The following is a 144,179-nucleotide window of genomic DNA, read 5'->3' as shown; positions in this document are numbered from 1 at the left end:
CAAGTGGTTGTAGTGTTGACTCGGTAGTGTTTCAGTGTGGGTGCTAAATGGATTATTGTCCTGCTCTCAGCAACTCAAACTCAAGAAAGGTGGGCGCTCTGCCCTCTCATCGACCCTTGCGACATGGCTTCAAAGTTCTTGCAGCAGAAAAGGCCCCTTTATATCCTCACACTGGTGGCTCCAGCATTTGGGGTTGTGAAGTAATGAAGATGAAAGATTGCTCCAGTTTTTCTGCTGTAAGCAGAGTGTGGTGTGATCGCTGCAGTCCCTGCTGGGCCTATCTCAGCTGCCGCCATCTCCAGGTCTCAGACTCCAGTCTCTGCTGCCACGGCCTACTGATGTTTTATGGGCATGCAGCAGATGTGCTCATATTAAGTCCCCTGGCGCCAAGAGAGTGAACTTCCATTCGGTTTGTTAAAAGTTATATCTCTCCTCCCCTTCCTCCTCAGGGTCCTGTGGGAAGTGTAGTATGTGCATCCATAAAGTCTATTATGTGATTGATGTCCCAAACTTAAATTTCCCATGACCTCCAGTGCTCTGTAAAGAAGTCCATAGGCTCTTCTGTATAGTTCTCCCCCTGCTGGCCGGAATGCATATGGTATCACAGTATCCAGCATATCAGTGAAAAGTAAAAGTAAAAGAGAACAATGTATATTCCTCCATACCTTTGTAATTCAGCACCTCGCTACACATACATACTTTGCTTTAGTTGTAGGAAGGGAACAGGAGACCGGGAGACCTAAATTTATGTAGACATTTTATTTTTTTAATTTCTTTTATTGGCTGTGTTTTATAGCAGAAAGGAAAATATATTGCTTTTTTTTTTTTTCAAAATTGTCACTCTTTTTTGTTTATAGCACAAAAAAAAAAAACACACAGAGAGATGATCGAATACCACCAAAAGAAAGCTCTATTTGTGAGAAAAGAGGGATATAAATTTTATTTGGGTACAGTGTCACATGACCGCGCAATTGTTAGTTAAAAGTAATGCAGTACCATATCGCAAAAAAATGGCCTGGTCATGAAGGAGGATAAATCAAGTGGGTATCCATTTTTATGCATAAACTAATTAGGAAAATAGTGAGGGTGGGGCGGGGGGAGTCTTTCTTTTTGTTCTTGCTTTACAGAATGTAAATTAAAGACAAATGTAGAACTGAGGGTGAAGGCAAGATAGGCTAAACCTAAATAAATAGAAGTGGGCAAGGAATGAACATAATTCAAGAGCTGGTAATGTAACAAGAGGTGGTGCTGGGCCTGCTGGCAATGCATAGGTGGTCAGTTGGATGTTATGTGGAATAATAAGTGGCAGGATAGAAAAGTGAGATGATATGACATGATATGATAGGCAGCTGTATTTAAAAATGCAACATACTTAAGGGAGCATCATATGAGCATCCAAGCATAGGAGTCCTCTGCCCTGTATTTCCTTCACTGAGTTGGGCCCAAAAACAATGTGAATAACTTACAAAATCACCGCTGGTAATAGGCGTTGTGTGTCACTCTCCTCCGATGGTTTGATGCTGCTGCATCCCACCGACAAGATGGCCACCGTGTCTCTTCACACGCGGAAGAGACACGGCGGCCATCTTGTCGGTGGGATGCAGCAGCATCAAACCATCGGAGGAGAGTGACACACAACGCCTATTACCAGCGGTGATTTTGTAAGTTATTCACATTGTTTTTGGGCCAAATAAAGTTGTATGACAGGTTACACTATGAGGCGGTGTTCTGTTTCCGTTTTTTGGGCCCTATGATGATGAGATGACCATTGCTTGATATATGCTAGGACTAAGGAGTGGAGGATCCTATTTGCCTGTGATACATACGCTATATGACCTTTGTGATGAGGGTCATATACATCCGGTAAGGAACAGTGTGTACGGGTGTTTGGTGGTGGTTTTCTCCCACTGAGGATCTTCACTTCCATCCATCTAAAGATCTCCACATATATACATACGGATCACCTGTGAACTGTTGTTTCTCTCCTGGATCTATATGAACATTCTGTGCAAACAGTTTTCTAGATTAGCGCCACATTTAGATTTATATATGTTTTAAACAAAGGCAGCTGTCTGTCTTTAGTACTGGGGCTCATTCTCTCCACTGTTAAAAGAAAGAGCTTGGCAGTTCAACAGTAATGTCTTATTAGACAACAGAAAGGTATGGGACAAGCTTTTCCAACTTCATGTGTGATCAAAACCAGACCTACGAGATCATCCCTGATTCAGTGGCAGGATTCCTCACTTAATAAACCATGGCAAATACATTCAAGGTTTGTGAATCATAAATTTGTCTTGAGCAAATTACCACATCTCTTCCAGACCCATAAACATGTTCAAGACTCCTTTGCCATGAAGGATAAGTGTAATTTTCTAAACACTTAGCTTTCCTGATATACATAATCTACTGCCAAGTAGTAAATTGAGGTTGTACTTCTTTTTCAAAGAAAGTCTGCTTTTTGCTGCCCAGCTTCCTCAGATCTTCAGCAGTGTTTATGTTCTCGGATGTTTCATATAAGCTCACTAACTACTGCCTACTCCAAGATGATGATGTGAAGCGGGGTTTATGTCAGGCTGGATATTATTTACTGGTCTGGCAGTAAGGTCAATACAGATCCTGATTTCTCCAGCTTCCTCTTAAATTAGATGGCCAAATGACAAGAGGAAGCTAAGTGTAGCAAGGTACAAGGCTACTAAGTAATAATGTGAGGAGACATTACTGGGTAAGCAATGAACTGTCTACTTCCACCCCGATGCTACTGGATAGATCTCTGCATCATCTTCCTGTCTCTAGAAGGAGGCCACCTTTCCTGACCCTCAATGTGAGGACCATGGGACATGTAGTCTTTTACTTACCATTTACTGTAAAAAAGAAGTAGCCTGAGACTACACGTTCCATTGAGACCAGAGTGGCAGGGGATTCTGGGGAAGTCTATAAATTTGACTGCAACCAATGGGTTCACTTTCTTGCCGTGGGGACTCCTAAGAGTCTAGTCAGGTGTCATTGATCTGCCAGCTGTGCATCACGATACAGCGACACTGTCCATCTGCAGCCAGGGGTTCAGTGACAACCTTGCTAAACCACCAGAGGTTCAGTGACACATCTTGTTCTAGTGTGAGTATGCAGCAACAAAGTCTTCTCCAGCATCCTGAGGCACAGATGTTTCCCCCATTTCATTGTGCATTCTTCACACCAACCTATGGTTGATTCAGAGCCTTTTTATCCCTTTTCCAGCACTAGAGTCCTACTTTTACTCAGGAATCAGGATTGGTGAGAGGGCAGTCTGCCCAACCCCCCCCCTCTGTTTCTCACACATGGCCACTGCTAGCAGACAACTTTGTATTTTCCCACCAGCTCGGCTTTTCACACATGGACACTGCTAGAAGTCACCTTTACTCTCTCTTCTGCTAAGGAGTACCTATCACCCCTTATTCACTACATGCAGATCTGACCTAAGCGTCATCATCATTTATAATTCAACTGTTATACCTTTTTTGCCAGTGCAGAACTACTAATTATCTTTCCAGTACCCTATCATTTATGGTTAGGCTTAGCAGTCTTAGGTCTGTGCCTACAGCTTTGTGGAGTATAACTGCACTGGTGGCAGGCTTCTTTCCCACAGCCAGTGAGCACCTTTATAAAACTCTGCTGTAGACTGTGATACTCCACCTCATGGTTCCTTGTTATCTTTTGAACTCTGGCTACTTTTCTCATATTTTCTGACTGTGTATTGCTGAAAGCTGATTGTTCTTATTGTCATTCTGAAATACTTTGAATTATTCAATACAACAGCGTTGTCTGACACTGGTGTTTATTGCCTTTAATTTGTTCTAGGTACATTTCATGACAAAGTGTAATGTTCTGGTACCTCTGGTACCCTTATTCCACTTTCCATTCCGTGTATGCGTCCCACCATTCTCTTCTGGTAGGTGCGCATACACCTTTAAAACCGATGCTGTCATCACTGAGCGCCGTAGAGCGGCTATTTCAACCGCCGGCGTTCTCACTCACATGTTCGTTCAACCTGCCTTGCATCTATGCTTACAAGCGTGTCTCGCTGTGGAACCTCGCTACAGATCCCTGTATCTCGCTACCAGGATCACTTCCTCAGACCCGAACCTCGCTACTGATCCCTGTATCTCGCTACTGGATCACTTCCTCATCACCGGACCCTTCTACTACTATACTATAGTGATAAGTACCCCGCAGGGGAAACCTCCATAACTTCCACTACTACTATTGCATTAAGGATTGTTACTACCTATCCATACTATCCTATCATCTGCACTGTTACATAGATTGCTAGCTCTTGAGACTACTACCATCTATCATCTGCACTGCTGCATAGATTGCTAGCTCTCCTGTCTACTACCATCTATCATCTGCACTGCTGCATAGATTGCTAGCTCTCCTGTCTACTACTATCTATCCTTGCACTGGGTTAGTCTATCCTGTATTTGTCATCTGCTGTCCTCACCATCTGTTAGCATACTCGATACTAACCTATCTGCATTCCTAAATACCATCTTGAACTCTCCTGTGCAAACCTATCAAGTGCTTACCATCCTTGTCACTGTTCACACCTGTCCCTTCAGCACATCACCTTCATACTATCATATACATCCTATCACTCCAGGAACATCTCATTGAGTGTGTATATATCTGTATGTTGAAGCTGACAGGCCCACGGTGATGAGTCCTGGAGAGTTGGATCTGGTATTCAACACATCTCTACATGACTACTGAGTGGAGATTTTGCAACTGTAAATCCAGCCTATAACAAAAACGCAGGAGCGTTACAGATTGAACGAACCTTAAAAATGGATTCAAGTTACATAGCTCCCTCCATGGGTATAAAAAAGGAGATCTCCGGATGAGGAACATGGCGAACGTCTAGGAGAAGAGCTCCGCCGGCTCCTTGCAATAATCCACTGCAATACTCTCTCTATCCCCTCTCTAGAGGAGAATCCGCCACTCACATCAACTACCCTAACCCCTGGGGACCAGATAAACCTAAAATTTACAGCGAAAAAGCCGCCGAACACAGCCATCCAGCCGCGGCCTACTCGCAGGAAAAGCCTCGGCCTTTCCTAAAGCAGTATCCGGCCGCATCCGCTCTCCATCCCCTCTCCAGAGGACAATCTACCCTCAATACCGCCCACCCTATCACCCAGGGGACCTGATCAGTAAAGATTTGCAGAGTAGGCTGGAAGCGGACTGGAGAGGAGCGCCGCCGATCGCATAGCTAGTCCGCGGCAATCCTCTCTAAATACGGACCTGAGCAGCACATCTTTGCCCCATCCAGCCTCTCAGGACCCTGGGGGACACGATCATCCAATTATTTTCAAAATCGAGCCACCGGGAGCAGATTTACAATCGCGGCCTAGTTAGGCCTAAGAGGCAATCCACCATAATCTTGCTGCCGGACATCATCCTGAGCCCCATCACTCACCCCAGCTGCCCTATGGGAGCATAGGTATCGGCCGATGCCTATATTTTGCGGGGTTGATTACAAAAAAGGGGTTTGAGCAGGATCGGCAAGAGAGGAGCATCGCCTACCTTACTCCCCAATCTGCAGCCATCCGGCTCCCAGGATCACCTGGGTGGAGAGTCGGTGTACCCACAGCTAATCTGATCCTCCCTGGAACCTTCATCCTGCTTTTTGGTCCGAAATACACGCTGCAGGGAGGCAGACAGGTTTGAGGCCTAGCAGACACTGCATCCAGGACTTTTCCTAAAGGGACGATCCATATATCACGGTGGACTGGGTAGGCACTGAATTCTTCACTTTTTGCCATCCTTCACTTGCTCAAGCCCAGCCTATCCTGCTTTCTGCCTCAGCTACAATCTATCCTAAACAGTGGATCCCTCTCTCCTCAATCCACCTTTACAATTTGCCTTCCTGATCTCATTCAATATCATTTCTGAGCAAGCAGAAATTCTGACAAGCTTCACCCTGAGAGATCATAACGTCCTCACAGACTTACCTATGCCTCTAAATTGCATTCCAAATTAATGAATTACAGTCGATGAAACATATAAGTGATATCTTCTCAGTGCGCATGCGCGGAGCAGCGGAGATGGCCGCTTAGCTCCGAGGCTCCGTCTCGCCCCAGACCATCCGGCCCAATACAGCCACATTGAGCAGTGCAGCCGACACAGGACCCCACCATCCAACTCGGGCACACCAAGGATCAGTTCTATGGCCTCGGGGACGGTCCGCAGGGATCTCTCCCGCAACCCGGGCTTCGGAGCGGAGGCTCCAGGCCTACACAAGATGGCGCCGCCCGCGCCGGAGGATCAAGATCCCGGGACGGAGGGGATGGAGGACAGCGACGGAGGGGGTCTCCCAACCCCCCATGCACTCCCGGAAGGCGCAGTGAGTACCAGCATCATCGCGGTCCCATCCCCTACCTCCACAGAGTCGCTCATCAGGCACACCCTAGGGGATTTACTCCACACCCCAGTCCGAGGCCTACAGTGCAGCCCCTCAGTATCCAACCTCTCTGAGCTTACTCCCCCTGCTCACTCTTTGGACTTTCATGCTATGATGTCGGCCTTCTCTAAGATGCTGTCTGATGGCTTAGCGCAGACAGCAAGCCAAATCACACACACCATTCAAGCAGACCTACAAAACCTGGGTTCCAGAATTGAAATCATGGAGTCCAAGATGGACCAAACAGTCTCCAGGACGAACCAAAACACTGACCGCATTCAGGATCTAACAGATCGCCTGGAAACCGCCATTTCCAAAATTGATGACCTTGAAAATCGCTCACGGCGTTACAACTTTCGCATTAGAGGATTGCCTGAAGCAGTTCAGGATGTCCATGACGCTGTTCAAGGATTTATTGCCTCCCTGATTCCCAACATCCCAGCACATAGGCTGGAGTTAGACAGGGCACACAGGGCCCTTCAAGCACCCCGGAAGGATAATCTCCCCAGGGACATTGTGGTAAAGCCACACTTTTATAAAGTGAAGGAAGAAGTCATGCGACTGGCCAGGTCCTCTGATCCTCTGGAAATTCAAGGACACCCGGTCCAAATATTCGCGGACTTATCGCCCCTGACGATCCAGAAAAGGCGTTCTCTTAAACCGCTTCTACATGCTTTAACCCAAAAGGCAATCAAGTACTGGTGGTCGTTCCCATTTCGTCTTTCTTTCGCCTACAAGAGTAAGACACTTGGTTTCTCTAGCTTTCAGGAAGGCGAAAAACTCCTTCTACAATTGGGCATCATCTCCCTGGAACTTTCACGTTCTACATCCCCGGCTCCAGCTGGCCCATCCAAAAGGCCTTCTCCAGCCAGCCCCATTGCCCAGGCGTGGGTGAAGAAGCAATCTAAGCGATCTAAGGACTCGCATGTCACCTGAACTGCTTTCCAGCCCCTTTTTTTTGTGTTCCAAATTTTTCTTCCACCTCCTCTCTCTGAGAAATGTTTTCATTTTTTTTTTTTCTCAGATAGGGGACTCCTTGGACTCTTTTTTGAACTCTGTTCCCGGTTAATTTCAGGCCTGGGATCAGGCCGGGTGTGTTAAGTTGGTTAAATTCTTGCTATCTGTTGCTATTTTTTTTTTTTTTTTACAGGTTGGCCGTACATTGAAATCTTGCTGTACGGCTCTTTTCTTGCTCGATATCCCCCATACCTCATCCTTGCGGTGGGAGTCACATTTTTGCTTTGGGGGGGTTGGTGGACGACCTAGGGGTCGCATGGTTTTGTTGGCTGACGCCCGTTGGGTTGGTATAGCCTCTGCCCGGGTCCTTCCACCACCTCCCAGAGGAAGTAGAGGGATTCGTCACTCCTTGATTCATCATCCGGAATGACATACATGTTTGGAGGGTGGGGGGTTTGGGTCGGATGGTTGGCCCTGGTTCTCACCACAATGTTGTATTTAAGTTAATGTTCGTTATCATAGCATTTGGGTTGGGGCGGGGTAGGTCTGGGGCGCGAGCTTTGCGCCTCCCTCTGACCCCGTCCAGTGTAATATGCCCTGGGCGGCGTCAGACGTCTGTCTGCAACTTTCGCGGACAGGTAACTTTTGCTTGTCTCATGGTCTGGGCCTAGGCGGGCCTGGCCTGGACCTGGGGGGGGAGGGGGCTCCCCTGGCTTACATGCCTCAGGGGCCTCTGGGTTGGTCTTCCTCTTCCCCGTCTCTTTCTCTTCTTCTTTGCCTTTCTCTCTCTTATCTGTCTGCTTTCTCTTCAGATGCTGGAGTGGACTCTGTCTCCTCTTCAGACGGTGGGTGGACTGCTGTGATGGTGCTCCGATTACTCCGACTTCCCGAACTCCTCGGAACTTCAGGTGGGTCCTTCATTGGCGTTATAGCTCCTCTCTGGATTTATGGCGGTTAGTAAACCATCTCTGGCTCCTCTAAAAATTGCATCGCACAATGTTCAGGGGATGAATTCCCCAGTTAAGAGACGGAAATATTTTCAACATGCACACTCCCAAAAATTTGAAGTGCTCCTGCTCCAGGAAACCCACTTCCCTGATACTTATTTGCCTAAATTCATACACTCCAAATTTCCACAGTTCTTCCTGGCTAACGCAGCTAATAAGACAAAAGGGGTTGGCAATTTCTTTTCTAAACACTTGGGCTTCTCCCCCACATCAGAAGTTAGAGACCCGGAAGGGAGATACATTCTGGTGTCAGGGACAATGGAGGGGATTTCCTACACGTTTGTGTCCTACTATGCCCCCAATCAGGGACAGGCTCGGTTTTTCACCAGAATGTGGGCGAAGCTTGAACCGTATTTAACGGGTACCTTGATAGTTGGGGGTGACTCCAACACGTCTTTTGATAAGATGTTGGACAAGTCCAGCCCTAGGCGCCCTAGGGTCTTGGGGCCACCCAAACGTGGTCTCACCATCGCTAAGCAACTTAACTCACTGGGTCTGATAGACATATGGCGGGAACTCAACCCTTCCTCCAGGGAATACACACATTTCTCTGCCCCTCATGGCACATTTGCCAGGATTGACCACATTTTCTTGTCATCGGCTGAGGTCCCTCTGGCCGTTAAAGCGAATATTAGGGAATCACCTCTTTCGGATCACTCCGTGGTCATCTTGGACCTCCTGTCCCCTAGATCACGGGATGGGGTGCGCAGGTGGCGTCTGAACGAATCTTTGCTCAGTAATCCCTCTCTCTGCAATATGCTGGAAAAAGACATTACTGAATACTTTCATTTGAACGCTCAAAGCGGGGTCTCACCAGAAACCGTGTGGGCTGCTCATAAGGCTGTCATGCGGGGTAAGCTTATCCAGCTGGCGGCAAAACTTAAGCGGGAAAATCAAATTGATATAGCTAAACTGGAGAAGGAATTCCGGGAAGTGTCTAGGGCACATAAGAAAAAACCAACTCTAGCGTCGCGACAGTGTTTGGAAGCGGGTCGTCTGGCCCTGAACATGGCTCTTACCACCCGGGCAGAGAAAAGTTTACGTTGGTCCTCTGCACAGTTCTATTACCAAACCGACAAAATAGGACCCCGGCTAGCTGCTAAACTTTCCCCCAGGCCCAGATCCTATGCTTTTCCCAAAATTAAGACTTCGGATGGATCCATGACTCAGAACCCACAAAAAATTATGACCGCTTTTTACAAATTCTACTCTCAGTTGTACACTCCTAGTGAGGGAGCGACCATCCAGGGCAGGACGGCCTTCCTGGATGGCCTGGCATTACCTAGTATTTCCGAGGCTCATATGAAATCCATGGAATCCCCCATCTCGGAGCTAGAAATCTTAGAGGTAATTAAGCATTTGAAAAAAGGTTCGGCCCCCGGGCCTGATGGGTTTTCCTCGGGTTATTATAAAGCGTTTGGTCCAGTGCTTGCCCCGCATTTGGCGCGTTTTTTTAATTCCCTTAGGCAGGGACAGCAATTAGAGGCTTCGGCCAATACCGCATACATTTCGGTTATCCCGAAGCCGGGCAAGGATACTTCTGACGTTAAAAATTATAGACCAATCTCACTGATTAATAACGATTTAAAAATTATGACGAAAATATTGGCCAATAGGTTGGCGGATTTTATAGGCCGCTATATTCACAAAGATCAGGTGGGGTTCATGCCGGGGAGGCAGGGACCTGACCAGATCCGAAGGGCTGTGGACATCATTTCTCTTCTGGGGGCCCCCTGGGATGGAGGGAGACCCCAACAGGGTTTCCTCCTTTCCTTGGACCTCCAGAAGGCCTTTGACACGGTTGAATGGCCGTATGTGTTTGATGTCTTGAGCGGGTGGGGTTTTGGCCCCTCTTTCCTAAACGCCTTAAGAGCCCTCTACTCTTCTCCTATTGCGCACGTGAAACTGCAGGGCTACTATTCGGACACGTTTCCGATACACAGGGGGACCAGACAGGGCTGTCCACTGTCCCTCCTCATTTTTGCGGTGGCCATCGAAACGCTGGCTATAGCAATCAGAAGCCATCCTGATATTAAAGGGATTTTGTGCGGGGGTAGAGAACACAAGTGCGCATTGTTCGCTGATGACCTTCTTCTTTTCCTCTCGAGACCGCTCATTACTAGTCCCAATCTTCTCCGACTGTTGGATGAGTTTGGGAAAATCTCAGGCCTCCAGGTAAATCTCTCTAAGTCAATAGCCTTGAACGTCAGTCTCCCGCAATCAATGTTGCAGACCCTCCGGGAAAATTTTCCGTTCTCCTGGGCCACCACCTCTATCCCGTACCTGGGGGTCAATTTGACCGCCTCCATCTCCTCTTTGTACCAAGCCAACTACCCGCCTCTGTTCGCTAAATTGTCTACCGATATGGAACTTTGGGCCAGAGGGAACATTTCCTGGTTGGGAAGAGTTCATTCTGTTAAAATGAACCTTCTCCCCAGGATATTGTACCTTTTTAGATCACTCCCGATACAGGTAACTAAAGGGAAATTGCAGAGTCTTCAATCCAAGATGGTTCAGTTTATTTGGGGCACCAGAGGTCCCCGACTCCCGCGGAGGGTCCTCTTCAGAAGCCGCTTACAGGGGGGCCTAGGGGTCCCCCTGCTTTGGAGATACTACCAGGCAGCCCAACTGGCACAATTCTCGGTGGTATATGCTATGGGGGGCAGACCGGATTGGGTTGATATGGAACGACAATCGGTCCCTAATCACACCATAGATTACTTGGTTTGGGCTCCTCCAAGTAGGAGACCTCCTGTATTGGCACCTTCCCTCTCTCACTCATTAGCGCTGTGCGATAGACTATATACACATCCTACACTTATCTCGGCTCACAAACCCCTGACACATATTTTTAACAATCCGGACTTTGTTCCGGGACTAAACATAAGGGCTTTTCGATGGTGGACCAACAAGGGACTATTCAGGATAGGACACTTCCTCTCACCTCAGGGCCCCTTGTCAGTCGCACACTGTACGAGTAAGCTTGATATGCCTTCCTCAGAAAAATTTAGGTTGCACCAGATTAGACATTTCCTATCATCTATGGTCGCAGGTTCAGATGTTGAACCCCGGGCCACTTCATATGAATGCTGGTGTGCACAAGCTCAAGTCCAGAGGGGAGGTATTTCGTTGATTTACAGGGCTTTGATCGACTCACCTGACAAGCCCGGTTACGCCCTTTCCTGGGAAAGAGATCTGGAGCTATCGTGGGAACCGGACACCTGGAACTCCATTTTCCGGAGGGCTTTTAAAGGTATCTTGAATATGTCTCTAGTTGAAGCTAATGTTAAGATTATTACGCGTTGGTACCTTGTTCCCACCCGTCTAGCCAGAATGTACCCGGGGACTGATCCTCTTTGCTTTCGCGAGTGCGGACATCAGGGTTCCTTGCTCCATATTTGGTGGGAATGCCCGCGTATCCGTAGTTTTTGGAATAAATTGTTTAGTCTGATCCGCAAAGTTACTGGGCTTCCGGCTCCCAGGACCCCGGAAGTAGCACTGCTTCTTGGCTCTGGTGTAAAAGGGCCCAGAACCAGTTTGAAGCTCATGCATTTCATGTTGTTGGGGGGGAAGCTTACCTTGGCTCGGGCTTGGAAGTCCCCCTCGGTCTCAATGGGGGCGACCAAACGCAAAATCTCTTGGATCATGACCCAGGAGAAGATGGTCAGCATCTTCCGTGACAAGCAAGCGGAATTTGAAGCAGTATGGGAACCCTGGCGTCTGTACATCTCACCTCCCTCATCCTAATTGTCTGTGTTTTGTATTTTCTCCACCCGATCCCTTCTTTTTTTTTTTTCCAAACGTTTTATTGAATAATAAAAATACAATACAGCAAAAATGACAACCATATGCAAGTAAATATACATATACAGTATATATCAAAACAATTGAGTTCCCCACCCACAGTTGCAGACATAAAAAGGCCAAAAAGACCCAGGACCAACGTAAGGCATCGCAAGCTCAAAGCTATGCGCAACGGTCCAGGAGCATCTGTCAAATCTGGCATAGAATGTGTAACCTGTAATGATATACCAAACCCCGAGAGGGGAAGGTTCAGATCCAGAATCCCCATATCTAACAGTGTGAGGGGGTACAGAAAACCAGTAACAAACCCGTACAGCTTAGGAACACAAAAGAAAAGGAGAACCACTGTGAGGCACTCTAAGCCAAAAGGGTCATGACCTTGCGCATGAGCGCGCTCCGGGCCCAACCGGCCCAGGCACAGCAACGGTAGGGAGGGGGGAATCAAAAAGAGGGAGAAAATAAAAGAAAGAACAAAAAATGGTCATCAGGAAGGGCTGAGGAAAGGTGCGAGCCGCGTGGACCAGCCAGACAGGTCAGAGCACCTAAAGGAGGTCGGGGGCAGGGAGGAAGAAGGAGGGAGGCAGGGCAGGGAGGGGGAAGGGGGAAGGCGGGGAAAGGAAGGGGGAGACAGGAGAAAGAGAGAAAAAAAAAAAAAAAAAAAAAAAAAAAAAAAAGGGGGGGGGGGGGGGGAGCTAATGCCAATTCGTATGTAATGATAGCCAACAATAATAGAAACATTGGGAAAGAGGGTGTCGATTCGGAAAACCAATGTACCATCTAAGTAGCCCCAAAAATACGATACCAAACCAAGGTGTATCACCAAAGAAAAAACCAAAGAAATAAGCGTAGCTTAAGCGTTAAGTGTAGCAAATTCCGGTGTGGTTGTGAAGTGAGCCCAGCATGCCCATTTCTTGTGATGTTTAGAGGGGGTGTCATTGGCAACATGGATGAGCTCCTCCATCTCCGCGATAACAGCAATTCTACGCAGCCACTGTTTAATCGTAGGTGCCTGCATTGAATTCCACAGAACAGGAACGCATTGGCGCGCCGCGTTGATCATCTGGACAGTAAGCGATTTTGTGTAGGAAGCATGTGAGGAGGGGGAGTGGTGCAGTAGGAATTGAGCCGGTGAGAAGTCCAGATCATCCGTAGTCACCCGTTTGATGATTCGGTGGACCTCCGCCCAAAAGGCCGTCAATCGAGGGCAAGACCATAGAATATGGAGGAGAGAGCCAGTGTCCGCCAGACACCTCCAGCAAGTGGAGGGTATGGAAGGTGTAATCTTGTGAAGGAGCGTCGGGGTGCGGTACCACCGGGAAACAATTTTATAACCGTTTTCTTGGGTCGTAACGTTCCGCGAACATTTATGGTTTTTCAAGAAGATCTGCTCCCATTCGTCTTCAGAAAACGAACAGGCCAGTTCCCTCTCCCAGGCAGCACAGCGGGTCCGAACAAGCTGACCCGTGTCCTCGAACAGGAGAGAGTGCGTGACAGAGATAAGCCTACGGAGGGGGCCTTCCTGCTGACAGAGCCCGTCAAACGTGGTCGGGGAATCCCGACAGGGGAACTTTCTAATGAATGTTCGCACATAGTGGGCCAGCAAAAGATAGGACCAAGGTGGAACAAGGGGTTTCTTTGCTTTCTGAGCAATAGAAGAGGCCGAAAAGACCTCCTCTCCGTCGCTGACATGGTGAATGCGCAGACGTGCCTGCGGCCAGTGGTCAAATAAGTAATGTTGGTGCATGCCGGGGGGAAAGTCAGGATTGAGTTTGAGCGGGGTCATCGGACCCTGAGCCCTCGAAACACCATGCGTTTTGCATGTTGTGCGGAAAGATAGGAGAGTAGGGCCGATCAAAGGGTGAAGCCGAAGAGAGGGTGGCAAGTGAGTGGGACTCAACCACGGGGACGTAGCCAAATCAAGTGTAGTGAAGCCACCTTCCAGGGACACCCAGTCCTTATACGGCTCATGAACGTTCCAATCAATGATTCTAGATAAGTGACACGCCATGTGATAATTCCGAGCGTCAGGAAGACCAATACCTCCCTTGTGTTTGGGCAAGCAGAGGAGGTTGTAATGTATACGGGGATGTTTATTATTCCATAAGAACGCGGACACAAGACGTTTATAGTCCCCAAAGAAGGACCGCGGAATTGCCACGGGAACTGTTTGGAGAACATATAGCAGCCTGGGTAGAGCATTCATTTTTAAGACCGCAGCTCGCCCAAACCAAGATAGAGGCAAACGAGTCCAAGCGAGGAGATCCTGTTTAATTCTGGAGAGAATCGGGGGAAAGTTCCGAAGGAACAAATTACGCAGATCAGCCGGAATCTGTATGCCCAGATATGTCAAGGAGTCTTGCTTCCAAACAAAGCGGAAGTTGGTCTTGCACATTTGCACCTCTTGGGGGGATAAGGAGACATTCAGTGCAAAAGATTTGGCAAAATTGATTTTCATGTTAGACAAAGAGGAAAATTGACGAAACTCCCGCATGACCGAAGGCAGAGTAGTAACAGGTTCAGTCAAAAACAGCAAGAGATCGTCTGCGTAAGCAGCCACCTTGTATTCCTTGGAAGCAGACTTGACCCCGCGAATAGATGGATTACTTCTAATACTGTTCAAGAAAGGTTCCAAAGTCATAACGAAAAGTAGGGGGGACAAAGGGCACCCCTGTCTAGTTCCATTGCGGACAGGGAAGGCGTTTGACAGGGTGTCGTTTACCCGGACCCGGGCACTCGGATTAGCATAGAGAGACATAAGGAAGCACAACATGCGCGGGCCCAACCCCCAAGCGCGAAGGGCAGCCTCCATATAGTCCCATGACACCCTGTCAAACGCCTTCTCGGCATCCAGGGAAAGGAGGAACCCCCTCTGCCGAGACATTGAAAGGACGTGGTGAAGGTTAATAGCTTTAATGGTGTTATCCCTGGCCTCCCGGCCAGGGATAAAGCCAACTTGATCAAGATGTATCCCTTTAGAGAGGAGAGGAAGCAACCTGTTAGCCATGATTCGAGCAAAGATTTTTATATCCACGTTCAACAACGAAATCGGTCTATAATTGGACGGAGCGGTCGAGTCCTTCCCCTCCTTCGGGATAACAACTATGTGCGCTTCAAGCATACATGGGGACAGGGGCTGATCAGCCGAAAGAGAATTAAACGCCGCCAGAAATGGGGTGGATAGAACATCGGCAAAAGATTTATAGTAAGCCGCAGACAGGCCATCCGGGCCCGGACTCCTGTTTGGCTTAAGCTGCTTGAGTGCCGACGTCCATTCAAGAAGGGTGATGGGGGTGTCAAGAGAAGCCCTGGAATCCGACGAAATCCCCTGAGTCAGATTCCTGGAGAGGAAGTCGTCGAGAGCACGCACTCTCGATTCAGGGGTAGAGGAGGGAGATTTCTCACGTGGTAAGTTATATAGCTGACAATAGAACCTCTCAAATGCGCCAGCTATATCCCTATTGTTAGAGATACGTGAGCCAGAATCCGAGCGAAGGTGGTGGACGACCGTTTTGGCTTTCCGGGCATGCAAGGCTCTCGCAAGGAGGCGGCCACTCTTATTGCCATGCTCATAAAAAAGCTTCTGGGAAAGCAAAAAGCTCCTGCGTGTCCTCCTGTCTAACTCCAACTGAAGCTTTTCTCTAGTGTCCATGAGAGTGTCATGCGTGGCCTGAGCCAGCGTCTTCTTGTGAGCCCTCTCCAGGGCAGAGATTTGAGACAAGTACTCAGAGATGGTCGCCTCCCTCTGCTTCCTCAGCGCAGAGGCTAGCGCCAAGAGTTTACCTCGGACCACACACTTGTGTGCAGCCCACTGAGTGACCAGAGACGTATCGGGAGTCGAATTACAGCGAAAGTAATCCACTAGGCAGGAGCGGATTTCGGACAGTCGGGTAGGGTCCGTCAGCAGGGAGGCATCCAGCCTCCAGATTCTGTCCCGTGGGACAGAGATAGGCAGAGACAGTGTCATCGTAATCGGGTTATGATCGGAGATAATAGAGGGTTCAATTGTAGCATCCACAAGATAAATCAAATCCTTTTGGGATAGAAAGATATAATCTATCCTGGAATACTTCCGGTGCAGCGGGGAGAAAAAAGTAAAATCTTTATCACGTGCATGCATAGTGCGCCAAGAATCGTGCAGGGACAATTCCTGAAGGCCCAGTTTAATTTGTTTCAGAGCCTTGTAGGGAAGGCAAGAGGAACCCGTGGAAGTGTCCAACAGAGGGTCCAAAGGGACATTGAAATCACCCCCAAAAATGAGAGTGCCCTTCTGGAAGGGAATCAGTTCAGCAACCACAGCACGGCAAAAAGAAACTTGGGAGCAATTCGGACTATAAACATTCACCAGAGTGAGAGGCTGGTCACGAATAGATCCAGTCAGAAAGAGGTAGCGACCCAAGGGGTCCGCTAAAGAGGCCGAGATGGTGAAAGGGACAGACTTGGCAATCAGAATCGAAACCCCCTTAGTCTTAGAGTCAGCCGACGTAGCATGAAAAACGGTAGGATAATACTTGTTGTGGCAGCGGGGAATAGCATCAGAGCGAAAGTGCGTCTCCTGAAGAAAGACCACGTCCGCTCTGAGTCTGCGCATGTGCGTCAGAACCGTTGACCGCTTCTGTGGGGTGTTAAGACCCTTAGCGTTAAAGGAAACTATTTTCAATGTTTGGGCGTCGGGGCCCAACGAAGGGGCACGTGGCATGTTAGCAACTGGCAGGAGCCAAAACCCTAGGGAAGAGAAAAAAAAAAAAAAAAAAAAAAAAAAAAAAAAAAAGAGGGGGGGGGGGGAGAAGAGAGCGGAAAGAGAAAGGGCTAAGAGGTAAGGGAGGGGAACAAGCAGGGAGGGGGGGGAGCAGATAGGGGACAAAAACCGAGGGTGTAAGTAGACCTGCTACCCTACCCAACTAGGGAAGGGAGGGGAGAAAAAATATCGGATCAAGATCGGGAGAGGTAAATCACCTCAGCCGTTGGCGAGTGTGGAAGGTAGAGTATCCAAAAATGGGAGTCAGCACCAGGCACCTGGAAGGCCCTGAAAGCTGAAAAAAGAGCCCTATAAATGCAGGGAAACCAGGGGAGCAGTTCTGGCATACAAACCCAAATATAGGGGCATACAGCCCAGTCCCATAAGGAAAGGGCAAGGGGGCAGCCCGAAATATAGAGGTACAGAGGTAGAGAACGGAGGAGGGGGTAGAACACAGCAAAATATGCAACAGTCTGGACAAATTTGGCCAAAACAAAAAAAAAAAAAAAAACAAAAAAAAAAAAAAACATAACCCAACCCAAAGTAACCGTGAGCCGTGTATCAGTGTCTAGACAAAAGGGGACGGGGGAAGGGAAGGAGAAACCCATGGAGTACCTAATGTCACCCTAAAACAAGGGAGAGAGAAGCCTGTGCCCCTACCTTAAAGCATAACACCTGTAGAGAAAGGACCATTAGTGTGCATGAAAATCACAACATCACAAAATTGTTTCCCACCAAGGAGCCAGTAAGGCACTTCCACAGAGCTAGTCTGCACTCAGGCAATTCCCAGGCGGTGGAAACATCAACACCGCCAAGGGAACGGCAGGAGGACAGAGGGTTAAGAGACATAGTGGAACATGAAAAGATAACAACAGAATAGGCCCAGTTCGAGACCCCCAGACTCCCCCCACCCCACCAACATCCCCCACCCCACCACCCCAACCCCACCAGAAGATCTCGATCACCACAGAACAGTGCCACCCAAAAGACTGTCAAATAGGGGTCATACACCGAGGGAGCCAGCCGGCATGGCAATGCAAGACACAGCCCGCAGCCCTCAGTGCACAACACCGCAATGACAGTGAAAAAGCAAATCCTTCCGGAGCAAAACATGACCAGCATCACACCCAGGGAAAGTCAGCGATATCAGCAGCCAGTATCATCCGAGAGGGCTGCTGTATGAGCAGAGGCATGCTGAAAGATGTGGTGCTAGTGGCCCAGGGCGAAACTCCAAGTCCAAAAAAGCAAGAGGCTGCGGGGCAAGCAAAGTCAGAAGGCAAGTACCAATCCCAGGAGGTGACTGCATAGGGTATCGTGCAGAACAGTACATACCTAATCCCTCTAAGCACAGCACAGGGAACGGTGACAGAGTCTGGCAGAGGAGGGGGGGGGGGAGGGCCATCGCCACAGTACCGACATGTAACGTCTGTCGAAAATAAAGCAGGGCAGGAGGGGGAGGACGAACGCCCCAGGGAGCAGTGAGTCCATGGAAGAGACCAACAGGGGTACAGCTCAGCATAGCGTTCAGGAGGGGGGGGGATTAAGTGGACGGGGGGCCCCGCCGATCAAAGCGGCTTCTCAGTGTCCAGGCTATGGAAAGGGCAGTCACAGTGCGTAGGTGTTAGAAACATACAGTAGGCAGCCAGGCAACGGCCGGAGAAACGTAGGAGAATCCAGGGCAACGGACACAGGGGACATCAGGTACTCACACCAAGACGCCGCACAGATCACGGCGTGTATCGTGCTCGGCGGTGATCAGGGGAAGCCATCGGACTGCCATTGCGGGGTGGGCCAGCTCCCTCAGCCGGAGGAGAGGAAGGCGGGTGAGCTCTGCGTCTGCCGACGCCGAAGTGGAAGTTGCCTGCAGGATGCACTCCCTCCATCGGAGCATCACGGTGAAGTGGCGAGAGACGAAATTCACTGTACCAATCCGGTAAGTGGACGTAGGGGATGTCCAGCGTGGAGCAAAAATGTTCCAGGTCCTCCGGGACCCGAAGCAGAGCGGTGCGACCCTGAGAGGTGGCCGAGAGCCCGAAGGGAAACTTCCAGCGGTAGACGATGGCTCTGGAGCGGAGCTCCTCCAGCAGGGGGCGCAGTTCTCTCCGTCGCTGCAAAGTGATGTTAGAGAGGTCTTGGAACATCTTAATTTCGGCGCCATTATATGTAAGATGTTGCCGGACTCTGGCATTCCTTAGAACGTCTTCCTTCACCTGGAAGTTCGCCAGGCAGCAGACCACGTCTCTAGGTGGATCATTGTCCCTGCCCCGAGGGCGTAAGGCACGGTGGATCCGCTCCAGGACGACTGGCGTTTCAGGGGGTCTCCCCAGCAGATCGTTGCATATGGCCGCCACCGCTTGTGGAAGGTTCTGGTGTTCTACACTCTCCGGGACACCCCGAACCCGCAAGTTCTTTCGCCGACCCCTATTATCCAGGTCCTCCACGTGGCGATTCAAATCCCGCAAGAGTACTGCGTGGGATTCCGTGACCTGCTGAACATGACACAGTGAGGCATCATGGCGGACAGTTGTAGATTCCACCTCATCCACACGCATGGCCATGGCCTGAAAGTCACTCCGGAGATCCGCAATGGCCGCAGAGAAGGTGGCTTTAATGTCCATTTTGATATCCGTGGCCACCATCTGCAGGTCAGCAAACGACAGGGAAGCCACTGGTCTGGGAGCGCTCGCTTCAGGCGGTGAGGCATCAACACTCGGGGGGGCCCTACTCGGCGAGCGGGAACGAGGTAGGCTGGAGGGAGAGGAAGTAGGCCGCTGAGGATCCCTGTTCTGGGTGCGGAAGATTTCGGGTATATTCCGGCCGGGCTGGGACTCCGGTTCCCGCGAGGACCGGGATCGGGTAGCCGAAGAGCTCCGTGACGTACTCCCCATGGTTAGGTAGCGGGTAAGGGGTGATTTCGGGCAGCAAAGAGAAAAGATCGGGCCGTGAGGTGCAGGAGCTCGGAGCTAAGCAGCCATCTTGGATCGGGACCAAGCCACACCCCTCCCGATCCCTTCTTGCATCCACTCCAGCATCTCCATCCTTTCTCCTATCCCCTTTCTCTTCTTGTGTTCTTTCCTTCTTTTCCTTTCCTTTTCTTCCTTTCGGATATTCCATACTTCCTCCTTTCTTGTGGCTTATAGGGTATCTACCTCTCTCAGGACCTATATCTTCAGAGGGTGATTATATGCAACCCCAGTTCATAAGATTCAGGGGGGGGGGGGTTCCCCTTCCTGGTTTACAGAGGGCGTTTGTAACTTACATGGAGGTCCACGGTTATATTTTTCTGTGCTTTGCTTGCGGGCTGGGATTCTGGTCTGATCCTCAGACGTTTTAGTAATACTGTTTTAGTAACCATGCCTATCTCGTATTGCATTGTTGCCATTGTTATCATTACAAAGTCCCTTCCCGAGTGGGCTCTGTATATGACACATTGTATACCTTTCTTATGCAATATTTCCTGAGATTGTATGTTATTAATCTACATATGTCTTACAAAATAAAAAACTTTTGCAAGTAAAAATGGATTCAAAGTGTGTTCCTGCTGAGAACCTCAATGGGTGTGCCACATCCCGGTAAGTGTAGGAGAAGAAAGGGGGGTTCCCCTGGGATTGGGACTTTTTAGGCACCAATAGATAAAGTTTGCAACAAGTAAGAATTATTAATAAATGTTTTAATGAAAAAAAATAATATATACAAAAAAAGAGAAAACATTGGAACATGCAAATATATACATAAAAACAATTGCAAGCTCAGGTGTATGTGCAATGTAACCAGAGAAACACAACCAAAAGGACCAGAAGATCCGACGCGTTTCGGGGTTCTTGAGACCCCTTCGTCAGGGATAACGCTAATGTCCTATCTGTAAGTATTCAAAAAGATAAAATGTATAATGTTCTAACAATATCATATCTGTTTATACAATATATATGCACAACATATTTTGACAGATGGTTTTTACTTACAGGGTTGGTTTACACATAAGTTTAAGGCTTGCAGATTAAAAACAGGAGGAAAACTGTGATCCAAGTACTGCCAAATGCCTGAAAGGTTTTTTTCTCCTTTTTCCTTTTGCTTTAAGATGTTATGCAACCATCATAAGATGGAGAAAGGGGGGATGGGTTTGTGATCCTCAAAAATATCCTGATTCAGGGCAGCTGGAGTCCAATAATAGCTTGGCTTAGCGGGACGGGTCAGACATGAGCCTGTCCATGCTGCAAAAGACCATATAAAGGAAAAAGATGTAATTGCTAAAAAAATTAGTCTCCTTTCTTAATAACAATGATATGTCACTGATAAGAAAAGAGGAACTGCCAGAACAATAATGTATCTCCATTTAAAAGTCTCGTGAATATCGCCATGTTTATCTTTTAACAATTGAAATTGTATATAAAGAAAGACGACAAAAATGAATAAAAAAGAAAAAAAGTTGTCAGTGAAAAACACACCATACAATCAAAAATATACACTGAGTACATATAAACCCAGTGTGGCTGTATGGCTGTGGGCAAAAGAGATACACAGCTCAAACCAAAAAGGGAGGAGCAAATGTATATCGGCATATCACAGGAGTCCAAAGAGACACCATTTGTTCTGGCAGAAAGGCACAGGGATGAGAGGCTCAGACAGTGCCACAAAGGAATAGAAGAGATTAAGAAGAAAAAAATTTAAGAAGAAAAAAATGAAGAGATCTTTGTAGAGAGTACCTTTTAGATGACAGGGGATCAGAAATCTGCATGGACAGCCTTCTCCCAGCAATGGATCGCACAAATGATCCACGCTGGGAGCCGGTATTATAGCATCCATGCAGCTGATCCCCATTAGGCAAATGACTGCAGATCACCGCCGCCAGCTGAGGGCTCCCTGGGCGGTGTCTGCCTGGTCACGGACACTGCGCCCGACGCATAGATGTGCGTCATGGCGCCGGATATGGGCGTGATCGGCACGTCACTGCCCACCGACACGGAAGTGATGTCAGCGCATCGCACAGGAAGTGCGGTCGCTGACATTCCGGGGGTGTGGCTGGCACTAGGAAGTGTCAGCAGAGTGTGTATATATCCACCCGGATGGGGGGGGCATGCCAATGATTGACAAGTCCCGCTTTCCATGCCGGGCTGTACTGGATAGGAAAGAATGAGGGGGTCACTATTTATCATAGCATAAAGGTCTGATGTATTTAATAACCACTAAACCAAAAATCAAACCACTTTGGAATGAATTGGAATAGGTTGAGATTTGAAAATAAAAATGTCAGATTGGCAAATGAATAGGCATTTGGCAGATGGCGGGCACAGCTGTCGACCTGTTCTTTTACAATGGGCAGAATTAGAAAAACAAAATATATACATGGGCATTAATATATACAAGATACATAATACAATATTATTATATTACAGTATGAGACACATATAAGATGCATATGACAGAATCAATTGAGGGAGATGGGATACAGCACAACAATAGATGAAATTATTAGCTATTTCTCCATCCCACCCGAATGAAAACCCTCCAAAAAAGGCTTAAACGAGACTGCCTCGTTCAGCCCGGGGGGCTCAGTAGCTCTCTCCGGGTGGGATGGAGAAATAGCTAATAATTTCATCTATTGTTGTGCTGTATCCCATCTCCCTCAATTGATTCTGTCATATGCATCTTATATGTGTCTCATACTGTAATATAATAATATTGTATTATGTATCTTGTATATATTAATGCCCATGTATATATTTTGTTTTTCTAATTCTGCCCATTGTAAAAGAACAGGTCGACAGCTGTGCCCGCCATCTGCCAAATGCCTATTCATTTGCCAATCTGACATTTTTATTTTCAAATCTCAACCTATTCCAATTCATTCCAAAGTGGTTTGATTTTTGGTTTAGTGGTTATTAAATACATCAGACCTTTATGCTATGATAAATAGTGACCCCCTCATTCTTTCCTATCCAGTACAGCCCGGCACGGAAAGCGGGACTTGTCAATCATTGGCATGCCCCCCCCATCCGGGTGGATATATACACACTCTGCTGACACTTCCTAGTGCCAGCCACACCCCCGGAATGTCAGCGACCGCACTTCCTGTGCGATGCGCTGACATCACTTCCGTGTCGGTGGGCAGTGACGTGCCGATCACGCCCACATCCGGCGCCATGACGCACATCTATGCGTCGGGCGCAGTGTCCGTGACCAGGCAGACACCGCCCATGGAGCCCTCAGCTGGCGGCGGTGATCTGCAGTCATTTGCCTAATGGGGATCAGCTGCATGGATGCTATAATACCGGCTCCCAGCGTGGATCATTTGTGCGATCCATTGCTGGGAGAAGGCTGTCCATGCAGATTTCTGATCCCCTGTCATCTAAAAGGTACTCTCTACAAAGATCTCTTCATTTTTTTCTTCTTAAATTTTTTTCTTCTTAATCTCTTCTATTCCTTTGTGGCACTGTCTGAGCCTCTCATCCCTGTGCCTTTCTGCCAGAACAAATGGTGTCTCTTTGGACTCCTGTGATATGCCGATATACATTTGCTCCTCCCTTTTTGGTTTGAGCTGTGTATCTCTTTTGCCCACAGCCATACAGCCACACTGGGTTTATGTGTACTCAGTGTATATTTTTGGTTGTATGGTGTGTTTTTCACTGACAACTTTTTTTCTTTTTTATTCATTTTTGTCGTCTTTCTTTATATACAATTTCAATTGTTAAAAGATAAACATGGAGATATTCACGAGACTTTTAAATGGAGATACATTATTGTTCTGGCAGTTCCTCTTTTCTTATCAGTGACATATCATTGTTATTAAGAAAGGAGACTAATTTTTCTAGCAATTACATCTTTTTCCTTTATATGGTCTTTTGCAGCATGGACAGGCTCATGTCTGACCCGTCCCGCTAAGCCAAGCTATTATTGGACTCCAGCTGCCCTGAATCAGGATATTTTTGAGGATCACAAACCCATCCCCCCTTTCTCCATCTTATGATGGTTGCATAACATCTTAAAGCAAAAGGAAAAAGGAGAAAAAAACCTTTCAGGCATTTGGCAGTACTTGGATCACAGTTTTCCTCCTGTTTTTAATCTGCAAGCCTTAAACTTATGTGTAAACCAACCCTGTAAGTAAAAACCATCTGTCAAAATATGTTGTGCATATATATTGTATAAACAGATATGATATTGTTAGAACATTATACATTTTATCTTTTTGAATACTTACAGATAGGACATTAGCGTTATCCCTGACGAAGGGGTCTCAAGAACCCCCGAAACGCGTCGGATCTTCTGGTCCTTTTGGTTGTGTTTCTTTGGTTACATTGCACATACACCTGAGCTTGCAATTGTTTTTATGTATATATTTGCATGTTCCAATGTTTTCTCTTTTTTTGTATATATTGTTCATTAAAACATTTATTAATAATTCTTACTTGTTGCAAACTTTATCTATTGGTGCCTAAAAAGTCCCAATCCCAGGGGAACCCCCTTTCTTCTCTTAAAAATGGATTCAGCAGAATTACCCACTCAAGTGACACAATTAACACAACAAGTAAAAGCGATAATACTTGCTCTGACTGACGTACAAGAAAAGAATCAGACTTTAACACAGCAGGTATCCCAGCTCTCACGGCTTACTGCTGTTCACCCTCCTGAACCTAAAATAAACCCCCCTCTAGTGTTTACAGGCGACCGGAAAAAATTTCGGGAATTCAAAAACGCATGTCAATTGCTTTTTTTTTAAAGCCTCGTACATACCCCACTGATCAAATAAAAGTCTGTACCGTTATTTCATACTTGACGGGTGATCCACGGGCCTGGGCAGACTCTCTCTTTGAGAATAATGATCAGATTCTCAACACCTATTCTTTATTCCTAGCGGAACTCACCAGCTTATACGATGACCCCAATAGGCAGAGTACTGCTGATATGCAGTTGAGGGCCTTGAAACAAGGAAGGAGACCTGTAGAAGACTTTGTATCTGAGTTCAAAAGATGGACCCTTGATTCAGGGTGGAATAACACATCTTTGCGAACTCAATTCAGACTCGGGTTATCGGAAGCTGTTAAAGACGAGCTCGCCCGAGCGGATTTACCTGGCACCTTGGAGGCCTTGATACAACTTAGTATCAACATCGATAGACGACTGCGAGAAAGAAGGGCTGAAAAGATGGGAATGCCATTGTCTAGTCCTTCTCGGATTTCGGCAGTTGACCCTACTCCCATGGATGTAGGAACCATACGCCCACCTTTAACGACTACTGAACGAGCTAGAAGAACATCCAGAAATCTCTGCATGTATTGCGCATCCCCGGATCATTTGATAAGCACCTGTCCCCTTGTTCGCAAAAAAGAGGGTGAGTGTTCACATGTCTTGCTGAGAGGATTAATGACTTCCTTTTCTAACCCCTATCTTTTTGTTCATTTAATATTACAATGGGACCAAACTCGGATCACCACCAAGGCTATGGTCGACACTGGATCTTGTGGAAACTATATTGATACACGCTTTGTTACCTTTAATAAAATACCTATTATTTCAAAATCTAAGCCTGTTTCTGTTAGTTTCATTAATGGTATTCCACTGTCTTCTGGTCCAATCACCAACCAGACACAGGCACTCCTTGCCACTACCAACGAGTCACATGTGGAGACCATCACTTTTGATATACTATCCTCACCCCATTTTCCTATTATTTTGGGACTTCCCTGGTTACACACACACCAACCAATCATAGATTGGAAAAAACGGACTTTGGTTTTCCCTTCTCACTATTGTGAGAATACGTGTAACCTCCCATCTTATGGGAAGATTCTGTCTGTGGTGTCAGATGAAATTGCACCACTATGCTATCAGGATCTGTCCGAAGTGTTCCTTGAGAAAAATGCTCAAGTGTTGCCTCCCCATAGGGATTACGATTGCACTATCGATCTACTCCCTAACAGCAAATTGCCTTTCGGTCATGTTTATCCCCTTTCACAGGATGAACTTTCTCATCTCAAGGAATACTTGGATGAGAATTTGACAAAAGGGTTCATTAGACCCTCTACTTCTTCCACTGCTGCAGGACTTTTCTTTGTCCGCAATAAGGATTCCAGTCTCAGGCCTATTATCGATTATAGGCAATTAAACACGATTACGATAAAGGATTAAACACGATTACGATAAAGGATCGCTATCCTTTGCCGCTTATCCCTGAACTTATTGAACAAGTGCGTGGGGCTACTTATTTCACCAAATTAGACCTGAAAGGGGCATACAACCTAATCCGAATCTGTGACGGGGATGAGTGGAAAACAGCATTCAGAACCAGATACGGACTATTCGAATACCTTGTGATGCCATTCGGGCTATGTAATGCTCCCGCAGCTTTCCAAAGATTCATAAACGACATCTTTAGAGACTTACTTGATGTCTGTGTTGTAGTATACCTAGACGATATACTTATCTATTCTCGATCTATGCCTGAACACATAAAACATGTAAGACTTGTGTTGTCCAGACTGCTCTCACACAGTCTATACGTGAAATTAAAAAAATGCCTATTTCATAAAGAAGAAATATTATTTCTAGGATACTTCATATCCAAAACTGGAATTAAGATGGATATGAGTAAGATATCCTGTATTCTAGACTGGCCTATACCAACAACTCGTAAGGCCCTACAGCGATTCCTAGGATTCTAGAACTTCTATAGGAAGTTCATCAAGAACTTTTCCGCCATTGTGAGACCCCTCACACAACTGACAAGTATAAAAAAAACATTCAAATGGTCAGAAGAAGCAAATCAAGCTTTCTGCTTGTTAAAATCAAGCTTCACTTCTGCTCCCATACTACGCCATCCAGACCCATCCCTCCAATATATTCTGGAGGTAGATGCGTCAAATATGGCAGTAGGAGCAGTTCTCTCCCAACGACCAACAAACACTTCATCACTCCACCCAGTTGCTTTCTTTTCAAAATCACTAAGCAGCCCAGAGGTGAATTACCCAGTGGGTGAAAAGGAGTTGCTTGCCATAAAACTGGCACTGGAGAATTGGCGACATCTGCTCGAAGGTACCCAGTTACCAATACTCATATATACAGATCATAAAAACCTTCAATACCTCCAGACTAACAAGACTCTTTCCCACTGGCAGGTACGATGGTCATTATTCTTTTTAAGATTTAATTTCTTAGTGACCTATACGCCTGCAGACAAAAATAAAAAAGCGGATGCGCTATCACGACTAACCGAAGATAACTGCGCCGAAATCCCTTCCATTCCCATAATACCCTATGAACGCATTATTGGTGTTGTCCGATCCTTGAAGGAAGAGATTTTGCACAGTATAGGAATGGATTCACCTCCACCACAACTAAGTACTGATGCAGAAGGCTTCCTCTATTACAATGACAAACTTTACATACCCCCTACTATGCGCACCAAGATCTTGGAGTTATCGCATGATGTACCCATGGCAGGACATATGGGTATGACGAAAACCTTTAATTTGCTCACCATGCAGTTTTGGTGGCCTGATATGAAGACGTCTGTACAAAAATTTGTTTCTTCATGTGACATCTGTGCAAGGTCCAAAATTGACACTACAAAACCATCTGGACTACTTTGTAGTCTACCAATACCCCAGGTTCCATGGGAAGTTGTGTCCTTAGATTTCATAGTAGAACTACCACCTTCCAAAGGATTTAATACCATCCTAGTGTCAGTGGACCACTTGACAAAGATGGCACATTTCATCGCTATCCGTAGACTACCTTCATCCAAACAAACAGCGGAACTACTGATGAAACATGTGTTCAAGTTGCATGGAATTCCAAAGACTCTTTTGTCCGACCGTGGTTCACAATTTATCTCTAAATTTTGGAAAGCACTTTGTCAAATTTTACGCATTGAGCGAAAGCTCACTTCTCCCTACCATCCTCAGACCAACGGACAGACTGAAAGAGTCAACCAGTGCATTGAGCAATATCTACGCTGCTACACATCATACCTGCAGGATGATTGGGTGGATCTCCTTCCTCTAGCAGAATTTGTTTACAACAACGCAACCCACAGTACTACGAAGCAAAGTCCGTTCTACTTGAACTATGGGTTTCATCCCACTCTTCTTCCACCACGCATCCTGCCATCGAGTAACCCAGTAGCCTCGGATTACCTTACCCAAATAAAAGACTCTTTGGGTTTACTCAATACTACCATATCACACGCTCATAGTCAACAAAAAAGGTACTACGACCTTCGTAGAAGACCTTCTCCTCAGTATGTTATTGGGGACCTCGTTTGGCTATCAACAAAAAATTTAAGATTAAAGATCCCTAGCAAAAAGCTTGGGCCTTTATTCTTGGGACCCTTCCCAATCAGGAAACTAATTGGAAAAGCTGCAGTACAGCTCACCTTACCGGCAGATCTCAAGATCCATCCCATCTTCCATGTGTCGCTATTGAAGCCACATGTTCCTAACCAAGGAATAAGGCCTACCATCCCACCTCCACCTCCTGTACAAGTTGAAGGCGGAGAAGAATATGAGATAAAGGAGATTCTGGATTCTCGTATCCACAGAAGAAGACTCCAATATCTAGTATGATGGAAGAACTATGGGCCCCAAGACAACACCTGGCTGGATACCTCTGATATACATGCCCCTAGACTGATTCGCAATTTTCACTCGAAATACCCGGAAAAAACAGTTCTAGAGGCCTTCCGGAGCCGGCCTTAAGGGGGGGTACTGTAATGTTCTGGTACCTCTGGTACCCTTATTCCACTTTACATTCCGTGTATGCGTCCCACCATTCTCTTCTGGTAGGTGCGCATACACCTTTAAGACCGATGCTGTCATCACTGAGCGCCGCAGAGTGGCTATTTCAACCGCCGGCGTTCTCACTCACATGTTCGTTCAACCTGCCTTGCATCTATGCTTACAAGCGTGTCTCGCTGTGGAACCTCGCTACAGATCCCTGTATTTCGCTACCAGGATCACTTCCTCAGACCCGAACCTCGCTACTGATCCCTGTATCTCGCTACTGGATCACTTCCTCATCACCGGACCCTTCTACTACTATACTATAGTGATAAGTACCCCGCAGGGGAAACCTCCATAACTTACACTACTACTATTGCATTAAGGACTGTTACTACCTATCCATACTATCCTATCATCTGCACTGTTACATAGATTGCTAGCTCTTGAGACTACTACCATCTATCATCTGCACTGCTGCATAGATTGCTAGCTCTCCTGTCTACTACCATCTATCATCTGCACTGCTGCATAGATTGCTAGCTCTCCTGTCTACTACTATCTATCCTTGCACTGGGTTAGTCTATCCTGTATTTGTCATCTGCTATCCTCACCACCTGTTAGCATACTCGATACTAACCTATCTGCATTCCTAAATACCATCTTGAACTCTCCTGTACAAACCTATCAAGTGCTTACCATCCTTGTCACTGTTCACACCTGTCCCTTCAGCACATCACCTTCATACTATCATATACATCCTATCACTCCAGGAACATCTCATTAAGTGTGTATATATCTGTATGTTGAAGCTGACAGGCCCACGGTGATGAGTCCTGGAGAGTTGGATCTGGTATTCAACACATCTCTACATGACTACTGAGTGGAGATTTTGCAGCTGTAAATCCAGCCTATAACAAAAACGCAGGAGCGTTACACAAAGTTTCTAACCATATTTGACAGATTCATGCCTGAACCTAGAGTGTCAGAAGGTGCTTGCAAGTTCAGGGCAGGTCTAGAGGACAAGCATAGTATAAAAACCTTCATTGGTGTTGAGCTACACAAGGAATCAGGTAATCTAGGAAAACGGATGTGATAGATAGAAGTTCTCTAATGAATCAGCAGAAGCAACTGCATCAGGTGGGCAGGATGACCAAGAAATGGGGGGGGGGAGGGTTGGGGGAAGAGGAGGGCGTAACGAGACCCTTGCTCACTCACTTACGCTCTCCCGACACTCCTCTGCTACCAGTGAGTCAGCTTGCAGATCGCAACGTCTGATGGTTCGCTCATCCAAGGCTCCGGGATCCGAACTACAGCTATGTGCCGTTCGGAATCCATTAGAACAAACACCAGGCAGGCTGTATGTAAGTTCAAACAGGAAGAGATTTATTGGAAGTACACAACACACTTTTATACAGAATTTGGAACATCCCGCCCCCAACAAACGCTTTCCTATTGGTCGATTGTAAAGTACATGTTGTCCTCCTTCAGGTCCTCCTTAGCCATGCAAATGAGGACTTGAAAATGAGTCAGCAGGGATTGGTCCGATAGCTTGATTAGAAGGACTGTTATGTGTAATGAGACAGAAGCCCAAGGGGCAATCAATGTACACAATAGCCAGACACAGAACAATGGAGGTCATTAACACTTAACAATGCGAAAGGACAATCCACATTCCCTCCCAATACACAACAAAAGGAAAACCTGTCTGATATTGAAAGATATGTAATATACACAGCATTTAGGAAGAACAGATTTCATGGCAAATGGGAATAAATCTTTATATTCCTATATGGAGATATGGCTGGCAAATATGACCATCCCATCTGAAGCAATTCAAACCATTAATCATCTGTCTTTAACTTCCAGTAACGGTGAGTACTGTCACAGGGGGTATTCCCTATATCCCCTATTTCATCTCCCCCCTGCACTGGTTCCTCTTCAAAAGTGAGATAGATTGGTAGAATCGAGAATTAGTTAATTGAGTTCACATCATGTGTTTGTTCACTGTTATTATGGTGGGACACTGTCACTAAATGTACTAAATGTACAATGCCTGTTTAGGGCCTGAAGAGAAGGAAGGGAGGTAAGGGGGTAGGGTGGGGGGATCTGGGAGAACATTCAGATTTATACACAATTCACCTCCTTTTCCTTCTTTTTTTTTGCTCTCCATAAAGGTGAGATAGATGGGTAGAAGGGAGAATTAGTTATTAAAGATCACATAATCTGTTTGTTCACAGTTAATAGGATTTTGCACTTTCATTGAATGTGCCTTGTACAATTTTTCTCCCTCAGAATATAATCTCACAATATATTCAATATCATTATCACAATGAGATAGTCTGTAATCTCGAGTCACAACACATTTAATCGGTGGAGGTTGGGAAAACAATGGGAGGAAAGAAAAGGGGATTACAAGAGAGGATATGAGCAGGGCTGGGTAAGTTTGGCTGGCCATACATGGTGTGAATTTCTCACGATATTCAAAAATAAATCCAGCAGGCTGGTTGTGCCCAAGTAAAGTTGATTGATCGATTAGCCTGCCCAATAACAGTTCAAATCCCAGCCAGTTCAGCAGATACCGTGTATGGAAAGCCCTAAATATTTTATGCATTCCAATTTAGAGGATTTCCGTCCCTTCTATTGTCCCTTCTCTCTTTTAAAGGGGAGCAAGGTGGGAGGTTATGAAAATAGAATTTAGCTCAAACACCTTTTTATATGTTTGTTTGCTGTTGTTTTTCTTTTTGTGTGGTGAATACGAGTTTTTAGAGCCCATTCACACTGCCGCGACTTGTCAGGCGACTTGTCAGCCTGACAAGTCACGGTCGGTCGCGGTCCATTGAGTAGTACAGGAACCGTTCTAATAGGAGCGACACAAGTTGCTCTGACTTAGAAAATGGGTCCTGTACAACTTTGGGGTGACCTCGGAGCGACTTGCATAGACTTCCATTATGTGAAGTCCCTGCAAGTCGTGCCGAAGTCGCGGTGCACGCGACTTCACAGGTCGCCCCCCCGAAGTCGTGTCGCCTCAGTGTGAACCGGCTCTTAATGTTTGTACAAACCAGTTTTTTTCAATATCTATTTGTAAACTCTTTAAAATGAATAAAAAAGAAATAAAAATAAAAATGTAGTAGGACCCTGGGAAATCAGCCAAAGCAGAAACAACAGATAGACAGAAGGAACCCAATGAATCATACAAAGTTCAAAAAAAGCCAAGGGGTTTCCAGTCACAACCTCCCAAACCAGCCTGCGACCAACTAAATTAACTTGTCTAACAGTATGCATTAAAAATAGGGGTTTAATTGCACGCATTTGCAAATACATGCATGAGCTGCAGGCCCCCGCAAGGCACACTGATATCTGCAGACCCTAACTCTACCTTTAAAGAGTCTCCACAGTGAGAGCACTTGTATTCTAATGGATAGATGGAGGACAGGTGACCAGAGGGAGCCCACCCCTCCCTAGAGGCGCAGGGTCACACTGAACACCCAGCACATTGCACAATGGAAGCAACGGTGTCAGTGCGTTGCCTGACCAATATAACAACAATACAAAAAATGGTCACTTCCCCCACCTATAACTGGTCTTGACAGCAAGGAGCACTGGAAGCCAAGGGGTTTACAGTCACAATTTACCAACCAGCCTGTGACCGACCGTATTAACCTGTCTAACAGTATGCGTTAAAAACAGGGGTTTAGTTGCACATATTTGCAAATACAGGCCACGGCAAGGTGCTCCTAGCTGTCAAGACCAGTTATAGGTGGGGGAAGTAGACGATTTTTTAAATTATACAAAGTTGCAGAGGAATCAACAGAAGGTCCATCAGATGCACCAGTTAAGGCAGACTGACAGCTAACTGCATTCCCAGCATTATCCATAACCACTCCTCAGATGGATTTGTACATAGCAGACAATCACTGACCTCCTTTATGAATCTGCTGTAGGTAGGTTCCTAGCACCTAATATTGTTATGTATGGCACTATACAGCTATAGCAGTGTTTCTCAACTCCGGTCCTCAGGGCACACTAACGGGCCAGTATTACCTTGGGGAGATGCAGACTAGAATACTGCAATCACTGAGCAGCAAATGATATCACCTTTGATGTATTTCAGTTTTCATGCAAACCTGGCCTGTTGGTGTGCCCTGAGGACTGGAATTCAGAAACACTGAGCTATAGCAACCTGTTAACATGTTTATTTATTAAATATGGCCTTATGCTTACATTTTCAAATCAGATGTTTCAAACTCTAAATGTAGTCTTTATTTTATGTCTCAGGCTGCATTGATAACTCTATGTGAAAGGTGCATGGCATTTTAGGTGTGGTTGTGTTTCTTGAAACATTTTTGGCACTTTTAAGACAGGTTTTTACACGTGATACCATTCAGCCCTAATGAAAGTGTATTTTGATGAAAACCGCACCACAGATGCAGCAAGTGTTTTTTTAAGCACCACACCTGTGACACAAAAGAACACAGAGGTGTAAATTCATTCTCTATTCTGACGCAGAACAGGCTCCAAAATGCAAATTAGATGATCTCCTCAACCAGACACCCAGAATAAAATGTTATCTGTGTTCAGATTGCCTTAAAGTGGAACTTAAAGTGGGGTACACACAAGTAGAAAATCTGCTGAAAATTCCCATCCGAGGTAAAATTGTACGATTTTCGGCTAGTGTGTACACAACTTTCAGCAGCCGGTGCCGACATTTTCAACGAAAAAAAAACGGAGGAACAAACACCAAAATTATTATCGTCCATCCCCAGATGACCAATTTTCATTTAATGTGTATGCAGTAGGTCCGTGAAAAATCATATACGAAAGACCGCGCATGATCTAAAGTTGCTGACGACCCGGAAGTTTAGGAACAAATGTCCAAAAAAAATAAAAAATCGGACGAGAAATTTCATGAACATTATGCATTGTCAACTAAAAATGGTTATGACTGCTGAGCATGAGAGAGAAAAATTGGAGGATATTTCGTCCGATTTTCGTCAGGTGTGTACGAGCCTTAACTCACCAGTAAAACTTTGTCTCATATGCAAGTACACCTTGCATCATGTCCATTCCCAATTTCAAAGTTCTTCAAATTAATTGCTTTTTAGAGTTCAGGCCTGATTTCTATGTTCTGACATATGGCAGCACACTCACAGACTATTCAGTGGTCTCAGCATCCTCCATAGTGCGGAGATCTTTAGAACATTTTGCCCGGATGATGCTAGACCCTTCCTCCGGCATCAATTATCACTTTTGCAATAACCTGTTAGCTTGCAGTACCAGTTCAGTTGCTCTTGAATGAGCCTTGGAAAAATTTTCCTTGGCCTTTACATGCTCAAGATTGGACAATGATCAGTCGGCTACTGTAATACTTTTGCTACCAACCTGCTCCCCTACTTCTTGAAAGCCTTTAATTCATTTTTCATCTTCTACTCCCCCCAACAGAGATCTATTGGAGGCTCATATAACGATCATTTTTCCTATACCAGGAAAGGACCATTCTATAGTCTCCAATTATAGACCTATTTCCTCCTAAATGTAGATGTTAAAATCAATGCAAAAATTCTCGCAAATCGCCTACTCTCTTTCCCAAAATGATCTCCTTAGACCAAGTGGGCTTCCTTCTAGGACGAGAGGTAAGGGATAACACCCTGAAAGTGATAAACACCACTGGATTTCTTCCTCTAACTATCCTGGCTTCTTTCTTTCACTAGATGAGGAAAAGGCATCTGACAGGGTGGCTTGGGATTACATGATGGAAGCTTTGAGAGCCCTGGGTATTAAAAAACATATGTTCAACTTTATTCTAGCTTTATACTCCTCTACTACAGAAAAAGTATTTGTGAATGGCCACCTGTCGGACTCCTTCTCCATATCCGATGGAACGCACCAGGGCTGTCTCCTCCACCCACTCATTTTTGTTCTGACCCTAAAACCTTTACTACACAGACTTAGATCGTCCTCGTACCCCCAACATCAAATGGGTCAACATATCAGGTCGCATCTATAAGCTAGCCGGTTTTAAGGATGATATCTTGATATCTTGATGATCCTCATGTCTCTAATTTGCTTAAAGACCTTTCCCTCTTCAAGTCTTTAACAAATCTACAGATCAACTTTTCAGAATCCCATACTCTCAATGTCTCATTGCCACAAACTACCCTATCCCAATGCCAATCCAACTCACCCTTTGGATGGCAGCAAGAGGCCATCACCTACCTTGGAGTACAGTTTCTCGCCAAACTATCTGATCTTTACTCCAGGAACTTTCTCCCACTTTTAAGGAATATTCAACAAGATCTGATGAATTGGACTTCCAAGCCATTCTTTTGGTTCGAGAGGGCTGCGATAATTAAAAAGAATATCCTTCCCAGGATTTTATGTTATGCAAACGATCTCAATAAAACTCCCAATAACCTGCATCATACAAACACGCCTGCATTCAGTTTTTTTGGGACAAGAAACTTCCAATGATAGGAAATGACAAGTTGACGATACCCAAACTGAAAGGAGGAATAGGCCTTCCAGACATTGGCAGATACCACTTGGCATGCCATTTGACAAGAGTGGTAGATTGGCAGGTACACTCCTGAACTAAAGATTGGGTTAATCTCGAACACTCATTTTCACAAATCCCATTGTGACAACTCCCATGGGTTTGACCGATACATTTCCCAGCTAGCTGTACTAACCATCCATTGATTGGACCCACGCTTCAAACCTTTTAAGTTACATATCAGAAAGTATATTTATCCTCCCCTCCAGGACCGTTAACCCCGATCAAACAAAACCCTGACTTCCCTCTCAGTTTCATTTCTTATGGACTCCACCCTTGACAGCCTGCTCCGAGCAGAACATTTCTATGATAAGGGTTCCCTTCTGATGCATGCGGCCCTGTCCTCTCGGACACCGGATCAGACTCTCTCCTTCTGGACATATATGAAATTAAGACATTTTCTGACCAGGTCTGGACCCCCTCAAGTGTGGGCCAAATCCCACACCCCAGTTGAATCACTCTGTACAAGAAATTAACCCCAAAGGCACATGATATCAGACCTTTACGCTATCTTGTTCTCTAACATTGACCATAAACAACATAAGGTTAACCAACAATGGGAACGAGAACTCTCACTGGACCTGTCAGTGGAGGAATGGGAACGCATTTATATTTATATCCACAAAGGCTCCTCCAATGTTCCTATTCAGGAAAATGGGATCCAGATATATTCTAAATGGTATTTGACCTCAAAATAATCTATAAATTCTGTCTCACTGTATCCCCCTTTTGCTGGCGCTGTAAAAAAGAGCCAGGCTCAATTTTATACATTTGGTGGTCGTGCCAAGCTATCCAGCCCTTTAGGAAAAGAGGTCCATCGCCTCATCTCTAGAATTACAATGTTTACGCTAGAATACAACCTGGCCCAATTCCTTCTACACATCCCTACCCCACGCCAGCTATAACCGATCGCTGATACTCCACTTAATCAATTCTGAAAAAATGTGTATACTGGTACTGTGGCATAAGCATTCACCTCCGACTATAGTCAACTGGTTTAACCGCAATAAGATTGTCGCAAAAATGGAGGACCTTATACACCAAGCCAGAGAGACCCTTTCTAAATTCTGGAAAACCTGGGCCTGTTGGCTGGAATTTGTGAACTTGATGGAATTCTCCCAAATCATGGGCAATCGTACTAATAACCCTTGAAACCGAGATCAGCCAGAGGAAAGGGTGGGATATCCCTTACCCTCCTATCCATTCCCCTTTTATACTCTCTTCCCCTTCTTTCCTCTTTTCCCTTATACCTCCTTAACCTCCCAAACCACCTCATCCCTCCGCCTCTTCCTTTTCTCTCTCTCTCCTCCCCTTTGGCTTCGGCTAGAGGGAGGGTTGTGTGGCTTGCATCGCTATACAAGATAAGGTAAAACAAATAATCCTTTCAAATCAGACTGGCATACATGATATCAATAGACTTAGCTTTAGGGATTTTTTTTAACCTTTTTTTTCAACAGGTGAACTACTGAGTTTACTTCTGCTTAAAGCTCATTGGGAGTCAAATAAAAGCCATGCTGTGTTCATAAGTACCAACCGCCCATGTAGTCATAACTAAACAGGCTCTAAACGAGTTAATAAAAAGGACTGCATGGAGGATGAATGAGGAAGTACGCAGTGAGCTTTTTTTTTTTTTTTTTTACTAGAACTGGGTTTTTGTACATGGTAGGGTGTGGAATAATAAGTTAAAGTTGAACTTTTGGCACAAAACCATTCATCTAAATATATTCTTAATTGGCCACAAATGATATAAAACCTCTTTATGTGCACTAAATAACCTTGTTATTGACGTGTAAAAGCAGTGGTGACATAGACAACTACAGGAGAGGGTGGATACAAGACCAGTCACCCTGAACAAGAAAAGCGCAGAATTAACTGGTCCTTATAACAGGAAGTTCCTGCACAAAGGAAAAGTTTCACACTGGATTACTGCACAGATCTGGAAGAAATATACAAAGTACACTAACATTTATGTAAGAATGCACATGCCTCTTGTATCTAGACAATATTTGCTTAATCCAAAGCTCAGCTTTTAAGGTCATAGAGGTATATTAGGCATCTTTACCTAGGACTAGCTGTAGTACAAGCACTCCCCACCCACCATGTTTTTTTTTTTGTCTTTGGTTTTTCTTTGGTTATGCTGTACATTGCCATTTTTAGTATTTTTTTGCCAAATCTCCTTAAGAAATAGTACATACCAGCTTGTGTACTGCTGGATATCCTTACTTCACTTTTGATTTAAATAGGTTGTAAACCTCTAAAATGAAAAATGAACAAAACATGTCCTTCTGTAGTGTGTATGTACCTCTATCCAAAGAATCTAGTGTGATTTTTATCTCCTCTGCTATCTTATGCTTTGTTCATGAGTCACTTCTGACAGTCTATGCTGACACCAAACAATCCTGGAAGATGGCCCAGCTCCTCATTCATCACAAATCATGTTATTAGCAGCCTCAGCTGTGCATGTTTCCTTATAGGACTGTGTAGAGGGGCTGTGTCCTTTCCTCCACTTAGATCTCAGATTACACTCACCTCTCTATGCTGTGCAGTGTGTGACATCAAATCCCCACCCCCTGCCTTCTGGAGCTGAGAAAAACTGTATAAATTCTGGACTTTGAATGGGTGTAGAGAAAAGAGGGCTGCAGATAAACAGCTACAACTTATGCAGGAGGATTTGATCATCTCTGTGTATCACCTGAGGCTAGTGACTTCACTGAGTTTACAATCACTTTATAAAAGTGCCAAATTACATGTCCTTCAAAGTAGCTGTCATCTAGTTTTGTACTTACGAGGTTTAACCTGATGGTTTTAGGCAGGAATCCGGTGTCTAGTTATTAATTAAAGTAATAAATAATAAAGCTGAGGCCAAATGTGTATGACATTTACATCCATGGAAACCTCATAACCAATGTTTTTCCACAGAAAGTGTTACTGTTATTCCGAAATTGCATTGGGTTTATGTCATGTGGCCAAACAGAACTCTGTAAAATTCTCCTTTAAACCCTGTTTTTTTTTTCCCAAAATCTAGCACATTCTGAATAAATTAAAATGTTTGAAGTCTTTGTCATATAGCAAAAGCACTGAGTGTTCTAAAACTTACATGAAAGTTGAAGTGCATCCAGAACACAACCCATGGATGCGTAGACAGAATATGGCACTACCTTTATAACAAGATATATTTTTCATACTGAAATACATTTTCCAGAGAAGGGAATCAGCTTAACAATTGGCAATAGTGAGTCAAAGCACAGTGTGAATTTTTGAAAAGACTTCAGAGTAAATTCAACCCAGGTGCCAAATACATTTTAAAACAAGAGCAACTCAGGTATAGAGGACTTGGGCAGAAAAAGACTGTAGCAAAGTGTGTGTAAGGCACCATGGATGCTGGACGTTTACCCCCTGCAAATGAGATTCGGGTGTTTTTGTGCTAAACCTTGTGGACAGCCTTCCCAGAAGAGTTGAAGCTGTTATAGCTGGGCCAACTCAATATTGAACCCTATGGACTAAGACATTAGCTCATGTTCATGCAAAGGCAGGTGTCACAAAACTTTTGAAAATATAGTGTGTATATATATATATATATTTTTTTCTTTAACCACTTCAATACAGGCACTTTCACCCCCTTCCTGCCCAGGCTGATTTTCAGTTTTTAGCGCTGTTGCAGTTTGAATGACAATTGCACGGTCATGCAGCACTGTACCTAAACCAAATTGATGTCATTTTTTCCCCACAAATAGAGCTTTCTTTTGGTGGCATTTGATTACCAAAAGTTTTTTTTCTATTTTGCTAAACAAATAAAAAAAGGCCAAAATGTTTGTAAATGAATACGTTTTTTTCCTGCACTGATGAGCACTGATGAGGCCGCACTGACAGGCACTGATGAGGAGGCACTGATGGGGTGGCACTGATGATGAGGCACTAATATGCAGCACTGATGGGAACTGATATGTGGCACTGATATGCAGCATTGGTGGGCACTGATAAGCGGCACTGATGGGCACTGATAGGCAGCACTGATGGGCACTGATAGGCACTGATGGGCATAGGTGGGCGGCACTGATAGATGGCAATGATGGGCACTGGTGGGCGGCACTGATAGATGGCAATGATGGGCAGCACTAATGAGGAGGGCACTGATTGGCATCCCTGGTGGCATGGGCGGGCATCCCTGGTGGCCATGGGTGGGCAATCCCTGGTGGCTTTAGTGGCATCCCCCAAGGGTCTGCACTGGTAATCAATGCTCCGATTACCAGCACAGACCCCCCCTGTCAGGAGAGCCGCCGAAAAGGCTACCTAACACAGACCCCCCCTGTCAGGCGCGAGCTGAGGAAAGCCAATCAACGGCACTTCCTATTTACTATGTGACCAGCTGTGATTGGACACAGCTGGTCACATGGTAAAGAGCCTATGTCATAGGCTCTTTATCGGGATCAGGGGGGGGGGTGTCACACCGCACCACCGATCGCCGCTCTGCGCGCCCCCCGGGACTGCTGGACGTCATTTGAAGACCAGTCAGGATAGAGCAACCACTTTGCCGCCGTCATTTTGGTATATGAGGGGCGGCAAGTGGTTAATAAACATTTATTGAGTGCAGCCATGACAAATGGTTTCCAGAACATTGTTGGTTTTCTACAGAAAGAGATCAGCAGAGGTTGTCTCTTTTTGGACACTTTGGTGTTATTTTACTAAAGGCAAATAGGCCAATCACTTTGCAAGAGAATTTTCCCATAGCCTAACAAACGTGCTAAAAATTTACTTTACAAAGAATACTCAATAATGTGTGAGGAAAATAAAAACAAAATGTATTTTTGCTTGCACATGTTCAAATGGAAGTCCTCAGGGCTTTACTCTCTAATTGCAACCTCATACAAATTTCCCTGAAGCTGCCAGCTTGAGTTACTAAGCTCTGTAAAAACAAAGGACTTCTTTCAACAGCAAAACTGGCCAGCTACCTGTGAAAATGCAAAATACAATATTCATATTAAATTCTACATATTTACCTTACAAAAAAGAAACACTTTTAAGGCTCTTTTCATACTGATGGACCAATCGGGTATACCTTTCATTTTTTCAGGTGGGCCCGATCGGGCTGTTCATTGCTCCCTGCTGACACCCGCCGGCATCTGATTTTGTCTGCTAAAAACAGACGGATGCAGGTCTGTTCCCCATCTGTCCGTTGGATGACAGTCAGATGGAAACAAACAGACGGTCCGTTTCCATCTGTCAGCCTTATAGAGAACAGTGGGCTGTGCCCGCTCTGCATCAGTGCAGCAGACACAGACCTGTCATCCGCCTGCTCCGCCAGTGTGAAAGGGGCCTAAAACTTGTATTGATTAGTCTTCTCAAGGATAAAGAAAGAGTATATGTAAAACCACTATATTTTCCATTTAAAGTGGTAGTAAACTCTGTTACACCACTTGTACCTACAGGTGAGCGTATAATAAGGCATACCTGTATGTACTATGAATATCTCTTAAACTTGCACACGTCATGGGCTGCATGCACTCTGAAGGTCCGACTTACCGTTCTAAGGTAAGTATTTCATAATGTGTATGCATACTAGCTCATTATGTCTTTGTCTTACAGGTTTTTTTTTTTATTTGTTTTCCGAGGTTTACAACCTCTTTAACTTATCAGTGTCAAATGCAGAAGACCACAATTGCACAGTTTCTCAATGCATTGCATGCAGGAGCAGATTTTATTGTTTCACCCCTTGTGACCTCATTCAGATCTTTTTAGCCTTACAGTTCAGCAAACATAATTTGCTAATTGAGATGAACAAGAGAATGGCTACATTTCTTTGGTAGGCTCGTATCAAGGGCACAAGTAAGCGTAAAGATCAATGCTGATGCTGCGCTGATATTCAGCACTTATAGTTTCAGCTTGTCATGAATACCAAATATCCCAAAAATGCTGCTTTTTTTGCTTTGTGTTCCAATAAAGTGTACAAAGGTGTATGTGTGTGTCAATATTTTACCTGAAAACAAAAAATAAAATTAAAAAAGTATTTAGACCATCTTGCTAAGGAATAAAAAGCTCATGTGCCAAGCCAATATTTACACAGCACAGTCCTTTCTGGCAGGGGCGAGGACCTAAACTTTCTCTGTTGCAGTTTCACTTTCACTCACAGGTCTCCTCCCTACCCTCACCTTGTATCTAAATAGTGGAATGAAAGGTAGTACAACGATGAGCTCATCTCTCACTCTCTTCTCTCCTCCTATCAGCATGATCCTTGCATTGCAACATGCCTGATGGGTTTCTTGGGTACAATTATGTGACATGTATTATAGGTATTTCTTTGTTAATTGTGTATTGATTTGGAGATGGATATTGAAATGAGTGAACTGTTGTCTATCAACAGCTTGATCTGATACAAATCCATGACCGTGAAAGGCATCAAAGCAGACCCAACAGCTGTGTTGTATCTATGGGAACATTTGTGTGGTTGTACAGTTTAATATTTGTATTGATTGCCTTATTTATATACAGTATGTGCATTAGATAATCATACTGTTAAAACTGGAGTTATTTTACACATATGTGTTTTTTACTACTGAGTGAACAATAAAACATTGTATTTTTTTTTATAATATCTGCATATAATCTTTGAATCCACATAAAAAAATTCCATTTGCGTCTATATTTGTATTCTTAACATATCTGCTTAGGAATGGTGGAAGAAATTTTCAATAGTAATCATTTTTGAACATTCAACTTCTTGAACATTTAAATAAATACAAATTTAGATTTCCAATGCCAACATGTAACAAGGTGTTAGGAACCAATTGTAATTCCTTGGGAGAATTCTGCTGCAGTGCTCCTGGATGGCACTAGATGTCTCCCTATGTTCACCATTTATCTGTATAGGAACGAGTCTAAGAAAAGCCAGCATATGTTCTCTGCTGAAGTCTCCAGGGACCATCCTGGAGAGATCTGTGTCACAAGATTCTGAAGGCCATTTTGGTGTGAACATGGTTTTTTAGTTATTTATTACAGGTACTTATATAGCGCTATCGATTTACACAGAGCTTTACATATATATTGTACATTCACATCAGTCCCTGCCCTCAAAGAGCATACAATCTAAGGTCCCTAACTCACATTCATACATACTAGGGCAAATTTGACAGGAGCCATTTAACTTATCAGCATGTCTTTGGAATATGGGTGAAAACCTGAGTACCCGGAGGAAACCAACACAGGCACAGGCAGAACATGCAAACACCAGGCAGGTAGTGATGTCATTGGGGGTCAAACTGACAACCCAAGTGCTGCCATGTGGAAATGATAACCACTTAGCCACTGTGCTATCCAGAGTCCAGAGTAAATAAATGTACTGGATTACAAGTTGAGTCCTGTAGTGGAAAGCATGGAAAACAGCCACTATCAGGGGAAGATAAGAGTTCGGTCTTTGTAGGCACCCATTTCAGGGAGCAGGCCTGGAAGAGATGAAGACCAGGAGCTATGATGTGAGGCACTAGCATATCTTACGTGAGGACTTCCACCTGGGGGGGAGGGCAGAAGGACCCCTTACTGCATCACAATACTATAAAATGATAACAGTACTCAGGCTGCTAAAGATGTTGTCCTTAATTCGGTAGAGTATTCTGGGGATTGACAGGAGTTTTCACTTTTTTTAAAGAAAGCAACACGCCAGAGTAACAGCAATTCCAAACAATGTTTATTGTATTGAAACTTGCCTTATACCACCATGTTGGAAAAGCCTCTTTGTAAAGTAATGATTGTTTTATAACAATTTATGTTAAAGTAAAGCTGCAAAAATGCTATCCAAACTTGAATGGACATTCTGTGTCTACATTGGGCTGGTAAGAAGAGTGCAAGCGGAGGGTAGGAAAGGTGCTTAGCACCTTTGTGGGCTCTGGTTTAAGGTACAGGAATGTGCTTCTGCATTCATCACTTCCGGTCCATGTCTGCCTCAACTCACGCCCTGCACGTTACGTCACTGTCACGTGACTTAATCCCCTGACCTCTGAGCATTTTTTATTGCTTTTTTACAAGTTTTAACATTGTGAGCTACATTCTGCTTTTATTACAGTGAATGTTAGTTATATACTACACTATGGGAGGCTTTCTTTGATCTTTCCCCTTATAGGAGCATGACCCCACATACCACGGGAATCAGGGAGAACGAGCTGGAGAGTCCCTAATGGGGAGGAGATGTTGAAACATCCTAAAATTGGTGAGACCTTGATGAATTAACATACTAATGTGTCTTCACATTCATTGGGAGGTAAGAGTTCTGTGAGAACAGAGGTGACACAAGTTGTTTGAAAGCTATAAGGCACTTTGGGAATCGGTTGGTGTTGGATGACATTGTGACACTAAAGATTACATCTATTTATTTTTCACTGATTAGTCGAAAGGACTTGAGAGACTTTTTTCGCAATTATTTAATATTAGCGTGTGAGTTACCACCACTGGTACATTTATTTGGTTTGAGCGTATATGTATTGTTCACTTGTTTTGGAATTCACTATATTACACAATTACTAAGTGTGCATTCACTACCCTATAAGGGTAGATATTATTTTTGTTATTGTTTTTAGGTACTGCTGATTATTAGTGCTTTTTATGCCATAGCCTGTGGGCTATTATCCTTAACATTTTCATTTTTGACATAAAACCAAAACTCAGACGCCTGTTTTTACTGCCCCCTGGTCTCCAGTGTGAATGAGGTCTAATTGCCTGAGATTAGGATAGCCTTCCAGCAGAAACAGGCTTAAAGGGTAACTCCACTTTTGCAGGGAAAAAAAATAGTAAATAAAGAAAAAACAATATAGCGTATACAAAGTATATCAAAGGTACAGCGCTACTTAGTGCCTAGCATCAATATCACTGTGCAAATAAGCAAAATATGTAAGGTGCATGCAAATAATCAAAGTGCCAATGTGCAAAATAATCACAAAGTGCAAAGCTTAAATGCTCCTTCTCATAAAGTGCAAATAGGTGTCCATATAAAGTGTCTCAGTCCATTCATATAGCTTCTTCTGCCCTGTGCAAAATTTGTCTGAAGAGGGTGCTTGAAAGTGCTAGTGCTTCCACCACCACCACCTAAAGATGGCCTCTCACCTTAAAGTAAGACCTGTGTTTTACCACCAGGTCTAAATAAGCAGTTCACCTGAGGGGTAAAGGTCACTCCACTACAGGCAACACTCCTTGGAACCTCTTGATGGACCAGGCTTAATATTCACCTCGGATCACTCATGTCATCACCCGATGTACTTATAAAAATAAGAGGTGGAAATCGAGTGCTCTCCGCTTATAAAGGCTTTATTAGGTAAAAAAAAATCTTACACTCACATGGGGTTGCACATTTAAGCTGTGCGGGCTTGTCTCGCTTGTCTCACAAAAACATTAGGAGCTGGCTGCCGAGTTCCCTTCCGTCTGGAAGTCTCCGCCCCTATACGCGTTGCATCACACGTCCAAGACGCTCGACTTCTTCAAAGTTTGTTAAAATCCTTGTAATGTACAGAGATCACCCAGAGGGGAATCATTTTTTTTTTCAACAAAAGTGAAGTTAAACTTTAACAACCAGCTGGAAGGGGCATCAAAATGTTGGTGAAGTTGTATCCCTGCCACTAGGGGGAGCTGCCTTAACTGCTCCCAATACAAACTGCAGACATCAAAATCAAAAACTAATTTTGTTTCACAATCCTCTGCAGGACTGTAATTTTGCTCACTTAGCACATTTGCATTAAAGTATATGTAAAAAACTTTTTTCTAGTTTTGGATCCAGTTAGGGGGGAATAAAGCTCTTGTGTTTTTCTGGCTATTTGCTAAAGAGATTTTCTCTAACTTCCTGTCCTGCTGACAATAGTTTAAACAAATGGAAAGTAAGTGAAAATCTGCAACAGGGAAATCAAAACCTGACAGGGGTTCTAGCCTTCCCCTACTTCAATAGGCTAGACTGAAACATACAACAGTGCTTACTTGCACTCTTAAAAAGGATTTGCGGTGGATAGATTTTTAGAGGCGTTTGACAGGCGGTGAGGATGCCATATGTAACATCGCCTGTGTGCTGTACCATCACTTTGCAGCATGTGCATTACACAAGGTTGCAGGGTGGTGTGGTGCAGCCCCATTCCCTTGTATAGGATGCGTTTGGTAGAGGTATTGCCTGCCAGACGTGATGGGGTGGTCATTTTGACATGACATGTGTACACCTCCATCTGCCTTGGGGGGGGGGGGGATTGGTAGAAAGTTTTTACTGGCCCCCAGCCACAAGTATAAATTATTGCCTTAAAGGAGAAGTACAGCAAAAGCTTATTTGAGGAGTGCATTTTTTCTTTTAGCAGACAGTGGGCTGAAGCCCAGTGTTGACTGACATCACAGAGCCAGTCCATGCTGGGGCAATATTGTGACAATGAAGTCAGAATCCACCCACGTATCTGGACCGTCACCCGGATCAGCCTCTCAACAAGCCACTAGGAGGCTGAGCCACTCCTGCCCCCCTCCATAGCCCAGCGCTCTAGTGAACGATGGGGGGGGGGGGGCAGAGCAGACAGCAGTGACTGACAGTCACTATCTCGTTGCTAACCTTGTAAGAGTTCTAACCTTTCACCACTCTATCCAATAGTAAGAAAAAAATTGGCTGGACATACACTTACTAAAACACAGAAAGGGTTAAACAAAACCAAGGATTACTAGTTCTGGAAACGTGAGTGCGTTTATAATTTGTTGCCATGTTCCGTTAATAGTCCTGGCTTGTAGGTGTTCTGGATCAGCCCCAAATAACTGACGCATGTTATCGAAATTAAAACTTTTTTTTTCCAAGTTGAAATTCTTTGCAATATAATCTGGGGCTTAGTGGTCGTGTTGTGATGGGCAGTAAAACAGGGAAACAATTTGTAGGATAGGATAGTGAGGACAGATGCCAAGTCTACCCTCTAAAGATGTAAAGATTACAGACGTATCCCAGTCACCATGACTGATTGCAACATATTTCCAGTAAGTTTAGTCTCCGAAAGAATTGTTCTTCCAGGTCTAGTGAAAGCGATGATCTCTGCGTGCAGAGGTGCAAATGTCTTTTCTGGATTGCGGATCTTGCTCTTTCTGCCTGAACTGGCTGCTTAAATAGTACATACCACATCTCATAACCATAGAGGATTGACTTATTAATCCCAATCACCCGTGAAGTTATGACTCTGGCAAAGTCATCTATTTAGCAGTAATGGATATTAAAAACCTGATTTTTTTTTGTTACATTTGTAGCCAGACTCGGACTTCAATAATATAAAGATCAAGATGTTGCCCTATTATATCTTTCTTTTTAAATTCTTTCTGTGATACTGAAGACATGCTTTACCATCCTCCTTTCAGGCAGCAGGGGGAGATTTAAAGCTAGGAGAACTCATAAGCTTTTATGCAGTATGCTGGGAACTTTGGGAGTTGTAGTCCAAGCAACAGCTATGTAATGGAGCACCTGGGTTTCCAGACTACAGTACACATCCCGGCATGCTTTGGGGACAGAGAGGGAGCCAAAGGGAGATTAGGTAGAAAAGGAAAGGTAAAGCTGCTTTCTTGGTGGTGCGAGAGTCTGGGGAACAGGCCAATGGGACAGTCTGTCAAGAAAGCTAAGGCAGGCGGTCTCAGAACCAATCAATTGCAGGAGAATTGGACTGCTAGCAAGCTTGTTATGTACACACAGGCTGCTAATAAGGCAGTACAGCCAGCCTTACTTTACTGGGCCCAGGCCCCATCAGTTAAAAAGGGGGGTCTGGGAACCTGTTTATCAGGAGGGCCAGCTGTAGTGCCTTACTGCAGACACCAATCCTATTCTGCCTCCTTCTGCAGCTCTGCCGGCTTCTCCTTTGCTACCTCCTTTCAGCTATGCTGCAGGGGGATCAGTTCTAGCATCCTTGCCCCCCATCCCCCTGATTTTCACCCCTACCCCCCGTGTGCCTCTTTTTTTTCTGCAGTGCTTCCCTCAACGCCAGCACTTTTTGTCAAAAGTCAACCCACATTTTTATCCAAGACTTTATTATATAGGTGGTATGAACCCAACAGGGTTGGTTGACTTTTGACAAATGTAAGTTTATGATATATACATTTTTCTCCCTCTTTTATACCTCATACACTTTTCATATATTGAACATGTTAAATATAAATATTTTTTTGTGTTCCTTGTATTGTGCATATAGATATATGCTAGAAGAGCTGTGGACTACTACCCCTGAGGAAGACTAGTTCAAGTCGAAACGCGTAATGGGTCTGGGGTCTCACACTCAGTCTCTTCTATATAGATATATGTATGTGATTTTTGAACCTTCCCTGCTTCTGTTTCCTAACCAAGCATATTGAGGATCATCACAAATACCTGTTGTTTTTATATCCAATTATGTCTACATGTTTTCAATTTTTGTCTTTTTCTGTATGAATTTATGTAATAAAGGATTTTTTTTATATATACATCCTTTGCTTCACTGTTACTATACTCTATATAAAAAATATATGGTCTATACCTAAGGCATCTTCAAACATCCCATTCCCCCGTTCTTTCTTTGGAAGCAGCCCTTAGCCGTGTCTAGCTTTCCATGTGTTGTTGTAACAATTCGGGATGGAGATAACTAGAACTAGTTCCTGTTACAGACAATATATGTACAGCTCCTACAGTAAAGAACCCTTTCTTTATGCCAGGCATCAGTGTCCGGCAAGGCCATTTAGCGCCCAGGGCAAAGATGCCAAATGGTGCCCCCCCCCAAAATGTATGAGAATTATGTGTCAGCAAAAAATCCCCTCCCTCCACTCCAAAAAAAAACTGAGCACTAATCACATTTGCAAGCCAAATTTCTCCCCAAACATAAATTTCTCCTCTTCCAATACAAATCCCAGCTCAAACCCCCCCCCCCCCCCCCCCACACACACACACTTAAACCGCTTTATCAGCTAGAATCCATCTTGGGCAAACTTATTAGAATCTTATACAATTTTTTTTGGAGAGGAGCCCATTAACCTTATGTAAAACTCTGGTCCGACCGCATCTGGAGTATGCTGTCCAGTTCTGGTCACCAGTCCTCAGAAGGGATGTGTTGGAGCTGGAGAGAGTCCAGAGAAGGGCAACTAAACTAATTAGGGGATTGGAGGACCTTGATTATGAGGAGCGTCTGCAATCGCTTGATTTATTCTCCCTGGAGAAGAGACGCCTGAGGGGGGACATGATAGCAATTTTTAAATATCTCAATGGGGATCTAGGCTTAGAAGAAAAGCTGTTCAGTCGCAGGGATTGCATGAGGACTCGGGTGCATACAATGCGATTAGAGGAGAAGCGTTTTAACCTCAGGCAACGTGGGGGGTTCTTTACTGTTAGGGCTACAAGATTGTGGAATTCTCTACCACAAGAGGTGGTTTCTGCAGGTAATATGGTGGCTTTCAAAAGACTTCTAGACGTACATCTCAAGGATCAGAACATTCAGGGGTATGCGAGATGATTACAGCCACACACACCTACACAGGTTGAACTGGATGGACTATTGTCTTTATTCAACCTCACCTACTATGTAACTATGTAACCTGCCAACATTTATTTGGAGTGTGGGTGGAAACCCACACAGACACAGGAAAAACAAGCAAACTCCATGCGGGTAGCATCTTAACCATGACTCGAACTGAGGACCCTAGTGTTGGATTGCAGAAATGCAAACCACTAAGTCAATGTACTTAGAGATATACACAAAAAAAGGAATACAAACGGATAAGAAATACTAAGGTATATTCATAAAGCAGTGAATGTGGCATTCACCAAACATTTAAAGCAGGTGTTTCTTTCTGCTGCATGTGTGTTTAGGCTACATTTACACAGCTGCACAGGGGTGGCCAGGGGCAGCAGCTGACCAGGACCTGTAGATACTTGCTGGCTGTACTAAACACTACCTATGCACTCTGAGTGTGACTTGCAGCAGCTGCCAGTAGCAGCCGTAAGATATTTACTTTGTACAAATCAATGGTCAGCATCACTGCTGTTTTCATGAAATCACTTATTTGAGCAGTTACATGCAAATAGAGCCTTTAACCAACCATGGAAGCAGAAAGTATGTGTCCAGGCTCAGAGTTTCTGCAGAGTTCTGACTGCAGCTAATCAGCTAGTTTGTATGCTGCCAAAGCACAAACTACCCATGCATCCATGTGACTGACTCTCCTGCAATGATTGCTGGGTGGATGTCACATTCATGGTTTTATAACCGTAGCGCACCCTCTAAGGAGCTGCTTGTGAATTTGGTCCTATTATCCCCCTTTAGACCACACACAGTAAGGCATACGGCATTTTCCTCAGTCTAGGGATTTGTTTTTTTTGGGGGGTTTTTATGAGAACATCAACTTGGATAGGATTAAGGAGCATGGGATACCCCAATAAACTGCAACTGAACAGCTTGAGGACTCCTCAACTTCTGGCTGTACTTCTCACACCGCTGGCTGCACTGCGGAACACTGAATGTCCCATAGGATTCCTAATGTTGTAGGGGACTTGAACATCCTCAGGAGGTTAAAAGTTATACACTGTCACTTCCCCTTAGCATTGAGGGGTCATTTACTAATTTAGCCACATGATCACCAGCTGCGTCCTTCCAATATCCATCAGGCTCTTCCTAGTGAGAGAGATGTAGACTCACACCATCATAGGACCTGGCATTCCTCTTTCGGTTAACACCGTTTTAATTGACAGCCCAGTTATCTCTATAGGAGGACTTCCTCTGGTAGGTACCCTTACTAGAAGATGATGATACTTCTTATAGAAATGGAACTCCGTTTGAATATGTCTTTTCCTGTATTATACTAAATGTAATTTATCTATATCGGTATAATTAGTGTATTGAACTTTGGTTGACCCCTGAAGAAGGGTTTTTACACCCGAAATGCATAGGGTCCTGTCCAGTTCTCTCCACCAATGGTGCCTAGGAGTCTTCTGTACAGATACTGGTCTGTCGTTGCATGCAATTTTAACCTTATGCATATCCAGCTGTCTGCTGGATATATATAATTACGTGTATGTAGTCATTGTTGGTTTTCTTTATGTAATAAAATTGTATTTTTTACACTCCTTTGTCCAATCTTTCAGTGTTTTAGTGGCATGTAAAGTCCCAAACCATTGGGGGTACCCCTTTTTTGTATCATCATAGGACTTTTGGACACCTTTCCACCAACTTCCTCCTGACTCTCTCCAGTGAGCTTCCCCCTGATCCAGCTTGATCCCTGGACAATGAACCTCGAATAGACCCACTAGCCAAGCTGAACTGGGACTGTGAAGTCTTCACAAAGGCTTCTCTTGCACTCCTGCCACAGAAGCAGAGCTCCTGCACAGGGGTCTCCATCTGCAAGACTGGACCCTGGAACACTTCCCAGATTCTCCATGCCTCAGACTATTTATGGGCTTTCTCTCCATCTTCTGGGCACACTTCCACAAGGATTGGCTGGTGTGCTATAATTATTCAGACCGCCTGCTCTGCTCTTCTTCCCACCGTACTTTTAGAATCCTCTAGAAGACAGGTGAAAGCAGCAGAGCAGCAGTCTGAGAAAGCCCAAAATAATCAACCTCTGCTCCACTGGATACAGGGGAGCCCAACTAAATTTACCCAGCAGCCTGCTCTAAACTAGGGGGGTGCTACATAACTATGCTTCTTTATGATATAACTATAATACACGAAATAAACCCCAATAAAACACATACTCTATAAATATTTTTTTTCAAGCAAGTAGCTCAAGTAAACTTTAGAAATTCCACTTTGGGCATTTTTTGCTAAAATTGCTGTTCTCATTCTTTGTGAACACAAAAAGCTGCACCTGTAGAAGCCATTGGCCTCTCTGCTCTGCCATGCTAGCAGGTTCCAGAGGCTGGTAATGGCACTTCATGTGGCTTTTGATTAATGTGAATACGTGTAAGGGGGTAAAAAAAAAAAAAAGTCTGTGTTTCATAGCTCATTCCTGCTGGTTGGCCACAAATCAAAGCATAGCTGGGAGTTATAGAGTGAATTACCTATCTGTGACTCCCTAGCATGGAAGATGTGTACAGATAGCGGGATGCTGAAACGTATGGAAAAAAGGTCTTTGTTTGCCTTTTGTTGCAAAGGTAAATGAGGCGAAGAGGATTGGCAGGCCTAGAAGGCTTTCTACTCTCGACATTCCAAAACATACATTCACTTTTCACAGACAACATTTTCTTTAAGCATCCCGCTCGCATGGCTCACTGTTTAATCACTGAGCAGTTCTCTGTTTCGAATACAGTTTCCTCCGTTTAACTCTGTTTTCTTTGGGGCAGACAATGTACAACATAGGCAAATTATTTAAAGAAATGCCAGAACCTGATACTTTTGTATATATCCCGTGGCCTTGGTCCACGTCACCTCCCGTTGTTCCGTAAAATGCACTGAGCAGGGAGATTGGAAGTTTTGGAACATTCGATCTGACTTGGATTTCCAAAGACTTCTGTCTGGTTTTAAAGGCAGGATGTTGTTTTTAAAAAGAGGAGCTGTTAAAATCACTCAATGCAATCAAATCACACTTTAACCGACTTTCATGACTGCTGGTTAAAACATGCAACTTTAGGAAGACACAGCATAAAATATATCTAAAAAATGCAGCTCCAATGGCTGTTTATTTAATATTTTGAAGAACGGAATATACCAGCTGCACCACACATGATCTGAATGAAAGATCAAGGTTTCTTACCAAAACAGTGGGTTTGCCACTGCCATAAGTGTGCTTGCCGGTCCACCAAAGAAACCCCTCTAAAGCCAAGGTGCAAGTTTTAATAGACCAAAGGACAATTTCAAATATCCGCTTCCAGAATATTGAGATTTACAATGAAACTTTTATTAATTACTTACAGCAACCCTAAAAAAACAGGACTCTAACTTTTACCACTGTCTATGCCACTAAATTCCCATCTGTGCCTGAAAAATGGTCCCTAAAAGTCCACTGGTAAACAGTCGCCTCTGGGAGGATCAGTCACTGGGTTCCTCACAGCTCTCAATGGTTTCTCCTGTTGACCTCCAGGCCACAATTGTCCCCTGAAATGTCACTGAGGTTGTCAGGGGGAACCCGTGAGAGCTCCATGAACCAACCGAGAAACCAATGAGAGTGATAAATGTAAAGTAAATCCTAAAGTGATATTAAAGGCTTTCTTTTTTTTTTTTTTTTTATTAAATAACAAACATGTTATACCTACCTAATCTGTGCAGTGATTTTGAGCCTTGGCTCTGCGCGTCCATTGACACACAGAGCCACAGCTCTGGCCTGCCCCATCTCTCCTTATTGGCTCACTGGCTGTGATTGACAGCAGCGGGAGCCATCTTTTCTCTTTGTTTCCATTCCTGGCTGCATGTGCCTCAATGAAGGTTGCATGGCATTTCTCAAGGCTGATTTCCTGATGATGACAGCATTGACCATATCTATGTAAATGCGTTTTGAAATGGCCACTTGTAGTCTCCAACACAAATCCTTGTAATGGGGACAATGCACAATTGGGAGACGAGGCTCACATGAAAAAGGACCTTCGTGATCGATCATCAGTTTTATTTTCAAGAGAGCATCAGATTTAAAATGTTTTTGAAATTTCATTAAATTTCACTTTCACCTCCATTATATATATTTTTTTCCCTATTTCCTAATGCTGGGTTGTCCTCACATATTCACTTGCCCAGTGAATTGGTTGCTACGATCAGCTTCTCCACTGCCACCACCCACATTCAGTGCCCCTATCTTCTTCTGTGACATCATTGGGAGCCGTCTGTTTGCTCGATTCAGCAGCCAGCCCCCCAATTACAAGCAGCCAGTTTGTTTTCAGCTCAACTCAAAGCTTAACTCCACTTTTGTTGAGAAAAAATATTCCCCTCTGGCTGATCTCTGTACATTGGATAGATTATACCAACCTTTGTTGCAGATTTCTACCTTTTATTATTCTAAATAAATCACTGTTTGTTCCTCTGTGCTGAGTGAGTCTAGTGGTTTCATAATTATCAATCAGCTGTGCAGCTTCAGAGCACTAATGAGGAAATCTGCTAGGTATGCATCCCTTTAGATGTGTTCCTATTGGGAATATATCACCAAAAATGACATTTTTGTTGCAGGGTATGCCAGAAATCTGACTTGTATCTTATGCCCCATACACACGTGCAGATTATCTGCAGACTTTTGTCTGCAGACTTACCAAAACCATATAATATGAGGTCAAACCTAAACACTTTCAATTTGTATGCAATCCGGCAGGCTCTTGCACTACATAGAAAAGGTAAGTCTGCAGACAAAAGTCTGCAGATAATCTGCACGTGTGTATGGGGCATAAGTGCAGACTTCTGGGAAAATTGGTGAGCCAATCACACAAGCAGAAAATTATGTTTTTGGGGCGTGGTCAGTACACATTCTGAGTACAGAACGGCTCCAGGTAGACATATTGCATTGCATTTTCAGAAAATGACAGCAGCTGCAGATTGAAAAGGAAAGGTCATTTTTTAAAAACATTCAATTACAATATGATTTGTGTTGCAATTGCATACGCTATATTGTTTTTTCTTTATTTGCTATTTTTTTCCCCCACGAAAGTGGATTTACCTTTTAACATGGGTAGCACTTCCACCTGGCTGCACTGGGGTCATCAGTTTAAGAGAGTTTTCATGTTTTTCTTGTGCCTGCATGGGTTTCCCCTGGGTACTCCGGTTTCCTCCCTTACTCCAAAGACATGCTGGTAGGTTATTTGGCTCCTGTCCAAATTGGCGCTAGTATGTGTATGAATGTGAGTTAGGGACCTTAGATTGTAAGCTCCTTGAGAGTAAGAACTGATTTAAATGCACAATATATATAAAATAAATAGTAAAGCTTATATAAAGTTTTTAGTGATTGGATTTATATTTATTGTATTATTGCTTTTATGTCACGGAGGTCCTTCTAAGCTTCCTCTTGTGGAGTTCTTTATGCATAGATGTCACACCACTTCCTCAAACTTCATTTGTCCAAAACTGAGATCATAATATTTCCTTCCCCACATGACTCTTCCCCTGACTTCTCTGTCAAGAGCAATGGCACAACCATCATCCCATCCCTGCATGACAGGGTGTTAGGTGTTATCCTGGACTCTGAACTCTCCTTTCAGCCCACATCCAATCACTTTCACTCCCTGGTCATCTTCTGCCTTCGACTATTGCAACTTCTTTCTCATTGGCTTACCTTTACATAGGCTACCCCCCTACAGGCCATCATGAATGCTGCTGCCAGACTCATCCACCTTAACAATCGCTCAGTGTATGCTACTCCTCTCTCCCAATCCCTTCATTGGCTCCCACTCACCCAACAAATAAATTCAAAATACTAACAATAACTTAAAAAGCCATGCACTCGGACCCCAGCTACATCACTAACTCAGTCTCAAAATACCACCCAAATTGTCCTCTCCGTTCCTCCCAAGACCTCCTGCTCTCTAGCTCCCTCATCACCTCCTCCCATAATTGCCTCCAGGACTTCTCCCAAGCCTCTCCCATCCTTTGGAATTCATTACCCTAATCTACAGTATATGACTATCTCCAACTATCAACTTTAGGCCATCCCTGAAAACTTTTCTATTCAATGAAGCCTATCCTGCCTCCACCTAACAACTGTTCTTTTATTTTCTACATCAGCTCATCCTCCACAGTTATTACCTTTTGTATCACTTGACCCTCCTTCTTAGATTGTAAGCTCTAACAAGCAGGGCCCTCTGATTCCTCCTGTATTTAATTGTTTTGTAACTGTACTGTCTGCCCTAATATTGTAAAGCTCTGCATAAACTGTCGGCACTATAGAAATCCTGTATAATAATAATAATAATAATAATAATGTAAAATAAAGACAGGGTCATGAATTAGCACCTCATGTATATGGGTTTCCTGTACACCATCTCACTGCATAGCTAGGCAGCACTCCTTGCTATCTCCCAGAGTCTGACTCATGGTAAATAAAGGCAGTCCGTAGTTCCTGTGAATTCCAGGAATGCACTGGACTGAGAGAGGGACTTGACATTTCCTCAGACTCCAGGCAGTCAATATATTTTAACCTAAAGAAAAACAACAATCGTGGGAAGTTTTAGGGTAGAACTTACCGAGGCAAAATCTTTGCATTTGGTATATTGTGCAAGTTGGCGTTAGCATTATTCATACATTATGGTAACATATGCAGGACAGATCTTACAAATTATATCCTGCAATACTAGACTATCATTATTTTTAATAACTTTCATACATTTGATCACCATACATTTGTTCTTGGAGTCAGGAGATCAGCAATCACACTTTTCTGTGCAAGAAGTTGCCATTGTTTTAACAGCCAATAAATAAAATGTCCAATCATAGAATATCTTTTGCAGATTATTTCTTTTGTTGAATGGCTGACGTAGGTTATAGTTACTCACACACTGCACTTTGTTTATGCGTTGAGTAAAAGTCCATAATTTAGTCAATCTTTTTTTGGCTAAAAGTCCCTTTGTTAGGAAAGTTGAGTGTTTTTGCTTGTATATGTTTTATGTTCAACACTAAGGGGCGGTTCACACCAGGAATCGCACAGGAAAATGCTGCGCATTCTTCTGCGATTCACATGGGGTGCAGTGCAGTGTGATTTAAAGTGGAGTTCTGTGCAGTTCCAGCCCCCCTCCAAAAATTTAAAGTCAACAGCTACACATAATGTAGCTGCTGACTTTTAATATTAGGACACTTACCTGTCCTGGAGTCCAGCGATGTTGGCCTTTTGGCTTCACAAGCGGGTCCCTACTGCACATGCGTGAAGTGCGCTACGCATTCCTATTGGCTCGGCGGCGTGAGAAGGAAGAGTGGGCCAAACATCAGAGAAACGGCGCAGCGGAGCTGTATCCCGGAAGTGGGCAAGGGTACCTGTCAAAAACAGGTACCCGTTTCCCCCCTCCCCCCCTGAAAGGTGCTAAATGTGGCACCGGAAGGGGGGAGGAAACAAATGAGTGGAAGTTCCACTTTTGGGTGGAACTCCGCTTTAAGCCCATTCATTTTGTCACACTGGACCCCACTAAATGTAGAGCATGCACTACTTTAAAAAAACACAATGTAATAGTAACACATTGTGCTTCTGTACTATGAAATCTGGTGTAAGCAAACACACTGTGTTTGCTTCCTGCATTTGGGGTGTCTTTAATGTAACATTGACACCCGCTGTAGATCACAACTGCAGTGCGTTTTAATTGCGGTGCGAGAAACGTGCATGGAACACGGGTTTCCCATATAATGTTCTGGTGTGAACAGGCGCTAAAAATAAAATGATCAGGTTAATATCCATCAGGTGAATATAAAATACTGCAAATGAATATTACAGATTTGCAATTTACATTCAGCATTTGGAGCTGTTGTATTTTTTACTTTTGCTCACTATGCAAATCCTAAATTGTTTTTAAACCCAAAACCAAAAATGGAATATATTGCAGCTTACCAAATCATTAGATGTGGTTGGGGTATTCGTTTTCTCGTATTTAGGTTTTTTTCCCCTCTGTTGTCACCTGATGATCTGGCTAGTAACACATCTCCTGGAAGAGAAGTTGTTCTTTTAAAAAACAACAGACTTACAGACCTGGTCATTAAATTAAAATAGAAGAAAGCCTAAAAAAAGAAAACCAACTCAGCCATCACATCTAACAATTGGTAATCTAATAAATGTTTACTTTAATGCAGGTTTAAGTGCTTTTCCTAAAAAAAAAAATCACATCCCCATTTCCTCCCTAGTTCTCACCCTGTTCTGTACAGCTCTGTACAGATTTCACTTAGCTAGTGATAATCTTAAAGCAATCGCCTTCCAATGTGTGCTCTACTTTGAAAACCTCTAATGCTCTGTGAAACCAGCAGCAACATAGGTATTAAATCCATAAAAACAGTTTAAAAAAATTACGTAAAAACATTTCACCTGATGAAATAATTATAGTTTTTTTTTTTAAAGATCCACAGTGACTTATGTTTTTGTCACAATGACAACCTCAGAAATGATAACAAAGGAAGAGTTGGGACTTTAAATGAAGCATGCAGCTGCCACCTGATAAAATGATCAATATATAATTTTAATAATTTGAAAATAAATGTAATAATTCATCAATTCATATGTGTACACATGTGTAATCATGATATAATAAAGTTATAGAAAGTAATGTTGATTTGTAACACATTGATAATTCATATATATATCTACAGTATCTCACAAAAATGAGTACACCCCTCACATTTTTGTAAATATTTTATTACATCTTTTCATGTGACAACACTGAAGAAATGACACTTTGCTACAATGTAAAGTAGTGAGTGTACAGCTTGTATAACAGTGTAAATTGACTGTCCCCTCAAAATAACTCAACACACAGCCATTAATGTCTAAACCACTGGAAACAAAAGTGAGTAAACCCCTAAGTCAAAATGTCCAAAGTGGGCCCAAAGTGTCAATATTTTGTGTGGCCACCATTATTTTCTAGGACTGCCTTAACTCACCTGGGCATGGAGTTCACCAGAGCTTCACAGGTTGCAACTGGAGTCCTTTTCCACTCCTCCATGATGATATCATGGAGCTGGAGGATGTTAGAGACCTTGCACTCCTTCACCTTCCGTTTGAGGATGCCCCACAGATGCTCAATAGGGTTTTGATCTGGAGACATGCTTGGCCAATCTATCACTGTTACCCTCAGCTTCTTTAGCAAGGCAGTGGTCAACTTGGAGGTGTGTTTGGGGTTGTTATTATGTTGGAATGCTGCCCTGCGGCCCAGTCTCTGAAGGAAGGGGATCATGCTCTGCTTCAGTATGTCACAGTACATGTTGGCATTCATGGTTCCTTCAATGAACTGTAGCTCCCCAGTACCAGCAGCACTCATGCAGCCCCAGATCATGACACTCCCACCACCATGCTTGACTGTAGGCAAGACACACTTGTCTTTGTAGTCCTCAACTGTTTGCCGCTACACATGCTTGACACCCTCTGAACCTAAGAAGTTTATCTTGGTCTCATCAGACCACAGGACATGGTTCCAGTAATCCATGTCCTTAGTCTGCTTGCCTTCAGCAAACTGTTTGCGGGCTTTCTTGTGCATCATCTTTAGAAGAGGCTTCCTTCTGGGACTACTGCCATGCAGACCAATTTGATGCAGTGTGCGGCGTATGATCTGAGCACCGACAGGCTGACTCCCCACCCCTTCAACCTCTGCAGCAATACTGGCAGCATTCATATGTCTATTTCCCAAAGACAACCTCTGGATATGACACTGAGCAGGTGCACTCAGCTTCTTTGGTCAACCATGACAAGGCCTGTTCTGGGTGGAACCTGTCCTGTTAAACCACTGTATGGTCTTGGCCACCATGCTGTAGCTCAGTGTTAGGGCCTTGGCAATCTTCTTATATTCTAGGCCCACTTTATGTAGAGCAAAAATTCTTTTTTTCCAGATCCACAGATAGTTCTTTGCCATGAGGTGCCTTGTTGAACTTCCAGTGACCAGTATGAGAGAGTGAGAGCGATAACACCAAATTTAACACATGTGCTCCCCATTCACACCTGAGACCTTGTAAAACAAATGAGTCATATGAAACCGGGGAGGAAAAATGGCTAATTGGGCCTAATTTGGACATTTTGACTTAGGGGTGTACTCACTTTTGTTCCAGCGGTTTAGATATTAATGGCTGTGTGTTGAGTTATTTTGAGGGGACAGCAAATTTACACTGTTATACAAGTTGTACACTCACTACTTTACATTGTAGCAAAGTTTCATTTCTTCAGTGTTGTCACATGAAAAAATATAATAAAATGTTTACAAAAATTTGAGGGGTGTACTCACTTTTGTGAGATACTGTATATATACTCATATAATATATACATATAATATATATACACATATAATATATACATACTATATAATATGCATGCACATATATATTCCCATGGAGGTTTTTTTATTGTTGCTTTTTTGGGTTAGTGCCACAAACCTATTGCCACAGCTCCCGGAGATGATGCTCCCAGTGAACCCTCAGCTCTCAGTACCACATTTTGAACTTACAGTTGATTTGTAAGTAATTAAGGGTGCTCTTCTACCACCCCCGCCCTCATTTTGTTTAAGTATCAGACCATATTGGAATTCATGTATTTTATTGCAGATATGCACTTCACATCTGCTCCTGAGGAAGTGGAGGGAATTCAGGAAACACGTTGAGCTTTTGGGATGCAGTGTTGTCATAATCATATACTTAATATTTACATGAAATTTTCTATATTCAGGAATATTTTTCATGCTATTATGCTGATGTGAAACAGAGAGTTTTTATGTTACAAATCAACATCATCATTTACAACTGTACTGTATTATGATGCAATATATTTATATATAAGAATTATCAATGTGTTACAAATCAACATTACTTTCTATAAATTTATATAACTGTATTATGTCATGATTAAACATGTGTACATATATGAATTAATAATTCTAATATTATATATTGATCATTTTACCAGGTGGCAGCTGCATGCTTCATTTAAAGACCTAACTTTTTTTTCTGATATAAAATATTGAATTATAAAGATCCACAGTGTTTACTGTATGCCACAAACCCAACATTCATAGTTATCCCCAAATATAAATGTGCTTAAAATGCAGAGTTGTATAAAGTACTCGAAACCCATACTTGAGTAAAAGTACAAGTGCTCGATCAAAAAGTGACTTGAGTAGAAGTGGAAGTGCTCAATCAAAAAGTGACTTGAGTAGAAGTACTAAAGTATTCAACATTGTTTGTACTTAAGTATTGCAAGTAGTTTTTTTAAAAATTTTGTTACTCAAGTACTGAAAGTAAAAGTACCAGTAGTTTTGAAAAAAAAATGCTACTCAAGTACTGAAAGTAAAAGTACAAGTACTGTGTTATGTAGTTATTAAAGAAAGAAGTCAAAAGTTTGAACATCATATTGTTTTTTATTATTTCAAATGCAGCTTTTATTTATACATACAGTAGCATTTATTTTCGTATGCACATGTTTTGAGCTTCATGATACCTGCCATCTACTGTTCTGGCAGTGGTAATTTTTATAATAGTAACAAGTAACTAAAGCAGCACAAAAAAAAAAAATATCGGAGTAGAAGTATTGAAATCATCGAAAAAATGTAGTGAAGTAAAAGTGGAAGTAGGAGAAAAAAATTCTACTCTAGGAAAGTACAGATACCGCCTTTCGGTACTTAAGTACAGTAGTGAAGTAGTTCTACTTAGTTACTATACATCTCTGTTAAAACGCAATTTTTGGTGTTGTAAAGGTTAGATTAATTTTTTAGTCTCTCTGGATTTATTCAAACAAATCATTTTGATCTGTATTGTTTGCAACTTTTTTTTTTTTTTTAATTGGTCAATGCGCCACCCTTAATAATGATCAATCATGAAGGATACATTTTGGGTGGAAGTTCTGTATAGCAAGTCATTTTATATTAGTAGGGATTTGCAAGAGTGATTTAGAGTCTAATTTTAGAAATTTATCATAAACAAAAATTCCATTCTAAGCTGTGGTGGCATAGCTTCAAAAAGTAGGCTATGGTATATGGCCATGATAAATCACAAGTATGATTACCCCTGTAAACAACTATGATATATACTTTTACTGTTACCTCCAGCCCATTCCAACGTCAGAATGCGTTGAAAGGAAAGAAAAACATTCTCAGTTTCTACAAGCCCAATAAGCTCTCATAATGGAATCCAACTACTGCAATGTACAGATGATTTCATTGCAACTGTAAAACATTCTAATGCAAAGAGTAAAACATCTCTAGTGTTGAGAAGCATCAGCTAGGTGGTTTGGAAATTGACCATTTCATTTGTACTCTTAACAAAGCCAGCAACATTCAGAAAAAAATAAAATAAAATGCCTACTCGATAGCCAACATATTCATCTCTTGTTAAACTGGGTATTTTCAAGGTTCAGATCAGATGTAAAGACGTAACAGCGCAAGGAGACATTTGGATGGGTCTCGCAAGTAACTCAATCACTGATAAAGTGGTAGTTGATATGGTTCGTGTATGTTCTATAGACATCTCCAGGGAGGCTTCTGCTGGATAGAGGCTAGATAGAACACACAGGAAATATTATTACTACCTTGTTGGGTTCACATAAATTTTAGGAAGAAATTAGCTTCCCTGTCTATTGACAGTTAAAATAAAATTCAACCGCAACCACTGTGTTTTATCAAGTTCAAAGTCAGCGCAGCCCTCTACCAGGAAATTCTAGAGCACTTCATGCTTTCCTCTGCTGACCAGCTTTATGGAGAGGCTGATTTAATTTCCTAGCAGGACTTGCCACCTGCCCACACTGCAAAGAGTACCAATATCTGGTTTATTGATCATGGTATCACTGTGCTTGATTGGCCAGCAAACTTGCCTGACCTAAACCCCATTGAGAATCTGTGGGGTATTGTCAAAAGGAAGATGAGAGGCACCAGACCCAACAATGCAGCTGAAAGCCACTATCAAAGCAACCTGAGCTTCCATAACACCTCAGCAGTGCCACAGGCTGATCGCCTCCATGCCACGCCCCATTCAGGCAACAATTCATGCAAAAGGACCTCTGACCAAGTATTGAGTGCATATCATACTGTAAATGGACATACTTTTCAGGAGGCCAACATCTCTGTATTAAAAATCCTTTTTTTTTTATTGGTCTTATGTAATATTCAAATTTTCTGAGATACTGAATTTTGGGTTTTCAATAGCTGTAAGCCATAATCAGAAAGAAATATATCACTCTGTGTGTAAACACATCTATATAAAATATATGAGTTTCAATTTTTGAATTAAATTACTGAAATAAATTAACTTTTTGATGATATTCTAAATTTTTGAGATGCCCCTGTATATGTATGTTATTTGTTGTTTCTACCCATAGTACAGCCCAGACACAATAGCATTTTGCTTTTTTTATCCTACCTAAAACACAGTGATACTAATTTAAAAACATTATTTCCTGCTTGTGTGATTGGCTCACTGATTTTCCCAGAAGTCTGCACTAAGATACAAATCAGATTTTAGGCATCCCCTGCAACAAAAATGTCATTTTTGATGAGGAACACGTCTAAAGGGATGCAGCCCCAGAAGATTTCCTCATTAGTGCCCTGCAGGTGCACAACTGATTGATAATTATGAAATCACTCCCATTAGATTTACTCAGCACAGGGCCACAGAGGAACAAGCAGTGATTTTTCAGAATACCAAAAGTTAGGAATCTGAAACAAAGTTTGTTAAAATTTTTGCAATGTACATAGATCACCCAGAGGAGAATGTTCTTTCCAAAAACAAAAGTAGAGTTACGCTTTAAGGGTCAATTTTAGGGGATTAAACCCGTCTGGTTCCTGCCATTGCCAGCCACCTTGGACAAAAACTGGAAGGTCAAAATGTTTTTTTCTCCCTAAACTTTCTCCAGGCATGTACAATAATATAAACATATTTGAGGATTCTAAGATTAAACAGATGCAAAATCAATACTTCAAACTCCTGTAGGGATGTTCATATTGAGAATGGTCATCCAGTAAATATGGCCTTTTCCAGAATATTAAAATATTCTAAAAGATTCTGGGAACTTCTCTGCAATACTCATCTTTCTACTAAAACATCAAGGTTCCCCAGAGCCTATAATCATATTCAAGCCCAGGCTGGTTATCTGGTGATTGCCAGAAGGGAAGTTATGTCTCTAATTATGGGCCAATGGGAACTGTGAGACTGCTTGACTTAGTAGAACAAGAGACTTCCCTGCACTCTATAAATATCCTGCAGTTGGCTCCCAATAAGTTAGATATAAATGTGACCCTCATTCATAAGCATTATTTCCCCAATTGGCTTAGCATGTTTAGCCACAAACACTTGTGCCTGGTGGAAGTTATATTTAAGGTTTCTTTTTTTTTTTTCTAACCAATATTCTGGCACTGCACATACTTATGTTTTGCGAATAAGATTTTTGTTAACGAGTCAGTCCATCTAAAACTAATAGTTTCTTATATCTCCAGGGGACTCTATTGGTGAGACCTCAGTGCTTGAGTTCTCAATTCTGCACAAATGCTGTGGTCATTATGAGGAATTCCCGTATGTTCCATGACCAATATATGTTATATTGTTTCACTTAAATGTGAAGGTACAGTCTTTTTTAGAATTTTTCATTTATTACGTTTAAGTCTAAAAATACATGATTTTTTTTTTTTTTATCATGTTTTTATTATGTAAATATAGCAGATGAATGTGTAGCACCCTCCTAGATAGGTGCTAGGAAAAGCATAGCTTTTGCTCTGCCTGCTTATCAGGAGAATTTGTTCAATAGTTAGGTCTGTTACATGTGTCCATGTGTGATTCACCTGGTCTGAGGGAGTGTCCCCACTGTATCCAATAGGAGAGCCTTTTGGACAGTGGAGGAAACCCAGCCAGTGACACACAGGCTTTTGTGGCTGTCCCAGTGGGCGGACACAGCAGTGGTGCATCCTGGGATGTGTCATAAAAGCCAAGGGCACATGTGACAGGGTGCCTTTGGGCGGGAAGTCAGGTCCCAGGAGGAGGGTCATGGCTGTCTCTCCTCCTTTCAGCGTGGAAAGTGGTCACAGGCAGTCGGCCTAGTGGACCAGATGTGTGATGCTGAGCCAGGAGGTCAAGAGGATACTGACTGTGGAGGAAGTGGCCAAGCAACCTGAGGAAAAACAGTGTCTGTGAGTACCAGGGAGCTTGCCAAGGGTCTGCCTGGGAAGGGGACCACTCCGGTGAGAGTCAGTGGACAGGGGCCAGCACACACGGCAAGTGAGAAAGGGGGTGCCAAGTTAGACCCTGTAGAGTTCATTGTCTTATCTTCACTTCTGTGCCAAGGTGAAGCAGTGGCCTTGCCCCAAATACTACACCTAGATGTCCTCAGGATTGTGCATAGTTCATACATTGGAGTATCCCACTCATCCCTTCTCCCATCCCAATTCTGAATAAAACACAAAAAAAAAAGTCCCCTGGACTGTTCATTGACTGAGCCAAGGACTTAAAGTGATTAGTATAACAGACTGTTTCTATGGGTAACCCAGGGGAATCCAATCTCAGCAGCTCCCTAGGGGGCAGTGCTACAAATGGTTCATAATTCTATTTGCCATTAAAGGCTCCTTTTTTCAATTGTACCAGTCTAACTGTAACTGCTTTGCTGAAAATTTTTACCAGGACCGGATTAACATAGGGGCTATTGGAGCTGCAGCACTAGGCCCCTCCCTTAGGATAGGACCGCCCAGCCAACAGTATGAGCCTTAAACATCTATAGGACAGGAGAAGCTGTTTGTAAATCTAGGGGTGGCTGGCTGCACTTGTCTTGGCTCATGTGATTATTACAGTGTCACAAAGCACAGTTCTCCCTACACAAATGGAAAAGGAGAGAAGCTGGATTCGCTCTGCCTTCACCCACCCCTCTCCCTCTTTAGCCGTCCACACTCTGTGAAGTCCATACAATGAAGTGAAGGATCCGCATGGGGGGGAATTTATACACAGAGCAGCCTACAAATACAACATAAACAGGATGAGTGATACACCTCCAGGGACCATCTATTTGTGAGCTCAGTGACTGGACTCTTCTCCCTGTCTCCTTTCTTCTCCCCTCCCCCGCCCCTTCTTTTTTACCTTTTTCCTACAGCTTTAGCTGTTAAAACTGCAGCCAAAGTGTTTAGAATTATGTCATCAGCCCATGGTAGTACTTGGTCCTTTGTGCTTTTAAGTGGGTTCACACTGGTTTGCTATTGTTTGTCCCATTGCGTGTGTATCCACAGTTTTCTTGCGTTATAGCCGCAGTCCTATTGATTTCTATTAGGTTGCGAGTTTTTTGCATTTTCGGAAATATCCTGCATGCTGCATCTTTGGCACACTTTCAGAAAATGCAGCAAAAACTTGCAAGCTAATAGAAATCAATAGGACTGCAGCTAAAACTGCAGATAAAACGCAGTAAAACTGTGGATACACAAGCAATCCGGCCAAACTGTAGCACCACTAGTGTGAACCCAAAGGGTTGTACACACTTGCAGCAGGCACTGTCACTAAACTGAAAAGTGTGGAGTGTGGAGTTGATATCATACCTCTTCACTGCTAGGGATGATCGAACTTTTCAAAAGTTCGGTTCGGCCAGAACATCCGAACTTCCCGAAAGTTTGGCCCGGATTTCAGAACCCCATTGAAATCAATGGGACCCGAACTTCGGTAATCAAAATAAATTCCCCTAAAAAGTGCCTAGGGTTCTGGGTCATACCCCAGGGACTATTAATCACACAAAAAAAGTTCTTAAACATTGTCATTTTTAATAGAGAGCCAATTATTGAAAAAAAATAAAAAATAAAAATTAAAAAAAAAATGTATTTGGATTTAGTATCTGGGGTGTCTAAAAAGTGTACATGTGAAGTTTCAGCTCTGTAGCATGTCCAGAACAATAGAAAAAAAATTGTTTGTATTAGGTCACTTATAGAACAGGTTAGTGGCTTCTCTCTTTTCACACCTTGCCGGTTTAGTAGCAGGCGTTTTTTTGGGCATTTTTTGGGTTCTTTGGAGGCAGGAAAAACATCTGAACTTGTGTACAGTGGAATATATACATACATACTTATATGTATTTTACACTTAGACATATATAGGTGTTGTAGGAGCGTAACCATATTAGTGTAAATGATTTCATTAGCGCAAGCATATATTTCTGCTACTATCACACCTATATATGTCTAGGTGTGTATATGTATATACATATAAGTATGTGTGTATATATACCCGTATACACAAGTTCAGATGTTTTGCCTGCCTCCAAAAACCCCCAAAAAATGCCTGCAACAACACACCTGTGCGTTTTTTTTTTTTTACGGTAGCGTTTTTTTGGGCATTTTTTTGGGTTCTTTGGAGGCAGACAAAACATCTGAACTTGTGTATAGTGGTATATATACACACATACTTATATGTATTTTACACATACACATATATAGGTGTGATAGAAGCGTAACTATATTGGTGTTAATTATTTCATTAGCGCAAGTAGTTTTTTCTGCTCCTTTCACACCTATATATGTGCAGGTGCATATATACATACATGGGTGTGTATATATACCCCCTATACAAATGTTCAGATGTCATGCCTGACTCCAAACATGTGCTCAAAAAATCACTATAGACCCCTGCAGCCAAAAAGCAAGCTGACAGAGGCGAAGCCATATTACTGCAGCGAAAGTGACTTCAGAGAAACTATCTTTTCTCTATAGCGGTCACCCTGATATGGAAGGGTTTGGTCACCCTGCCATAGCAGTCACTGTCAGTTCACCCTACACTACACTACGGTCACCCTGATATGAAAGGGTTTGGTCAGCCTGCCATAGCAGTCAGTTAACCCTACACTACATTACGGTCACCCTGACACTTCACACTTTCCCTACAGAAACTAAATTTTTGAAGCTAACTAAAGTGTAAAAGAGCACTCTAACTACACTAGATATTCCTTTCCTCACACTAATAAATGCTAAATGACACTTTTAAAGTAAAATTGACAGAACTGCTTTCACTCTCTTCCATGTCCCTGTATTACAATGCTAGGAATTTGGCGGGGACTATCTTATATACTGGGGGGCGTATTCACTAATGATTGGACTATGGACCCCCTAGTCACTCCAGTCACATTCCTAGAATTCTCCTGCCCCCTCAATTGGCTTTTACTAATGGTTCTGGTCCAATCACAGGCTTTTAAATCCCATTTCCTGAACCATTGCATTTTGGTCGGTTCTGGTTGCCGAATTCCGAACTTTTTGGGCAAAAAAAATGCCCAAATGTTCGGGTCGAACCGATGGTCGACCCGAACCGTTCGATCATCCCTATTCACTGCATGTTTTACCCCCCAAATACCAATTCCTGCAGGTAATAGTATGGTTCACTTTGAACTCCATCTTTTTTCTATCGCTCTCTTTAGGCATTCGATGTGCTCCCACCTTATTTTCTACACATGCAATACCTAAAAAAAGCAATTGAAATAAGGTGGAGTGCAAAGTGAATTTCTACACTTATCAAGGCACTTCACTGAACATTTTAGGACATTATTAAAGTATAACTAAAGGCAAAACATTTTTTTTTTTTAGTTTGATGATAGACTGGAGAGGGATTAGATCCCCTGTCAGGTTTCCATCGCTAAAGCTTAAAAATTCTCCTGCGCTCAAGTGGTTTCCATCGCTGCCACACTTGTATAAAGTACTCGAAACCCATACTTGAGTAAAAGTACAAGTGCTCGATCAAAAAGTGACTTGAGTAGAAGTGGAAGTGCTCTATCAAAAAGTGACTTGAGTAGAAGTACTAAAGTATTCAACATTTTTTGTACTTAAGTATTGCAAGTATTTTTTTTTTTTAATTTTGCTACTCAAGTACTGAAAGTAAAAGTACAAGTACTGTGTTATGTAGTTATTAAAGAAAGAAGTCAAAAGTTTGAACATCATATTGTTTTTTATTATTTCAAATGATTAACCTAAAGGACAATCACAATTCCTTTGGCTGTAACTTTTTGTAAACAAAGACAGATAAAGTATGTCCCTCCCTTTCCCCTTTAAAGCATTCCCTCCTTCTCTTCCCTGCATGTTTTTTTTTCTCCACAGCTTATTGGTGCGCAAAATCATATATAAACCAATGTGATATACAACAATATATTCCAATAATGAAATAAAGGAAGAGTGTATGAAATCAAAGTCAATAAAAAGTCCATATATATAATGCCATAATGCCATAATGCCATATATATGTGACAAAACAAGATGAATATATTTTCAAAGGTGCAGGAATCAAACAGGTGCTATTCCAAATATTAGGTGCAGACTCCCACCACCTTGTGGATTTCCCCCTTACCCGGCGGATGAAGGTAAGTGCAAAATAATATCCAAATAAACTCTTCCAGTGAAACAAAACTGCAAAACCTGTGCTCTCAACTTCCAGTGAAAAAAGCAAAATCAGCCTCTTACCAGAAAAAAGGTCTATGTACGCTTGTGACTCTCCTTGGTTGGGGGAGGTTCTCTTTCCCCTTAACAGCAGATATGTAGACCATTTTATTTATACATACAGTAGCATTTATTTTCGTATGCGCTGATTTACACATGACATTATACACATTTTTTTTAACTTCATGAAACCTGCCATCTACTGTTCTGGCAGTGGTAATTTTTATAATTTTAACGAGTTACTATGCAGCACAAAAAAAAATATTGGAGTAGAAGTATTGAAATCATCGAAAAAATGTAGTGAAGTAAAAGTGGAAGTAGGAGAAAAAAATTAGACTCCAGGAAAGTACAGATACCGCCTTTCGGTACTTAAGTACAGTAGTGAAGTAGTTCTACTTAGCTACTATACATCTCTGATCGCTGCCTGTGTCCCTGTTATAGAGATTTACCCTCTCTGTTTGTATCTATTTGTCCTGTTTACTGTTATCATCAAATGTGGAAGTAAACGAAAAACCTAGATTTTGGTTGTCCCCAGAGCAGGAATAGAGGGGAAATCATCCAATGGGGACACTAGTTCTGGTGACAAGCAGGGATTCCCTTATTTGGAGGGATTTCCTCTCACTTCCTGTTTTGCTATGGGACAGGAAGTGAAGGGAAATCTCCTCAATGGGACACAGATTGAAAAAAAAAAGCTGACAGGGGTATGAGCTTGGGATCAGACTATTGAAAACACAGGCATCGCATGTGATTTGCACCGCATTGTTGTGCAGATCACATGTAATGTGTGTGCAATATAAATACAGCCATACATTTTGTATGGCTGAACCCCTATTGCATTCCCAAGAAAATGCTGCAGGAACCTTTTTTTTTTCCGCACTGGAATTGAATCGCATGGGTGTTTAAAGCAGAGTTCCACCCAAATGCGCTCTGTCAGCATATGTTTTATGTTTTGTCAGTTAGAAAAGTTGTAGGGGGCTGGCAACACTGTCAGTCGTCCAAAAAAAAAACAGGCCCATAGTTGCCAACTGTCCTGATTTTGCTGGGACAGTCACGGATTTTAAAAAGCTGTCCTAACATGACTTTGTCCCAGGCTGCGTCCCAGAAATCAAAGCCATTGACAGATATCAGCCCGTGAGTACTGTTCTGTCACATTTGATTTCCCGTGGGCAGCTGGCACCACAACTCAACTGGCTGTCGGGGGTTTGGTCACATCATTGCCGAGTGGGTGCCCGTACACACGGGCATGCATTGTTGTGCTGCTGCATGGGCACCTCACGATCCTGCGGCTTAACACAACCCCCCTCTGAAGAACTTGGTCTGATCAATACCCCAAGGTATTCGCACACGACCATACCATCCTGGCTCAGGAGGGGTGGGGGCTCCGGCGATTTGTTTGACTTTTGACTATACAAGCCATGTTCCTTCTACCCATCTGGGCAGAGTCCTGAGGGGGTTTGCAGGTGGAGGAGGGACATGTAATCTGTGCGGAGCAGCTCTGCACTGATATCTAGATCCCACCCACTGGGAAGAGGGTGGTGGGAGTGAGTGTGGATGTAGGCTATGCTTGCGGGATGGTTTAATTTGCATTCACCTCTTTGCAGAGCTGTGACCTGTATGTGGTCTGAATGGCTGAGTGTACCAACAGCCCCAGAGCCACAGGCAGGGCTAAGCTGTGTATATGATGCCTAAATATTACTGGAGCCTGGGAACCTGGGTGCAGTGCTTGGGGGTCACATCACTACTGTTTTGCAGTGAACTGTGAGGCAGGAGCCTCTGTGCAAGGAGTTAAGAGGCTGCCAGGAGTCCAGAGAGAAGACTGGGGTCTCCAATGTAAGTCTGCCTGTTACTGCAGCAAGTAGATAGTGTGTAAGAGATACTGCCTGCTGCTTTTGGTAGCCTAGCTGGGATCTTTTGCTGAGAGACAGCTGTCACCGGTGGGAGACTGCATTGGCAGAGGGTACTGGTGTTGCTGCTGGTGATGGACCGCATGGCAGCTGTTACTGGTGAGAAACCTCATGGCTGCTGATATTGGTGTTGCTGCTGATGAGAGACTTCACAGTAGGTGTTATTGGTGGTGTTACTGCTGCTAAGAGGCTGCACAGCTGGCGTTACTGGTGAGAGAAAATGTAATTTGTTTTAGCAAAAAATTTTTTGTTTTTTTATTTTATTTATTTCCATAAAAAGGCCCACTAAAATCTTCCGCACCGGGCCCATGATGCTCTTAATCTGGCCCTGTCTTTTCCAGAGCTCAGCAGCTTAAGCTCAGGAGGAGGACTTCTCGCCTACTACCTCCCTGTTCTCTGCTCTCTTTATAGATATCCCATAATCCTCTGTGATTTCCTTCCCTTGGGGGTCTCCACTGCTGTGTACTAGTTGATAGTGTTGAGAAGCTAATGTTTTAATTATGCTAAACTTAGGTGCATTATCATTTTTATACTCTATGGTCAAGAGTGTCTTTTGCTGGGGTTAGTAATTAAAACTCCACTCTAATCTACAATCAGAATACAGATATATATTTTTGTGTAATATAATTTATGTGTGTGTTTGTTTCAACTATAGAGATAGTTTGGTTGGATTTTGCCCTTCAAAGATTTCTCAAGAAAACTAAATTTTGTGGAAAACTGCTGATCAGAAACATTCCATGCTCAGGACTGGGAATATCATTCGCCACATTATTTCATGAAATAATCCTGGCTGTTGATGCCTAGAGCAGCTTGGAAAGCGCTACGCTTGTGCCGTGAAGTAACAGAGTCCAATGGAAGCCGATGTCACACTGTTCATCATTATAGCACAACCTAAATAAAATCTGGTCCCTCATGTGTATTTCTTAGGTATTTAAATCCAAGAAATGACTTGTCCAACAGACAATAAATTCTCACAGCTACCGGCCACGCTATTCCTCCGTTCCAAATGCTCAGCACAGCAAGGAACATTTACCACTAAGCCATATTAAAGAAGAACTTTGGCTTAAAGTATATCTAAAGCCAAAATGTTATTGTTCATTTTGGCTAGAGTATGGGAAGGTTAAAACCTTTGTTAGGGTTTTTTGCCATCTGTGTCCTATAGGGGATTTTTCTGCTCACTTCTTGCACTTTCCACAAGATAAAAGAGTAAATCTTTATAAAGTGAGTGGAATATTGGGAACAAGTGTCTATAGTGGTAGACTTTCCTTCATCTTCTGTTCTTGTAATAACTCAAAAGCTTGGATTTCCCCTTCTTTCAGTCCCAGTGACAATGGGCAGCTCAGTGTTAAAAAAAAAAAGAAATCTACCTGCTGCTTATTTTGTTTCTATTTTGTGGGGGAATATATAAGGAATTTGTATTTTCATATTTTTTGTGTATAAGATCAGTATATGTGAACTATCCCTTTACATTTTTTAATTTATGCTTTTCTCACTTCCTTTTTTTCCTTTCTGTGAGTTTTTTATTTATTTATTTGTTTAACAATAAGTTACCCTTTTTGACACACAAACAGGTCCGGGATAGATGCTATGAATCTTCCATAACCCTTAGCAGCTATTTAAAACCCTGTGACCCCCAAAAACCCATCAAAAAACACCTTCATTTGTGACTTCAATGCAGGTCAGCAACAAAATTATTTTTTTTTTTCAGATTTTTACAGAAATTTGGGGAAAATGGATTATCTTAATGTTACATTCCTTTTGTTACCCCATGTACATATATAACCACAGACTATACATTATATGAATAATATATTATTCATCAGATTATTCACAGTCAGTCAGACTTCCGAAATTATATAGTTTGCAAGCTATCTGGGACAAGAATTTTTCTAATGCTCTATTAAATACACCTGCACTGATGCTCTGTCTTTCAGCTACCCCCTCCACTTAGATGCAGTTTCGGTATGCAAGCAATTTCAAGGTAACATTTTAAGTGCTGAGACTGTGTTAAAGTACCTAGGTAACATGAGGAGCTTCCGTCTGTGTTCTATATCTCCCTGGCTACTTTTATTTCTAAAGATCCTATTGTTTACAGATCTCTGTAGCTCAAGGTGAAATTTTACACACATATGATTGGGTCAGTGGAGTGACTCCTCCCCATCACTACGCCATAGTCTGAGGTTTCAATAAATCATAGTGAGATTAGGGTGAAGGCTGCTAACACTGGGGCCTCCCATTGGATGACCCACAGGGCTTGAGGTCACATAGAGGGGTGGGTGCCAAGGCCTTATTGCTAATTTCCAAAGCTTTTTTTTATTTTTGTCTGACTGTTAAAGGGATATTATATGACTAGTAATATGTAATTAGAAAAACAGGGGTCTGCCATTGCTGACTTCCTTCTAAAAATGCCAATTCCCTGACTGTTATACTGGTCTACTCATAAGAGCCATGTCCCCATTGGAGGACTTTCCTTAACCTTTTGCTGTGACAACACAGAACAAATAGGGTGAATCTTCCCAATAGGGACACAGACAGCAATACCAACTTGACAAGGTATCTATCTTCTACTCTATCTGAAAAATGAATAAATAAAACTTAGTAACAATTTAAAGGCTTGAATAGCTTTAAAAAATCCACCATAATGTTCTGCAAAGTTTGTGAACACAATATTAATGAAAAAAAAAAAAAAATATATATATATATATATATATATATATATATATATATATATATATATATACTGTATATACTGCATACATGCAGGTTTAGGCAGGCGTGAAGAAATGATATAAAGTAAGAATGCTTTGAAAATATATATATATTAATTGTTTATTTTTAATAATTTACAAAATGTGAAGTGCGCTAACAGAAGAAAAAAAGAAATAAATTCAATATTTGGTGTGACTACTTTTTTACTTCAAACTAGCATCAATTCTTACACTTGCACACTTTGTAACTTTGTACACTTGCACAAAATCAGGAATTCTGTAGGATTAGAGTCAGGCATATGTAATGCAGCAATTGAATAACACATCATGCTTATTTACCTTTGACATTGAAAGATGTCCAGCAGTGTCCTCAGCACAAAACTGGCGGAAACCAGTGGGACTCCAGTGGGACTCCATCTACTGTCTGGAGAAGTCTGACCAGAAGTGGTCATCATGGAAGCACTGCAGTCAAAAAACCAAACCTCCGATGTGAAAACAAGGCTAAGCAACTCTACTATGCACAAAAACATTGGAGCCGGGATGCAGAAATGGCAGAAGGTGCTCTGGACAGAAAGTTGAAATATTTGGCTGTAGCAGGATGCAGTTTGATCTTAAAGGGATGGAGAGCGATACAATAATGAGTGTCTGCAGGCAACAGTGAAGCATGGTGGAGGTTCATTGTAAGTTTGGAGCTACATTTCTGCAAATGGAGTTGAAGATTTGGTCAGGATGAATGGTTTCCTCAATGCTGAGAAATACAGGCAGACTTTTATCATGCCATACCATCAGGGAGGCGTGTTATTGGCCCCAAATTTATTCTACAGCAGGACAACAACCCCAGCCAATGTTATTAGGAACTGTCTTTAGCATAAAGAAGAACAAGAAGTCCTGGAGGTGATGGCTTGGCCTCGACAGGGCCCTGATCTCAACATCATCTAGTCAGTCTGGAATTACATGAAGAGACAGAAGGATTTGAAGCAGCCTACATCCACAGAAGTTCTGTGGTTTGGTCTCTGAAATGTTAAGAACAACCTACCTACTGATGGGCAAGTGTACCTAGAAGAAATGATGCTATTTTGAAGGCAGAGGGAGGTCATACCAAATATTGATTTTAATTAATTGATAGAGATAAAATATTAAAATTGTGTATATATATATATATATATATATATATATATATATATATATATACATACAGTATACTAGCAATAATTTTTTGTATTAATAAATACTGTAGCTCTTCTGAAAGCAACCGTGTACCTGGCCTCAACCAGATTTTCATCTGATAACCCACCCCTAAGTGTGTCTGGGTAAAAGACTTATAGCTTTTTCCATGGGTACAAAGTCCGACAATCTTCTGACCCTGTTTGAAATGTTATTTCAGGTTCCTGGAACGGTTATTGCTGCATGTGTTTTCCTGTAATTTATGTCTGCATTAGTACATTCTTAAGTGCTCGTTCCAGTATCTCTTTGATTTATCTCAAACATATTCCCCATCGCACTGTAACCGATACGTGTTATTATGAGAGCCCCTAATTAAATCAAGACATTTAACCTGCTGAGTTTCTGGCAGATCTTAGTGGATGGACATTTTTCTTTTCCATTATAACTACCATGTACAAACCAATTTGTTTAGTACTTACAAGCCCTTTGATCTAATCTCTAAGACTTGCATTTATTACTGATTAAGGTTTGGATTTGCAGCTACCATGGATTTGAGACGAATTCTGTGGGTACAAGATTCACAGTCCTGGGTAATTTTTCTGCAGATTCACCCAGAAGAATTTATTTGAAACCATAATGCACTGCATGGCTTTTAAACTATAGCCAGGAAGCTTGAAAAAGCCAAAAAAAGGGCTTATAAAGATAGAGGCCACAGACCAGCCATAGTGTCAGTAAATTGGAAGATGAAGAGAAATTAGGCAGCACAGGGAGGGATTATGGTTAGTTAGGAAACAACTTTAATTCTGATTTCTAGCTCTTAACCCTTTTGTTGCCTTTTTTTATTCTTATTATTGGTTTCCTTTTTGTCTTTCATTCTTTTTTTTTTGCAGTCAGCCATTACTTTTAGCAGTGGTAATATACTCATTATATATACTTGTTTGCATATTGTTTTGTGTTTGTATATTTTTTGTTCCTATTATTGGTTTCCTTTTTGTCTTTTATTCTTTTTTTTTTTTTTTTGCAGTCAGCCATTACTTTTAGCGTTACTCATTATACTATATTTGTTTTAATTTTGCTGATAGGGCTTTTAATTTAGGTTAAGCTGCTTTTCTTTTAGCCTTCAAAAGTCTCCTTTTGATTTTAGGGGCAGTATTTGGAGGCTTACATTACTTTTATTGGTTTTTAAATGTTTGCTTTGTGCTGATAAGGCCTTTTTTAAAGCAGAACTACACTTCTTCTGAGCACTAGAAACCAAAAACGCTATTTAGTACATTTTTACTATTCAAAGCCAACTCACCCATCCATCCATGTCTCTATGCTGTTTTTTGCTGAAAAAATAATTTTGAAAAATGCCCCCTAGCATATCTGGCCGTGGCCATCTTCAGTAAGAGTAGATATTTCATGTAGCATTTACTTCCTGGAATCCATCTGCCCGTTGCCAAGGCATGCAGTCATGTGTGTGTGTGTGTGTGCTAAGCTAAGGAAACCCCTCCTCCCTCCCTGAAGACTCCTGGGATGTATGATAACAGGAAGTAACTGAAGAAATGTAAAAAATAAATGTTTAAAACAAGTAAATATAATATACTTTCTTCTTGTGCTGCTGCATCGTTTTAAACTAAAAAAAAAAGCTAAGAACAAGTACAGGGTGCACCTAAACCCCTCCTCCCACCCTGAAGACTCCTGGGATGTATGACAACAGGAAGTAACTGAAGAAATGTAAAAAATAAATGTTTAAAACAAGTAAATATAATATACTTTCTTCTTGTGCTGCTGCATCGTTTTAAACTAAAAAAAAAGCTAAGAACAAGTACAGGGTGCACCCAAACCCCTCCTCCCACCCTGAAGACTCCTGGGATGTATGACAACAGGAAGTAACTGAAGAAATGTAAAAAATAAATGTTTAAAACAAGTAAATATAATATACTTTCTTCTTGTGCTGCTGCATCGTTTTAAAGGAAAAAAACAACTAAGTACAAGTACAGGGTTCACCTAAACCACCATCCATTATATCACTTTTATAATTATATCATTCAATGCACCTTCCATCCCCAGAGAGATGAAAATAAAAATTAGGCATACACCTGTTAGGCCTATTATCTATGATTAAAACAGTCGTGCTGCTGGCCAATATTACACTGCTGTATCCGCTGAAGTATCCTGATTCTTGTAGTAAAACCCAACCTGTGCCTTTTGTCTCCAGTATGTTTTAGTTCAATAAAATGAAGCCTTGTGAAGCTGACCTTCCCAATGCTATGTTAGGCCTCTTCCCTGGCTGTTAGCTGCTCATAGCTTTTAGTGTAAACCTCTCAGCCCTAAAGACAGGTCTAAACCCTGCAGAACCCCTAAATGTCCATGCAGATCTCTCTCTGACTCTATTAGGCCACATGGTCTTTATACCTTTCTTCACAAGGGTAGCATCGAAAGCTGAAGCATTAGCATATCCACATCTCCCAGGAACTGCAAGTTGTAATTAGCTAATCAGAGTAATAAAAATGCCCCTGATGTGTAAAAATCACAAGCCAACTTTTGTGTTTATCTTTTGTTTTGGCACTGGCAAAGTGAAGAATACGTATACAAAAATGCATTGGACTTTGTTATCTTATGAAAAAACTCTATTGTGATCAGCGCCTCTTTGCTTTCAACGTGCAACCTCCGGATAGATAGAACCGGTGATGTCAGTCACATCTGGAGGACTGGAAGAAGCTCTGAGGCCCGGAGAAGGCTGTGTGGAATAATGCAAGCCTGTTTCTCATCTGAACACTACTCACACTGTCTCACAGCAAGAACCTGCACACACAACAAGGCCAGATGCATCACTTTGCCCTGCTTTCTTCTGTTGGATTTAACCTGCTTCCCACAAGAAAGACAGGAGCGGAATCAGATGGGAAGCAGGATGTGGCATTAATTGAATTATGTCTAAAGCAAAGTATAGTTCTGAAACAGATCACTTGTTTCGCCTTGGCTTTGAAGGGCTTTCACTCAGCAGACAATTAAGGCATAATGTATGGGGTGGGCCTGCTGTGATTGCCACACAGGGGTCCCATAATCCTATTTGATTTGAATGTGGTTTTGTCGGAAGCAGCTACCACTTGAACATGAAAGAGAAGCTTCTGCAGGGAAGTTCCTTCAGGTTGTGTTCCACGGTCCTGCACAGCATAATCCACTTCTCAGCTCTGCTTCTTGTCACATGCAAATAAACACTGACGGAGTCCCATACAGGCCTAACCACTGGAATGGGTGCATGCGTGCTCTATCTTCAAAACCAACTCAGCTTTTTAACTTAAACTGCATACATTGCTAAAATATTGGTCAACCTTGGCAGAGTCTGCCTTTGGTATGATCACACAGTTCTTCCAGGTGTTGTAATTACTCTGTAATATAATTGCTCCCTGCATCTCTTTTGTACATGCAAGCAATTTAACAATAGAGATGAGGGGTTCTCATTTCCCAGCAGGGATGAGATCAGGTGTATTTGGATTTTATCAAAAACAAACAAAAATTCCCAGATCACTTACCAACCAGCCTTCCAAAAAAAAAACCTAATTGACCCTGCCTAACAGTTTATGATAAAGAAAAGGGGTTTAGTGGTACACATTTGCAAATATATGTGTAAGCTGCAGTGGCCAGGTAAAGGCACCCAAGTTTACTGCAATCCTAACTCTGCAATCCTATCATTTTGAGAGTTTCCCAATTGGAACACATTAAGCAATGGATAGATTAAGGACAGGTGTGCCTGTAGGGAGCCCTCCCCTCCTTATAGGTACAGGGAAGCACGGGACACCCAGCAAGGATACAATGGCAGCTGAAGGTATTCCGTGCATCCCCGCACCAATTCACCAACTATACAAACAAATGGCAACCACCCCAACCTATAACTGGCCATTGCAGCAAGGGGCAACGCACATCAAAAAACAAACAAAATGTCCCTGCTCACTTACCAGCCAGCCTGCAACAAAACCAAAATGACCCTGTCTAAAAGCTTGCATTAAAACAAGGGGTTTAGTCGCACACATTTCCAAATATATGTGTAAGCTGCAGTGGCTATGTCAAGGCACCCCAGTGAACTGCAGCCCTACCTATAGAGGTCCGTTAGGCTCCATCTTGTTCAGCACATCACTTCCAGACCTGCACAGTGTGGTTTAGCCGACACCATCTTGCCAACCACGTGGTGGTCGGTGTTTAGAGGGGAAGGCCCACTCCAGGCATTGGGCACCCCTGTTTTTTTACAGGAAATTACCCTGGGCGGGGGACAGCCCTTTATATATATATATAGTGCAGCGCTAGTATTCGCATCAAGATAATAATGGTAATGAAACAGCATCTATAATGGGAGAAATAATAGTCCATGCAATGCCCGTGAGATAAAGGTGAATCAAAACATTCTGATTGAAGAAACAGGTGCTCTTAGTGCACTCACGACCACCACCTTAAAGATTGACCTCTCACCTTAACACTACTTGTATTAGGCTTATACACTCCTCTCACACCGAACAATCTTGGATCGGTCCTCCCCTTAATGGACACAATGGATCGGCCACAATCTAACACTCCAAAACACCAATAGGCCAGCAGTACTCCTGGGTCAGCTCAGAACGGCAGCTCCACTCATGTACATGTGTTAGGGAACATAAATCCGGGCAAGACCATAGTGTAATACTGATAACTTTAATTGTAAAGTGCATAAAAAGACAGCCTCTTACTTTTGTGCAGATAAAATCAGCGTGTAATGTCACAGCAGTAACCGGCGAGTCTTGCAGAGACCTCGCCAGACTCCAGACAGCAGCGGGTGACGTCGACGGCTCCGCCTTCGCCCCATACGCGTGTCGTCCCCCTATGGGTGGAGACTTCTTCAGCGGTATTGAAGGCTAAGTGAGACGTCACCCTTTATAAATACCGGATTGCCCGCTCATTGGCCGGGCGGTCCGGATCCTCCGATTGGCTGTTCTCCGTTGTCAAGGCACCTAAGACGCCGCATTCCTCTAAGATCGGAAGTAGGCAGACTCGTGCCGAGAGACAGCCCCTCGTTCAAGCCGTGTCGCTCGCTGATTGGCCGAGCGGGGCGGACTCTTCTAATTGGCTAATCCTAGTGGTCATGGCGACACAGATGCCTTTTTCCACTAGAAGGCAGAAGTTGATCGGCTGGTGCCCAGGATTATTAACCATTACTAACCTATAATAGGCTGGTGTACCTTTATCATGGCTGCAAAGGCACCGCTCCTCTTATTTGCAATCATCCTTAAGCCATACATGATACTACAGGTATACAGCCTCCGCAGACGATTGTCTTCAGACACTTATAAGCATGAATCTATATGAAGGGAAACCCTTATATAAAACTAAAAAACATTGCATAATTGATAAAAGAGCTATCGACGTCCCGCTGTCATCTGGATTACATAATAAAAACCTCAATAAATACACATTAAAAATGCTTCAATAAAAACTAGATAAAACAATAAAAGAATAATTTACCGATCAGATATAAAACAATTTAAGTCAAACTCCACATTTAACCCACGAGGAACCCCCACTTTTGTTTCATAAATCCAAAAGGATTCTCGCTGGCTGAGTTGCCTGATAAAATTTCCTCCCCTCCAATGTTTTTTAACCCTTTCTATTCCCCAAAACTTTAGGCCTCTCGGGTCTTTATTATGGTATTTTTTGAAGTGTTGGGTAACATGGTGGGGGGTTTTTCCTTTTTTAATGCTCCGTACGTGCTCAGCTACCCTGGTTTGTAGGGCCCTGGACGTCCTGCCTACATACTGCAAACCGCAGTCGCATTCGAGCATGTACACAACGCCTGTGGTTGAACATGTAATCAGGTCTTTTAACTCATATTTCTTCCCTGTGGCATTAGCTGTGAACTCCTTCCTGCGTTTAAGATTAGTTTTTACAGTGCGGCACACCACGCATTTTCCACAGGAGTAAAACCCTGATAGAAAAGAGAATAATTTATTATTATTTTGTATAGGTGGGTCTACTGCACCAGGGGCTAGGTAATTCCTCAGTGTCGGTGCCTTCTTGTACACAAAGGAAGGTCTAGCTGGTAGTTTTGTCCCTAGAACCTTGTCCTGTTGTAAGATCGGCCAGTGCTTACTAATAATCTTTTCGATTTTCTTGTACTGAACGTTATAATCCAATATAACCCTAATCTCATCTTTCTTGGTGTTAGTTTCTCTGGGGGCATTGGACAAAAGAGTATCTCTTTTGATGGCCTGCACTGCCATCCTATCTTTCTCCAATTTCTCCTTGCAATACCCCTTTTGGACAAATCGTTCGGTAAATAATTTTGACTGGGAGTCATAATCTACATCTGATGCACAGTTCCGCCTAAGGCGCATAAACTGTCCTTTAGGGATGTTGCATAACCAGGTGTAATGATGACAGCTGTCCAACGGGATGTAAGCATTGCGGTCAGTGGGTTTCGAGAAATTAGAGGTAGTGAACTTATTATCATTTTTAGAGATAACCAAATCCAGGAATACAACCTTTTCTTGGCTGGTAGTCCATGTCAAGACGATGTTTTTGTTGTTAATATTAAGTTTATCCATGAACGTAACCAAGCTGTCTGAATCCCCGTCCCACTACTACTTCACACTACTGCGACCAGAAAGTCGCCCCATGAAAGAGCGGCTTTTTAGCTTGACTTTGAAGAGACTTGTGAGAGACTTGTAAGAGACTTGTAAGAGACTTAAATGATAGGCGACTTTGTCTGTGGGGAATGCCTGGCTAATCTTTTTCTTCTTCCTGGAAAGTCTGATCACAGTCGCTTGAAAATAGATAAGGATCCGACTTAGAGGCAACTCCCATTGAAGTCCATTGGCACAAGTCAGATAGAGGTCGCCTTGAAGTAGTACAGGAACCTTTTCTGAAGTCGGAGCGACTTCAGTAGTGCATATTAAGACGGCTCTCATTCATTTACATTGAATTTGTAATGACAAGAGACTTGGGGCGACTTGAGGGCACACAAGTCGTGTCCCAAGTCGGAGTAGGGTGAACCGGCTCTAAAAGTAGAATTAAAAAAATAAATAAATAAATCAGCAGTACACAAATACCAAAAGAATAAACAAAAAAGGAAAAAACACAAATGCAAAAAAAAAAAAAAAAAAAAAAAAAAACACTTAAGGGTCAATTTATAAATATTTTCACACAAGATTCACATAACTTTTACCCAGTATTGACAACATTATTTAACCAGATACAACTGAAAAAATGCATGAATCCTGAGTGAAAGTTGCGTGAATCTTGTGTGAATTTTTTTTATTTTTTTATTAATAGACCCCTAAAAGTATGGCATGTGAGCTCCCTACAGCTGATCTTTCCCTATTCCTGACTTATTATGCCTTGTTCAGCTCTGTGCCCCAGTGGGCAGGAGAAGGGATTTTGATAGAGGAGAAGGGTTTGCTTCCTCATGTCAGAGCTAGCTCATGATGATTGGTGATGTAATAATGTGTGGGAGAATGTTCCAGATGTATCAGAACAGGTGGAGAAACATAGATCCACATTACGGACAAAGCAGATGGGAGATACACACAGTGCCAGTTCCTAGGTACACATTCCTCTCCAGCAAGCAGCATTGTAGAGACATTACCAAATCCCACTCCAAATCTTGTGAGACTAGCAGTGCCTTAGATGATCTCATACTGCAGATTTACGGCTTTGAGACTACAAAAGAGATGTGCCAAGACACAAATGTCAGGAAGTGCACTGCAATTTTCAAGGGGAATTTAACAACTTTACGTCCAGCTGCCGCAGATGTACTGCGGCAGGCTGGCACTCCCAGGCAAAGCCCCGTACATGTACGGCACTCGCCTGGGAGGAGCTAGGGGGCGAGGGTATGCCGCCAGGGGGGAACGCTCCTGCCCCCGCTCGTCAGCTGGGGAGCCAGTGCGTGTGACAGGTGGCTTCTGATGGCCGCCGGCCACTCGCGATCTGCCCCCGCTGACAAAGAAGGACGGACGGCTGATGTAAACACAGCCGTCTGTACTTCTCCCTGAGATGATCACAGAGACCATGCGATCCTGCTATATAGGATCGCATGTCTCTATGGTCATCTCACAAGCCCAACCCCCCTACAGTTAGAATCACTCCTCTAGGCTTACATTTAACCCATTGATCACCCATAGTATTAACCCCTTCCCGGCCAATGGCATTATTACAGTAACAGTGTATATTTTTAGCACTGATTACTGTAGTAATGTCACTGGTCCCCCCAAAAGTGTAAAAAATGTCAGTTAGGGGTCCGATCTGTCCGCCACAATGTTGCAGTCTCGCAAAAAATCGCTGATCGCCGTCATTACCAGTAAAAATAAAAAATAAAAATGACATAAATCTTTCCCGTAGTTAGTAAATGCAATAACTTTTGTGCAAACCAATCAAAATATGCTTATTGCGATTTTTTTTACCAAAAATATGTAGCAGAAAACAAATTGGCCTAAAATGTTAAAACATTTTGATTTTTACTTTTTTTTTTTGGGGAATGTTATACAGTGGGTACAGAAAGTATTCAGACCCCCTTAAATTTTTCACTCTTTGTTATATTGCAGCCATTTGCTAAAATCATTTAAGTTCATTCTTCTTCCTCATGAATGTACACATAGCACCCCATACTGACAGAAAAACACAGAATTGTTGACATTGTTGCAGATTTATTAAAAAAGAAAAACTGAAATATCACATGGTCCTAAGTATTCAGACCCTTTGCTGTGACACTCATATATTTAACTCAGGTGCTTTCCATTTCTTCTGATCATCCTTGAGATGGTTCTACACCTTCATTTGAGTCCAGCTGTGTTTGATTATACTGATTGGACTTGATTAGGAAAGCCACACACCTGTCTATATAAGACCTTCCAGATCACAATGCATGTCAGAGCAAATGAGAATCACGAGGTCAAAGGAACTGCCTGAAGAGCTCAGAGACAGAATTGTGGCAAGGCACAGATCTGGCCAAGGTTACAAAAAGATTTCTGCTGCACTTAAGGTTCCTAAGAGCACAGTGGCCTCCATAATCCTCAAATGGAAGACATTTGGGACGACCAGAACCCTTCCTAGAGCTGGCCGTCCGGCCAAACTGAGCTATCGGGGGAGAAGAGCCTTGGTGAGAGAGGTAAAGAAGAACCCAAAGATCACTGTGGCTGAGCTCCAGAGATGCAGTCAGGAGATGGGAGAAAGTTGTAGAAAGTCAACCATCACTGCAGCCCTCCCCCAGTCTGGGCTTTATGGCAGAGTGGCCCGACGGAAGCCTCTCCTCAGTGTAAGACACATGAAAGCCCGCATGGAGTTTGCTAAAAAACACCTGAAGGACTCCAAGATGGTGAGAAATAAGATTCTCTGGTCTGATGAGACCAAAATAGAACTTTTTGGCCTTAATTCTAAGCGGTATGTGTGGAGAAAACCAGGCACTGCTCATCACCTGTCCAATACAGTCCCAACAGTGAAGCATGGTGGTGGCAGCATCATGCTGTGGGGGTGTTTTTCAGCTGCAGGGACAGGACGACTGGTTGCAATCGAGGGAAAGATGAATGCGGCCAAGTACAGGGATATCCTGGACAAAAACCTTCTCCAGAGTGCTCTGGACCTCAGACTGGGCCGAAGGTTTACCTTCCAACAAGACAATGACCCTAAGCACACAGCTAAAATAACGAAGGAGTGGCTTCACAACAACTCCGTGACTGTTCTTGAATGGCCCAGCCAGAGCCCTGACTTAAACCCAATTGAGCATCTCTGGAGAGACCTAAAAATGGCTGTCCACCAACGTTTACCATCCAACCTGACAGAACTGGAGAGGATCTGCAAGGGGGAATGGCAGAGGATCCCCAAATCCAGGTGTGAAAGACTTGTTGCATCTTTCCCAAAAAGACTCCTGGCTGTATTAGATCAAAAGGGGGCTCCTACTAAATACTGAGCAAAGGGTCTGAATACTTAGGACCATGTGATATTTCAGTTTTTCTTTTTTAATAAATCTGCAACAATGTCAACAATTCTGTGTTTTTCTGTCAGTATGGGGTGCTATGTGTACATTCATGAGGAAGAAGAATGAACTTAAATGATTTTAGCAAATGGCTGCAATATAACAAAGAGTGAAAAATTTAAGGGGGTCTGAATACTTTCCGTACCCACTGTATATCAGAATGTGTAAAATATTGTTTTTTTTTTTCAAAATTGTCGCTCTTTTTTTGTTTATAGCGCAAAAAATAAAAATCGCACAGGTGATCAAATACCACCAAAAGAAAGCTCTATTTGTGGGAAAAAAGGACGTCAATTTCGATTGAGTACAGCGTCGCACGACCATGCAATTGTCTGTTAAAGTCACACAGTGCTGAGTCAAAAAATAGGGCCTGGTCATTAAGCAGCAAAATCTACCGGTCTTAAAGTGGTTAAGACAAATTGGTAAATCTTTCAGGATATGAACTAAACACAATTACAAATCTCAATGTTTTTCCGTATAAGATGTAAAATCTTGACTTTTCAAGTTCAAATTTGATGATATGCCTACAGCGAGGCTGTTTCTGATCTCTAGGTGATATGCTTTCCTCCTCTTTCCTGTTCTGTGTAAATGACCACACGTAATATTTTACAGAAATACTGTATGATGACCTATATGCAGCATGTGAAAGACGACAAAAATCCTAATAAAAGCCAGAGCTTCGTTAGAGGGCAGGATGCTTCCTTTAAGTACCTTACACTAACAAAGGTTATATGGTTGTGGCCAAAGAATGGTATAAATTAAATTTTTCTTTACGTCATTCATTTCTAAACCTGACTTTTAACAAATCAAAGTAAGTACTTGTCCAGATGGACAACTTTGTTGGACAATCTGTTTCTCGAATATTTATGATGACAGATGATGATTTACTTAGGTTTTACTTGGCTTTTTTCTCCAGAATTCAAAAGTGTTGCCTCTCAGTTGGCCTTTCTCACACTATTAATAGGTTTGGACTTCCAGTATTGACCTTTCCTCATGATCAGTTCCAGTAACGGAAACACAATGTACAAACAAGACATAGAAAGCATGGGTGAATGTATGGCAGGTAACTGGTTTGTATTTTTCTTGCTGGCACAGTAAATATGCCCACACTAATAAATTGTTCTAATAACATTTCTCGTAAGATGCTTAGCTGTTAGCTTTCTGGAAGCGGGTTCCTTTACCTGGCGCAGTCCACTGGAAATAACTAGGTGTTTCATTGAATAAAAGTCATATGTGTAGGGGTCTGTAAAAAGAGAACTGTTTTGAAAATGGAATTACAATTGGTATCACAGTGAATTCCTGGAGAGGGTTATTTGTGGTCTGTGAAATTCTAAAGGGGACTTTTTGTGGGCTATATTTGCACTGTATGGAGCTCCTGATATGACTTCATTGGCTTGTTCACCTCCATATCTCTTAATGGAGGTTACTCTTTGTGGTCTATAGAATTGCTGGATGGTCAATTGTTCCAAAGAATTCCAGAAGTAATTTTCCATAGTCTGTGGAAACAGGGTCTATAAAATAGATGTTTGCAGTTTGTGGTCTAGGAAAAACAACAAAGGTGATTCTTTGTGGTTCATGGAAACAATGATGGCAAACTCCGTATGGTCTATAGATTTTCTAGAGACTAGAGGTCTATAATTCTTTTATATTCTCTGAAAGAACTGTAGGTTACTCCTCATCTTTGTAGAACCAATGGCAATGTTTTGTGATATGTGAAAATGTTGGTGGTTACTCTGTGTGGTATGGAATTCCTGAAAGTGACTCTCTGACCTGTAGAAACACTAGCTGTAATTTTGTGGTTCACTAAGGTGACTGTATAGTCTATGATATTTCTGGACATGGCTATGTGGTCCATGGAATTCCTGGAAGTGATATGTCATGGATAGGGTTGAGCGGACACCTAGATGTCCGTGTTCGACGGGTTCGGCCGAACTTTAAAAAAAAGTCCGGGTCCGTGTCCCGGACTTTTACCGAACTTTTCCCGGACACCGAACCCCATTGAAGTCAATGGGGACCCGAACTTTAAGGCACTAAAATGGCTCTAAAACACCAAAGGAAAGGGCTAGAGTGCTGCAAATGGCAGCAAAACGTAATTAAGAGCATGGCAAGTGCTCTGCAAACAAATGTGGATAGGGAAATAACTTAAAACAACAAAAAAAAAACAGAAAAATAAAACAATGTTCTTCTTCATCTCTGAAGGACGAGGCCCATATGGAGTAGGAGGGAGGTTGAGGTGGTGGTGGATGTGGCGGTGACATAGGCGTGCGCACAGGGTGTGCTGGGTGTGCCTGGGCACACCCTAATCACCTAGGGCACATAGCATTGCCAGTGAGGAGATGGGAAAGATCTCCCTGGGACCTGCTCTGCTCTATTTCTCCTTGCCTACAGGTACATGGCCCCGATACATTACTCTCCCTGCTGGCAAACACATGCATGTGTATTTCAACTTTGGGGTGCACACCTTAATGCAATAGGCTGCGCACACCTATGGGCGGTGTAGGTGGAAGCGGCGGTGGAGGAGGACCAGGGCCGGATTAACAGCATCATGGGCTTGGTGCTGAGGATTTTGAAGGGCCTTAGGGCCGTGCCTTGCCATGCACCCAGAGGAGGAAGGGTGCAGCCATGCATGCCTAATTCAACATGGGATGCTGTCTCTGAAGCCCATAAACACATCCATGCATCGCCAACTGTCCCTCCTTGTCCGGCCTTCACGCTGTGTGGGGAGGTTCTGAGGGTGCTGCCTGGGGAAGCGAGCATAGAAGCCAGACTTCTGTGTTTACAAGTGACAGAAGAGCGGTAACAGTGAATATGGCCAACCCGGGGCCTATATAAAAGGTAGGGGCCTGGAGCTGCAGCTCCAATAGCCCCTACATTAATCTGGCCCTGAGGAGGAGGACGAGGTAGCCAACACTGCTTCTTTTCACAAATTTTAAATGAGGGTACACCCCAAAAGAGTGAGAAAGAGCAAAAATGGAACAATGGGTGGGTAAGGTCGGTATCCATTGCTATTCTGCATAAGGTACGGAAAAGTCCCGTGGGATCCATGCCTGGTTCATTTTAATGAACGTGAGCTTGTCCACATTGTCTCTGGACAGGCGGCTGCGCTTGTCTGTTATAACGCCCCCAGCCGTGCTAAATACCCGTTCAGATAATACACTGGCTGCAGGGCACGCCAGCACCTCCAAGGCGTAAAGGGCAAGCTCAGGCCATGTGCCCAATTTGGAGACCCAGAAGTTGAAGGGGGCAGACCCGTCATTCACTACATGTAGGCGTGTGCACACATACTGCTCCACCATGTTGGTAAAATGCTGCCTCCTGCTAAGACGTTCCATCTGAGCTGCTGGTGCTGCTGTTTGTTGTGGCGTGCTGACAAAGCTTTTCCACATTTCGGCCATGCTAACCCTGCCTTCTGAGGTGCTGGCGGTGCCCTGGTTGCGTTGGCGACCTCCTCCTCCTCCTCCTCTGCCTTGTGCTTCCACTGTGGCCCCGCTGTCAGATGGGAATGCCAGCAGCATGGCGTCTACCAGCGTGCGCTTGTACTCGCGCATCTTGCGATCGCGCTCCAGTGAGTGAATTAAGGACGGTACGTTGTCCTTGTAACGGGGATCCAGCAGCGTGGCCACCCAGTAATCAGCACAAGTTAGAATGTGGGCAACTCGGCGGTCGTTGTGGAGACACTGCAGCATGTAATCGCTCATGTGTGCCAGGCTGCCCAGAGGCAACGAAAGGCTGTCCTCTGTGGGAGGTGTATGGTCCGTGTCCTCTGTATCCCCCCAGCCACGCACCAGTGATGGCCATGAGCTGGCCTGGGTGCCACCCTGCTGTGAACATGGTTCCATCTCCTCCTCCAGCTCCTCCTCCTCCTCATCCTCCTCATCCTCCAGAACTGTGCCCCTGCTGGACAATTGCGTCCCTGGCGTTTGCGTGTGCAGGAACCCACCCTCGGAGCCCCTTGCGAATGACTGCCCTGAAAGCCTTGGAAATGTTACCTCTTCATCCTCCTCCTCCTCCTCATCCTGTGCCACATCCTCTTCCATCATCGCCCGAATTGTTTTTTCAAGGAGGCATAGAAGTGGGATAGTTAAGCTGAGAATGGCGTCATTGCCACTGGCCATGTTGGTGGAGTACTCAAAACAGCGCAACAAGGCACACAGGTCTCGCATGGAGGCCCAGTTATTGGTGGTGAAGTGGTGCTGTTCCGCAGAGCGACTCACGCGTGCGTGCTGCAGCTGAAACTCCACTATGGCCTGCTGCTGCTCGCACAGTCTTTCCAGCATGTGCAAGGTGGAGTTCCACCTTGTGGGCACGTCACATATGAGGCGGTGAGCGGGAAGGCCGAAGTTACGCTGCAGCGCTGCCAGGCGAGCAGCAGCAGGGTGAGAACGCCGAAAGTGCGCACAAACGGCCCGCACTTTCTGCAGCAGCTCTGACATATCGGGGTAGTTTTTAAGGAACCTCTGCACCACCAAATTCAGCACATGCGCCAGGCAAGGGATGTGCGTCAAACCGGCTAGGCCCAGAGCTGCTATGAGATTTCGCCCGTTATCGCACACCACCAGGCCGGGCTTGAGGCTCGCTGGCAGCAACCACTCATTTGTCTGCTGTTCCATGCTCCTCCACAACTCCTGCGCGGTGTGTGGTTTGTCCCCCAAACAGGCAAGTTGTAAAACTGCCTGCTGTCGTTTACCCCTGGCCGTGCTGAAGTTGGTGGTGAAGGTGTTACGCTGTCCGGATGAGGAGGCGGTAGAGGATGAGGAAGCGGAGTAGGAGGAGTTAGGAACAGGAGGCAAACTGAAGCGCCCTGCAATCCTCGGTGGTGGAAGGACATGCGCCAAATTGCTATCCGCCTCAGGCCCATCCGCCACTGCATTTACCCAGTGTGCCGTTAGGGAGATATAACGCCCCTGACCGTGCTTACTGGTCCACGTATCCGTAGTTAGGTGGACCTTGGCACAGATGGCGTTGCGCAGTGCACACCTGATTTTTTCCCCCACTTGGTTGTGCAGGGAAGGGATGGCTTGCCTGGAAAAGTAGTGGCGGCTGGGCACGACGTACTGTGGGACAGCCACCGACATAAGGTTTTTAAAACTGTGCGTCTCCACCAGACGGAATGACAGCATTTCAAAGGCCAATAATTTTGAAATGCTGGCATTCAGGGCCAGGGATCGCGGGTGGGTAGGGGGGTACTTCCTCTTCCTCTCAAGTGTTTGGGAGATGGAAAGCTGAACGCTTCCACGGGACATTGTGGAGATGGTTGTTGGTGACCCAGGTGGTGGTGTTGCTGACAGATCGTCTGTTTGCGGGGTGGCAGGTGCCGGTATCACTACAGATGTGGCTGGAGCGGCCGAGACTGCAGCAGAAGAGGAAGCAGGATGAGCCAGAGACGTTTCTTGGTTTTGAAGGTGTGTACTCCACTGCAGCTCGTGCTTTGCACTTAGATGCCTGATCATGCAGGTTGTGCTCAGGTTGAGAAGGTTCATGCCTCGCTTCAAGCTCTGATTGCACAGGGTGCAAACCACTCGTGTCCTGTCATCAGCACATTTTCTAAAGAACTTCCACGCTAGAGAACTCCTTTGAGCTGACTTTGGTGCGCTCGTTCCCTTGCTGCGTTGGGCAGTAGCGGGCGTAGTGTCTAGGGCACGGCCGCTCCGCTTCTGCACCCTGCTCCCTCTTCTGCTGTGCTGGTGGCTCTGTGCGACCACCGCCTCTTCCTCCAAACTACTCAGTTCACCTGCATGACGTTCATTCCATGTGGGGTCGAGGACCTCATCGTCCTCCACATCATCTTCCACCCAGTCTTCACCCCTGCCCTCCTTGTCGGTCTCCACAATGCTGAACGCCGCAGCAGTTGGCACCTGCGTTTCGTCATCATCGGAGACGTGCTGCGATGATCCTTGCATGTACTCATCTTGAGAAATAAGTGGTTGGGCATCGCTGCACTCAATCTCTTCCACTTCTGGGGCAGGGCTAGGTGGATGGCCCTGGGAAACCCTGCTGACAGAGTCCTCAAAAAGAATAAGAGACTGCTGTATGGCTTGGGGCTCAGACTGCTGGCCTGATTTGCAAGGGGGTGAGGTGAAAGACGGTTGGACATTGGCTGCAGGTGCCAACTCTGACCTTTCTGCAGTAGACTGGGTGGGAGACAATGTGAAGGAACTGGAGGCACTGTCAGCAGCAAACCAATCTACTATCGCCTCAACTTGTTCTGGCCTCATCACTTCTAGGGGCGTTTGATGCCCTACCAAATACTGATGCAGGTTCTGTCGCCTACTCACACTTGAGGAAGGTGTTTCACTTGTGCGTGTAGCTGGCACAGATCGACCATGTCCTCTCCTTGCAACAGGAGCTCTACCAGCAGCACCACGACCCAGGCCACGGCCCTTATTTGACGGTCTCCTCATATTTCTGTAATTTAAGATCTTGCCCTAGAAAGGTTTTTATTGAATAGCGGAATAGAAAATATGATCCAAAAAAAGTGTATGTATATCACACGTACACAACCACACTAGGCCCCAATTACTATTGTTTGTACCCCTAAAAGGCTAGATGAGGAGTAGGGGGAGTATGGAACAGGCAGCACCCTCAAACCTTCAGAAGTATGAGATGAACCCCAACAACTTGGAAAGGTGGATCTCTCTCACACGTACCGACACAGACTATCCCGCAATTCAATTGATCCTCAAAGGTTTTTATTGAATAGCGGAATAGGAAATATGATCAAAAAAAGTGTATGTATCTCGCACGTACACAACCACACTAGGCCCCAATTACTATTGTTTGTACCCCTAAAAGGCTAGATGAGGAGTAGGGGGGGTATGGAACAGGCAGCACCCTCAAACCTTCAGAAGTATGAGATGAACCCCAACAACTTGGAAAGGTGGATCTCTCTCACACGTACCGACACAGACTATCCCGCAATTCAATTGATCCTCAAAGGTTTTTATTGAATAGCGGAATAGGAAATATGATCAAAAAAAGTGTATGTATCTCGCACGTACACAACCACACTAGGCCCCAATTACTATTGTTTGTACCCCTAAAAGGCTAGATGAGGAGTAGGGGGAGTATGGAACAGGCAGCACCCTCAAACCTTCAGAAGTATGAGATGAACCCCAACAACTTGGAAAGGTGGATCTCTCTCACACGTACCGACACAGACTATCCCGCAATTCAATTGATCCTCAAAGGTTTTTATTGAATAGCGGAATAGGAAATATGATCAAAAAAAGTGTATGTATCTCGCACGTACACAACCACACTAGGCCCCAATTACTATTGTTTGTACCCCTAAAAGGCTAGATGAGGAGTAGGGGGGGTATGGAACAGGCAGCACCCTCAAACCTTCAGAAGTATGAGATGAACCCCAACAACTTGGAAAGGTGGATCTCTCTCACACGTACCGACACAGACTATCCCGCAATTCAATTGATCCTCAAAGGTTTTTATTGAATAGCGGAATAGGAAATATGATCAAAAAAAGTGTATGTATCTCGCACGTACACAACCACACTAGGCCCCAATTACTATTGTTTGTACCCCTAAAAGGCTAGATGAGGAGTAGGGGGAGTATGGAACAGGCAGCACCCTCAAACCTTCAGAAGTATGAGATGAACCCCAACAACTTGGAAAGGTGGATCTCTCTCACACGTACCAACACAGACTATCCCCCAATTTAACTGATCCCCAAAGGTTTTTGATTAAATAGCGGAATAGAAAATATGATCCCAAAAAAGTGTATGTATATCACACGTACACAACCACACTAGGCCCCAATTACTATTGTTTGTACCCCTAAAAGGCTAGGAGTAGGGGGAGTATGGAACAGGCAGCACCCTCAAACCTTCAGAAGTATGAGATGAACCTCAACAACTTGGAAAGGTGGATCTCTCTCACACGTACCAACACAGACTATCCCCCAATTTAACTGATCCCCAAAGGTTTTTGATTAAATAGCGGAATAGAAAATATGATCCCAAAAAAGTGTATGTATATCACACGTACACAACCACACTAGGCCCCAATTACTATTGTTTGTACCCCTAAAAGGCTAGGAGTAGGGGGAGTATGGAACAGGCAGCACCCTCAAACCTTCAGAAGTATGAGATGAACCCCAACAACTTGGAAAGGTGGATCTCTCTCACACGTACCAACACAGACTATCCCCCAATTTAACTGATCCCCAAAGGTTTTTGATTAAATAGCGGAATAGAAAATATGATCCCAAAAAAGTGTATGTATATCACACGTACACAACCACACTAGGCCCCAATTACTATTGTTTGTACCCCTAAAAGGCTAGGAGTAGGGGGAGTATGGAACAGGCAGCACCCTCAAACCTTCAGAAGTATGAGATGAACCCCAACAACTTGGAAAGGTGGATCTCTCTCACACGTACCAACACAGACTATCCCCCAATTTAACTGATCCCCAAAGGTTTTTGATTAAATAGCGGAATAGAAAATATGATCCCAAAAAAGTGTATGTATATCACACGTACACAACCACACTAGGCCCCAATTACTATTGTTTGTACCCCTAAAAGGCTAGGAGTAGGGGGAGTATGGAACAGGCAGCACCCTCAAACCTTCAGAAGTATGAGATGAACCCCAACAACTTGGAAAGGTGGATCTCTCTCACACGTACCAACACAGACTATCCCCCAATTTAACTGATCCCCAAAGGTTTTTGATTAAATAGCGGAATAGAAAATATGATCCCAAAAAAGTGTATGTATATCACACGTACACAACCACACTAGGCCCCAATTACTATTGTTTGTACCCCTAAAAGGCTAGGAGTAGGGGGAGTATGGAACAGGCAGCACCCTCAAACCTTCAGAAGTATGAGATGAACCTCAACAACTTGGAAAGGTGGATCTCTCTCACACGTACCAACACAGACTATCCCCCAATTTAACTGATCCCCAAAGGTTTTTGATTAAATAGCGGAATAGAAAATATGATCCCAAAAAAGTGTATGTATATCACACGTACACAACCACACTAGGCCCCAATTACTATTGTTTGTACCCCTAAAAGGCTAGGAGTAGGGGGAGTATGGAACAGGCAGCACCCTCAAACCTTCAGAAGTATGAGATGAACCCCAACAACTTGGAAAGGTGGATCTCTCTCACACGTACCAACACAGACTATCCCCCAATTTAACTGATCCCCAAAGGTTTTTGATTAAATAGCGGAATAGAAAATATGATCCCAAAAAAGTGTATGTATATCACACGTACACAACCACACTAGGCCCCAATTACTATTGTTTGTACCCCTAAAAGGCTAGGAGTAGGGGGAGTATGGAACAGGCAGCACCCTCAAACCTTCAGAAGTATGAGATGAACCCCAACAACTTGGAAAGGTGGATCTCTCTCACACGTACCAACACAGACTATCCCCCAATTTAACTGATCCCCAAAGGTTTTTGATTAAATAGCGGAATAGAAAATATGATCCCAAAAAAGTGTATGTATATCACACGTACACAACCACACTAGGCCCCAATTACTATTGTTTGTACCCCTAAAAGGCTAGGAGTAGGGGGAGTATGGAACAGGCAGCACCCTCAAACCTTCAGAAGTATGAGATGAACCCCAACAACTTGGAAAGGTGGATCTCTCTCACACGTACCAACACAGACTATCCCCCAATTTAACTGATCCCCAAAGGTTTTTGATTAAATAGCGGAATAGAAAATATGATCCCAAAAAAGTGTATGTATATCACACGTACACAACCACACTAGGCCCCAATTACTATTGTTTGTACCCCTAAAAGGCTAGGAGTAGGGGGAGTATGGAACAGGCAGCACCCTCAAACCTTCAGAAGTATGAGATGAACCCCAACAACTTGGAAAGGTGGATCTCTCTCACACGTACCAACACAGACTATCCCCCAATTTAACTGATCCCCAAAGGTTTTTGATTAAATAGCGGAATAGAAAATATGATCCCAAAAAAGTGTATGTATATCACACGTACACAACCACACTAGGCCCCAATTACTATTGTTTGTACCCCTAAAAGGCTAGGAGTAGGGGGAGTATGGAACAGGCAGCACCCTCAAACCTTCAGAAGTATGAGATGAACCCCAACAACTTGGAAAGGTGGATCTCTCTCACACGTACCAACACAGACTATCCCCCAATTTAACTGATCCCCAAAGGTTTTTGATTAAATAGCGGAATAGAAAATATGATCCCAAAAAAGTGTATGTATATCACACGTACACAACCACACTAGGCCCCAATTACTATTGTTTGTACCCCTAAAAGGCTAGGAGTAGGGGGAGTATGGAACAGGCAGCACCCTCAAACCTTCAGAAGTATGAGATGAACCCCAACAACTTGGAAAGGTGGATCTCTCTCACACGTACCAACACAGACTATCCCCCAATTTAACTGATCCCCAAAGGTTTTTGATTAAATAGCGGAATAGAAAATATGATCCCAAAAAAGTGTATGTATATCACACGTACACAACCACACTAGGCCCCAATTACTATTGTTTGTACCCCTAAAAGGCTAGGAGTAGGGGGAGTATGGAACAGGCAGCACCCTCAAACCTTCAGAAGTATGAGATGAACCCCAACAACTTGGAAAGGTGGATCTCTCTCACACGTACCAACACAGACTATCCCCCAATTTAACTGATCCCCAAAGGTTTTTGATTAAATAGCGGAATAGAAAATATGATCCCAAAAAAGTGTATGTATATCACACGTACACAACCACACTAGGCCCCAATTACTATTGTTTGTACCCCTAAAAGGCTAGATGAGGAGTAGGGGGAGTATGGAACAGGCAGCACCCTCAAACCTTCAGTATGAGATTGTGTTCACTGTACCCCACAAAGATTGAGTTCACTGCACCCCACAATGATTGTGTTCACTGCACCCCACAAAGATTGTGTTCACTGCACCTCACAAAGATTGTGTTCACTGTACCCCCCAAAGATTGTGTTCACTGCACCCCACAAAGATTCTGTTCACTGTACCCCACAAAGATTGTGTTCACTGCACCCCAAAAAGATTGTGTTCACTGCACCCCAAAAAGGATGTTGTTCACTGCACCCCAAAAAGGATGTTGTTCACTCCACCCCAAAAAGATTGTGTTCACTGCACCCCACAAAGATTGTGTTCACTGCACCCCAAAAAGATTGTGTTCACTGCACCCCAAAAATGATTTTGTTCACTGCACCCCAAAAAGGATTTTGTTCACTGCACCCCAAAAAGGATGTTGTTCACTCCACCCCAAAAAGATTGTGTTCACTGCACCCCAAAAAGATTGTGTTCACTGCACCCCACAAAGGATTTTGTTCACTGCACCCCAAAAAGATTGTGTTCACTGCACCCCAAAAAGGATGTTGTTCACTGCACCCCAAAAAGGATTTTGTTCACTGCACCCCAAAAAGATTGTGTTCACTGCACCCCACAAAGGATTTTGTTCACTGCACCCCACAAAGATTGTGTTCACTGCACACCAAAAAGGATTGTGTTCACTGCACCCCAAAAAGATTTTGTTCACTGCACCCCAAAAAGATTGTGTTCACTGCAGCCCAAAAAGATTGTGTTCACTGCAGCCCAAAAAGATTGTGTTCACTGCAGCCCAAAAAGATTGTGTTCACTGCAGCCCAAAAAGATTGTGTTCACTGCAGCTCACACACAGAAAAATGGATGTGGATCACTGACACCTGCCTATCTCCAATCCCACACCACACAGCAATATCGATTGTAGTTTGTAGAACACAGTTTCCCTAAAATTCAGCAGACTCTGTCCCTAACAGGATTGAGAAGAGATCGTAGATCAGGATTGAGTGCAGACCCCACCCCCCACACAGCAATATCGATTGTAGTTTGTAGAAGACACTGACCCTATATAATTCAGCAGACTCTATCCCTAAAATGCCTACAACTCGCCCTGCCTAAACACTCCGACCTGTCCCTCAATTCTATCCGGACACAAATGGTTTTTTCCTGCCTATCTTTCCCTAATCAGCAGCCAGCACGTTGATGTGTGCTCTGTCCCTGAATCTAAGCAGCATAATGACGCCGCTGCGGCTGCCTCGAACTTATAAAGACTTGGTCACATGCTTCAGACGGCCAATCACAGCTACTGAGACATTTGCAGGCATGGCTGGGATGGCTTAAGGCACACCAGTTAAACGATTGTTGATTGGCTGTTGAAAGCCCGCCATGAAAAGAGCGCCAAAGCATGCAAAACCCGGAAATAAAACGACCGAACACGGATTTTTACCCGAACATACAGTAAAGTGTCCGTGTCCGTGTTCGGGTACAAAAAATCCAATTATTCGGTACGAACACGAATAATACAGTCCGTGTTCGCTCAACACTAGTCATGGATTATTATTTTTTTTTTTTTATTTTCACTCACTATATTCTTGTTCTGGTACACACAGAATTAAAATATATATTCGGAGCTAGACCACTTTCTGTACCCTATGATGATGTTTTTATCTATCAAATGTCTTCAATGACAATAAAGTATGAATTTAAAAAGAAATGTATATATATATATATATATATATATATATATATATATATATTTACCAGCAAATTGCACTGTAAATGCCATTTTTAAAACAAGTTTTTCTATCTGGTCATATGACTACAAAGCTTACGGCTAGTTTTCTGTTTGAGACAAGCCAAAAATGGCACTAAATCCCAGGAGCTATGCCATCAATCCAACATCATCCAAGGCATTGTCAGACAGGAGGAAGATCATGCCCACCAACAGTACTAGCTACAAAGAAAGGGAATCAAGCGAGGGCTTTGAAAAACTTTAAAAAAGGTATTTACATTGTGATTTGTTAGTAAATGTAAGCAAGAAATATATTGTATGGGGAGTGCAACATTTAAAATGTAGGCAATTGTATCAAATTTCTTTCTATTTTAACCATTTCAAGGCTTGAACATTTTTCTTGAAACAGCTAATCACTATGTGATAGGGCACCACAACCCCCAATGGTAAGCAAGCATTTGGGAACCAGTTTAAGTATTTCTAACTTTGGGCTGTCTCCTGACTTTTTTTAAATGTAAGTTTAGATAGAGTACTGTATATGAATTATTTTCAGTAACAAGCATTTAAAAAGCAGTCATATTTGTGAGCACCAATTGAACTCCATTTTGAAACTGAACAATACTGGGAATAGTTGTCACAGATAAACTGTACAAGTCCCAGCCCTGCTAGGCGCTGGAAGACTTTTAAGGCTGTAGAGAGTTCAGCCAATACTTTCCCATAATTTCTATCATCACGCCTTGGCAAACACTAACATTAATGAGTTATACATCATTTTGGATGTCCATCCATCCTTACAGGCAATAAACATCGAGCTCATTTGCGGGACCACTTTTCACTTCGCTGTCAATAAAGAGACAAGCAAGCTGCAGGGTGGGGTATCTGAGAACATGGGTGAAAAAGAATCTCAATTTCCAAAACACCACAGCTCTTTTGATGGACGCGTTCAACTCTGTTTATATTTAAGAGTGAGCATTGTAGACTAGACTCAAAGCAGTGTAGACCTGGACCTGCATTTTTCATAGTCTACTCATTTGTAAGTGGTTTTCTTCCTGTAGTCCTAAAATATGCTAGTAGTTAATAGTATTATGACCAGCCGGGCCTGTCTATGCATACCCTCACTGTGGACATTAGACTGTAATCTACACTGAGGCACAGACCTAGGTGAAAGGTTAAACATATCCAGTTTTATTTAGCATGGGAAGGGTTAGAACTTGTCAGATTTTTATTGCCGCCTGTCATTTTCTTAGGAAGATTACTATTTTTTTATTTCCCCATTACTGATGATAAAAATGGACACAAGGTAATATTTCCCTAATTGGGTTAAAGACACAAATAAAATCCTGACAGTCTATTAAAAAAAAAACCTTGAGAAGACTTGTAACGGAGCTCCAATACCCAGCCTAGGTATCTCCGCTGTATAATCCTTGAAGCTGAGGAAGTACTAAAATATCCATGGCAAAATCCCCCCCAGTAACTGGATGACACAAAGTTCTGGGAGTCAACTAGAATGAATTGTTTATTGAAAACACAAGAGCTCTACACTCTGCCAAAACCCCTCCCTCTTCGAGCCATTCCACACACACACACACACACACATCCCATAATAAGCTTACAAGGCAGACATGAACAATAGGACAATGGAATGCAGGTATTCACAATAACAAACCCCACCCCACTAGCACTTCTGCCCTATTCTAGCAATCTGCATCCCCACACATCTCCTGAGGGACACTGCTCAGAAATATTATGGTCCCAAGTGAAAGAGTCCCTCACTCTTTCAACCCAAACCACACTATGTGTCCATTCCGCTACAACACTTTTTATTGAAAAAGTTATTTTCAAACTCAAGCACAAGTCGAATGCCATGATGCTTTGACAGGAAAACTCTGACAATTTCAGTAGTAGAAGAGCTTGTTGCATGCCTCCTAACAGTCTTATTGGCCCATCATTATCATGGGCAGTCTCACTGGCCAAGAAGCGTACAGAGGAGGTAAGGAGGGGTGGGTAAGTATCAGTACTATCAGAACGGGCAAGCACTTAGTCGTATCTGTAGCTTTTTTGAAGCTGCTGTAAGTATGTTAAGACACATACTCATACCTGCTTTATACATTTGAGGTACTTTATACTTGTACACAGAATCACTTTAAATAAAAAGACATCAGGATACATCTGTTGTTGGACAGGGACAGTGTTATGCTCTAGGCAAAATAAATGGTTCAGGAGCAACCAAGCTCAAAAAAAGATTGTTTAGCAGAAAAGGTTCTGTTCCATAATTTTTTGCCATTCTACAAACAAAAAAAACTCTAATACATACATCTCTTATATATTATTCACAATCTACCCATTTTACTTGTTTAATCTAAAATTGGCTGTAGTTATGCTATGCATAGGAAGCAGAAATTTGAGAGTTTTCATTTTGTAGAAAAGTTAGTGTATCTGAAAATTTTGGTCAAATTTCAATATTTTTCCTAATTGCATTGGGATTAATTGGGATGCATTGGGATTGGGTAGAAAGCCATTCAGCCAGCTTCTGTCAGACGTGCATGTTGGAAAACCAGCATCGAACCGACTCCCGATCAGCGCTCTCAGCCATTGGCAGTCCCCCAGTCAGAACACAACAGCTCAGAGGGTGAGGTCGCTGAACTAACCTCTCATGGTTGGTACAGCTGCTCCAACTGGAGCGGACAGTTTTTTTTCGTTCAACCCGTGGGGTTGAATGAAAAAAAAACGAATAGTGTGTACCCGGCTTAAGGGTGTAATGGGCTTTAAATGGCTTTGAATAATAACAAACACAAAACTTTGAATGCAGCTTATCAATCAACTATTTATTACTTAAGCAATTTTCAGCCAGAGAGAAAAAGATATAGACATTAGGAACGAATCACACATTATGCTAAGTATAATAAAATATTCAAACCAATAGATATAATTTACCATGTGTATATATAAACGTATCTGAGATTCTCGCTGTGACTAAGGTATGCCTTTTAGGCACAGTTCATACAAGATTCACCCTGTAAACATTAGCCTTAAGCTTATCATCTACAGCAAGCATTTACATAGCTTTAAACTATTTTTTTATTTATTTTTTTATTTTTTGGCCGTTAAAGTGTACGCCTAGGCAATTTTTTTTAATGTTTTATAAAGAGTGGCAAATGGAAAGACCCTCTGCAAGTTTGTTTTTTCTATTGTGTCTGTGTCCCTATTGAGGAAATTCTTCCCTCTATTTGTTCTTAGTTTGGTTGGAAGTGCTGGACAGGCAGATTACTGTGTTGATGGTATATTTGGAATTGCTTTCAATGGGTTATATCCTAATTGTAGGTGGTAGGTGATAGACTCTGTTGTGGTCCAGGGTTGCTACCTTTCTGATAACGACAATGGGGGCATTACCACAAGGAACACTAGAGTGATTGGAGAGGAGTTCTCTATTTGTATACTTTTATCTTCAATAAACTATAAAAATCATCAAGTGGGACTTTTTTGGACATTGGGAACTCCTCTTTAATCACTCTATTTGTTCAAGGGATCCTTGTCACTGACCAATAAAGGGAGAGGAAAGCCACAATTTTAAAATTCTTCTCAGAACAAGAGGTAGAGGAAAATCTTCAGATAAGGACAGGAAAAGGAAGAGAAATTTCCACAATAGTACACAGGCAGTCAGAAGCAACATGGTAGATATACATACACTTTAAAAGCACAGCTCAGCTTCAGGCATCAACAAGCTTCAACTTTGACCTTCAAGTTTGGTTGTAAATGGAGTGCCTGAAACAACTCCTCAATCCTTGCAGAAGTCTTTGTCAATGATATGTACATTTTGCTTCCCATGATGCACTTCTGATTATCATTTATAAGCTGAAGTCTTTGTGAAATAAGTCCTAAATAGGATCTGAACATTGGAAGCTGTGTTCCCAAGGTATAACGCATGTGCAGTGGCACTTTTGGCGGCCATTTTCTTGGTTATGTTTGTATATAAGAAAAACCATGCCACATTTGTTTGTGACCTCTGAAGCAACCGGTTTACTGGCAAAACTGGTCAGATGTGGCTATCCCGCTGCCTACTCCTACCCACTGATTGATGCACTGGATCTGATGGACTGTACATTGCATGATAAATATTAAACTTATTCATAGAAAGATCCTTTGCTACATATCCATAAACACATGGTTAATAGCTTTTGAGCCACTGGAGTTTAAACTGCTATGCTGGAATGTATAAAAGCTTGAAAAATAGCAGAGACTATTGATTTTTTGTACTGACTAATCCTGGATACTTGTGTTGATGGCTTAATGAACAACTGGTATAAACTCTGGCTTTTACATCACTGAGATTAAGTGCAGGAATTATGCAGACACCCTGTGAGGGAGAAGATCTTATACATCTGTACAAAGCAGGGCCATCTTACCGAATGGGCACGCTGGGCAGTTGCCCACCTGCCCAGCCCCAGCCAAGCATTAATCCCGATTGCCGTGTGCATCCCGCCACCGAACTTAGCAGGTGGCAAGCGCCTGTCAGCCCTGTGCTGTTGTCAGGCCACTTGGGCCATGGAGGGGGAGTCCACAACTGCAGGAATGCACGGGAACAGGCACACACAGGACAGTCGAGTCTGACTCCCATTCGTGTGTGGTTCACCGGAGCCAGCCGCCGAACTTGGAAGCTGCCATTAGCCTGGCACTGCTGTATCAATAAATATCGCCTTATTGATAATTTGCATTTTTATTCTTGTGGGTGATTGTGTAGGCAGGGCCCCAGCGCACTGCATTGCCCGGGGCCCTTTAATGCTCTTAAGATGGCACTGGTACAAGGATATATGAAAACAACCTAAATGTTTATCTATCTCCTCTGGACCAGGAATGCTTGCCTACACACCTTGCAGATAACTGGGGGTTTAACAGTGTGAACTATTCCTTGAAAACCTGTGAGCTGTGTGCCTATCCCTCTGAGTCACCTCCTCTGGACGACAATGCACTGAATCCATCAGCATCTCAAGGGAACACAAAGAATAGACACTATTGTTGGATCCCTGATACATGTGGGAATGTACAGCTAATGGTATAATTAAGCTATGTGCTCACCTATAACTGACTTGTAAGATAATCATTAGCAGAGCCTACAATACTGGGAATTGGAAGTGCGTCACTAGCTTCCCAAAAATATCTACACATATTAAAGGGATGAGTTGATGCAATTTAATTGACTGCTTGAAGCAGTGACTTTGGTGGCCACCTATAGCTATGCCTCTTGGTATATCAAATATGCATATTTGAATACTTAACTACTATGATTAATTGGGCAGCAGGTTGAATTTAAACCAATATATATCTATAGAGTACTTTCAACTCATATGGGATACATATTTTGATTATATTTAACATTTAGCTGGCATACATTTAGAGTAAGAGCAAGTAGTATATTTTCATGTGGTACAAAGAAATCACCTTATTACTTATGGGTGAGGGTGGTGATAGGTAGAGCCCATATCCATTTCTTTTTGGTTTTTAAGAATTAGTAGCTTGTGGAGGGCTCCCCACTAGAGTTGAGCGGACACCTGGATGTCTGTGTTCGGCGGGTTCGGCCGTACTTTAAAAAAAAGTCCGGGTCCGTGTCCCGGACTTTTGCCGAACTTTTCCCGGACACCGAACCCCATTGAAGTCAATGGGGACCCGAACTTTCTGGCACTAAAATTGCTCTAAAACACCAATGGAAAGGGCTAGAGTGCTGCAAATGGCAGCAAAACGTAGTTAAGAGCATGGCAAGTGCTCTGCAAACAAATGTGGATAGGGAAATAACTTAAAACAACAAAAAAAAACAGAAAAATAAAACAATGTTCTTTATCTCTGAAGGACGAGGCCCATATGGAGTAGGAGGGAGGTTGAGGTGGTGGTGGATGTGGCGGTGTCATAGGCGTGCGCACAGGGTGTGCCGAGTGTACCTGGGCACACCCTAATCACCTAGAGCACATTAGCATTATCGCTCTGTTTGCCAGTGAGGAGATGGGAAAGATCTCCCTCTGACCTGCTCTGCTCTATTTCACTTTGCCAGCAGGGAGAGTAATGTCTCGGGGCCATGTACATGTAGGCAAACACATGCATGTGTATTTAAACTTTGGGGTGCACACCCTAATGCAATAGGCTGCGCACACCTATGGGCGGTGTAGGTGGAAGCGGTGGTGGAGGAGGACCAGGGCCGGATTAAGAGCATCATGGGCTTGGTGCTGAGGATTTTGAAGGGCCTTAAGGGCCGTGCCTTGGCATGCACCCAGAGGAGGAAGGGTGCAGCCATGCATGCCTAATTCAACATGGGATGCTGTCTCTGAAGCCCATAAACACATCCATGCATCGGCAACTGTCCCTCCTTGTCCGGCCTTCGTGCTGTGTGGGGAGGTTCTGAGGGAGCTGCCTGGGGAAGCGAGCATAGAAGCCAGACTTCTGTGTTTACAAGTGACAGAAGAGCGGTAACAGTGAATATGGCCAACCCGGGGCCTATATAAAGGTAGGGGCCTGGAGCTGCAGCTCCAATAGCCCCTACGTTAATCTCGCCCTGAGGAGGACGAGGTAGCCAACACTGCTTCTTTTCACAAATTTTAAATGAGGGTACACCCCAAAAGAGTGAGAAAGAGCAAAAATGGAACAATGGCTGGGTAAGGCCGGTATCCATCGCTCTTCTGCACAAGGTACGGAAAAGTCCCGTGGGATCCATGCCTGGTTCATTTTAATGAATGTGAGCTTGTCCACATTGTCTCTGGACAGGCGGCTGCGCTTGTCTGTGATAACGCCCCCAGCCGTGCTAAATACCCGTTCTAACGGCCCTGCAGCCGTGCTAAATACCCATACACTGGCTGCAGGGCACGCCAGCACCTCCAAGGCGTAAAGGGCAAGCTCAGGCCATGTGCCCAATTCGGAGACCCAGAAGTTGAAGGGGGCAGACCCGTCATTCACTACATGTAGGCGTGTGCACACATACTGCTCCACCATGTTGGTGAAATGCTGCCTCCTGCTAAGACGTTCCATATGAGCTGCTGGTGCTGCTGTTTGTTGTGGCGTGCTGACAAAGCTTTTCCACATTTCGGCCATGCTAACCCTGCCTTCTGAGGTGCTGGCGGTGCCCTGGTTGCGTTGGCGACCTCTTCCTCCTCCTCCTCCTCCTCCTCTGCCTTGTGCTTCCACTGTGGCCCCGCTGTCAGGTGGGAATGCCAGCAGCATCGCGTCTACCAGCGTGCGCTTGTACTCGCGCATCTTGCGATCGCGCTCCAGTGAGTGAATTAAGGACGGTACGTTGTCCTTGTAACGGGGATCCAGCAGCGTGGCCACCCAGTAATCAGCACAAGTTAGAATGTGGGCAACTCGGCGGTCGTTGTGGAGACACTGCAGCATGTAATCGCTCATGTGTGCCAGGCTGCCCAGAGGCAACGAAAGGCTGTCCTCTGTGGGAGGTGTATCGTCCGTGTCCTCTGTATCCCCCCAGCCACGCACCAGTGATGGCCATGAGCTGGCCTGGGTGCCACCCTGCTGTGAACATGCTTCCATCTCCTCCTCCAGCTCCTCCTCCTCATCCTCCTCATCCTCCAGAACTGTGCCCCTGCTGGACAATTGTGTCCCTGGCGTTTGTGTGTGCAGGAACCCACCCTCGGAGCCCCTTGCGAATGACTGCCCTGAAAGCCTTGGAAATGTTACCTCTTCATCCTCCTCCTCCTCCTCATCCTGTGCCACATCCTCTTCCATCATCGCCCGAATTGTTTTTTCAAGGAGGCATAGAAGTGGTATAGTTAAGCTGAGAACGGCGTCATCGGCACTGGCCATGTTGGTGGAGTACTCAAAACAGCGCAACAAGGCACACAGGTCTCGCATGGAGGCCCAGTTATTGGTGGTGAAGTGGTGCTGTTCCGCAGAGCGACTCACGCGTGCGTGCTGCAGCTGAAACTCCACTATGGCCTGCTGCTGCTCGCACAGTCTTTGCAGCATGTGCAAGGTGGAGTTCCACCTTGTGGGCACGTCACATATGAGGCGGTGAGCGGGAAGGCTGAAGTTACGCTGCAGCGCTGACAGGCAGGGTGAGAACGCCGAAAGTGCGCACAGACGGCCCGCACTTTCTGCAGCAGCTCTGACATATCGGGGTAGTTTTTAAGGAACCTCTGCACCACCAAATTCAGCACATGCGCTAGGCAAGGGATGTGCGTCAAACCGGCTAGGCCCAGAGCTGCTATGAGATTTCGCCCGTTATCGCACACCACCAGGCTGGGCTTGAGGCTCGCTGGCAGCAACCACTCATTTGTCTGCTGTTCCATGCTCCTCCACAACTCCTGCGCGGTGTGTGGTTTGTCCCCCAAACAGGCAAGTTTTAAAACTGCCTGCTGTCGTTTACCCCTGGCCGTGCTGAAGTTGGTGGTGAAGGTGTTACGCTGTCCGGATGAGGAGGCGGTAGAGGATGAGGAAGCGGAGTAGGAGGAGTTAGGGACAGGAGGCAAACTGAAGCGCCCTGCATCCTCGGTGGTGGAAGGACATGCGCCAAATTGCTATCCGCCTCAGGCCCATCCGCCACTGCATTTACCCAGTGTGCCGTTAGGGAGATATAACGCCCCCTGACCGTGCTTACTGGTCCACGTATCGGTAGTTAGGTGGACCTTGGCACAGATGGCGTTGCGCAGTGCACACCTGATTTTTTCCCCCACTTGGTTGTGCAGGGAAGGGATGGCTTGCCTGGAAAAGTAGTGGCGGCTGGGCACGACGTACTGTGGGACAGCCACCGACATAAGGTTTTTAAAACTGTGCGTCTCCACCAGACGGAATGACAGCATTTCAAAGGCCAAGAATTTTGAAATGCTGGCATTCAGGGCCAGGGATCGCGGGTGGGTAGGGGGGTACTTCCTCTTCCTCTCAAGTGTTTGGGAGATGGAAAGCTGAACGCTTCCACGGGACATTGTGGAGATGGTTGGTGACCCAGGTGGTGGTGTTGCTGACAGATCCTCTGTTTGCGGGGTGGCAGGTGCCGGTATCACTACAGATGTGGCTGGAGCGGCCGAGACTGCAGCAGAAGAGGAAGCAGGATGAGCCAGAGACGTTTCTTGGTTTTGAAGGTGTCTACTCCACTGCAGCTCGTGCTTTGCACTTAGATGCCTGATCATGCAGGTTGTGCTCAGGTTGAGAAGGTTTATGCCTCGCTTCAGGCTCTGATTGCACAGGGTGCAAACCACTCGTGTCCTGTCATCAGCACATTTTCTAAAGAACTTCCACGCTAGAGAACTCCTTTGAGCTGACTTTGGTGCGCTCGTTCCCTTGCTGCGTTGGGCAGTAGCAGGCGTAGTGTCTAGGGCACGGGCGCTCCGCTTCTGCACCCTGCTCCCTCTTCTGCTGTGCTGGTGGCTCTGTGCGACCACCGCCTCTTCCTCCAAACCACTCAGGTCACCTGCATGACGTTCATTCCATGTGGGGTCGAGGACCTCATCGTCCTCCACATCATCTTCTACCCAGTCTTCACCCCTGCCCTCCTTGTCGGTCTCCACAATGCTGAACGCCGCAGCAGTTGGCACCTGCGTTTCGTCATCATCGGAGACGTGCTGCGATGGTCCTTGCATGTACTCATCTTGAGAAATGAGTGGTTGGGCATCGCTGCACTCAATCTCTTCCACTTCTGGGGCAGGGCTAGGTGGATGGCCCTGGGAAACCCTGCTGACAGAGTCCTCAAAAAGAACAAGAGACTGCTGTATGGCTTGGGGCTCAGACTGCTTGCCTGATTTGCAAGGGGGTGAGGTGAAAGACGGTTGGACATCGGCTGCAGGTGCCAACTCTGACCTTTCTGCAGTAGACTGGGTGGGAGACAATGTGAAGGAACTGGAGGCACTGTCAGCAGCAAACCAATCTACTATCGCCTCTCTGTGTTCTGGCCTCATCACTTCTAGAGGCGTATGATGCCCTACCAAATACTGATGCAGGTTCTGTCGCCTACTAACACTTGAGGAAGGTGTTTCACTTGTGCGTGTAGCTGGCACAGATCGACCACGTCCTCTCCTTGCAACAGGAGCTCTACCAGCAGCACCACGACCCAGGCCACGGCCCCTATTTGACAGTCTCCTCATATTTCTGTAATTTAAGATCTTGCCCTAGAAAGGTGTTTATTGAATAGCGGAACAAAACAACAACAGTATCGCACGGGTGTATCTCACAGTCAAATATGCAAACTATGCCGCAATTTAATGTTTTTTACCCCAAAAGGGTGTATATTGAATAGCGGAATAGGATAAAAAACGGTGTATCTCACACGTACAAACACAGACTAGGCCCGATTAAATTTTTTTGTACCCTAAAGGGAGGATGAGGAAGAGGAGTAGGAGGAGTTAGGAACAGGAGGCAAACTGAAGCGCCCCAATCCTTGGCGGGGGAAGGAGATGCGCCAAACTAATTTAAAAGGTGTATCTCACACGTACCGATACAGACTATGCTGTAATTTAATTTTTTACACTCCAAAAGGGTGTATATTGAATAGCGGAATAGGAAAAATTTTATAATACGGTGTATCTCACACGTACAAACACAGACTAGGCCCCGATTACAATTTTTTGTACCCTAAAGGCAGGATGAGGAAGAGGAGTAGGAGGAGTTGAGAACAGGAGGCAAACTGAAGCGCCCTGCAATCCTTGGCGGGGGAAGGAGATGCGCCAAACAAATTTAAAAGGTGTATCTCACACGTACCGATACAGACTATGCCGTAATTCAATTTTTTACACTCCAAAAGGGTGTATATTAAATAGCGGAATAGGAAAAATGTTATAATACGGTGTATCTCACACGTACAAACACAGACTAGGCCCGATTACAATTTTTTGTACCCTAAAGGCAGGATGAGGAAGAGGAGTAGGAGGAGTTGGGAACAGGAGGCAAACTGAATCGCCCTGCAATCCTCGGCGGTAGGAGGAGATGCGCCAAACAAATTTAAAAAGGTGTATCTCACATGTACCGATACAGACTATCCCGCAATTAAATTTTTTACACTCAAACAGGGTGTATATTGAATAGCGGAATAGGACAAATTTTACAAAACGGTGTATCTCACACGTACAAACACAAACTAGGCCCCGATTACAATTTTTTCTACCCTAAAGGCAGGATGAGGAGTAGGAGGAGTTCGGAACAGGCAGTAGGCAGACTGAAGCACCCTCAAATCCTCGACAGTATGAGATGTGCCCAAAAAATTGGAAAGGTGTATCTCACACGTACCGACACATACTATCACACAATTTAATTGTTTATACCCAAAGGTTTTGATTAAATAGCGGAATAGAAAATATGATCAAAAAAAGTGTATGTATCTCACACGTACAGAAGCACACTAGGCCCCAATTACTATTGTTTGTACCCTTAAAAGGCTGGATGAGGAGTAGGAGGAGTATGGAACAGGCAGCACCCTCAAATCATCAGAAGTATGAGATGAACACCAAAAACTTGGAAAGGTGGATCTCACACGTACCAACACAGACTATCCCGCAATTTAACTGATCCCCAAAGGTTTTTATTGAATAGCGGAATAGAAAATATGATCAAAAAAAGTGTATGTATCTCACACGTACAAAAGCATACTAGGCCCCAATTTCTATTGTTTGTACCCCTAAAAGGCTGGATGAGGAGTAGGAGGAGTATGGAACAGGCAGCACCCTCAAATCTTCAGAAGTATGAGATGAACCCCAAAAACTTGGAAAGGTGGATCTCACACGTACCAACACAGACTATCCCGCAATTTAACTGATCCCCAAAGGTTTTTATTGAATAGCGGAATAGAAAATATGATCAAAAAAAGTGTATGTATCTCACACGTACAGAAGCACACTAGGCCCCAATTTCTATTGTTTGTACCCCTAAAAGGCTGGATGAGGAGTAGGAGGAGTATGGAACAGGCAGCACCCTCAAATCTTCAGAAGTATGAGATGAACCCCAAAAGCTTGGAAAGGTGGATCTCACACGTACCAACACAGACTATCCCGCAATTTAACTGATCCCCAAAGGTTTTTATTAAATAGCGGAATAGAAAATATGATCAAAAAAAGTGTATGTATCTCACACGTACAAAACCACACTAGGCTCCAATTACTATTGTTTGTACCCCTAAAAGGCTGGATGAGGAGTAGGAGGAGTATGGAACAGGCAGCACCCTCAAATCTTCAGAAGTATGAGATGAACCCCAAAAACTTGGAAAGGTGGATCTCACACGTACCAACACAGACTATCCCGCAATTTAACTGATCCCCAAAGGTTTTTATTGAATAGCGGAATAGAAAATATGATCAAAAAAAGTGTATGTATCTCACACGTACAAAACCACATTAGGCCCCAATTACTATTGTTTGTACCCCTAAAAGGCTGGATGAGGAGTAGGAGGAGTATGGAACAGGCAGCACCCTCAAATCTTCAGAAGTATGAGATGAACCCCAAAAACTTGGAAAGGTGGATCTCACACGTACCAACACAGACTATCCCGCAATTTAACTGATCCCCAAAGGTTTTTATTGAATAGCGGAATAGAAAATATGATCAAAAAAAGTGTATGTATCTCACACGTACAGAAGCACACTAGGCCCCAATTACTATTGTTTGTACCCCTAAAAGGCTGGATGAGGAGTAGGAGGAGTATGGAACAGGCAGCACCCTCAAATCTTCAGAAGTATGAGATGAACCCCAAAAACTTGGAAAGGTGGATCTCACACATACCAACACAGACTATCCCGCAATTTAACTGATCCCCAAAGGTTTTTATTGAATAGCGGAATAGAAAATATGATCAAAAAAAGTGTATGTATCTCACACGTACAAAACCACACTAGGCCCCAATTACTATTGTTTGTACCCCTAAAAGGCTGGATGAGGAGTAGGAGGAGTATGGAACAGGCAGCACCCTCAAATCTTCAGAAGTATGAGATGAACCCCAAAAACTTGGAAAGGTGGATCTCACACGTACCAACACAGACTATCCTGCAATTTAACTGATCCCCAAAGGTTTTTATTGAATAGCGGAATAGAAAATATGATCAAAAAAAGTGTATGTATCTCACACGTACAGAAGCACACTAGGCCCCAATTACTATTGTTTGTACCCCTAAAAGGCTGGATGAGGAGTAGGAGGAGTATGGAACAGGCAGCACCCTCAAATCTTCAGAAGTATGAGATGAACCCCAAAAACTTGGAAAGGTGGATCTCACACATACCAACACAGACTATCCCGCAATTTAACGGATCCCCAAAGGTTTTTATTGAATAGCGGAATAGAAAATATGATCAAAAAAAGTGTATGTATCTCACACGTACAAAACCACACTAGGCCCCAATTACTATTGTTTGTACCCCTAAAAGGCTGGATGCGGAGTAGGAGGAGTATGGAACAGGCAGCACCCTCAAATCTTCAGAAGTATGAGATGAACCCCAAAAACTTGGAAAGGTGGATCTCACACGTACCAACACAGACTATCCTGCAATTTAACTGATCCCCAAAGGTTTTTATTGAATAGCGGAATAGAAAATATGATCAAAAAAAGTGTATGTATCTCACACGTACAGAAGCACACTAGGCCCCAATTACTATTGTTTGTACCCCTAAAAGGCTGGATGAGGAGTAGGAGGAGTATGGAACAGGCAGCACCCTCAAATCTTCAGAAGTATGAGATGAACCCCAAAAACTTGGAAAGGTGGATCTCACACATACCAACACAGACTATCCCGCAATTTAACGGATCCCCAAAGGTTTTTATTGAATAGCGGAATAGAAAATATGATCAAAAAAAGTGTATGTATCTCACACGTACAAAACCACACTAGGCCCCAATTACTATTGTTTGTACCCCTAAAAGGCTGGATGCGGAGTAGGAGGAGTATGGAACAGGCAGCACCCTCAAATCTTCAGAAGTATGAGATGAACCCCAAAAACTTGGAAAGGTGGATCTCACACGTACCAACACAGACTATCCCGCAATTTAACTGATCCCCAAAGGTTTTTATTGAATAGCGGAATAGAAAAATATGATCAGAAAAAGGGTATGTATCAAACACGTACAAAACCACACTAGGCCCCAATTACTATTGTTTGTACCCCTAAAAGGCTGGATGAGGAGTAGGAGGAGTTTGGAACAGGCAGCACCCTCAAATCTTCAGAAGTATGAGATGAACCCCAAATATCATTCAGCTCTGCTGCAGGCCACAATTTAATTTTTTTAACCCAAGGCTGTATATTGAATAGTGGAATAGAAAAAAAGTGTATGATTTTTGAAACCACTCAATAGCACATGTGAACTGAACACAGCAGTGTATGATCAGTCACTCAGCACAGCACAGCTGAAGGAAAAATGCTGCACACAATGCCTGATAGAAAAATACTTTTCTCCCTCCTCCTCAGTGGGCAAAAAAGATTGTGTTCACTGCACCCCAAAAAGATTGTGTTCACTGCACCCCAAAAAGATTGTGTTCACTGCAGCCCACACACAGCAAAATGGATGTGGACCACTGACACCTGCCTATCTCCTATCCCACACCACACAGCAATATCGATTGTAGTTTGTAGAACGCACTGTCTGACCCTAAAAATCAGCAGACTCTGTCCCTAAAAGGATTGATAAGATCGTAGATCGGGTGACTGCAAACCCCCCCCACACAGCAATATCGATTGTAGTTTGTAGAACACACTGTCTGACCCTAAAAATCAGCAGACTCTGTCCCTAAAAGGATTGATAAGATCGTAGATCGGGTGACTGCAAACCCCCCCCCCCCCACACAGCAATATCGATTGTAGTTTGTAGAACACACTGTCTGACCCTAAAAATCAGCAGACTCTGTCCCTAAAAGGATTGATAAGATCGTAGATCGGGTGACTGCAAACCCCACCCCACACAGCAATATCGATTGTAGTTTGTAGAACACACTGACCCTAAAAATCAGCAGACTCTCTCCCTAAAAGGATTGATAAGATGATGATCGTAGATCGGGTGACTGCAAACCCCACCCCACACAGCAATGTCGATTGTAGTTTGTAGAACACACTGACCCTAAAAATCAGCAGACTCTCTCCCTAAAATGCCTACAACTCGCCCTGCCTAACACACTCTGACCTGTCCCTCAATTCTATCCGGACACAAATGTTTTTTTTTTTCCTGTCTGTCCCTAATCAGCAGCCAGCACGTTGATGTGTGCTCTCTCCCTGAACTAAACAGCAGAATGACGCCGCAGCGGCGCTGCCTCAAACTTATAAAGACTTGGTCACATGCTTCAGACGGCCAATCACAGCTACTGATACATTTGTAGGCATGGCTGGGATGGCTTAGGCACACCAGTTAAACACTTGTTGATTGGCTGTTGAAAGCCTGCCATGAAAAGCGCGCCAAAGCATGCAAAACCCGGAAATAAAACGACCGAACACAGATTTTTACCCGAATATACAGTAAAGTTTTCGGGTCCGTGTTCGGGTAACAAAAATCCAATTATTCGGTACCAACACGAATAATACAGTCCGTGTTCGCTCAACCCTACTCCCCACCAGTGATCTTAATTTTTAATGAAGTAACGTAGGACCTAGCAGGATAGGTTTTAGTGTTCTTGTAGCATAACATAAGTGTATACTGCAGGGAAAACCAAAGGTTTATTTTATTTTCCTTATATTCAATAGAATGGGACATGAAAGTCTAATAAAAAGAAGGTCCATACTCTGACATTATAACAAGTGAAAGCAGCACTTTATTTTACAATTGTAAAAGTAACATTGGAATTTACCAGTTGTTACGTGTTCCAAAATCCATAGCAACTGCTGTTTTATGAGGATACTTTTAGAGTTGTGGAATAAAATGATGCCTTTGCTGTGGTATACCGCTTGAGTGCTGACCTTCTTATCAGTATACCGTCAGCGAAAGGGCCACAGGTGCAAGTACCCAGTCGAGCAGCAGTGCTATAGAACATGAGCTGATTTTTGTTTTATAATATTTTCTCCCTACTTTCTGTCTATTTTATGGAACAGGAAATGAAGGGAAACCCCTTCAAACACAGACACATTTCCTAGTAAAGTGAGGAAATTTTATCATCTCTTTTAACATTTTATTGCTGCTTGTGTCCCCATAACAGGAATTCCGTTTAAAGTGTTACTAAACTCACAACAGTAAAATCAGTCTGTATATGCAGTAAAGCATGCTTGTTATACTCACTGTGAAACCTAAGGGGTTAATCCTCCACATTGTTTACAAAGGCTGTGTGATCTTGTCTTCTCTGACCCTCCTCTTCTTCCACTGACCCAGACCTCTTCCTGATAGAACAGAGCATTAGGAGTCAAGCTGCACATGCTCAGTTTAGTGTGTATTGCTAGAGAGGTTTTTTGTGCATGTGATCAGCACAGGGCCAATCAGCAATGCCCAGACAGAGGGTCAGTGGAAATTAATATGATAGAAGTCACAACACTGCTATATACTGCTGGTGAGAAAAGGTATTTAGCAGTTTATATTTACTAAAATAATTGCATTTCCATGTTCTGTGTACTGTGGGAGAGCAGATATAGTGGGTGCAGGCTCCTGGGTTTAGTAACACTTTAAATTTAAACCTCAGTCAGCTGTAAACTTTAACAAGGCAGTTCCCCCCTGCATTGGAAGGGTTAGTGGCTCATTTAGTCTAAGGTAAGGACTGCAAAAGTGTATATCCACTTTTGTAGTCAAATTTGAGAAAACCCCACCATATTTTTTTTGTGTTCCCATCCACACATCATGCCTAAAATTTTTTATAAGTGTTTCTTACCTTTTAGATGTTTCTCAAGAGGAGGTGTCAGAGTTGACAGCAAAGTTTTTTTTTTAACAATGTTATAGTGAGCCCTTCCCAAGTCTGTCCTCATTATTATACAATGCAAGAAGCCCAGCCTCTATACCTTTAACCCTTTTTAGGACAAACAATGTTCAAATCTAGTTACAAATGTTATTAAAGGTCTGCCTGCACAGTACAGACAGGGGTTAATTATGGCAAATACAGCTACCCAGCCCCCACATAAACAAAGAGTGCTACCAAGTTTTTTTCTTGCTTGGTTAAGTTAAAAAAAAAGTTAAGTTAAAATTTTTCATTTTTTTAACTTATGCTATATGAATGGGGGAACAAAAAACAGTTTTAAAGTAGGTGTTATCCCAGCTGGACTGCAAAAGTGGAAATACGCTTTAAGGAATAAGGTGAAATTTGCACCTTATTCCTTGCATCAAGAGGCTTCCTCCTCACTGTACAACTGGTCCCATTGAGCTGCTCATCTTTGCTTCTCAACTGGTCATGGATTCACCAATATCATTACGTAAATAGAGGGCCTGTCCATATACCAGGCGCACCAGAGGGTGGCGGAGAGCATTGGCTTCTGAGAGCTCATGAATTAGGTTTAGTCCTAACAACTAGACATAATAAGTCTTTAGCTCTAAATGCAGACGGAAGGATGTGCAGAGCACTGCCTGATTTTTCCTTGTTTAACTTCCTGTCTAGGTGAGGGGTGTCAGATTGAACAAGAAGAGAAGATAAATGTTCTATGTCCTTCATAGGACCAAAGACAGTAATTCAAATCGGAAGGTTCCAACCCTCCCATGTTATACCCATAATGTATAAAAAAAAAAAAATGAGGCCAGGGTTTAATGTTACTCCCCTCAAAAAAGAAAAAAAAAGTATTTAAAGTTATAAATAAGGTATATAAATAAAATTGAACTACAAAGGGAAGTTGAAATGTTCTTGAAATTGCAGTAAAAAAATTGTATTCTTCAAAATTTTCCCAAAATTCAAAAAAACATTCTCTCCAAAACTTACTGGATTTCAAAATTGTCTCATGTTGTTCAAACTACTTGTCTTATTAAGATGTTGCAGTAATTACACCTGTAAAACAGTTATTTTCTGCCAATGTAAAATGAATGTGTAATTCTTGTCTTTGGAGTCCGGAACTGCATTGGGAGAATTCCAAAGACAGCATTAAGGAAAAACAGAGCATTTATTAAACAGTTTCCTTCAATAAGTTTGACAAATTATGAAAAAAAAAATATATAAGAGGACATAATTTGTGGAAACTACAGCTAAAACGGAAATAAACCAGATTTGTTTTTTTTGTTCTTTCTTTTTTTTAAATTCTATTTCTAGGCAGTTGTTACATGTCGTGTTTTGCTAAGTTGCAGATTTAAAAAAAAAATTGATTAAATTAGTGTTTTGTTTGTAAATGCCTGTATAAATATTTCATAGCGGTAATTAGCAGACACGCTGCCAAGCACAAACTTCTATATTTATTTGGCAGAAGGCCACTAACTTCCTGTAATTCCAATGAATAGTGAGTCTTATGGAGCAGATTGAGAGTATTAAATCTCACAGGAATAGTCATCTCCAAAAAAACACTTTTTTGAAGAAGTTAATAATATTCTTAGCGCCATCACAAATCTTGTTGAGCCGTAAGTATACAAAGGACCTATTAAAGTTTCTATCTATAATTTAGGCGGTGTTCAACCTACCCTTGGGCATATGCTAAATTATTAGAATGGCCCCTCAGTTGAGGATTTAATGCTTTTTTTCTAGGTAAAAAAAAGTATTACATTAATCCAGGGTCCTGTGGTCTTCATCCCCATTGGTTCTGGTTGCTAAGACTGGTCCCCCAAAGCCACTCTTCTTGCTGGTCTTTAACTAGAGGCTGGCCCTCACCGATATCATAGTTTTTAAAGCAGGACCAGCACGCACCACTAGTCTTGCATTGTATGTGATTGATGTAGGAGTGACTTTCAATATTTTGGTGCTGATGAGAAGAGGACCACTGCGCTGGCTGCTGCAGGACCCTCAGATAAAGCGGACCTAAACCCATGCCTGGAATGCAGACCTAAACCCGGCATGCCTGGAATGATAACTTTGACATTGGCTGTGTTATCAACCAAACTCACTAAAACTAGAGGAAAGGCGGTTTAACCTTAAAATATGCAGGGGGTTCTTCACTGTGAGAGCAGTAAGGATGTGGAATTCTCTTCCGCAAACAGTGTTATCAGCAGGGAGCATTGATAGTTTCAAAAAACTATTAGATGGGCACCTTAACCGCTTGCCAACCGCCGCACGACTATTTACGTTGGCAGTCAGCCCCTTACAGGCAAAGCGACGTAGGGCTACGTCGCTAGCCTGTGAGGCTCTAGGGAGCGAGCGTGCGCCACCGGAGGTGCGCTCCCACGCGGTCACGGACCCCCCGCGCATGTGCCCGGCGGACCCGATGTCCGTCGGGCACTCACGATCGTCCGTTAGAGCGGGAGAAAGGCTAATGTAAACACAGCCGCCTGTCGGTCTCCCCTGTGTAAGAATGGAGATCAGACGGTTCTACTATGTAGGACCGTTGATCTATGTTCTTACACCAGTAGCCACAGCCAATCACAGTTAGAAACACACCCCTAGGACACACTTAACCCCTCCCTCTCCAATACAGTTAATTCCTTCACTGCCAGTGTCATTTTTACAGTAACAGTGCATATGTATAGCATTGATTACTGCAGTAATGTCACTGGTAACCCCAAAAGTGTCAAAAATGTCAGTCGAGGGTCCGATCTGTCCGCCGCCATGTTGCAGTCCCGCAAATAAAATTGCAGATCGCCGCCATTACTCGTTAAAAAAAAAACACAACAAAAATGACAAAAATCTTTCCCTTTGTTAGTAAACGCGATAACTTTTGCGCAAACCAATCAAAATATGCTTTTTGCGATTTTTTTTTACCAAACATATGTAGCATAAAACAAATTGGCCGAAAATGTTAAAAAATTTTGATTTTTAAATTTTTTTTGGGGAATTTCATATAAAAAAATGTGAAAAATATTGTTATTTTTGCAAAATTGACGCTCTTTTTTTGTTTATAGCGCATGATCAAAAAATCGCACAGGTGATCAAATACCAGCAAAAGAAAGCTCTGTTTGTGGGAAAAAAAGGACGTCAAATTAGTTTAGGTACAGCATCGCACGACCGTGCAATTGTCCGTTAAAGTCACGCAGTGCCGAATCGTAAAATAGGCCCTGGTCAAGAAGGAGGTAAAATCTTCCGGGGCTTAAGTGGTTAAAGACCACAACATAGAGGGGTATACAATGTACGGTTAACAGCAAACACACACATCATAGGTTGAACTGGATAGACTGGTGTCTTTTTTCAACCTCACTAACTATGTAACTATGTAACTGTCAAACCATCCAATGGCTGGTGTCATAACTGGTCGCATGTGCAGCACCAATGGCAGGTAAAGATTAAACAGAGGCCAAGATGGCAGCTTTCTTGGCTGAAAACGATAGGAGGGTTTACTTCCACTTTAGGTTAAGTAATATTTTGCCTTATCTCATCTCCTAGACAAAACAAGCATTATATCTTTATCAGCTGGGAAAGGAAGGGGCATTTTAACAATTTAGAGAATGCCCAGTGTTCAGCTTTAACGATGAACTTAGGGTAAATGTTAAAACCTCTGTTTAACACATACAGTATATGTTTACTCAAGTGAAAGAAGACCTGAATAACATCAAAGCCCACGATGCAGAGTTACATGCATATTGGCTTCAGGTTACATGACCTGGAAATTGAACAGTTTGGATATTCTTACTAAGGTGCCAATGGGAGAATACAGTATAGCAAAATGAGTAGCAAGAGGACTTCATCAGAGTGCTGCTACTCCATTGTCCAGTTAACAGGCAAGAGTGGGTGTGTTCTTAAAAAACCTGTACTGCTGCTTCAGTCTGACTTTGCTTTCAAGCAGGAGAGATTATGAATATAAATACAGAATAGTTGGTATGTAAATCAGTTCCCATGTACGAGGGGTCTTCAAAATGTTTCCACACTTTTTTTTATACTTCATAGAGTTACAAAAAGTGTGGAGACCTTTTGAAGAAACCTTAGTAGGTATTTCCACAACAGGTATTTTCCATGATATATATTAAAATTATTAGTGCAGCACAGTGGCTTAGTGATTTGCACTTGAGTCCCTGGTTCAAATTCCAAGCAGGACACTAGCTGCATGGCGTTTGCATGTCCTCCCTGTGCTTGGGTTTTCTCCCACACTCCAAAAACATGCTAGTAGGTGAATAGGAAAAATGACATATCAATATTTTGTATTCACATTTTTAGGCAGCAGGTGGAGCTCTAGACTAATTTTCTCAAATTTTACAGACTACCTGCATCTGCTTTGCTTTAAAAAAAAGCCTATTGTTTACAGAATTCAATAGCTCAAGCTAAAATTTAAAAAAAGAAATGAATATGTCAGAGGAGGAACTTTCACTTACAGAGATGAAGTCTGAAAGTAAGCAGAGCCTGCTTTGCGCTCTCTTTATTAAACCTAATGTTCTAGGAATCCTCTGTCACTAGTGCACTCAGTATTACATTAACCACTTCTGAACCGGACGATTTTCCCCTTTAAAGACCAGGCTAGTTTTTGCGATTTGGCACTGTGTTACTTTAACAGACAATTGCGCGGTCATGCGACGCTGTACCAAATAAAATTGATGTCCTTTTTTTCCACAAAAAGAGCTTTCTTTGGGTGGTATTTGATCACCCGTGCGATTTTTTTTTTGCGCTATAAACAAAAAAAAAAGCAATATTTTTCACTTTCTGCTATATAACATTCCCAAAAAAATAAAAAATAAAAATAATATTTTTTTTTCATAATTTTAGGCCAATTTGTATTTTGCTACATATTTCTGGTAAAAAAAAAAATCCCAATAAACGTATTTTGATTGGTTTGCGCAAAAGTTATCACATCTACAAACTAGGGGAAAAATGTATGTCTGCGATTTTTAGCGGGACTGCGACATTGTGGCGGACAGATCGGATCCCTAACTGACATTTTTGACACTTTGGGGGTACCAGTGACATTGCTACAGTAATCAGTGCTAAAAATATACACTGTTACTGGACACTGGCAGGGAAGGGGTTAACCCAGGGGGCGATCAAAGGGTTAAGTGTGAGCCTAGGGGTTTTTTCTAACTGTGGGGGGGATGGGCTTGTAATATCAACACAGAGACCTGTGTTCCTAAATAGCAGGAATACAGGGGCTCTATGCTGATACAGTACCAGAGAGAACCAGGGTCTGCTGTGTTGCGTTCTCTCTTCACGGGGAGCGATTGCGGATGTACAACGGCAATCGCGGCCGCCGGCCCCGCGCCTTAGCTTTCCCGATGCCAATTGGGCGCGGGCGTACAGGTACGGCGATTCGCGGGAACCTGCTGACCTTGCAAACGAATGCAGCCACTACATTTAATGATTTGTAATCTGCAATATATTACATTTTCAGTTTTGGGTTTTCTAGCGCTTTAACATATTAAAGCAAAGAGGTTATCTAAACTGTTGAAAATATATGAAATAGATTTAAATATGTTTAATATCCAGCTGCACTGTGTCTGATTTGACCTGCTAAAATGGGAGGGGTAATGGAAATTCTATCTACAGTATCTCCCATCTACAGGTCCCACAATGGTACGTTTCATGCATAGGTCCTGGCCAGAGACACATTTTTAGGCAGGGCATGACTAGTAAGCTTATTTCAGAAGCCTCTCAATGCCGAGGATCCTAAAGAAACAATTTCAGAATTAAAAACGGAGTCTTCCTGTGCAGGATAAAGCAGTCATATTGCATAAGGGCACTGCTGGAATCTAGTACTGGCATGTACTGTACTTGTACTGGCTGCACTAAGACAACAATGATTTATAAGACACGCAATGGTCATAACTAGTTGAAAGTGGTGTTCCTTATCTGACTGGAGCAAGCCATTAATCAATTCATTTGTGCAACCTCTCCCACATCTTTTATGAAATATGTTGCTTTTTCCTGCTTTCTTCTGAGCTTTTTGCCAAGTATTTCTCTTTTTATTTTTGGCCACATATCAAGCAGAGATATTTTGTAGAATTCTGAGCTGAGATCAAACCAACGGAGTCCAGGTAACAGCAATGTACATTATTGAGCTGTATAGGAAATTTACAAAAATTATTAAAAAATATTTTTTTTCAATATGTTTTAGCTAAACATACAAGAGAAATCAGCTTAAAATGGTTGTAAACTCCCATATACCCAGTGACTCGCCTCAGGTGATACACAGAGATGAAACAAATCCTCTTACTTTCATCTGATGTACATGTTTATCTGTAGCCAACTCTCCTCTACAGCCATTCAAAGTGCAGAATTCATATATCATTTCTGAGCTTTCAGAAATCAGGGGGCGAGGAGCTGAAGTTCCACTGTTCAGAGCTCAATGAGAGATAATTGGAGGGAAGAGACACGCCTCCTTCACACAGCACACAGGAACAGAGCTGAGGCTGTCACTCACAGGCTGTGTGCTGGAGCTCCCTCCCCTGTCATTTCTTTCCTTTTGGTTTCAGGAAAACTTGTCAGAAATGACTGATAGTAGCATAAAAAGGCAGCAAACAGAAAAGACACTTAGTGCTCTGGATTGAGACAAGTACACACTATAGAGGAGCATGCTTTGTTCATATTTTGTGTCTGAGGTTTTACAACCACTTTAACCACTTCCCGACCACCCTTTTTACTGTGGCAGGGTGGCTCTCCTGTGCAAACCAACGTAGGTCTATGTCGGTCGCGTGCAATAAGCTAGGGGGCGAGCGCGCGCCGCCGGTGGCGCGCTCCAGCCCCCAATCGGCAGCTGAGAGAGAAGAACGGTCAGCTGTTGTAAACACAGCTGACCGTTCTTCTCCCTGCAATGACCATAGAGCCCATGTGATCCTTCTATATAGGATCACATGTCTCTATGGTCATTTCAGAAGCCACACCCCCCCCACAGTTAGAATCACTCCCCTAGGCTTACATTTAACCCCTTGATCACCCGCAGGGTTAACCCCTTCCCTGCCAGTGTCATTACAGTAACAGTGCATATTTTTAGCATTGATTACTGTAGTAATGTCACTGGTACCCCCAAAAGTGTCAAAAATGTCAGTCAGGGGTCTGATCTGTCCGCCGCAATGTCGCAGTCCCACAAAAAATTTGCCACCATTACTAGTAAAAAAAATAAATAAATAAAAATGACATAAATCTTTCCCGTAGTTAGTAGATGCGATAACTTTTGCGCAAACTAAATCAAAATACGCTTATTGCAATTTTTTTTACCAAAAATATGTAGCAGAAAACAAATTGGCCTAAATGTTAAAAAAATTTGATTTTAATTTTTTTTTTTTTTGAGAATGTCATATAGCAGAATGTGAAAAATATATATATTTTTTTTTCTAAATTGTCACTATTTTCGTTAATAGCGCAAAAAATAAAAATCACACAGGTGATCAAATACCACCAAAAGAAAGCTCTTATTATGGGAAAAAAAGGATGTAAATTTAAATTGTGTACAGCGTCGCACGACCGCGCCATTGTCAGTTAAAATAACGCAGTGCCGAATCGCAAAAAAAGGGCCTGGTCATTAAGGGGGCAAATCCTTCCGTAAGTGGTTAATGTAAATTATAATTTATGTTCATTAGAAAAAAAAAATAAACCCTGTTCCTATGTGAATTGTATAGCAATATACAGTATATGCTGAGCCGAAAAAAAAAATGGTGGTCAGGCCTCAACAATCTAAGAGAGGTCTGCTTCCATATCTTAGAGTGTTTCTGCTATACAGCCACAGCACATGCAGGAAATGATACACTTCATGTCTATTACCGTTTCATGAAAAATGTGTCACTGATAAAGCTACTAAAAAAGACTCTTTTTTTTAAAAAACTGAAATAAAATTTAGGTACTGCTGATGTAAGTAAGCCAAAAATTTAAAAGAAAAAAAATCAATTCCACAACAAGTGTATTCTGTTGCTGAGATTGTAACAATCATACTGTTTGTGAAAGCAGAGTCCCCCCCCCCCCTAGTGTATAGTATTTTTAAAAAGTTTTTTTTTTTTTAATTGATAAATGTCTCCAATGGCGATTCAGATATTCCGATGCCTTCCTGACAGTAATTTGCCTATTGGTCCAAAAAATGGCCAAAATTTAACAAGATTTACTGAACCCTTGATTGCATGTCTTGGCTCAGCCAGAGAGGAAGGCTAAGAGAAGCTTTACATTCCTATTGCTTTCTACCCCCACCTCAGCTTTAGTAAATCTTTAATTAGCTGTTAGCAGATTGGCCTCTAGGGAATCACCTATTATCAGCATATTGCCTGAGAATACAGGACAACCTTTCTGGATTTTAAATAGTATAGGCACTTATTTTTATTCGTTTGGGACCAGTGACACAATTCAGTGCTAAAAAATATGCACTGTCACTGAACTAATGACACTGGCTGCAAACATCAGGGGCAATCAATGGGTTAAATGTGTGCCTAGCATGTGTTTGTACACTGTGTGGGAGGTGTTTTTACTAAGAAAAGGCATGGATCCATGTTCCTGCTTTGCAGGAACACAGGATCCATTCCTTCTGTACTGACAGAATGGCAATCTACCTTGTTTACAGGTAGACTTCCGTTCCACTTGTGTAATGAATGATTGGTGGGTGTCGGCAGACATCAAGCTGTTGATCGGCTCCCACTGTGCATAATCACAGCGGGAGCAAGCCAGCGGCGACACACATTCGTGCCCGCTACCAGGAAGTGCAAGATCACATATATATATATACATGATTTTGCACACAGCCACCACCCTGTAGCAGTAAAACTGCTTTAGGGCAGCCGGCAAGTGGTTAATTAAGCTATGACATAAAAACCTGGAAGCTGATTGGTTTCTATGCAGAGCTGCACCTGGTTTTGCACTCTCCAATTTGAGTAAATCCCCAGTGTGACTAGTAATGCAAAAATACATCAAATTAATATAAATCTATCACATATAAATCTATGAAGTATAATGTGTAAGTAATTGTCCTCAGTTGCAAGATTTCTTCAATGCTCTTAAAGTCCCACACCACTTAAACCGGAACTCCTGAATATAACCACTTGTGCCCACTAAAGTAGCGTCGCTGCAGTGTGAACCGGCGCTTACCTCCTCTGTGCAGTTGTTTTTGCACAGAGCAGCCCAGATCCTCCTCTTCTCGGATTCCTCTTCGGTCCTCCTGGCCCCTCCCTCCTTTTGAGTGCCCCCACAGCAAGCAGCTTTCTATGGGGGAACCCGAGCCAAGCCGCAGCTCCTTTTATCCATTTAGATACGGAGCTGTGGGTTCGGCCCGACCCCTCTCTCTCCTCATTGGCTAACTGATTTTGATTCCATCCTTATTGCTGTGTCCCAGCCACGAAAGGGGGGAGTCTCGGACAGCCGAGTCTCTTGTGCATTATCGCTGGATCTAGATGGACCTCAGGTAAGTATTAGGGGGACTGAGGGCGGACTGCAGCACACAGAAGGCTTTTTATCCTAATGCATAAAATGCATTAAGATAAGAAAAACCTTCTGACCTTGCAACCACTTTAAAAGGGGGGGGCTCCACTCCAAGTTGTGAATTACACTGGGTTGGGGACTCTCTCTGCTCTCATGTGATAGTGCTGGGTGCCTGGAATGCCAAGCACCAATGCTATCATGTGCAATGAGGGCGAATGAATCATATGCTCCCAGTTTATTCCATCTCCCCCCCCCCAACCCATTCATGATAGAGAGGTTTATTACAAATATTATTTATTTATTTTTTTAAATAAATACATAACTGGTTGAAATTGAGGTATACACTCACACTTTAAATGTGTAAATTCCACCTAATCTCCATTTATCATTTGACACATTAATCATTAGAAAAGCAGAAAAGCTCCATGAACTCTGTTCAATAACTTTTGTAAGTGAAAAATCTTCCCATTGTATTAAAGAATCCCTATCTGGAAAAAATATGGATGCAGTGGTCCGTGGGACTTGGCAGTAAATTGTGGGAGACCACAGATCATTTGTCTGTATATCAATAAATCCAATTTAAGTGCAGAAACGCCACAAAGACTGATGCAGGGTTGAAGCAAAGAGCAGTTTCCCGGCATATGTATCTTAGTAAGGACAGAGATTAGCATGACAAAGTCTATCGCGGAACTTTATGAATTATAGGCCGGCGGAACAAATAGGCCTAAATGCAGCCTTGTTATCTGCACAGATTAATAATTATTTGTAATCTGTCGCAGGGAACCAGCGTTCCAGGACTTGAACAAATATTGTCTCTAATGCTTGGCAAGCAAAGCCAACCGTAAATAATAAGGGCTGCTTTTGTTTAATGGGATGATTCATTGTCTCCCAACAAACTAATATGATAAGGCCTCAGTGGAAAAAATAACAGAATCGGAATAGTTCGGTCTTTCTTCTTGCTAAGGCCCGATTCACACTGGTGCAACATAGGATCCGAATTGTGACAGCAAAAGTCGCATTACATGTCAAATTAAATGTTTCCCTATGGGAGTCGTCTTATGTGATCCGATACAAGTCGCTACGACTTTAGAAAAGGTTCCTGCACTACCTTGGTCCGACTTTGATATAACTTCAATGCCATAGAGTGTAAAAAGTCACATTAAGTCGGATCAAATTCCGACTGAAGTTGCAGGGCAAAATCAGATCAGAAGTTGCGTGGCTTTTATGTTGGACTAGTGTGAACCTGGTCTAATTGTTGAAGCTTCACTGTGCTATGAGCTACCTATAGGTAGGACCCCTGTTAAAAATCCCCATATAGCCTACGTGAACCACTCACCCCCACCCCCGGAAAAACTGGAAATTCAATTTTTACTAAAAATACACTAAAATCATAAAAGTCCAAATGCAGCGCTGAGTGAAAGTCAATCTTATGTCGAATGTCCATACAAATGAAATCTCATCACCAACTTTTATGTGAGATGATAGCACACAACACCAAAAGTGCAGTATAGAGGCTGCTTACCAGACCTTCATAAGTATGGAGCATATGGGAAATTCAAAAGGGGGGGGGGATCATCTGTGAAGAAATGAACTTCCATCCAACTCCTCTCATCCACTCTCCTCTTCTTCTCAGGATGTCAGTATAGTTTGGAATTGGAATGCCTAGGCTCTCATGGATAAGAGAGCCATCACCAAAAAAACAATGGAGTAATGATAGTGAAGCCTCATTGGAATATGTTCAAATGTTTATTAAAATGGTACTTACATACATAAAAAGCATAATGAGCATTCAATAGTAAAGTCCGTGGCCGCAGCTCAAAAAGCATACCAGCATCACAACGTCCAGCCTGACATGGTTCATCCAATGGGATTTCTTCAGAGGCGACTCTGAAGAAATCCCATTCACACTGTATGGGCCAGAGAACCCACATGAATGAGCCCTTAACTAAGTGTTTTTTATTTTTATTTTTTTTTACAATTATATTTTTTTATTATTTTCTACATTGTTTTTTTATTTTTTTACATTTTCATTTTGTATTATTTTATACAATTTTTCAATATTTTTTTACAGTGTTTTTTTTTTTTACCAGCCCTGTTGGGGGCTTGGTGAAATATCACGGGTCTAAACAGACCCCTAATGTCTCACTTTTGAGACAGAAAAAGTGATTGAGGAAAAAGCCCTCAATTTCTGTATCTGCAGCCTCAGCTGCACAGAATGAATGAACAGGAACAATCTATACAGCGTTCCCTGTTCACAAACTTAAACAAAGTAAACATGAAGCCAAAAGCAATGAGCACTTAGTCACTTACGGTTGCAGAGCTGTCATTTAGCAGCTAAGCAGGCAATAAGGCATGATCTGTGCTTGATTGGCCGCAGTAGAGAGCAGGTCTACAAAGAGAACCTGTCACCTGCCCATGCTATCACAGGGGAGCTTGATATAAATAAAGGTAAACAAAAGTAAACATTTTTAAAAAGTTTAAAACATTGTAATAAAATGCTTTACATTTTCCTGAAAATTGGTAAACAGCTGTGAAAATATCATGCAAAATAAAACATTGCAACTGCCACCATTTTATTCTACAGGGCCTCCCTCTGCTTTCAGAAAATATGTAATTGTTATGCTGTTCTTAGTAATTTCCTAGCAAACAAATGCAGATTTTACATGTGTAAAAAATAAAAAAAATTGCCCCAGATTCATGGTGATTTAATAAGCCTGCGGTTTTAGATTTGATCCATTCACAGGCCCATAAAAAACAGAATGTATCAGTGGTCAATCCATACAGAACCCAAAAGAAATGCAACTGCTTAGGCTGACACTATGAAATAAGATCCTACATATTATTCTAATATTCTAATAATCCAAAAAATCCCGTGTTAACATCTGCTAGCTTTGAAACTGGGAGTTTAAAGAAAAAAAATCAACAGGATGATTGGCATGCCAGCTTTGATGTTGGAGGGAAGGTAGAATTCTTGCCTTCCACTGAGAAGAGCAGATGGAGAAATGACCAGTTCATTACAGATTCATTGCATTGCACCTGTAAAAGCAACTTCATGTGGAGATGAGGAAGCCTCATCTCCCGAAAACCGAAAATAACCGAAAATAATATTCAAAACATTCCTCATAACTTTCACACTTTTCTGACTACTGCACAAAAGATCCCATATCATTTACAGAGTATCTCTAGTCTATTTTTTTATTTTCTTAAAAGGTCTGAGCATTTCACTTTAGACTACACTGTATCTCAATCAGTCTTAAAAGTAGAGATCTCACTGGGTTCCCACCATTATAGGTGGAGCGTAGGCTTCTTGTAAATGTCAACCAGAAAAGAACTGATTAGAGATCCCAAGAACTCCTTTTCTTTTATGTTTGGCTGACTGGTAATGGTATCACCAAACTAACTTAGGTGATCAGATTTTCAATGGGTTTTCTTGTTTACCCAATATATGCTTGACCAGTGATGACGTAAGTCGGCGTGCTTCCGAAACGCGTCGGGACGCTAGGACCAGTGACTACGCCGACCTAACTTCCGGTCAACTTCCGGCTCCTGGTTAACACACTCGTGGAACGCGGAAGGCGTTTTGAGAACCGGAGACCGCATTATGTGACCTTATGCTCGTTTTTACCTACTAAATGTAAGTGCACCTAATTTTTTAAATAAACTTCAAGTGTAAGCGTACTTCACTACCGAGTCCATTTTTTTTCCCCTTGGAAATGCTGTTTGGAAGCCCACTGCCCAGGTCAACATATTGGGACCTCCAGTGAATACGAGGAGAAGGTGCCTGTTTCTGATGTCCGGCTTTTGTGATCTTATATGTCTGTAAGACCCCCTATAATAAGGGGTCCACAATTTCTGTTAAGCGCATACACACCCTGTGGTGATTTGGTGGAGGTGTATGGTGCTATACAACAAGTTTATCAAGTGTCTATCCATATTCATATATCCGCTGCTATAAACATATGGACTGTTTATGGACACTTTACTATGATATGGTTTTATTAATTCAGCTTATATGTTGAACATGCACTTTTATTGTATCACTATCCATGTGTACATTATTTTGCACTTTTTTATTACTATCACAGTGGTTTTAGTCTAGCGCAATCATATATTTATTAATAAGTATTCCTTTATCATAATTTATGTTTATCTCTTGTAGATAAGGTCTATCTATTGCCCCTGATGAAGATATGTTTGAAACACGTTGGGATTATCCCACTTATGTGACTACTGCAAAGCATAAACCTGCTATTATATATATATACCATCACATGTGGAAATCTGGAGTAATACTAAAATCCAACAATGCTCTGCCATTGATTTTGATATATTCTTTGCATTTTAACTGATTGTGTTATACATTGTTTGATGATTAGCATGCCTAAAAAGTCTTGCTTTGGTCTAAATATTGTGTTGTAGATAATTCTTGGGATGTTGGGATGTTGGCACTGTACAAAAATCCTATTCAAAACATTTTTGTTTGCAATAAGAACTCCTTCAGGCCGGGTTCACATATGTGCGGCCGCGAGTTCCTGCCTGGGGTCCTGTGCATGTCTGTTCACCGGGTCAGGTGCAATTTCGGCCTTAACTTTTGCCTGAATTTGCTCCTGAACCGGACCCAAACACACACAGGACCCTTTTGCAATCTGCTCTGCGGCTGCCCCAGGCCTGTGTGAGCTGACTCTATTGAGAGCCGGTCACACTCGCCTGTCATGCAAATTGGATGCAGGGAAACCCACATCCAATTCATACATATGTGAACCCAGCCTTGGGAGCTCACAAATGAGCATATTGGTTTGCAGGCAGCCATTTTCATCTGCTATTTGCAGTCCAAACATATAACATCCCCACCACATTCCAAACAGCTCCTGGGCCAAAAAAAAAAAAATTTAAATTGGAGCAGCCAGAATTTGGAGCAGCTATAAATGGCAAACAATTAGCTTCTAGCTTCAGCTTGTTCAGTTAAGCTTTGAAAATTAAAGATATAAGGTAATTGGTTGGACGTGAAGGGAAATTACCCCAGTGGAGCCATTTACAGCAATAAAAGTCTGTATTACACAAAGGCTCTGACCTCTCCCTACTCTGTCCACAGCTAAAAAAAGTTTGGGTTAAAATTGAACTTTTAGTTGTCAGTTTGTAATGCTAATGTTAATTGGCACAAGACAGACAATACTTCAGCCATCTTGAGAAATACAATTTTGAACATTTCATGACCAGGAAATGTTGCTTTAAAGTACAACGAAGCACAACATTTTATTTTTTTCATTTTAGATTTTACAGTATGGAATGTTTAAAACCCGTCAGTTTTTATTTCGCCTGTTTTATTCTCAATCGTTTTTCGTATTGACAAATAAGAAATATCTGGCCATACACTCTTGAAATGTTTTTCTTTTAGCCGGTGGGCTTAACAAAAAGATCTGACAAATTCCTCTATGTACGCTATATAAAGGGGATGAGTGAATCTCCAGCTGCACCTATGCTTGTTTTCATATCTGATTGGATGCAGCAGCTCTTTGGCTGAAAAATTTCCATCCAGCTTCCTAAATTTTTTAATCAAGGGATGTCAGATGGGAGGGGGTCAACAGGGCCACCTACTTTGTGATGAACTGGCCGAAATTTGTATGTATGGTCAATATTAGGTAAATCCCTGTTTCAGACAGTTGTCACTGGGGGAAGTGCACCTGTAGGAAGATTTCCCTTCTTTTTCTGTTTGTAAGAGAAGCTCAGTTGGAACCCTAAGACCATTACATACACATGCTCATAATTCTGGGCAAAGGCTCAATACAGATACCCCGTATTAGTGTGTGCACAAAGCAAAATGTATATGCACATGCACATGAGCACCAGCACATGTATGCGCACTGGCGCCAAATGGCCTATTTGGGCTGAACTATGGAATAAAAAGATTGCTGAGTGGTCCTCAGTCAGTTCCTGTATAACCGGTGCCTTGACCTGCTATATCTGCCTACCTGGCTTGACCTGGGTTGCCCTTGATCAATATCTGGATTACTGTCTGCCTATCGTGACCTCGGCTTGTGCTCTGACCCTGCTCCTGTCCTGTGTTTCTGTGCCTCAATGCCTGGCTGTGTACCGACCCCGGTCTGTATCCTGACTCTGCCTCCATCATATGTTCCTGTACCTTTGGTGCTTGGCTGTTGATGACCTTTTGGCTTTTGTCCTGGCTATGCTCCTGCCCGCTGATCATGCTTCACTGTTTTCCAGTTCCGGGTTTCTTGCTTGGCGATCCGTGGTCATCTGTTTCCTGCAAACCTCAGCTGGCACTGCCTGTTATACCGGCCCTCGTACCACTCTGTATCCTCGCGACCCCTGTCATCACTATCAGGGGTATTGGACAAGAGGTGCGAGAGAAGCCCCCTCTACAGCTCAATCTCCACCAGGTATGTGACACTGTTCCATTGACAAGTCAATTTTGGACTTTTTCTCATTTTCATTTGTGGGGACAGTTGTTAGGTGGATGAACAGAAAGGGGGGATTTCTCTAGCAGAGTCACAGAAAGCAATCAAAAATATACATATTTTCTAAACCCCCACAACTCTAACCATAAATAAAAAAAAAAAAATTACTTTAGATGTACCTTAGCAAAACCCAGCGAGTGACAACAAAATTGTACCTGAAGTTGCCTACAGTACTAAAGCTACTATTTACACCTGCCTGGTGGCTTTTGTCTCCTACCTTCTCTCCATTCTAGCCATCATAAGACTGTTCAGTATTTGACACTTCTGGAAGTGTCAGATGCCTGTGTCCCCTTCCACACACTGTAGCTCCTTTTGACAGTATTTGTAATTACAAAACACCTCAGTGATGTAGAGGTCTGAGAAAGAAACCACGTCATGTGGTGGGGGAAACAGGCATCTGACACTCAAGGAAGTGTCAATTATTGAGAAAAACTACAGAGCCTTCAGTGCTGCTGGAATGGAATGAAGGTAAGAGGCATCGGCCACTGGAGAGATTGGTATTTTAGCTCTCATCTTCCAGGAATGTCAATATTTTTTTAGCAGCTGACAGGGTGTCTTTAGGGGTGAGTATGTCATGGCCCTCCTAGATGATTCTGTCTCTTATTTAATAAAATATGTTTAAAATGACTGTATTTCAAGCTTAAGAGAGGATAACAGATGTTACATTAGGGCTTTTCTAGGATAATGAAAGACAGTGAGTGTCATGTAAAAAATTCAGGTTATTTTCCTCAAATATAAAACTCTAAATAGCTGTAATTTCATCTATTTTAAGCATCATTTGTTCAGAGAAATTATAGGCAATTATAGCCCCTATCAATCTTGCCTCTTAGACAATTCAACTGGATCTTTTTATCTAAAAGTGTCATCTTTCCAGGATTTTTTCAACAGATGTCATAATTCACAGTCCCACAGGCACATGTAATTAATCGATGAGGGAGAGGTTATTCCTGATCTGACCTCTCAGTCCACCCCAAGGAAAATACAACTTTCATGTGAAACTTTCTTCGTGGCTAAATACATAAGAAGTCAGTGCGAGTCTCTTGTGATGTTGTAAGGGAATTTAATTGTTGATGCACCATACACGTTGCCTATACCATTTATTTCAAAGGGAATCTGGTATGCATTTTAAACACTTCTCTTTACATACTCCCAAAAAGACCAAAACACAACAGTTGTACAATGCACAAAGTATAAAGAGGTAAGGTGGATCACAAGGCATACCAGTGCATGCAAAATTTGTAATACAGGGAGCATGTGTAATATTGATTCAAAAACTATAAAGGATACCAAGAGTTATAAGAGTAAAGAAATGGGACAGTAAGGTCCAAAATTAACCACCAAGCAATTAGAGTGTTCCTCATCACACAAATCATGGCCTATACGGTGTTGGGCCTCTGGCGAGGGACAGCGGGCCATAAAAGGCACATGCCATCACAGGGCATGCAGCACCCCACGCACAGGGAACTAAGAGAGTCTAGTCAAACAATATTGTGTCCTGTGAAACCAGGCTTACAAAAACATTAGGAGAAGAAGAAGAAGAAGAAAAGAGAAAAGAAGAAAAAAAGTAGAGAGGGCAAAAAAAAATGGGGGGGGGGCTGGGGTGAGGATGGAGAGGGTGGAGGGGGGGGGGGTGGCTGGTAGGAAAGGGTGGGCAGAGGAAGGGTTGGAGCCAGGGTCCAACACCTCAGAGCAGATTACTGAATGAAGATGATAAACTAACCGATTAGAGCGAGCACAAAGAGCCGTTTGGTCCCCCCCCCAATAATTGGAGATCCATGGGTCCCAGACCCTCTTAAATTTATTAACCTTATCCTGCAAGACTGCTGCCAGGTTTTCTTTAAATATATACCAGGCCATATTGGCTTCAACGTAGTGGAGTGCATTCAGTGTATTTACGCTGTGTCCATTTGGGAAAACATCTAATCCAAAAGTGCTGTAGATCATTGTGCAAGCAATGATCCCAATCTTCTGGTAAGAGGCTGTCTACTCCAAGTGCTGGAGGTGTATTTTCATCTGGATCACCTGTGTCAGTCTGTCTTTTTGCCCATTGAGAGTTGGAAGCCTTTGTCTCAATTTCAGTGACTAAATTATATTATGGACTAATCACCTATATTATTTTTAAGCGCTGCATTTCATATTTGATCTATTTATATTACTACCTGGTAATTGATGCTAGCTGCATTTTTGTATAATTTTGGAAACATGGTTTTCTTTACTTTATTTTATTCCATCTTGGCTTCAACACATGCTTTTTATGGGGTACCAGAGTATGGTCCTAGGTCCCATGCTGAATGCCCTTCCTTGGGTGTTCATGGTTAGCCAGGCTGATATGGAATCTTCTTATTGACTTTCCAGCAGCAAGGTACTACTGTATTAAGGGGCAAAGTTTCCCTGTAATGGATCCCTTTAATGTAGATGAGTATATTAATGCTGATCAGATGCTTGCAGCCAAGTCACAGCACTTATCATGGCAGCAGGACCATTGAATAAGGCACTGATGTGAATGGTTAAAGTGGAGTTCCGGCCTATTTTGCAACTTTAGTGATTCCTGGAGTGCTCGCTATGCTGATCAACAATTGGACATATTAATTTTTTTTCGGGGGTCCCTTACCTTATTTTCAGGGCATTTTTTGATTGTACTTCCTCCTTCTCCCCCCTGTGGCCGCGGCCACCGACATCACTTCCTCCTTTGCATTGCATCCTGGGAGCTGTTTGTCATCACTCCCAGTAGGCAGGAATCAGGAAGAACTCCCAGAACACTCCCTGGAATCAGGAAGAAGGGCACAGCAGATTACACTGCTGCTTTAAATGCCCACATCCAAGATGGCTGCGCCCAGACAGCGTTTTTAAAAGTAAGATTTTGGCTAAAATCCAATACTGTACACCTTGTAAGTATGAGAATAGCGGTTCTGTAAAGGGCGATGGATTAGTATTATAGGGGTATTTTTAGTTAAAAAAGGTATTTGAGGCCAGAACTCCGCTTTAAGAAACCTACAGAGATGACAGTCACCCAGCCTAGTGTATTTTTCCCAGACTGCCAGAATAAAATCATGCAAGGTCAGCGGAGCTATTCTTGTAAATTTGTGTAATGCTCTTCAGCCCTTGGAAGTGTTTTTGCCTTACGGGTAATCAGAAAGTGCCTGCATGTCTGACAGGTCCTCAACATTCTGTGACACACCTTATATACCCCATAAAGGTCTGCGGAATTTGTTGGTGCTATGTAAATAATGAAAATATATAACTTAGCTGCAGGTGGTGATAGCATCATGGTACATCTTCCAAAGTGTTTTTTTGAAAAGGTCAAGGCAGGGTTCATGACCAGGCTGGGATTCTCTTTGGTCTCAGAGATGAATTTTCACAAAGCTCTGGTATATTAAAAGCAGAAAAAAAAACAAGGCAGGGGATATACATAAGACAAATGAGTAGAACATTTGTTGCTGTAAGGCACATATCCCCTGATCAGATATCATTGGGCTCTCCAGACTGTGCTCTACATTACACAGGGAACTAAATGGCTCAAATGGATGAGGAGTCAAACTGTGAAATACATGGGAAAAAAAGATAACTAAACAATGTGAAAAACTTGTTAAAGTAAAATTGTCTGCTGTCTATTAAGATCAATATTGGAAAAACCTGAATGCATGTCAGTACAATGTTCAGTGGTATGACCTGAATTTGTTCTAGTCTGTAGACTTTTTTCAGGGGGTAGTCTGTAGACTTTTTTCAGGGGGTCAGCAATGGCAGGCTGGCAGCTTTCTTCTGAAGAAGAAATATCTTGCAAAATGTAGCCAGTGTGCAATGTGAAGAAAGAGTGATTACAAAGTCCATAATAGCTTACCAAAAAAAAAAACATGGATTTGCAGTATACATCATAAAGCAAAGGCTTCTTTATTGATTGTGATCGTTGAAAGTGGCTCTAAAGGCAGAAGTTTTTTTTTTTTTTTTTACTTAATGCATTCTATGCATTAAGATAAAAAAAACCTTCTGTGTGCAGCAGCCCTCCCATCCCTCAGCTCCCCTAATAGTTACCTGTGCCCCATCTCGAGCCAGCGATGTACACGAGAGCCTCGGCTGTACGGAATGCTCCCTCCTCATTGGCTGAGACAGCAGCAGACACCATTAGCTCCCGCTGCTGTCAGCCAAAGTCAGTTAGCCAATTAGGGAAGAGAGGGGATAGGGCTGAGCCGCAGCTCCATGTCTAAATGGACACACAGAGCAGTGGCTTGGCTCGGCAGAAACTCTGCACCATTTCTTGCTTATGTGATTGGCTCACTGATTTTCCCAGAAGTTTACACTAAGATACAAGTCAGATATCAGGCATCTCCTGCAGCAAAAATGTCATTTTTGGTGAGATACTCCCAATAGGAAATCACATCTAAAGGGATGCAGACTCGTAGTTCACAGCTCCATCCACTCTTATGTGCAGTGCTATTTTAAAGTAATTGTAAAGGCTCAATGTTTTTTACCTTATGCATTCTCTGCATGACTACCTTATGCATTCTCTGCAGGACTACTTTTGTGTGCAGTAGTCCCCTGGCCCCCCTAATACGTGAGCCCCATCACGATCCAGTGTTGTGCACAAGAGCTTGGGCTCTCCAGGGACTCTCCCTTCTCACAAAGGGGGCAGCCAAGCCATGGCTCTGTGTGTGAATGCACACACAGAGCAGTGACTCAGGAATGAACCTGCTTGGGTGTCCCCATAGCAAGCTGCTGGCTGTGGGGGAACTCAGCATAAGGGAGGGGACAGAAACACCAAGAAGAGAGCCGAGAAGAGGAGCATCCGGGCTGCTCTGTGAAAAACCAACTGCAAAAAGTTGCCTTTAATATTACTTTAAGGACTGCATATCCCAGTGTCCCATATGCTTTTGTGAGTGTCTGTACTGTCCGTCCTTCTTGCTGATGATTTTCTTAATGTTGCTGCTGGGGGGAGGGGGGGTGAGTGGGGGATCTCAGAGCTGCTCCTGGGTTCTCCTGGGGTGCTACGAACAAAGGACCCAGTTCTCCCTGGATTAGTAACATCGAATGACGCTCTGGGGTGAGGACGCACAGCGGTATTCATTGTTATGGTGATGCCGACCATCTCCCCCCACCATGGCAACAAATGACAATAATCCAAGACAGGCAGCCTGTAGGGCCACCCTTAGCATTCTGGTGAAAACAAAAGTCTGCCTCCTCCAGGCAAGGGATTTCGTGACTGGGGGGCTTTGTGATGGGGGGACTCTGTGGTGATAGGGGTGCCCCTATGTGAAGGGGGGATTCATGTATATGGGGCCTTTGTGTATAGTGGCAAATTTGATGTAATCAAAATCCCCCCCCCAAGGCAAAACATGACTATGATGCAAACCAGGCAGCTTGTAGGGCCACCCTCAGCATTTAGGTGAAAACAGAAGTCTGCCTCCTCCAGACCTCCTCCACCTCCCAACCTCTGCTGCACTACTGGAGCCAAATGGTAGGGCTCTGATGTGAAGAGGGGACTTTGTGATTGGGGGATCTGTTATGGGGACTGTGTAATGGGGGAGATTCAGTGGTAATAGGGAAGCTCTGATGTGATGGGGGACTCTGTGGTGAAGGGGGATTAATGTATAGGGGTCTTTAATGTATAGTGGAAACTTTGATGTGATTAGGGGCTCTCATGTATTGGGGGGTTCTGATTTATGGGGGCTCTGAAATGATGGGGGGGCTCTAATGTGATGGGGGGCTCTGAAATGAAGGGGGGCTCTGATGTGACAGGGGATCTCTGACAAAACGGGGAACCTCTGATGTGATTGGGGCCTATAATGTAAAGGAAAATTCTGATGTGAGGGGGTCTCATGTGATGGGGGGACCTCTGATGTGTTGGGGGGAGGGGGCATCTTATGTTAAGTTAATTTTATCAAGGTTGTGTGCATTGTCCCAGGCTCAGGGTTCCCAAAGAAATGTTGAGAATTGTCACTCTACAGACTTGAATATAAACCATGGCACAGCCAGCAACTAAAAATGCAAAAGCCAAGTCACATGACAGCCAGGCAGCTCACACTTATATTTGGTTAGTAATGGAAGCCTACATATAATATATATTATGACTGCTACACATATTTTGTCCTATTTTTTTCCTAGATAAAGTATTTCTTTATCAATATATATTGTGCAAGAATAAAATCTTTAGCTCCCCAATGAGCTGATCTTTTATGGGACTATGGTAATAAACTAGGACAAAGTAACAATGCAAAGTTCTTGGATACACCCAAAATAATAGGTATGACGTCTTGATGTACGTACATACCTCTTGCAATTTTTAATTTCATACCCATATTTGCAGGGCAGCTTTAAGAATTTCTAGTGTAGCGGGCTTATAAAGCCATTAGCGTCGTGTTTCCCTAATGACCTGGAGCCATCTGGTAACCGTACCTCTGCTGTATGTTAATCCAAACATATTTCAGCTATTCACTGAACTGCAGGATTTGGGTTACAATGAGCCCTTTCTCTGCATAGTTCACATTGTATGTAATGTACACCACTCACTGTACTGCTCCGCTGGCCTTTTCATGGTGCCATCTCTAGCAAAGAAAACAACCAAAGGAGCGTACAGTAAGAGGAGATGTTCTTCTAGCCATTGGGGAGAACTAACAGATTATCATTATTTATGGGGATAGAAGAGATTTCAACATAAAGGAAAACTTCAACCATGATAAAACTTACTGCCCAACTTTTATCATAATTGACATCAAAGACATCAAACTGAAGCTTATAACTTTCCAAACGTTCAGTTTCCAGGTGCCATACCAGTTACCATTAATGGCTGTGCCTAATTTTGACTCAGATCATACAGTCTGCCATGGACAACGTAGTCTTCAATAGAAACTCTTGTGTTAACATTTGGGATTTATTGATTTGGTTGGTATTAATGATTAATCGTCAAAGATTTAATTTGGTCACTACACAATGAGATTATTGTGGTCTGATTCTGCTTACTACTTGAGCTACTTATATTGCTGTTTGGAAATCGACCTTGGCTTGTGCCCCTGACTACGAAACTCTCTCCTGCACCAAACTTGGCATGTGACCCCAACACCAATTATTGGTCTTCTTTTTTAGCCATACTTGAGTGTTTGCTTTGGTTGAGCTTTTTGCTGTGTCACGCATGTTTTTACTTGGAGTGATTTTACCTGGAGGATTCAAGTTTTTAGCTGCAGTGTCGGATTTGGGGGTTTTTATGGACTAATTTTACGGATGATTTTATGAAGATTGATGTGTTCCTAAGATATTTTGAATAAAGGTGTTTAACCTTCTACACTATGAGGAGTCTCTCTTCCTTCTTTCTTCTTATGCCGAAAGCACATCCGTACCCATAGCGAGATCGCCCATCCGTCCATCCACATCCAAGGAGCAGCAGTTTAAGCGTTTTAGATTCTTATTGGTATACGCCATAAGAATCCACATCGTCTGGTAAGTGGGCTACCTTACCTTTTGGCACAGAGTGTTAGCAATCAAAGGCTTGCACGATCCCCATTTCATCACAAGAGACTCTCTCTCTCTTTTTTGAGCACCTTCCTTTTTGCACTTCCCTTATTTGTGTATTTTTCACTTTTATGGACTTTTTTTCACTGGATACATGCTTGGAAAACCTTTTTTGTTAATATATGATATGAGTTTGTATTGAATAATGTCAATTAAGCACCAGCACTTTATAAGTTTATCACCAATATTGTTTACATGTTTGCACGTGCACTTTAGAGGTTTTTTGATATTTGTAAATTTATTTATTGTTCTTAGAAAGCATATTAATTATAGCACAGCAATATTTATTTATTTATTCACGTGAACACAAATCACTTACTAGTCTTTTATTACAAGTAAATCTTATCACATAGGGTAGCGCAGTATTTACCATTTTTTTCACAAATGAACAACATGGTACATTATGATGTAAGCTACAAAAGAAGCATTGTTTCGCCATTAGGAGTACATAATAGCAGTTATCGCTACCAAAAGCATCAATAAGCTATTTTCCATTTGTGATAATTATATTAATTGCTGCGCTTGGCAAATAATAAGTTAAAAAGAGAAAGATTAGCAGCCGGCACCATATTGTATATCAGCAACAAGTTACAAAGTAAAAAAAAGGGAAATGCAGCACTAAAATAAACAAATAAAGTCCATAATTATTGAACCATTCATTTGAATAAGTCATAAAATAAATTGGATAGGATAGCCTTCACCAGCACCCGATCACACTGCTCCTTCTCAGAGAATGTAGATCTACATGGGCACAGAGATCTACATGGGCATGGGCATGATGGGCATGACATGGGCATGATGGACACAGAAACACAATATCCCAATGAAAATCAAGATGCAGGCTTCATATGGAAGTAATCAGTATCCAGCCATAATCTAATTCCTCTCAATGGTCACAGGCAGCCACATCAGCATTCACTGGATATATGTAGAAGATGATAAAGGCCTCTCATAGTTACATATATTACATAGTTACATAGTAGGTGAGGTTGAATAAAGACAATAGTCCATCCAGTTCAACCTGTGTAGGTGTGTGTGGCTGTAATCATCTCACATACCCCTGAATGTTCTGATCCTTGAGATGCACGTCCAATAGTCTTTTGAAAGCCACCATACTACCCGCAGAAACCACCTCTTGTGGTAGAGAATTCCACAATCTTGTAGCCCTAACAGTAAAGAACCCTCCTCATGCAATCCCTTCGACTGAACAGCTTTTTTTCTAAGCTGAGATCCCCATTGAGATATTTAAAAATTGCTATCATGTCCCCCCCTCAGGCGTCTCTTCTCCAGGGAGAATAAATCAAGCGATTGCAGACGCTCTTCATAATCAAGGTCCTCCAATCCCCTAATTAGTTTAGTTGCCCTTCACTGGACTTTCTCCAGATCCAACACATCCCTTCTGAGGACTGGCGACCTGAACTGGACAGAATACTCCAAATGCGGTCGGACCAGAGTTTTATAAAGTGGAAGGATTATAGTCTTATCTCTGGAATACATCCCTTTCTTTATGCATGCTAATATTCTGCTAGCTTTGGCAGCTGCCGCTTGACATTGCCTGCTGTTGCCTAGTCTATCATCAACCAAGACTCCCAGATCCTTCTCCATTTTTGATTCCCCCAAGGGTCCCCCTCCTAACGTGTATTGTGCTTTTATGTTTCTAGTCCCCAAGTGCAAAACCTTACACTTCTCCACATTAAACCTCATTTGCCAAGTCGTTGCCCACTCTGTTATTTTGTCCAGGTCATTCTGTAGGATATCTGCTTCATGCTGTGCAGTTATTGCCCTGCCCAATTTTGTGTCATCTGCAAAAACTGCTATTGAACTACTGACCCCGACCTCAATGCTGTTTATGAATAAATTGAACAAGGTTGGTCCCAGGACTGAGCCTTGGGGGACCCCGCTTACTACCTCAGACCAGTCTGAGTATCCGCTATTTATTACCACCCTTTGGACACGCCCTTTTAGCCAGTTCCGTATCCAAAAGCAAACCCTGCTGTCGATACCTGCAGACCTTAATTTATAAATTAAGCGCTTATGGGGAACTGTATCAAACGCCTTAGCGAAATCTAAGTACACCACATCCACTGGTCTGCCCCTATCTAGCTCACAGCTCACCTCCTCGTAGAATGCTAATAGATTGGTTTGACAAGAACGCCCATTTGTAAACCCGTGCTGGTTATTACTGATGATGCTTTTGTCTTTAGCAAACTCTATGATATAGTCCCTTATCATCCCCTCCAGAAGTTTACATACTATCGATGTCAAACTGACAGGCCTATAATTTCCCGGTATATGCCTCTGACCCTTTTTGAATATCGGAATCATGTTAGCTTTTCTCCAATCTCCTGGTACATCTCCTGTCCTAATACTGTCCGCAAAGATCAGGAACAGATGTCTGGATATAACCTTACTGAGTTCCTTGAGTACTCTCGGATGTACGCCATCCAGGCCTGGTGATTTGTTTGTGATAAGTTTATCCAGCCTTTCCCTGATTTCACCCTCTGTTAGCCATAGTGGCAAGTCCTGTGTATTACTACTAACCATACAGTCATGGTCAGTGTACCCCTCCTTTTCCTGTGTAAATACTGACGAGAAAAAAGCATTCAGCACGGTTGCTTTTTCAGTGTCCTCTGTAACCATCCCCCCATCATCGCTAATTATGTGTGCAATATGCTCTGCCCTAGTTTTTTTGCTGTTGATATATTTAAAGAATTTCTTTGGGTTTTTTTTACTATCCTCCGCTATTTGTCTTTCAAAGTCTATTTTAGCCATCTTGATTTCGTGTTTACACTTCTTATTTGCCTCCTTGTATTGTATGAAAGCCGATACTGTGCCTTCTGATTTATATTTCCTGAAGGCCAATTTTTTTCCCCTAATAAGGTTTTTAACGCTACGGTTTAGCCAGCCAGGTTTGGCCTTGTCTCTTCTAAATTTATTTCCCATAGGAATGCACTGCAAGATGCCTTTGCTTAATATGTTCCTAAAGCATTCCCATTTTTCCTCTGTGGTCAGGGATCCCAAGGTTTGGTCCCAGTTAACCCTTTCTATCAATGAGTACAATTTTGGAAAGTCTGCCCTTCTGAAGTGAAGGGTTCTTATGTTCCCCACTTGCCTTGTTCTATTGTTATTTACACTAAATGTGATCATCCTGTGATCGCTAGAGCCCAGGTTGTCCTGGACTCCTGCCTCCGAGATTATGTCTGGGTCATTAGTGATCAATAGATCCAGGATTGCGTTTTCTCTAGTCGGAGAATCCACCAGCTGTGACATGTAATTATCCTGTAAGGTTTCCGTGAATAGACGGGCCTTATGCGAGTGTGTAATGCCCTCTCCCCAGTCAATGTCGGGATAATTGAAGTCCCCCAATATGATGACTGATCCTAGCTTTGCCACTTTACCCAAAAGTGCTAAAAATTCCAGCTCTACCTCCTCCCCTTGTTTAGGTGGCCTATAGCAAACCCCAACAATTACTTTTCCCTTTACTCCTTCCCTAAGGAGTTCTACCCACACGGATTCTAACTCCATACTCATCCCTTCCGTAATGTCACTCCTCTCTATCACTCTTACATTGTTCTTGACGTAGAGACATACCCCTCCCCCTCTTTTTCCTACCCTGTCCTTCCGGTACACCGAATACCCTTGGATATTTGCCAGCCAGTCATGTGAGGGGTCGAACCAAATCTCCGCTATTCCCACAAGGTCTATGTCCTCCTCATGAACTAACATTTCCAACTCATCCATTTTATTAGCTAGGCTCCTGGCATTAACATATACCCCTCTTAGTTTTACGGAAGTTAAACGTGATTGGTTATGTTTATTCCTGTTTGGTCTGAGGTTCTCCCGCACAGACCTACCGATTGACGTTGTGGACCTACTGTCGCTGCTGACCCTACAACTGCCTTCAGTCCTTTGCTCCCTCCTAACTGACTCTACTTCTGAGCCCTCCCCCCCGTCTCCTAGTTTAAAAGCCCCTCCAACTTGGTGGCCATCTTTCTCCCCAAAAGAGCTGTGCCATCCCCATTAAGGTGCAGCCCATCCTTACTAAAGAGCCGGTAGCCGACTGAGAAGTCAGCCCAGTTCTCCAGGAACCCAAACCCCTCCTTCCTACACCAATTCCTCAGCCACTTGTTAAGTTCCCTAATCTCCTTCTGCCTCTCTTGTGTGGCTCGAGGTACCGGCAGTATTTCAGAGAAAACCACCTTGGAGGTCCTTTTCCTCAATCTATTACCTAAGTCCCTGAAATCATTCTTTAGGATCCTCCACCTAACTTTAACCTTGTCATTAGTGCCCACATGCACCATCCCCAGACCCGCACAATAATCTGTCTGCCAGATCTGCGATGTGCCGAACGCGGGCGCCCGGTAAACAACATACTGTTCGGTTCACGAGATCTTTTTTACAGATTGCCCCCTCTGTCCTCTTGATAATTGAGTCCCCAACTACCACAACCTTTCTAACCTTTCCTGAGTTACAGCCCCCCTTCTTCCTAGAGCCGTCCCTCCCCTGGCAGCTGGGGGAGGGCGCATGCTCCAGCTCTGCCACCCCTGAGTTGATATCCCCCTCAACCTGCAACTCGGCAAATATGTTAGGGTGTACCAACTCAGGACTGGCCTCCCTGACACTCCTCCCACTAACATTCCTAACAGTCACCCAGCTGCGTACCTCTGCTGCTTGCGTCTCCTCTATTCCTCCCTCCTCTATGCTGGCCCCTGCCAGCTCCTGATGGGTAATGTCCAAGCTCCTTTCCAGGTTGTAGATGCCACGCAGTCTTGTCACTGTGTTCTCTAGATCCACGATGTGGGCTTCCAGAGCAACAAGTCGCTCACATCTTGCACAGCAGTATTCGTCCTCGATTCGTTCATCAAGGAACTTATACATGCCGCAAGAAGTGCACTGAGTGGCATCCCCAATCCTGTCGGACATTATTACCCACTACTCTATGGGGATAATGTTAACGACCTGCTCTTCCTTACCTACACTACCTCTATCTCCCCTGGTACTAAACATGGGGTACTCACCAGTCGCTAATATACTAACCAGTCACTAAGATACTCACCATTCGCAAAGATACCAACAGACGCAAAGATACTCACCAGTCGCAAAGATATTCACCAGTCGCAAAGAATCCCACCAGTCGCAATATACTCACCAGTCGCAGAGAATCTCACCAGTCGCAAGATACTCACCAGTCGCAGATACTCACCAGTCGCAGATACTCACCAGTCGCAAGGATACTCACCAGTCGCAAGGATACTCACCAGTCGCAAGATGCTCACCAGTCCCTAAGATACTCACCAGTCGCTAAAATACTCACTGGTCGGTCAGTCACAGAGCACCGTCGGTCAGTCGCAGAGCAGTCCGTCAGTCGCAGAGCAGTGTAACCGTTTACAAATTTTATTGGAATAAAAAGTAGCCACTCACATAACAAATTGGTGATCCCAGGGTGTGTTGCTAGATGCAGTGTTTGAATTGCAGGGGAAAGCCGCCAGAGCCCAGCAAGTGTCTGTAAGCTACGAGCGTCCCAGGCTCTCCTCCCTACCAGTTTCGTCATAGAATGACGTTGTAAGGGGCGTGGCCTCGGGACATAAAGGATGAACTTAAATGTCTCACTGGGAGTGGGCAGGACAAGTAATTGCATTACGGCTTCTGGAACCACCACCAATAGGCTTGGGTTCCAACACCAAGAAGCAGCCTCACAGCATCCTTCTGCATTGCTCCAAAGAAAGATGTTACAAGCATAATTAAAATGGCTATTCTAAACAAATACAATCAAATTAATAATGAATTTAAAGATATAGCTATTAAAAATCAACCCTACATCTGGGCATGGGGCCGTCCTACATTCAAAGGCCGCACCCACACATAAATCACAGGTAGTATCGATTAAATAACAATAAAATATACTTTTACAATAAAAACATAATTGAATCAATGAATTGATATATCACTCTCCCAATTACTGCCATATGTAATATGGCAGAATGCTGGGTAGGAGAACCTCCCCCTTCTATCGTCACATCAGCAAACACCCCAAAATAGTGAGCAATGAATTAAAAAACTAAAAAGTATACTATAAAAATGCCAATATTATAAATACCACTTAAATATAAAAATAGGTAAATAGTCATAAGTAACTGATCCCTATGACAGAATTTTTTAAAAAATAGCGTGGGGTCTCCCCAAAAATCTATACCAGGCCCTTTAAGTCTGGTATTGATTTTAAGGGTAAATCCATGCCAAATTAAAAAAAAAAAAAAAAAAACGGCATGGGGTCCCCCCCAAAATCTATTCCAGGCCCTTTGGGTCTGGTACAGATTCTAAGGGGAACTCCACGCCAAAATGGCGTGGGGTCCCCCCGAAATGCATACCAGACTCTTATCCGAGCAAGCAGCGCGCACCCCCCCCCCTCCTGAACCACACTAGGCTGCTTGCCCTCAACATGGGGAGGGTGCTTTTGGGTACCCATGTTGATGGGGACAAGGTCCTCTTCCGGATAACCCTGGGCTGTGGTTGTCGGGGTCTGCTGGTGGGGGGCTCATCGGAATCTGGAAGCCCCCTTTAAAAAGGGGGCCCAGAGATCCCGCCCCCCATGTGAATGGATATCGGGTACATCGTACCCCTACCCATTCACCAAAAAGTGTGCAAAAAAAATAAAGACAAAAGCCAGATTTTGACAGGTCCCGCCACCGCACCTGACAATGAAAAAAAAAAAATGGAAAAAAACTCCCAGTAGGTCTTGATCTTTATACATTTCCACCACAGATGTGCGAAGGCTCCTGGCGGGTCGCATCCCCTGCAACCTAATGGAGACACGTCTGCCCCAAACCTCCATGCCCTCAGTGAGGTTACATACCACCTAGCCAAAAGCTTAAACCACATCTCTGTCGTCTTAGTATCTTTTGATGAGAAACATGCTAATCTCAAAACCTTCCTCCTCTTTGTAAAACAATGGTAAGAAGGGGAGGAGAAACCCCCTTCAAAGGGAAGCAGGACTTTAAAGGGTATGGGGTTGTCACTGTGGTGAGCACATACACAATATTATTATAAAAGAAAATTTTATTTTACAAACATAGTTAAAAACCTCCAGTTGAGTATAAAAGCGTGTGTTAATATACAAACATTAGCACAGCGGCTTGAATTCTTGCACATTTCCCGTAAATACCTTGATTTGCTTCATTGGTAGATAATAGTCCAATGTGTTTCACAGAGCAATTTCTCTGCTTCTTCAGGGAACTTCAATGTATATCTAAATCATTGTCAGATTTGGAAAAAGAAAAAATATTATATACCCAAAAGATTATTTATAATTCAATATGTTATCTCATTTAAGCAAATGAATAAAAATGCTCACCATTAACTTCACCACAGTATAACTATTTAGACCTCCAGATGTATGAAACAGGACTAGGGCTATAAGGTGACCGTTTGGCCCACAGTAATGATACCAGGACCAAATCCAATGGACATTGGATCATACAATCGAGGATCCAGGAGGATCAGGTTTTTACCCAGAATATTATAATAAAAGGATATATAAATATAGATATATA

The sequence above is a fragment of the Pelophylax lessonae genome, assembly GCF_965119305.1.
Source record: "Pelophylax lessonae genome assembly, chromosome: 8".
Classification (NCBI taxonomy): domain Eukaryota; kingdom Metazoa; phylum Chordata; class Amphibia; order Anura; family Ranidae; genus Pelophylax; species Pelophylax lessonae.
This window is presented reverse-complemented; position numbering follows the sequence as displayed.